Source organism: Triticum urartu, chromosome 6A (genome assembly GCF_056163025.1).
Source record: "Triticum urartu cultivar PI428250 chromosome 6A, HENAU_Tu73, whole genome shotgun sequence".
Taxonomy (NCBI): domain Eukaryota; kingdom Viridiplantae; phylum Streptophyta; class Magnoliopsida; order Poales; family Poaceae; genus Triticum; species Triticum urartu.
This window is the reverse complement of record NC_141878.1, coordinates 504,664,870-504,809,048: the sequence shown is the minus strand read 5'-3', so window position 1 is coordinate 504,809,048 and position 144,179 is coordinate 504,664,870. Positions and strand designations below refer to the sequence as shown.

Sequence of the window (144,179 nt, the reverse complement as noted above, 5' to 3'; positions counted from 1 at the left end):
AATATCGAACGAATACCAAATTCACATGACTACTAATAGCAAGACTTCTCCCATGTCCTCAGGAACAAAAATAACTAATCACAAAGCATATTCATGTTCATAATCAGAGGGGTATTAATATGCATATAGGATCTGAACATATGATCTTCCACCAAATAAACCAACTAGCATCAACTACAGGGAGTAATCAACACTACTAGCAACCCACAGGTACCAATCCCGGACTTATAGAGCCAAGAATTGGATACAAGAGATGAACTAGGGTTTGAGAGGAGATGGTGTTGGTGAAGATGTTGATGGAGATTGCCCTCTCCCGATGAGAGGAGTGTTGGTGATGACGATGGCGATGATTTCCCCCTCCCGGAGGGAAGTGTCCCTAGCAGAACAGCTCCGCCGGATCCCTAGATTGGTTCCGCCTGTGGCGGCGGAGACTCGTCCCGAAAGTTGGCTTATCATTTTTTCCTCGTCGAAAGACTCCATATAGCAGAAGATGGACATTGGAGGGCCACCAGGGGGCCCACGAGGTAGGGGGGCACCTAGGGGGGTAGGGCGCGCCCCCACCCTCGTGGGCAGGGTGTGCCCCCCTCCGAAACTTCTTGCGCTCAGTATTTTTTCTATATTCTGAAAATGACTTTCGTGAAGTTTCAGGACTTTTGGAGCTGTGCAGAATAGGTCTCTAATATTTGCTCCTTTTCCATCCCAGAATCCCAGCTGCCGGCATTCTCCCTCTTTATGTAAACCTTGTAAAATAAGAGAGAATAGGCATAAGTATTGTGGCATAATGTGTAATAACAGCCCCTAATGCAATAAATATCGATATAAAAGCATGATGCAAAATGGACATATCATATATCTTTAGATCTTGCAATCGAATCTTTTTGTTTCTTGTTTTAGCACTAGTTTAGTTTATAAAAGAAAATTACAAAAAATGGAATTGAGTTTGCCTCATACGCTTCATCTTTTTAATATATTTCGTGAGTATGATGGAAAGGATAATTGTGCCAAAGTGTTAGAAGAAGAATGCATTAGAATGTTTGGCACTAAATATTTGAATGATGAGCATTATTGCAATGTTGTTAGTATGAATTCCTTGAATATCCATGATGCTAATGATATGCAAAGCCACAAGCTTGGGGAAGCTATGTTTGATGAAGATGGTATTTTTTGTCCCCCAAGTTTTGATGAGAAAATTTATTATGATGAAAGCATGCCTCCTATTTATGATGATTATATTGATGAAAGTGGATTTGGAGAGGTCATGACTTTATTTAGTGATGAATCCACTATTTCGGAAGAGGTTCCAATTGACTATGAGAACAAAGTTGCTATCTACGATGATTATTGTGATGACATGTATGCTATAAAGAATAATGATATACATGAAACTTGTCATCATGATTTTAACTTTCAATTGGATTATGCCTCACATGATAGTTATTTTGTTGAGTTTGCTCCCACTATTATGAATGAGAAGAATTTTGCTTATGTGGAGAGTAGTAAATTTTCTATGCTTGTAGATCATGAAAAGAAAGCTTTAGGTGCTGGTTATATTGTTGAATTCATTCATGATGCTACTCAAATTTATTATGAGGGAGGAATATGCTTGTAGGAATTGCAATAATATCAAGTTCCCTCTCTATGTGCTTAAAGTTTTAAAGTTATGCTTGTTTTGCCTTCCTATGCTAGTTGATTATTGCTCCCATAAGTTGTTTCCTCACAAAATCCCTATGCATAGGAAGTGGTTTAGACTTAAATGTGCTAGTAATATTCTTCAAGATGCTCTCTTTATGTTACAATTCTTATATTTTATGTGAGCATCGTTGAAATCATCATGCCTAGCTAGGGGCATTAAATGATAGCGTTGTTGGGAGGCAACCCAAGTTTATTTTAGATCCTTGCTTGTTTTTCATGTTTAGTAATAAATTAATCATATATCCTCTGTTATGATTGTGTTTTTTATGTTTTAATTAGTGTTTGTGTCAAGTAAAGCCTTTAGGACCTTCTTGGGTGATTGTTATTTGATCTTGCTGTAAAAAACAGAAAGTATGCGCTCACGAGATTAATTTTCATTTCTTACCAGAAAGCGATAAAATACCAATTCCAAGTGAATTAGATCATTAAACAAATTTCCTAGGATTTCCTAATTTCTCGGGATTTTTGGAGTTACATAAGTATTCGGAACCTACAGATTACTACAATCTGTTCTGTTTTTGACAGATTCTGTTTTCTATGTGTTGTTTGCTTATTTTGATGAATCTATGAGTATTATCGGAGAGTATGAACCATAGATAAGTTGGAATACATTAGATATTACACCAATATGAATTTAGAATGAGTTCACAACAGTACCTAAGTGGTGATTTATTTTCTTATAATAACGGAGCTTACGAGTTTTCTGTTAAGTTTTGTGTTGTGAAGTTTTCAAGTTTTGGGTAAAGATTCGATGGACTATGGAATAAGGAGTGTCAAGAGCCTAAGCTTGGGGATGCTGAAAGTGCTAGTGATCGACTAGAGGGGGGTGAATAGGCGATTTTTATGGAAGTCTTCAAAACATGGAAGTTTCGAAGACAAACGATAGAAATAAACCTATTACCATCCAGCGGAAGGTAGACTACACTAGGCAAACCATAGTCAAGTATTCAATGAAGTGAAAGCACAGTGACTAATAGCAGCTAGGCAGTAAAGATCAGGTAGGAAGATATTGTGAAGCCAATCAGAACAAGCAGTCACTCAATGAAGACAAAAGATAATGCAATCAGGCAATGACTTCACCAGGGCCAATAGTAAGTAAAGGAGTGGGAAGGATGAAACTAGTGACTCGTTGAAGACAATGATTTGTTGGACCAGTTCCAGTTGCTGTGACAAATGTACGTCTGGTTAGGGAGGCTGAGATTCAACTCAGAAGACCGCGTCTTCACCTTATTCCCCTTGAGCTAAGGACACCCAGTCCTTGCCCAATCACTCTGGTAAGTCTTCAAGGGAGACTTCCAAACCTTCACAGACTTCGTTCACTGGCGATCCACAATGACTCTTGGATGCTCAGAACGCGACGCCTAACTGGCTGGAGGATTCACAGTCCTCAAGTGTAACAAGTCTTCAGATCACACAGACAGGAAGACTTTAGTGATGCCTAACACTCTTTGGCTCTGGGTGTTTAGGGCTTTATCCTCGCAAGGAATTCTCTCTCAAAGGCTTCGAGGTGGGTTGCTTTCAAACAACAAAAGCCGTGCACTAACTCTGAGCAGCCAACCATTTATGGTTGTAGGGGGTGGGCTATTTATAGCCACTAGGCAACCCGACCTGATTTGTCCGAAATGACCCTCGGTCACTAAGGAACTGACACGTGTTCCAACAGTCAGATTTCAAACACACACGGCAACTTTACTTGGGATACAAGCAAAGCTGGCTTATGCAACTCTAGGCAAGATTTGCTCTCATAGTCTTCACTCGAAGACATAGGATTTTGGTTAAGCATCACTTCAGTCATTCTGACTGGTTCTCTTGGACCCCACTTAACAGTACGGTGGTTCCTATTACTCAATAAAGAAGAAAAAGAATGATGAAACAACTAAGTCTTCGCGCTCCATAGTCTTCATGCGATGTCTTCTCTTGTCATAGTCTTCAATGTGAATGTCTTCACATACCACCTTTGACTTCAATGTCTTCATACATTTTTAAGGGTCATCTCTGGTAGGAAAACCGAATCAATGAGGGACTTCTACTTGTGTTATCCTGCAATTCTCACAAACACATTAGTCCCTCAACCAGGTTTGTCGTCAATACTCCAAAACCAACTAGGGGTGGCGCTAGATGCACTTACAATCTCCCCCTTTTTGGTGATTGATGACAAACTGGTTGAAGTTTTCAACGAGGAATAAAATATGTGAATTTGTAAAGAATAGGGTATTGTCTTCATAAGTTGCAAGGGCTCCCCCTGAAGATGTGCATATAAGTAGTTTGCTTTTGGAATGCAAATGCACATGGCAGGTTGTACTTGTGGAGATCCTCTTCAACCTATGATGACAAGTCATTATGGAAGATATGATGTAACGAAGATAATGACATGCATAATGAAAAATGGATGTCTGCAAAATGATCTATGTGCGGAATTTATCGTCGCACATGCGGAATTTATCATCGCATCACAGAATAGCAAATAAGTAGCAGACGACCATCGAGTTTAAGTGTTACAACTCAAAGAACCAAATGTATCGAAAACGAGAGTTGTAAGCACTTGGCAAAAGTAGCAAAAAGTAAATCAACCACCCATATAGACCCGCTTGAAGACTATCAACTCATATGCTTCTCCCCCTTTTGTCAGTGAGGACCAAAAAGGTTTGAAGACACAGAGCGCCTACTCGTTCCCATGAGGTGCAGGCGAGGCAGCAGGGTCATTGTTGAGATCCGGTGGTGCAGAGGAACTTGGTGCAGTGTCAACACGCGCTGAAGTTGGAGGAGGTGAAGTTGCGTCATCTTGGTCATCGATGAATCTGGCATTTACGGTCGGAGCTGAGGACGAGTATTCAGAGTCTTCAAGTGAGGGAGTCCAACGCAAGTGAGCATTTCTGGGAGGAGTTGAGTCAAACTTGAAGCGTTCGGTGAAGCCATCGTCATGCAGATCAGCTTCATCACTAAGTAGGGTCAAACTCTTCCACGACCTCCAACAGGTTTCATGAGTGACAAAGGCATTCTTGGTGGCAAGATTGCGAATGCGGTTGACATCCACCAAGAGGCTTTGCATCTGACGCTTTAGCCAGTCGTGATGTTTGTCCTGTTTCTGATGCAGCGCAACGAGAAGCTCTCGGTTATTGAGGACACGAGATCGTCTTTGAGGCCTTTGCACAATGGTGCTACCAGTGACGCCAATTTGAGCACGAGGGACACGTGTGTTTCCAGCAAGGGGATAAACACGAGAAACTGCTGGAATCCCTTCAATGGGCTGGGTGAAGCTTTGGTGATCAGCATTGTGAAGATAAATGGGATCCTTAGCAGCCTCTGGGTAAATGGCTTCAACTGACAGATCAACCTCGGGCAAGAATATAAGATGATTGCACGTAGACGGCTGATAATTGAAAGCTGTGTGACGCCTTATCAGACGCATGACCCATGGAGCATAGAATTTCAACCCAAAGATTTCAGAGCCAGACGCAGCCAACTGCCTGATGAAGAAGTCTTGAACATTGAAGCTGATGCCATTGAAGATATATAAAACCAAAGTCTTCATTGCTCCTTCAAGCTTCGCTGCAGATGAGTGTCCTTTGACAGGCCATAGAGTCTTCCTAATGATGTGGTAAATGGTGCGAGGCAGGTACTCTAGGTCTTCAACAAAGAACTCAGATGGGTATTCAGCGTCATGAGGCAGAGGCTTCATCATGCTTAGCATTTGACTCATGTTGGGTTCTGGCTTCTGAAAGATGCTTTCCAAGGCATTTTGATGTTGTTGACAACCTGGTTCATAGTATTCACCAGGAGTGGGCAGGCCTGTGAGCTCAATGATATCAAGAGCTTTAGCTTCATGATGGACATTGCCTGTCATCCACTCAAGGACCCAAGTCTTCGGATCCCTGTTGTAGCCTCGAATATGAAGAGTGGCATAGAATTGAAGCAGCAATTCTAGTGCTCCTTATCAGTGACGAACTGGAACAAACCAGCATCTCTGAAACAGTCCAATGCTTCTTCGAGGCAGGGCAGACCAGCTATAGCTTCAGAGTCGAGGCGCATATGTGGAAATATGCGCCCTTGATTGTATAGGACACATGAATAGTAGCTGCGCTGCTGATAGCTCCAGAACCGATCTGAGGAAATGCGCGGTCTTGTATAGGGGTTCTTGGAGCTGTTTAAGAAGGTATTATGTGCCATGAAGCCATTTGCATTGAAGACCCCAGGTGAAGTGGCAGTGCCTGGGAATCGTGGAAGTCTTGGCTTGGGCTTTTGAACTTGAGGCCTGTGCTCGACATGGTACTCAAATTGTGGACCAGCAGCAGGCGGAGGAGTCAGAATGGGCCATCGAACCATAACCGGCTGACCACGATCAAATGCCAGCTCCATTTTGTGAGGTCTTGGAGGGGGAACAGGGGCATTGGCATTGTCTTCATGGGCTTCAGGGGCCACATGTGCTTCAGGTGCTTGGACCTCACTGCAGCATTGACTTCAGGTGTTGCAGTATTGACTTCTGGTGCCTCATTGGCTTCTGGTGCCGTATTGGCTTCAACCATGACAACATCATTGGCATCAGCAGTGATGTTGGTGGCCGCCTCAGGGTTGTGAACCTCCACTTCAGAAGCTGGAGGGTCGGTCACGTTCTCCTCGAGAACAACATCTTGGTGAGACAGGGGTGTAGCAACTCTAGTAACTCTTGGGGCTTCTTCTTCATCTTCTTCTTCACCGGCTGATGCAGCTGGAACATCTTCAGCCATTTTGGCTTCGGATTCAGACATGTGCATTGTGGGAGTGACTTGGGGCCTGGGTCCTTTGCGAAGCCTGCGTAATGCGGGCGACGCTTGTGGAGATGGAGCTTGCGAGGCCTCAAAGTCATCATCATCTTGCACTGGTGGGGTAGCTTGCGGTTGGGGAGAGCTTGGAGTGTCTTGTCTCTGTGGGTGATTAGCCCACGATGCATCCTGAGCAGTTGGCGTTAGAGGACGACCAATGCTGATGAGTTCGCTGTGCGTGAGCACAGGCGATGATACCAATTGGTGCTCGATCTGAGGAAGGACTTCATCATCTTCAACATTGTCATGGTGACCAATGTCTTCAGTAGCGGTGGGGTCAACTGCTGGAATGTCTTCAGCTTCAGGAGCCTCTGTGAAAGCAGGCTCATGAACTATCATCCGTCGTTCTTGATGCGAAGAGGCAGGACGAGCAACCGAGATGGGCTCGACAACAAGGGGCTCTGTGGGAGCGGCCCGATCTTTCTTGGTTTTGCGCTTCTTCTTGGAGGGAGCGGCATCAGAAGCTTCAGGATTTTTCCTCTTTCTGGCTTCAGCCTCGGCAGCCCTTGTCTTCTTTAGTTCTGAAGCCACTGTGGGGACCTTAGGCTTCGAGCCTGTCATACTGGCAGGGAAGACAATGGGATGTACTTCCTGCCTTGTTGCTTCGGGTTCGGCCACAACTGGCTTCTTCTTCTTCGGCTTGGCCGCCATTCTGGGGTTGATGCCAGGACGCCCAAGAGCCTTGCGCTTCTCAGCTTCATTGTAGGCTTGCACGCACTTGTCATCCAGACTCTTCATGCGCTCACGAGACCCTTTAGCTTCTTCACGTTTCTTGAGAAAGGCTTCCTTGAGCTCGTGCAGCATAATCTTAAAGTTTTTCACATCTTGCATGCTGAGCTTTGCCATGTGCTTCTTGAACTGAGCTTTCTCATAGTCGATCTTTTGCTTCAGTTCAACGATGCGCTGAGCTAGAGCTAGCTCAGAAGCAATGGCGCCAGTGAAAGCGACGCTGAGGCCAATTGGAAGTTGCAGATCATCAAAGCTGAGATTGGGGGTTTCAAACCACTCATAAATGAAGTTGTGGAGGATTGCCACGTCAAAGAGAGGTAAATCATTGAAGATTTCTGCTTCTTCTTTGCTCTTAATCAGTTGCTCAAGAGCATCATCTGCAAGATCTTCATTGCTGGACAGATCAATGGCGTCATTGCGCAGAATAGCAGCAGCAGTCAGTTCTTGGCTGGTGGGTTGCAAGGGCATCTTCACTCTCAAGGGCTTGGAGATGCGTGACAAATCGTCAGACTGCACACTGTGTTTAGGAGGTGCAGTGGCTAGAGGCTTCGCCTGTAAGACCTTTGGTGCAGGAGAAGGCTTTGAAGCCTTAGGCTTCTTCAGTTTCTTTGGCTTCGGCGGTGCAGGCGCTTCATCAGATTCAGCGTCATCTGCAGGCTCATCCATGGCTGTCCCTTGAACCATGATATGAGTGATGAGACCTTCCAGGTTGTAGAAGGGCCCAACAAGATTGGGTTCGGCTTCGCGTGTGCCATCAGCACGAGGAGCAGAGGGGCCTGGATTGAAGTCTAAGCCTCGTGACTTCTTGTTCTCTTTGGCCGAGTTCCTGGCAAACTGAAGGTTGCGCTTGAACAAATTATCATCGCGGCACCACAGTAATGAAGATGGGTCTACATCCGCAGGCTGCGGTCCACGGACCATGCAAGGATAGAAGCCTTGTTCAATGGCTTCAGCTCTGGACTTGGGTTGAAGATTTCTGTATAGGATGTCTCCCCACGGTCACTTGATGACATTCTTCTCAGCATATTCCTGGGTCACAAACCTGTACTTGAACCATTGCTCTGCCCAGTATCTTCGAATCCATTCGATTCGTGTCTTGCGCTGACCATAGCTTTCTTCAGGGTCAGTTTTATACAGTTCATAAAGATCTTCGGGGCAGGTCCATTGATGTACCCCGACGGCGCTGTCTGCCGCCCTTTCTTGTAGGTTTCTCTGGTGCCATGAAGTTTAAACTGAAAGGCTTCAACATGTTCAAAGGCTTCAAAGGCTTCCGCTTTCTGGTCAAACAGCAACTGGCTTCGGGAGAGTTAATGTGATGCTATAAGAATTCTGTAAATGAATGCAGACTATGAGAACAAAGGGATTCTCCCACGGACATGTACCTGTGACAGCATTAAGGTGCGAGGGAAGGGGCAGAGGTCATATGCATTCTCAGAAGATTCTGAAGATAAATCAGTTTAGAAGACATTGACCTCATAGTGCGAAGACATTCACTCATAGATAGAGAGTTGGTTCCAGATTTGTACAAATCCACGAATAAGTACAAGTGAGGAATCTAACTTCTTTGTGAAGCATAAGTGAACATACTAGGCATATTATGAGATGCAGTATGAAATAGATCCAACTTGTGTGAATAGAAACTTCTTGTGGTAGAAAGTGATGAATCTATAGGATCAAAGGGGGCCGTAAAAAGGAAGTTTTATTTACCACATGAAGAACCACTAGACGGAGTGGGAGAGAAGGCCGAGCAGTTCGATCGTCCGTGCCCTAACTTGGCGACGGAGGATACCTACGGCGACTGTGGAGAAGACGATGTCCGCGGCCAGCGTGAAGACGGCGTCGGTGAGGTCGCGGCAGCTAAGCGCTTCGTCGCCGGCGTCGTCGAGGGCTAGCGGTGGCACTAGGGTTTTTGCAAGAGTGGAAGAAGGGATAATGACTGTGGTGAGGCGTGTATTTATAGGGATAGGGACGGCACAGAGTTATTACACAAGTGCCCCTGGTGATTCACATCTGGAGGACACGTGGCTATCATGCAACCCATTGGAGGTTGTTCCATGATCCCACGCACGCCTGGATTGTCGGGTGGTCGTTCCCACTTCTCCGGGTTTCAGGTGAAAGGATTTAGCATTGAAAACAGATTAATGTTTGTCTCTGTGTCTTCTGCTGACATGGATGCAGAGAAGACATTTGACAGTGTCAATAGAATGCATATGATTTGGATAGATAGACTTAGGAAAGAAGCATAGAGGGGTTAGGGTCCGATCACATTTACTTAGTTCAAAAGATTCATCAAGAAGCCATAGCTATAAGTGAATGTTATAGAGGACAGAAACCAAACCAAATCAGTATATACCAGAAGACAATCATATCAACATAGTGAAGATAATCATTAAGACAAGTTGAAAATGAAGACAAACCAAATGTGAAGACATAGAAAATGTAACGCCATGGGTAAAACACTTCAACAGGAGAATTTGGTGGTGGCGTTACCCACCGTATAGGAAGTATTAGACCCAGACACAGCACTCAATTATCGTGGCGCTCTGTGTCGTGGTTCTAACTCTGACAGTGATGTAGGGGGGTATGTATGGAGAGGCTAGGTCTCAGCTATTGGGAAGTTGTAAACACACCAAGATGTACGAGTTCAGGCCCTTCGCGGAGGAAGTAACAGCCCTACGTCTCGGTGCCCGGAGGCGGTCGATTGGATTACTGGCGTGTGAATAACAGGGGTGCCAACCCTTCATACTGAGGAGGGGGGTGGCTTATATAGAGTTCGCCGGCCCCCTCCTGCCCTCAGTAATGCAGGGTTTAAGGTACATTTAAGGTTGGGCGTTACTGGTAACGCCCCTAATAAAGTGCTATAATGACCATAAAGACTACTTAACAGCTGACCGTTTGCCTGCGGAGTGACTACAGGTCTCCTGGCGGTCGAGTGGTTGGCTTCATGGTCGAGTGATAGCCTGCAGGTCGAGTGTCTTGAATCCGTCGAGTGGGATACCTTCAAGTCGATTGAAAGGCGACTTCTCCTAGGGATGTCCTAGGGTAGGGCTCCTTTGGACAGGTCCGTGCCCCCACCCTAGGTACATAGCTTCATCATTAGCCCCCGAATGGATCGAGGTTAGAGTGGGGAAAGAGTTGGAGATCTTTCCGACTGATTCTTCGGGCTACGTGAGCGCCTTGTTTTTGGGTCAATCGTCACGGATGACATTGCCAACCTTTTTCAGTCGCCTTGATCCATTCCAGGCCTTTCGTCGAGTGAATTTCTTTGCTTGTGACGTACCGAGCGCCGGCGCGATCGGGGTCTTCTGTTTTGACAAGTTGTTCTGTGGCCCGCGGATGTCGCAGGATTCGGATTTTGGGAAGCGCGTGGGGCGGGAGCGGTCGCAGTAATCGGAAGCGATAAAGCGGAAGCTCCTTGATCCCCGCGTCGCCTTTTTCGCCACGTACCGCGCGCGCGTCTGCTGCGAGATTTGACTGGATAGCCTGGGCCTACCAGTCAGCCACTCGGAAGCGGTCCCTTATAAATCGCTGGCTCGGGGTTTCCAAGCAGTGCGCTCTCTTCTCCTCCTTTCTTCCGCCTCTGTCACTTCGCAAGTCCTTCCGCCACCTCCGTTCCCGCCCCAGCGCAGCAGGCCCGTGCGAGACTTTGCCGGCGACGATGACGAAGAGCAAGACCTCCGCTCTGGAGCGCGCGAAGAAGGCAGCGGCGGCGGGGAAAGGGAAGAGGTCAGCTCGGGGCGGATCCTCCTCTAGGACCGCTCTACCCAAAGGTTGGATTCAGGGCGACTGGATGCCGTCGGTGCTCCGTCAAGAGGCTCTCGACGACATGGTCGAGGGGGGAGTCATTCCCCACCAAGCCGCGCGTCTTCCGGGGGGAGAGATCGAACCTCAACCCCGTGACGGTGAGTGCCTGCTCCTAGCCACCCACATCGACCGAGGGTTTTCTCTGCCGCCCCATCCCTTTTTCCGGAGTTTTCTGAACTTCTTCGGAGCGCAGCTCCATCACTTCACTCCCAACTCCATCGTATACCTCGCTGCTTACATTTCTATGTGCGAGGCCTTCTTGGGTTGCCGCCCCCACTGGGGACTCTTCAAGCACATCTTTACCTGTCGCTCTCAATCGGTCAAGAAGGCCAAGTCGAGTGACGAGAGGACGCAGGTGATCCAGCTGTGCGGGGGTCTGGCGATCCAGGCGAGGGGGAAGAGTTGTTTTCCTTCCATCACTTTCCCGGAGTCGGTCCGCGGTTGGCAGGCAACCTGGTTCTACTGTCAAGACCAGGCGACCCCAGGGCAGTCGACTAGACTTCCTCCATTCTCTCTCGACCGAGCTGAAAAGCCTGCTTCTCTGAAAGTGTCGCCGGAGGAAAGGGCCCAGGTCAAAGTGTTGGCGGGTCGAGTGGTTGAGCTCGTCCGTGAGGGTGTGACTGGTATGGACCTGCTGGAGGTCTTCCTCCGGAGGCGTATCCAACCGCTCCAGGCCCGTGACCACCCGATGTGGCTGTACGCGGGCCTTGACGACACCACTCGGGTCCACCCGGAGGAGGTCACCGACGAGATGCTGGAGGGGTGGCTGTCGAGCATTACGAGGAACAAAGACAACCCCCGAGGAGCTAGGAGGGTGGTTCCACTCGACAATTCGTATGAGGTGGACCAGGTATGTCCTCATGTTCCCGACTGAAATCTTGTTTTCTGCATTGGTCTTCTTTGAGTTGGTCGATTGACTTCCGTCTTGCCCATTGTTTTCCAGGCGACCACCGAGATGTACTCGATGCCCAACAGGGCTCAGGGGCCAACTGAGGAAGGGGAGGCGAGCGGAGGTGAGAGCGGGGATGACCAAGGCGAGTGGGAGTCCGACGGTGAAGGAGAGGGAGACGACAATGTCGACTCCAGCGAAGAGGAGGAGGAGGAGGTCGAACCCCCTCGCCCAGAGGGGCGGTCCAAGCACACACATGACCCAGCGCGGGAACGTGGCAAGGCGACTGCTTCTGTTGGGCAGTCGTCGAAACGCCCTCGGACCTCTTCTCCTACGCCGACTGGGAAGGTCCCCAAGCTCCCACGCACGACGCTGTCCAAGCCGCCCAAGGCTCTACCCAAGATGAAGATAGCTGTCCCTACCATTTCTGGGTAATAATAAAACTTGTTTTTCTTCGTCGACCATGGACAGATCCTTGGTCGATTCATTGAGCCAACTGACTGACTTTCGAGTTTTGCAGTGCTGCTACTTCTGAGGTCTCCATCGAGGGTGACGACCAAGAGATGGAGGATGATGTTACCTCCAACCCTGGTATGATTACTGACGTTCTGTATTGAGTCGACTGGTCATTTACTGCAACTCTGGTCGACTGAACTTTTCCTTTGTAGCCCCTCCTCATGTTATCGACCTCCCGGATGACGACGACAACGGTCCGTTGAGAGTGAGGAGGCACGAGAGGGTGTCGGCTGACAAGACCCCCCAATCCGCTCCGGCGTCCGAGGCCGTGGCTCGTGATGGTGGTGACACCACTCGGGCTTCTGTGACCTTCGCCGTTCCTCTGGCGAGTGCGCGGCCCTCGTCGTCGACTGCGGATCCGTCTTCATGTTTTGCCGCATACCCCGTCCCTGAGGACCAAGCGGCTGCTGTAAAGGAGGCTATACGCCAGGCGGGGCTAACGATGGAGCAAGTGAATATGGCTCGGGAGGCCAGCCAAGCAGCCTATGACGCGAGTTCGGCTCTTCAGAGCAACGTCCAGGTCAGTCGACTCAACACTTGGTCTGTTATGATATGCTGTTTGAAGAGTCTCTTTTCCAAAGATCTTTTGTATCTGTACACCCACTGGGTGTGTCTGCCAATCTTTGGACGAGTGGGGGCACGCTAAGTGCACCCACTGGGTGTAGTCCCCGAGACTACGGTGGACTGCTGGCAGTCGACTGTAGTCTTTACATTGTGTTGCTGTAGCTGTATTTCTTCACTAGGTTTGGTCGGTCCAGGTCAAGTGGAACTGTATCCGGTCGACTGCGGGCAGTCGACTTTTTCTCTCTTTCTCTTTTTTTTAAACCAGTGGGGGCACGCTGAGTGCACCCACTGGGTGTAGTCCCCGAGACTACTGTCGAATGTTTTTGATTCGGCTGTGGTCTTAGAAACGTCATCATTGTCTCTTAGTTACTCGGAAGCAACTTATCTTGGACGTCTGTCGACTGATTTTTCTTTTACAGAAATCTTGCGAACTTGTAGCTCGCTATACTGGGTTGGAGAATCAGCAGATCCAGCTCAACCTTAGCTTGAAGCTTGCTCAGGAGAACTTGAAGAAGGCGCAAGAAGAAGCAAAAGGTATGGCTGGTGAGGTTCTCCATTCTTAACGGGTGACTTTTCTTTCTTGTCCATTCTTGATGTTGGTTCCACTTGACGCGCCGCAGATAAACTGGAGGAAGCTCTGAAGAAGAAGGACCAAGATCTTGCAGAGGCACAGAAGGAGGCCTCGAGCAAAACTAAGCTCGCAGAAGAGAAACTGGCTTCGGTCGGAGCTCTTGAACAGGAGAACTCCAGACTGAAGACTGCTCTCGAGGCAGCTAATCGAGACGCCAGTCGACTGAAGAAAGAGAAGATGGCGCTGCACGACAAGGCGGGTGAGCTGTTGGGGAAGGTAAAAGATCTGGAGGCTTATCTCGGTGGACTCGCCAAGAAGCTGTTTGTCATGCTTGAAGGTAATTATTACGACCCGGCTGTCTTGTAGTTGTCGAGCCTGCGTATGGCCACCGTCTTACCCTTGAATCGTGTTTGCAGAATTCTGCCAGAACTTTGAAGAGGAGACCAGTCGAGTGGAACCAGGCTTGGACCCTGTTAACTCTCTCGTGAAGGACGAGGCTGTAATGAACGTGCTCCGTCTGGAGTCTCGTACTGCCAGCGTCGTTGACTATCTGGCTCGGCTGAAAGTTGCGATGTCGCGGATCGACGCATCACTCTGGCCTGGGACGACGCTTCAAAACAACCTCGAGTCTCTGATGGCTCGACTTAATGAAGTCCCAGGTCGAGTGGCGGAATGGAAGAAATCTTCTGCTAGATGTGGTGCTGATGTCGCTCTGTCCCTGGTCCGCGTCCATTGCAAGGAGGCGCGAGAAGAGAAGCTGGCGGCCATCCAAGTTGCCAATACCAGGAAGCACAGCTTTCAAGACTTCATGGAGACCTTCATCGCTGCTGCCACCCGTATTGCCGACGGGATCGACTTGGATGAGTTCATCGCCCCTTCCAGTCCTCCTCCTGAGGAGTGAAAACTTTAAATTTACCTCGGAATGCCGAGTGGATTTGTAACCGTTTAAACTCTGCCTTAAATTTGCCTCGGGATGCCGAGTGGACTTGTAACAGTTATACTTTGCCGAGACGAGGGCTCGAGTACTTTGAGGTCTGGGACCTTTTAGGCTTTATCTGAAATTGATTTCTCGTTGGACATCTTCATGGTTTGATTCGTCGAGTGGAACTTGATCTTCACTCGGAATGACCTTGTATTTGCGGCGCAATTCCGAAGGGGGAGTTAGCAGTCGACTCGCGGATTGGGTTGAGTCTTGTACTTAGGCGAGCACTGGGCTGTAGCTAAGCCTCTGAGTGGGAGGTTTGCTCTCCACTCGGTAGGGTTTTTAAACACTTAGGCGAGCACTGGGCTGCAGCTAAGCCCCCGAGTGGGAGGTTTGCTCTCCACTCGGTAGGATTTTTTCAAACTTAGGCGAGTGCCTGACTGCAGCTAAGTCTCCAGGTGAGAGAACTTAGGCGAGTGCTGGACTGCAGCTAAGCCCCCGAGTGGGAGGGTCGCTCTCCACTCGGTAGGATTTTTTCAAACTTAGGCGAGTGCCGGACTGCAGCTAAGTCTCTAGGTGAGAGAACTTAGGCGAGTGCTGGACTGCAGCTAAGCCCCCGAGTGGGAGGATCGCTCTCCACTCGGTAGGATTTTTTCACACTTAGGTGAGTGCCGGACTGCAGCTAAGTCTCTAGGTGAGAGAACTTAGGCGAGTGCTGGACTGCAGCTAAGCCCCCGAGTGGGAGGATCGCTCTCCACTCGGTAGGATTTTTTCAAACTTAGGCGAGTGCCGGACTACAGCTAAGTCTCTAAGTGGGAGAACTTAGGCGAGTGCTGGACTGCAGCTAAGCCCCCGAGTGGGAGGATCGCTCTCCACTCGGTAGGATTTTTTCAAACTTAGGCGAGTGCCGGACTGCAGCTAAGTCTCTAGATGGGAGAACTTAGGCGAGTGTTGGACTGCAGCTAAGCCCCCGAGTGGGACGATCGCTCTCCACTCGGTAGGATTTTTTCAAACTTAGGCGAGTGTCGGACTGCAGCTAAGTCTCTAGGTGAGAGAACTTAGGCGAGTGCTGGACTGCAGCTAAGCCCCCGAGTGGGAGGATCGCTCTCCACTTGGTAGGATTTTTCAAACTTAGGCGAGTGCCGGACTGCAGCTAAGTCTCTAGGTGAGAGAACTTAGGCGAGTGCTGGACTGCAGCTAAGCCCCCGAGTGGGAGGATCGCTCTCCACTCGGTAGGATTTTTTTCAAACTTAGGCGAGTGCCGGACTGCAGCTAAGTCTCTAGGTGAGAGAACTTAGGCGAGTGCTGGACTGCAGCTAAGCCCCCGAGTGGGAGGATCGCTCTCCACTCGGTAGGATTTTTTCAAACTTAGGTGAGTGCCGTACTGTAGCTAAGTCTCTAGGTGAGAGAACTTAGGCGAGTGCTGGACTGCAGCTAAGCCCCCGAGTGGGAGGATCGCTCTCCACTCGGTAGGATTTTTTCAAACTTAGGTGAAACGGATTCGCAGCTAAGTCACCCACTGGGGGATTTCGTAAGCAAACAGGAGTGACAGCAATTATTGAAACACTCTTGCCTTTGATAAAAATAAATTGCAGCAATTTTTCTTATTACATCTCGTCCAAGGGAGAGCTCAAGTGTAAAAGGGGCGGAGTAGTTCCGCATTCCAAGCTCGTGGCTCGTCGATCTGGCGATCAACGTTGTAGAGGTGATACGCTCCATTGTGGAGGACTCTGGTGATGATGAAGGGGCCTTCCCAAGTAGGAGCAAGCTTGTGTGGTTTCTGTTGATCCACTCGGAGGACCAAATCTCCTTCTTGGAAGGCTCGACTCTTCACATTCCGGGCGTGGAATCGACGCAAGTCTTGCTGATAAATGGTCGATCTGATCATGGCCATCTCCCTCTCTTCTTCTAGGAGGTCGACTACGTCTTGCTGGTCCTGTTCTGCTTCATCTTCGGTGTAAAGCTCGACTCGGGGCGCGTTGTGAAGAAGATCACTTGGCAGAACCGCTTCGGCTCCATAAACCAGAAAGAATGGAGTTCTTCCAGTCGACCGGTTAGGGGTGGTCCTCAATCCCCACAGAACTGACGGAAGCTCGTCGACCCAAGCACCTGCCGCGTGCTTGAGATCACGCATCAGTCGAGGCTTTAGTCCTTTGAGAATCAGACCATTTGCTCTTTCGGCTTGTCCATTCGACTGGGGATGGGCGACCGATGCGTAGTCGACTCGAGTGCCTTGAGAGGCGCAAAAAGCTCTGAACTTGTCCGGATCGAAGTTTGACCCATTGTCAGTGATGATACTATGCGGGACTCCATATCTGAATGTTAGCCCTCTGACGAAACTGATAGCAGTGCAAGCATCAAGATTCTTGATAGGCTTAGCTTCAATCCATTTGGTAAACTTGTCGACTGCCACAAGCACATGAGTGAAACCACTTCTGCCTGTTCTCAGTGAACCAACCATGTCTAGTCCCCAAACAGCAAAGGGCCAGACGAGTGGAATGGTCTTCAGGGCTGATGCAGGCTTGTGTGACATGTTGGAGTAGAACTGGCACCCTCCACACTTGTCGACCATCTCTTTTGCCATCTCATTTGCTCTAGGCCAGTAAAATCCCGCTCGGTATGCTTTAGCCACAATGGTCCGAGAGGACGCATGGTGACCACAGGTCCCCGAGTGGATATCATCAAGGATTATCCGACCTTCTTCTGGTGTTATGCACTTCTGACCGATTTCAGTCGCGCTTTCTCTATACAACTGCCCCTTTATGACTGTGAAGGCCTTGGATCGGCGGACGATCTGTCGAGCCTCTTCCTCGTCCTCTGGGAGCTCTTTCCTTAGGATATACGCGATGTATGGTATCGTCCAGTCGGGAGTGATTGCCAAGACTTCCATGATTAGGTCGACCACAGCAGGAACTTCGACTTCAGTCGGATCTATGGCACTTTTCGGTTGTGGGGCTTCTTCTGTGAAAGGATCCTCCTGGACTGACGGCGAGCGAATGTGCTCCAAAAACACATTGCTGGGAATGGCTTCTCTCTTGGAGCCTATCTTTGCCAGATCATCAGCTGCTTGATTTTTCAGTCGGGGGATGTGGTGAAGCTCTAACCCCTCGAATTTCTTTTCTAGCTTTCTCACTGCGTTGCAATAACCAGTCATAGCCGGACTTCTGACGTCCCACTCCTTCATCACCTGATTAACCACAAAATCTGAGTCGCCATAGACCATGAGGCGACGAACGCCGAGTGAAATGGCCATGCGCAACCCATACAAAAGTGCTTCATACTCTGCTTCATTATTGGAGGAATCGAAGTGAATCTGGAGAACATATCTGAGCTTATCTCCTCGGGGGGAGACTAGAACTACTCCAGCACCGGAACCATTCAGCATCTTAGATCCATCGAAGAACATGGTCCAATGCTCCGAGTGAACTTGAGTCGGAAGTTGCTGTTCAATCCACTCGGCGATGAAATCTGCGATTGCTTGGGACTTGATAGCCTTCTTTGCTTCAAACTTGATATCTAAGGGAAGGAGTTCAATCACCCACTTGGCCACTCGACCAGTTGCATCTCTGTTATGCAGAATCTCTGACAATGGGGCGTCGCTGACGATTGTAATGGAGTGGTCAGAGAAGTAATGTGCAACCTTCTTCGTGGTCATGTAAATCCCATATACAAGCTTCTGGTAGTGAGGGTATCTTTGTTTTGAAGGGGTCAAAACTTCAGACAGATAATAGACTGGGCGCTGAACTCTGAAGGCCTTTCCTTCTTCTTCCCGCTCGACCGTAAGTACTGTACTGACAACTTGTCCTATGGCTGCAATGTAAAGCAGCAGAGGCTCTTTGCTGATTGGGGCAGCGAGCACCGGCTGGGTGGTGAGCAGAGCTTTGAGCTCTGCAAATGCTGCGTCAGCTTCTGGAGTCCACTCAAACTTGTCAGACTTCTTCATCAGTCGGTAAAGAGGCAACGCCTTTTCACCGAGACGAGAAATGAATCGACTTAGAGCGGCCAAGCAGCCTGTAAGCTTTTGGACATCGTGCACGCGTACAGGACACTTCATCCGGAGTATGGTGCCAACCTTTTCAGGATTGGCATCGATCCCCCGTTCGAAAATGAGAAAACCGAGTAACTTTCCACCTGGAACTCCGAACGTGCACTTTGATGGGTTGAGCTTGATATCATACCTCCTGAGGTTGGCAAAGGTTTCAGCAAGGTCAGCCCGCAGGTCGGAACCTTTCCGTGACTTGACCACAATATCATCCATGTATGCCTCCACATTCCTACTGATTTGAGTGAGTAGACACTTCTGAATCATTCTCATGAACGTGGCTCCGGCGTTCTTGAGGCCGAACGGCATGGTGACGTAACAGAAGCATCCGAATGGAGTGATGAAAGCTGTTTTGATCTCGTCGGGTCCATACAGACGGATCTGATGGTACCCGGAATAGGCATCTAGAAAAGACAATCTCTCGCATCCCGCAGTCGAGTCGACTATTTGGTCGATGCGAGGGAGGGGAAAATGATCTTTCGGGCAGGCCCGATTGATATGTTTGAAATCAATGCACATGCGAAGTGACTTGTCCTTCTTGGGGACCATGACAACATTGGCGAGCCACTCGGAATGGTAAATCTCTCGGATGAACTCCGCTGCTAAGAGCCGAGCCACCTCCTCGCCAATAGCTTTCCTCTTCTGGACGGCGGACCGTCGAAGATGTTCTTTCACGGGCTTGAACTTCGGGTCGACTCGTAGACGGTGCTCAGCCAGCCCCCTGGGAACTCCAGGCATGTCAGAAGGCTTCCATGCGAAGATGTCCCAGTTCTCACGGAGGAACTGGATGAGCGCTTCTTCCTATTTGGAGTCAAGCGTCGTCGAGATGTGAGTCGGAGCAGCGTCGGGGTCGGTCGGGTGAATGTGAGCTGTCTTAGTTTCACCGGACGACTGAAAAGCAGATTCTGAAGCAGGCTTCTTGGCTCGTAGCAATTCACTCGGATCAGCAGTCTTCTGGTACTCTTGCAGCTCAACAACTGCCATCTGAGCATCAGCGATCTTTGAGCCCTTCCGAAAACACTCTTCTGCTTTCTTTCGGTTGCCTGTAACAGTGATTACGCCTTTGGGGCCAGGCATCTTCAGTTTGAGGTACACGTAACATGGTCGAGCCATGAAGCGTGCTTAAGCTGGCCTGCCCAGAATGGCATGATAGGCACTTTGGAAGTCAACAACCTCGAATGTCAACTTTTCCTTGCGGTAATTCTTTGAATCACCGAAAACCACATCGAGAGCAATCTGTCCGAGTGACACGGCCTTCTTCCCAGGAATGACTCCGTGGAAGCTCATGTTACTGGTACTGAGTCTGGACATCGGAATGCCCATCCCTTTCAATGTTTCAGCATATAGTATGTTCAAGCCACTGCCACCATCCATCAGGACTTTGGTCAGTCGAGTGCCTTTGACAACTGGGTCAACCACCAAAGCTTGCCTCCCAGGGGTGGCAATGTGCGTAGGGTGATCGGACTGGTCGAATGTGATGGTAGTCTGCGACCATTTCAGATAACTGGGTGTCGCCGGAGCAACCATGTTCACCTCACGGTTAATGACTTTCAGTCGACTTTTGCTTTCGACATCAGCAAAAATCATCAGGGTGGAATTGATTTGGGGGTATCCATCGTCGCTATCTTCCTTGTCTTCGACTCTGTCCGACTCTTTTTCCTTATCTTTGGGCTGTTTGCCCTAAAACTGCTGGATCAGGAGCCGGCACTGTCGAGTGGTATGCTTTGGGTAAATAAAATTACCCTCTTCGTCTTTCTTGGTGTGGATGTGACATGGTAGATCCAAAACATCGTTTCCATCCTGATCCTTGACTTTCTTGGGCTTCCAGGTGCCCTTGGGTTTTCCCTTGAAGTTTCCCTGGGCTACGGCCAGGGCCTTCCCAGGAGCGGCTGGCTCGGCCTTCCGCTTCTGTTTCCGACTGGAGTTCCCTCCGGTTTCTTGGGCGACTGCCTTGTGCTTGCCACTCCGGAGTCGGTCCTCGTCTTCACCATTAGCGTACTTGGTGGCAATCTCCATCATCCGATTCAAAGACATTTCTCCAGTTCGACCGAACTTCAGATTCAACTCTCTGTATTTAACGCCTTCCTTGAAGGCACAAACTGCTTGATGGTCTGGCACATTCTTGACCGAGTGATGCAGTGTGATCCACCTCTGGATGTATTCCCTCAGAGTTTCATTCGGCTTCTGCACGCAAGACCGCAACTCTGTAAGGCCTGCAGGTCGCTTGCATGTTCCTTCAAAGGTTGTGACAAACACTCGGGAGAGGTCCTCCCAAGTGTAGATGCTGCTGGGTGCCAACTGATTCAGCCACGCTCTGGCTGAGCCCTCTAACATGAGAGGCAAATGCTTCATGGCCACCTCATCATTGCCACCGCCGATCTGTACAGCCACTCGGTAATCTTCGAGCCAAGTGTCAGGCTTAGATTCGCCGATGAACTTGCTGACCCCAGTCGCCAGCCTGAAGTTGGGAGGAATCACTGCGGCTCTGATGGCTCGACTGAAACACTCTGGCCCTGAAGCACGTGCTCTGCTGCTAGCAGGCGCATCTCTATTGTGGCCCTCTCGATGAGCTCTGTTCCTGTCAACCAAACCTTGAACAAGGATGGATCTCGCATCAAAGCCTGGGTATCTGGGGTTGACCGGAATCCTCTGCCCAACACTATGAGGGCGTCTGTCATCTTGCCCTCGAGGCGCATATGACCCACTCCTCGGGGGAGGGGTTGGCACTCGACGTCGATCATCACGGTCGAATCGGTGATCATACTGCTCATTCCTCCTGTACTGATCATGCCGGTCACCATGTCCCTCACGCCTCGGGGGCGATCTTGGGCTGCGAGCCGACTCGACTGTATCCGTTGTGACGGTTCGACTGTGGATCCTGTTCCGTGACTGAGAGACAACAGAATTCTGGTTTCCCGCCGCCCGGAGCAGCGCTCTGATCTGCAACAAGCCCCTGCCCGCCTCCGACTGGGAGGGCTGAATTGATTCTGCTATACGAGCCGCAGCGGCCAAATTCTGAACTGGGGTTCGGTATACCTGCGGCGGCGGGAAGAGCTGACGCCAACTGGACTCGGGAGCTTGCTGACGTCGACTGGACTTGGGAACCCGCCGACGCGCTTGCTCGTCGAGTATCCGCTGGAGATTCTCCAGTCGAGTGCGCTTGGCCAGGTTGGCCAAGCGCGCGTCCTCTAAGGCCCGGGCCTCGGGGGTTTCTCCGACAATAGGAGTGTGGAGCGCGTCCATGTTCCGACGGCGAAGCTCCTCTCGCTGCAATGATGTGAGAGGTTCGGGGAGATACTCATCGTGGGGATGCGACGGGTCGCCCCCACCCGCGCCTCCACCAGCGCGAGGGAAACCAGGAGGACTGTGCGTCCCATCGACCGCCAGAACCTCAGCCGCTGGGTCGCTGCTGTCGCACTCGGATGCGGTCTCCGCGGAGCCAGTTGACAGGTCGAACAGGCCGCAGAGGGATTCGTCGGGCTCGATCGTCGCGACTTGCGGGGTGGCCGACTGGCGAGCCACGGCATGGCTCACCCACCTCTGAAGTCTCGACCGACCGGAGTGCTTACGCCGGTGGGAGACAGAGCGAGGGGACGATACGGGGGCCGACCGATACTGGGTCGACGGCTGCCGCAGGAGGACGCCACAAACGCATGCGCGGAAATGCGTCGCGCCGCGGACGGGGAGCGCGTCGATGTCGAGTGGTGCCTCCTGGAGCCAGGCGGAGTCGTCGGCGATGAACGTGAGCGCGCCGAGACGGATCTCGCGGCCCTCCACCAAAACTCCGCACGAAACCATGATCAAAGGGATCGAAAAAATCGCAACTTCTCCAATTAGGCGCTAAGATTCCGGCCCCATGGTGGGCGCCAACTGTCGTGGTTCTAACTCTGACAGTGATGTAGGGGGGTATGTATGGAGAGGCTAGGTCTCGGCTATTGGGAGGTTGTAAACACACCAAGATGTACGAGTTCAGGCCCTTCGCGGAGGAAGTAACAGCCCTACGTCTCGGTGCCCGGAGGCGGTCGATTGGATTACTGGCGTGTGAATAACAGGGGTGCCAACCCTTCATACTGAGGAGGGGGGTGGCTTATATAGAGTTCGTCGGCCCCCTCCTGCCCTCAGTAATGCAGGGTTTAAGGTACATTTAAGGTTGGGCGTTACTGGTAACGCTCCTAATAAAGTGCTATAATGACCATAAAGACTACTTAACAGCTGACCGTTTGCCTGCGGAGTGACTACAGGTCTCCTGGCGGTCGAGTGGTTGGCTTCATGGTCGAGTGATAGCCTGCAGGTCGAGTGTCTTGAATCCGTCGAGTGGGATACCTTCAAGTCGATTGAGAGGCGACTTCTCCTAGGGATGTCCTAGGGTAGGGCTCCTTTGGACAGGTCCGTGCCCCTACCCTAGGTACATAGCTTCATCACTCTGAAGTCAAATTCCACGTTAATGTATTCACACTCAAAATGTAAGTCTTCATTTATTGAAGATATACTTTACTTTGTGTGTTGCACATCTAAGTCATCAACATGCATAAGTGTTAGGATGTGTGCCTGATCACATGACATTTGAGGATTCCAAGATATTTAGCTCACACCGTAACTTGCAAAACCTCTTCTCATCCAAGGGCTTGGTGAAGATATCTGCCAATTGCTCTTCAGTGTTGACGTGTATGATATCAATATCTTCCTTCACAACATGATCTCTGAGAAAGTGATGACGAATTTCAATGTGCTTTGTCTTTGAGTGCTGAACTGGGTTGTTGGCAATCTTGATGGCGCTTTCGTTGTCGCAGTAGAGTGGCACTTGCTTCAGGTGAATGCCATAGTCTTTGAGTGTTTGCTTCATCCATAGAAGCTGAGCGCAGCAAGATCTAGTAGCAATGTATTCAGATTCAGCAGTGGAGAGAGATACACAGTTCTGCTTCTTTGAAGACCAACATACAAGTGATCGTCCCAGAAAATGACATGTGCCTGATGTAGACTTGCGATCCACCTTGTCACCAGCATAATCAGCATCCGAGAATCCAACTAGATCAAACTCTGAGCCCTTTGGATACCATAATCCTAGTGTTGGGGTGTGAGCCAAATATCTGAGAATTCGCTTCACAGCTAAGTGATGCGATTCCTTTGGTGCCGCTTGGAACCGGGCACACATGCAAACACTAAGCATGATATCTGGCCTAGATGCACATAAATAAAGCAAGGAACCAATCATGGAGCGATATACCTTTTGATCGAACTCTTTACCATTGTCGTCGGGACCCAGATGATGTTTGGCTGGCATTGGCGTCGTGTAGCCTTTGCAATCTTGCATTCCAAATTTCATCAGGCAATCTTTGAGGTATTTCTCTTGAGATATAAAGATGCCGTTGCGTTGCTGACGTATTTGAAGACCAAGGAAGAACTTCAGCTCTCCCATCATGGACATCTGATATTGCTCTTGCATCATATATCCAAACTCATCAGTGTATTTTTGATTGGTGCAGCCGAAGATAATGTCATCCACATATATTTGGCACACAAATAGTTCACCATCATATGTCTTCGTGAAGAGAGTGGGGTCGAGGGAACCAGGTTTGAAGCCTTTGCTCTTCAGGAAGTCTTTGAGTGTGTCATACCAAGCCCTAGGGGCTTGTTTGAGGCCATACAGTGCCTTGTTGAGCTTGTACACCATATCAGGATGTTTTGGATCTTCAAAGCCAGGCGGTTGTGCAACATACACTTCTTCGTCAATCTTGCCATTGAGAAAAGCGCTTTTCACATCCATTTGATGCAGAAGAATGTTATGATGATTTGCATAGGCCAGCAGCATGTGTATGGCTTCAAGTCTAGCCACAGGAGCAAATGTTTCATCAAAGTCAATCCCTTCAACTTGAGTGTATCCTTGAGCAACGAGACGAGCTTTGTTTCTGACAACTTGACCATGCTCATCTTGCTTGTTGTGATATATCCATTTGGTGCCTATTATATTGTGCTTGCGAGGATCAGGACGCTTAACTAGTTCCCATACATTATTCAGCTCAAATTGCTGAAGCTCTTCTTGCATAGCTTGAATCCATTCAGGCTCCATGAAGGCTTCATCAACTTTCTTGGGTTCAGATATTGATACGAATGCGAAGTGCCCACAGAAATTAGCTAGCTGTGTTGCCCTTGAACGAGTGAGTGGACCTGGTGCATTGATGCTATCAATTATTCTCTCAATCTGTACTTCATTTGCAACACGAGGATGTACAGGACGAAGATTTTGCTCTTGCTGATCATTGTCATCGTTAGAAGGATTGTCTTCAAGCTGAGCATTGTCTTCAGGTTGATCAGGTGCGGAGATGATAAGTTCCTCTTCAGGCTGAGCTTCAGATGGTATGATTTCTCCAGTTCCAATAAGTTTGATTGATTCACTGGATGGAACTTCATCTAGCACATTTGGCAGGTGCTCTCTTTGCGAGCCGTTAGTCCCATCGAACCGCACATCCACAGTTTCAACCACTTTATAGTGAAAGAGGTTGAAGACTCTGTAGGAGTGCGAATCCTTTCCATATCCAAGCATAAAACCTTCATGTGCTTTTGGTGCAAATTTTGAAGTGTGATGTGGATCCTTGATCCAGCACCTGGCACCAAATACTCTGAAGTAACTGACATTTGGCTTCTTGCCAGTACGGAGCTCATAGGATGTCTTGTTCAGAAGCTTGTGAAGATAAACACGGTTGATGATATGGCATGCAGTATCAATGGCTTCAGGCCAGAATTTTCTTGGAGTCTTGTATTCATCAAGCATCGTCCGAGCCATCTCAATAAGTGTTCTGTTCTTGCGTTCGACGACGCCATTCTGCTATGGCGTGTACGGAGCTGAGAATTCATGTGTGATGCCCAAAGTATCAAGATATGTATCTAGCCCAGTGTTCTTGAATTCAGTGCCATTGTCACTTCTGATATGCTTTATCTTGATACCATAGTTGTTCATGGCTCGATTGGCGAAGCGTCTAAAGACATCCTGCACTTCAGTCTTGTAGAGGATTATATGCACCCAAGTATATCTTGAATAATCATCAACAATGACAAAGCCATAGAGACAAGCAGTAGTAGTAATATTTGAGTAATGAGTGGGACTGAAAAGGTCCATGTGGAGCAGTTCGAAGGGTTGAGTCGTTGTCATGATTGTCTTCGAGGGATGCTTGACCCTCGTCACCTTTCCTGCTTCACAGGCACCGCATAAGTGATCCTTCTTGAACTTGATGCCCTCGATGCCTATGACATGCTTCTTTCTTGCAAGAGTGTGCAAGTTCCTCATGCCAACATGCCCTAGCCTCCGATGCCAGAGCCAGCATTCTGAAGCTTTTGCTAGAAGGCATACGGCAAGTTGTGGTCCTGCTGAGAAATCTACCACGTACAAATCATCTTTCCGACACCCTTCAAACACTAGAGACTTGTCAGATTCCATTAGAACAAGGCAACGATATTTTCCAAACATCACAATCATGTTTAAATCGCAAAGCATTGAGACAGACATTAAGTTGAAACCAAGGGATTCAACAAGCATGACTTTATCCATGTGTTGATCCTTTGAGATTGCAACTCTACCTAGACCCAATACCTTACTTTTACCATTGTGAGCAAATGTGATGTGACTTTTGTCAGATGGACGTGAGGTTGAGTCCATAAGAAGACTTCGCTTGCCAGTCATGTGATTAGTACACCCACTATCAATAATCCATTCTGAAGCAGCTGGTGTCGTACCCTACAATGCAGTTAGGGGGATAGGCTTCACGAAGAGAGTTGTGAAGCAAAAACATTTGACGAGCAAGTGGATTATGAAAGCTTAGATCGAGGTTAGGACTGATAGGGCAAGTAGCAAGCGACTCAGGAACAAAATACATAATAAGACCATTTGGGCATTTGATATTGCGCCCTACAAGATGTTTAAGGTCCCCAGCAATAGCTTCAGACGATTTTGGTCTTCGGCTGGAGACCTTTCCCTGCAAAAGAGAGTTAAGCTTTCTTAGCGACTCACATCTTCAAGGGTGGCTTTGAAGCAATGAGTCTAAGTGCAGCATCTGAGAACTTTGGCTTTGGAGCCCTAGCAAAAAATCTTGCAGGTGGACAATAGTACTCATAAGAATAAGCAGAATAGTTCTTGGTCTTATGAACATGGCGGTTTGATGAAAAGCGCTCATATTCATAGGCCTGAGTATGGCTTCCCTGCAAGACATTTGCGTTAGTGCGACTCAGGTGAGTCCTCTGTCTATATGAAGCCTTTGGACCGTATGAAGCCTGTGGTCTGGGGTTTGTCTTCTTCACATGCGGTGTCATGATGACATTCACAGGAAGATTCTCGAAACACCTTTTCGGCACCCAGACCTTCTTCATAGGCGGTCCATTCCTGCAGTTAGTACCAATATACCTGGCAAACACTTCACCCTTCTGATTCTTAAATAGTTTATAGTTTGCATCAAAGGATTCATCAATAACAATGGGATTAGCACAAGTGAAGCCAGATAGGGTGGATGGATCCACTGAAGGTCCCTTTGCAGCAACCCATGTGGTTTTGGGGTACTGCTCAGGTTTCCAGTAAGAGCCATCATCATTCATTTTTCTTTCGAACCCAACACCCTCTTTCCTAGGGTTTCGGTTCAGGATCTGCCTTCTGAGGACATCACATAGTGTCTGATGCCCTTTGAGGCTTTTGAACATTCCTGTTTCAAGCAATGTCTTCAACCTAGCATTCTCATCAGCAATAGCAGTGGCATCCTCAGCAGAGGGGTTAGTTGGCACATCAGCAGTTGAAGATATTGCAATAGTAGCAGCACTAGAACAACCAGCAACAGAAGTAGCGTTGTCACGATCAATACATTTAAGACATGGTGGTTCAAATCCTTCCTGAGCAGAACTGATCTGTTTGGCGTGAAGTGACCCGTTTTCCTTTTGAAGATCTTCATGAGCCGCTCTCAATTTCTCAAGATCTTGCTTCCTTTGGAGATAATCATAGGAAAGTTTTTCATGAGTTGTTGAGAGCGTTTCATGACGACTTTCAAGTTCCTCATAATTAACATGAAGATTTTTTTATGTCTTCAATTAAGGACTGAGATCGAGTCATTTCAGCGTCTAACAGGTGGTCGCTTTTGTCTAAGAGTTTTTGAATATGTTCCATAGCTTTCTGTTGTTCAGTTGCAATTTTAGCAAGTGTTTTGTAGCTGGGTTTGGAACCACAATCAGAGTCATCTTCACTGGAAGTTTGATAGTGAGTAGTGCATGTGTTTACCTTGGCACCGCGTGCCATGAAGCAGTAGGTAGGAGCGGAGTAGTCCTTGTCATTTGCATCGGTGTCAGTGATGGAGTCATTGTCTTCAGTGTTGAAGATGGACTTGGCAATGTATGTCGTAGCCAGACTCGCAACGCCAGAATCGGACTCCTCCTCAGACTCCACCTCCGCCTCCTCAGAAGCGGACTCCTCCTCTGAATCCATTTCCTTGCCAACAAACGCACGTGCCTTGCCAGATGAGCTCTTCTTGTGTGATGAAGACTTTGAGGAGGACTTGGAAGAAGACTTTGAGTATTTCTTCTTCTTCTTGTCGTCAGAATCATACTCCTTGCTCTTCTTTTTCTTCTTGTTCTCATTGTCCCACTGTGGACACTCAGAGATGTAGTGGCCAGGTTTCTTGCACTTGTGGCATGTTCTCTTCTTGTAGTCATGAGCAGAAGCTTCATCATTCCTTGAGCTTGATCGTGAGGACTTTCTGAAGACTTTCTTCTTGGTGAATTTTTGGATCTTCTTCACAAGCATAGCAAGCTCCTTTCCAATGTCTTCAGGATCATCAGAACTGCTGTCAGACTCTTCTTCAGATGAGGAGACAACTTTTGCCTTCAAGGCACGAGTTCGCCCATAGTTGGGACCGTAGATGTCTCTTTTCTCAGAAAGATGAAACTCGTGTGTGTTGAGCCTCTCAAGTATGTCAGACGGATCAAGTATTTTGAAGTCAGGACGTTCTTGAATCATCAGGGCTAGGGTGTCAAACGAGCTGTCAAGTGATCTCAGGAGTGTCTTGACGACTTCATGCTTGGTGATCTCAGTGGCGCCGAGGGCTTGAAGCTCATTTGTGATGTCAGTGAGTCGATCAAACATGAGCTGAACATTCTCATTGTCATTTCTCTTTAAGCGGTTGAAGAGGTTGCGAAGGACACTGATTCTCTGATCTCTCTGGGTTGAGACGCCTTCGTTGACCTTGGAGATCCAGTCCCAGACTAGCTTAGATGTTTCCAAAGCACTCACACGACCATACCGTCCTTTGGTCAGATGACCACAGATGATGTTCTTGGCAGTGGAGTCCAGTTGAACGAACTTCTTGACATCAGCAGTGGTGACACCTTCACCAGCCTTGGGAACGCCATTCTTGACGACATACCATAGGTCGACATCAATGGCTTCAAGATGCATGCGCATCTTATTCTTCCAGTAGGGATATTCAGTTCCATCAAAGACTGGGCACAAGGCGGAGACTTTGATTATCCATGCAGTCGACATAGCTAAAACTCCAGGTGGTTAAACCGAATCACACAGAACAAAGGGAGTACCTTGCTCTGATACCAATTGAAAGTGCTAGTGATCAACTAGAGGGGGGTGAATAGGCGATTTTTATGAAAGTCTTCAAAAGATGGAAGTTTCGAAGACAAACGATAGAAATAAACCTATTACTATGCAGCGGAAGGTAGCCTTCACTAGGCAAACCATAGTCAAGTATTCAATGAAGTGAAAGCACAATGACTAATAGCAGCTAGGCAGTAAAGATCAGGTAGGAAGATATTGTGAAGCCAATCAGGACAAGCAGTCACTCAATGAAGACAAAAGATAATGCAATTAGGCAATGACTTTACCAGGGCCAACAGTAAGTAAAGGAGTGGGAAGGATGAAACCAGTGACTCGTTGAAGACAATGATTTGTTGGACCAGTTCCAGTTGCTGTGAAAACTGTAGGTCTGGTTAGGGAGGCTGAGATTCAACTCAGAAGACCGCGTCTTCACCTTATTCCCCTTGAGCTAAGGACACCAGTCCTTGCCCAATCACTCTAGTAAGTCTTTAAGGGAGACTTCCAAACCTTCACAGACTTCGTTCATTGGCGATCCACAATGACTCTTGGATGCTCAGAACGTGATGCCTAACCGGCTGGAGGATTCACAGTCCTCAAGTGTAACAAGTCTTCAGATCACACAGACAGGAAGACTTTAGTGATGCCTAACACTCTTTGGCTCTGGGTGTTTAGGGCTTTATCCTCGCAAGGAATTCTCTCTCAAAGGCTTCGAGGTGGGTTGCTCTCAAACGACAAAAGCCGTGCACTAACTCTAAGCAGCCAACCATTTATGGTTGTAGGGGGTGGGCTATTTATAGCCAATAGGCAACCCGACCTGATTTGTCCGAAATGACCCTCGGTCACTAAGGAACTGACACGTGTTCCAACGGTCAGATTTGAAACACACACGGCAACTTTACTTGGGCTACAAGCAAAGCTGACTTATCCAACTCTGGACAAGATTTGCTCTCATAGTCTTCACTCGAAGACATAGGATTTTGGTTAAGCATCACTTCAGTCATTCTGACTGGTTCTCTTGGACCCCACTTAACAGTACGGTGGTTCCTATGACTCAACAAAGAAGAAAAAGAATGACGAAACAACTAAGTCTTCGCGCTCCATAGTCTTCATGCGATGTCTTCTCTTGTCATAGTCTTCAATGTGAATGTCTTCACATACCAACTTTGACTTCAATGTCTTCATACATTTTTAGGGATCATCTCTGGTAGGAAAACCGAATCAATGAGGGACTTCTACCTGTGTTATCCTGCAATTCTCACAAACACATTAGTCCCTCAACCAGGTTTGTCGTCAATACTCCAAAACCAACTAGGGGTGGCACTAGATGCACTTACAGATGCCCAAGGCACCCCAAGGTAATATTCAAGGACAACCAAAAGCCTAAGCTTGGGGATGCCCCGGAAGGCATCCCCTCTTTCGTCTTTGTTCATCAGTAACTACTTGGAGCTATATTTTTATTTACAACATGATATGTGTTTTGCTTGGAGCGTCATTTTATTTTATTTAGTTTTGCTTGCCGTTTGAATAAAATACCAAGATCTGAAATTCTTAAATGTTAGAGAGTCTTCACATAGTTACATAATTATACAACTACTCATTGATCTTCACTCATATCTTTTGGAGTAGTTTGTTGTTTGCTCTAGTGCTTCACTTATATCTTTTAGAGCACGACGGTAGTTTTATTTTGAAGAAATAGATGAACTCTCATGCTTCACTTATATTATTTTGAGAGTCTTAAACAACATGGTAATTTGCTTAAATTGGGAATTAATCCTAATATGCTAAGTATTCGAGACTAGTAAAAAACTTTCTTATGAGTGTGCCGAATACTAAGAGAAGTTTGATGATTGATGATTGTTTTGAGATATGGAGGTAGTGATATTAAAGTTGTGCTAGTTGAGTAGTTGTGAAATTGATAAATACTTGTGTTGAAGTTTGTAAGTCCCGTAGCATGCACGTATGGTAAACGTTATGTAACAAATTTGAAACATGAGGTGTTCTTTGATTGTCTTCCTTATGAGTGGCGGTCGGGGACGAGCGATGGTCTTTTCCTACCAATCTATCCCCCTAGGAGCATGAGTGTAGTGCTTGGTTTTTGATGACTTGTATATTTTTGCAATAAGTATATGAGTTCTTTATGACTAATGTTGAGTCCATGGATTATACGCACTCTTACCCTTCCATCATTGCTAGCCTCTTCGGTACCGTGCATTGCCCTTTCTCACATTGAGAGTTGGTGCAAACTTCGCCGGTGCATCCAAACCCCGTGATATGATACGCTCTTTCACACATAAACCTCCTTATATCTTCCTCAAAACAACCATCATATCTACCTATTATGGCATTTCCATAGCCATTCCGAGATATATTGCCATGCAACTTTCCACCGTTCCGTTTATCATGACACGCTCATCATTGTCATATTGCTTTGCATAATCATGTAGTTGACATCGTATTTGTGGCAAAGCCACCGTTCATAATTTTTCATACATGTCACTCTTGATTCATTGCCTATCCCGGTATACCGCCGGAAGCATTCATATAGAGTCATACCTTGTTCTAGTATCGAGTTGTAATCATTGAGTTGTAAATAAATAGAAGTGTGATGATCATCATTCATAGAGCATTGTCCCCAAAAAAAGAGGAAGGCCAAAAAAAGGAAGGCCCCCAAAAAATATAAAATAAAAAGGGACAATGCTACTATCCTTTTTTCCACACTTGTGCTTCAAAGTAGCACCATGATTTTCATGATAGAGAGTCTCTTGTTTTGTCACTTTCATATACTAGTGGGAATTTTTCATTATAGAACTTGGCTTGTATATTCCAATAATGGGATTCCTCAAATGCCCTAGGTCTTCGTGAGCAAGCAAGTTGGATGCACACCCACTTAGTTTCTTTTGCTGAGCTTTCATGCATTTATAGCTCTAGTGCATCCGTTGCATGGCAATCCCTACTCCTTGCATTAACATCAATCGATGGGCATCTCCATAGCTCGTTGATTAGCCGCCTTGATGTGAGACTTTCTCTTTTTTTGTCTTCTCCACATAATCCCCAACATTATATTCTATTCCACCCATAGTGCTATATCCATGGCTCACGCTCATGCATTGCGTGAAGGTTGAAAAAGTTTGAGATTACTAAAGTATGAAACAATTGCTTGGCTTATCATCGGGGTTGTGCATGATGAGAGAATTCTTGTGTGACGAAAATGGAGCATGACTAAACTATATGATTTTGTAGGGATGAACTTTCTTTGGCCATGTTATTTTGAGAAGACATAATTGCTTAGTTAGTATGCTTGAAGTATTATTGCTTTTATGTCAATATTAAACTTTTATCTTGAATCTTTCGGGTCTGAATATTCATACCACAATTAAGAGGGCTACATTAAAAAAAATTATGCCAAGTAGCATTCCACATCAAAAATTATGTTTTTATCATTTACCTTCTCGACGACGAGCAGGAATTAAGCTTGGGGATGTTGATACGTCTCCAACGTATCTATAATTTTTGATTGTTCCATGCTATTATATTATCAACCTTGGATGTTTTATATGCATTTATATGCTATTTTATATGATTTTTGGGACTAACCTATTAACCTAGAGCCCAGTGCTAGTTTCTATTTTCCCCTTGTTTTAGAGTATCGCAGAAAAGGAAAATTCAAACGGAGTCCAATTGACCTGAAACTTCACGGAACTTATTTTTGGACCAAAAGAAGCCCACGGAGTATCGGAGATGGACCAGAAGAGTCCCGGGCTGCCCACAAGGGTGGTGGGGCGCCCCCTACCTCGTGGACAGCCCGGAGATTCACCGACGTACTTCTTCCTCCTATATATACCCATATACCCTAAAAACTTCGGGGATCATAATAGATCGGGAGTTCCGCCGCCAGAAGCCTCCGTAGCCACCGAAAACCAATCTAGACCCGTTCCGGCACCCTGTCGGAGGGGGGAATCCCTCTCCGGTGGCTATCTTCATCATCCCGGCACTCTCCATGATGAGGAGGGAGTAGTTCTCCCTCGAGGCTGAGGGTATGTACCAGTAGCTATGTGTTTGATCTCTCTCTCTCTCTCTCGTGTTCTTGAGGTGGTACGATCTTAATGTATCGCGAGCTTTGCTATTATAGTTGGATCTTATGATGTTTCTCCCCCTCTACTCTCTTGTAATGGATTGAGTTTTCCCTTTGAAGTTATCTTATCGGATTGAGTCTTTAAGGATTTGAGAACACTTGATGTATGTCTTGCGTGGGATACCCGTGGTGACAATGGGGTATTCTATTGATCCACTTGATGTATGTTTTGGTGATCAACTTGCGGGTTCCGCCCATGAACCTATGCATAGGGGTTTGCACACGTTTTCGTCTTGATTCTCCGGTAGAAACTTTGGGGCACTCTTTGAAGTACTTTGTGTTGGTTTGAATAGATGAATCTGAGATTGTGTGATGCATATTGTATAATCATACCCACGGATACTTGAGGTGACATTGGAGTATCTAGGTGACATTAGGGTTTTGGTTGATTTGTGTCTTAAGGTGTTATTCTAGTACGGACTCTATGATAGATTGAACGGAAAGAATAGCTTCATGTTATTTTACTACGGACTCTTGAATAGATCGATCAGAAAGGATGACTTTGAGGTGGTTTCATACCCTACCATAATCTCTTCATTTGTTCTCCGCTATTAGTGACTTTGGAGTGACTCTTTGTTGCATGTTGAGGGATAGTTATATGATCCAATTATGTTATTATTGTTGAGAGAACTTGCACTAGTGAAAGTATGAACCCTAGGCCTTGTTTCCTAGCATTGCAATACCGTTTGTGCTCACTTTTATCATTAGTTACCTTGCTGTTTTTATATTTCAGATTACAAAAACCTATATCTACCATCCATATTGCACTTGTATCACCATATCTTCGCCAAACTAGTGCACCTATACAATTTACCATTGTATTGGGTGTGTTGGGGACACAAGAGACTCTTTGTTATTTGGTTGCAGGGTTGCTTGAGAGAGACCATCTTCATCCTACGCTTTCCACGGATTTATAAACCTTAGGTCATCCACTTGAGGGAAATTTGCTACTGTCCTACAAACCTCTGCACTTGGAGGCCCAACAACGTCTACAAGAAGAAGGTTGTGTAGTAGACATCATCTCCTTTGGGTATCCTATGAAGACACATTTCTCCGATTTGGATTTGAGCTTATCAGGTTGAAGCTTTTTCACATAAGCATCGCAGCCCCAAACTTTAATAAACGACAACTTTGGTTTCTTGCCAAACCACAGTTCATAAGGTGTCGTCTCAACGGATTTCGATGGTGCCCTATTTAACGTGAATGCAGCCGTCTCTAAAGCATAACCCCAAAATGGTAGCGGTAAATCAGTAAGAGACATCATAGATCGCACCATATCTAGTAAAGTATGATTACGATGTTCGGACACACCATTACGCTGTGGTGTTCCGGGTGGCGTGAGTTGCGAAACTATTCCACATTGTTTCAAATGTAGACCAAACTCGTAACTCAAATATTCTCCTCCACGATTAGATCATAGAAACTTTATTGTCTTGTTACGATGATTTTCCACTTCACTCTGAAATTCTTTGAACTTTTCAAATGTTTCAGACTTATGTTTCATCAAGTAGGTATACCCATATCTGCTCAAATCATCTGTGAAGGTGAGAAAATAACGATACCCGCCGCGAGCCTCAATATTCATCGGACCACATACATCAGTATGTATGATTTCCAACAAGTCTATTGCTCGCTCCATTGTTCCGAAGAACGGCGTTTTAGTCATCTTGCCCATGAGGCATGGTTCGCAAGTATTTCCAACAAGTCTATTGCTCGCTCCATTGTTCCGAAGAACGGCGTTTTAGTCATCTTGCCCATGAGGCATGGTTCGCAAGTACCAAGTGATTCCAGAAGTCCATCAGTGTGGAGTTTCTTCATGCGCTTTACACCAATATGACCCAAACGGCAGTGCCACAAATAAGTTGCACTATCATTATCAACTCTGCATCTTTTGGCTTCAACATTATGAATATGTGTATCACTACTATCAAGATTTAACAGAAATAGACCACTCTTCAAGGGTGCATGACCATAGAACATATTACTCATATAAATAGAACAACAATTATTTTCAGATTTAAATGAATACCCGTCTCGCATCAAACAAGATCCAGATATAATGTTCATGCTTAACGCTCGCACCAAATAACAATTATTCAGGTCTAAAATTAATCCCGAAGGTAGATGTAGAGGTAGTGTGCCGACGACGATCACATCGACTTTGGAACCATTTCCCACGCGCATCGTCACCTCGTCCTTAGCCACTCCTCGCTTAATCTGTAGTCCCTGTTTCGAGTTGCAAATATTAGCAACAGAACCAGTATCAAATACCCAGGTGCTACTGCGAGCTCTAGTAAGGTACACATCAATAACATGTATATCACATATACCTTTGTTCACCTTGCCATCCTCCTTATCCGCCAAATACTTGGGCAGTTTCGCTTCCAATGACTAGTCCCTTTGTAGTAGAAGCACTCCGTCTCGGGCTTAGGTCCAGACTTGGGTTTCTTCTCTTGAGCAGCAACTTGTTTGCCGTTCTTCTTGAAGTTCCCTTTCTTCTTTCCTTTACCCTTTTCTTGAAACTGGTGGTCTTGTTGACCATCAACACTTGATGCTCCTTCTTGATTTCTACTTCCGCATCCTTTAGCATTGCGAAGAGCTCAGGAATCGTCTTATCCATCCCTTGCATATTATAGTTCATCACGAAGCTCTTGTAGCTTGGTGGCAGTGATTGAAGAACTCTGTCAATGACACTATCAACCGGAAGATTAACTCCCAGCTGAGTCAAGTGATTATGGTACCCAGACATTCTGAGTATATGCTCACTGATAGAACTATTCTCCTCCATCTTCCAGTTGTAGAACTTATTGGAGACTTCATATCTCTCAATCCGGGCATTTGCTTGAAATATTAACTTCAACTCCTGGAACATCTCATATGCTCCATGACATTCAAAACGTCGTTGAAGTCCCGGTTCTAAGCCGTAAAGCATGACACACTGAACTATTGAGTAGTTATCAGCTTTGCTCTTCCAGACGTTCATAACATCTGGCGTTGCTCCTGCAGCGGGTTTGGCACCCAGCGGTGCTTCCAGGACGTAATTCTTCTGTGCAACAATGAGGATAATCCTCAATTTACGGACCTAGTCCGTGTAATTGCTACCATCATCTTTCAACTTTGCTTTCTCAAGGAACGCATTAAAATTCAATGGAACAACAACACGTGCCATCTATCTACAATAACATAGACAAGCAAAATACTATCAGGTACTAAGTTCATGATAAATTTTAAGTTCAATTAATCATATTACTTAAGAACTCCCACTTAGATAGACATCCCTCTAATCATCTAAGTGATCACGTGATCCATATCAACTAAACCATAACCGATCATCACGTGAAATGGAGTAGTTTTCAATGGTGAACATCACTATGTTGATCATATCAACTATATGATTCACGCTCGACCTTTCGGTCTTAGTGTTCCGAGGCCATATCTGCATATGCTAGGCTCGTCAAGTTTAACCTGAGTATTCTGCGTGTGCAAAACTGTCTTACACCCATTGTAGATGAATGTTGAGCTTATCACACCCGATCATCACGTGGTGTCTCGGCATGACGAACTTTGGCAACGGTGCATACTCAGGGAGAACACTTTTACCTTGAAATTTAGTGAGAGATCATCTTATAATGCTACCGTCAAACAAAGCAGAATAAGATGCATAAAGGATAAACATCACGTGCAATCAATATAAGTGATATGATATGGCCATCATCATCTTGTGCCTTTGATCTCCATCTCCAAAGCATCATCATGATCACCATCGTCACCAGCGCGACACCTTGATCTCCATCATAGCATCGTTGTCGTCTCGCCAACTATTGCTTCTATGACTATCGCTACCGCTTAGTGATAAAGTAAAGCAATTACATGGCGATTGCATTGCATACAATAAAGCGACAACCATATGGCTCCTGCCAGTTGCCGATAACTCTATTACAAAACATGATCATCTCATACAATAAATATAGCATCATGTCTTGACCATATCACGTCACAACATGCCCTGCAAAAACAAGTTAGACATCCTCTACTTTGTTGTTGCAAATTTTACGTGGCTGCTACGGGCTGAGCAAGAACTGTTCTTACCTACGCATCAAAACCACAACGGTAGTTCGTCAAGTTAGTGTTGTTTTAACCTTCTCAAGGACCGGGCGTAGGCATACTCGGTTCAACTAAAGTTGGAGAAAGTGACACCCGCCAGCCACCTGTGTGCAAAGCACGTCAGTAGAAACCAGTCTCGCGTAAGCGTACGCGTAATGTCGGTCCGGGCCGCTTCATCCAACAATACCGCCGAACCAAAGTATGACATGCTGGTAAGCAGTATGACTTGTATCACCCCACAACTCACTTGTGTTCTACTCGTGCATATAATATCTACGCATAAACCTGGCTCGGATGCCACTGTTGGGGAACGTAGTAATTTCAAAAAAACTTCCTACGCACACGCAAGATCATGGTGATGCATAGCAACGAGAGGGGAGAGTGTCGTCCATGTACCCTCATAGACCATTAAGCGGAAGCATTAGAACAACGCGGTTGATGTAGTCGTACGTCTTCACGATCGACCGATCCTCAGCACCGAACGTACGGCACCTCCGCGTTCAGCACACGTTCAGCTCGGTGACGTCCCGCAAACTCATGATCTAGTAGAGCTCCGGGAAGAGTTTCGTCAGCACGACAGCGTGGTGACGATGTTGATGAAGCTACCGACACAGGACTTCGCCTAAGCACCGCTACGATATAACCAAGGTGGATTATGGTGGAGGGGGGCACCGCACACGGCTAAGAGATCAACAGATCAATTGTTGTGCCTCCAAGAGGTGCCCCCTCCCTGTATATAAAGGAGGGAGAGGAGGAGGGGGCGGCCAAGGAGGAGGAGGCGCGCCCAAGGGGGGCAATCCTACTCCAAGTAGGATTCCCCCTCTTTCCTAGTCCTAGTAGGAGAGGGGAAGGAAGGGGAGGAGAAGAAGAAGGAAAGGGGGGGCCCTAGTCCAATTCGGTTTGGGCTAGGGGGGGGGGGCCTAGCTGGCCGCCTCTCCTCTTCCTCCACTTGGGCCCATAAGGCCCAATAACCCCACGGGAGGTTCTGGTAACCTCCCGGTTCTCCGGTATTTATCTGATAACCCCCGGAACTCATCCGGTGTCCTAATATAACCTTCCAATATATCGAGCTTTACGTCTCGACCATTTCGAGACTCCTCGTCATGTCCGTGATCATATCCGGGACTCCGAACTACCTTCGGTACATCAAAACACAAAAACTCATGATACCGGTCCTCACAGAACTTTAAGCGTGCGGACCCTACGGGTTCGAGAACTATGTAGACATGACCGAGACATGTCTCCGATCAATAACCAATAGCGGAACCTGGATGCTCATATTGGTTCCTACATATTCTATGAAGATCTTTATCGGTCAAACCGCATAACAACATACGTTGTTCCCTTTGTCATCGGTATGTTACTTGCCCGAGATTCGATCGTCGGTATCTCAATACCTAGTTCAATCTCGTTACCGGCAAGTCTCTTTACTCGTTCCGCAATGCATCATCCCGCAACTAACTCATTAGTTGCATTGCTTGCAAGGCTTATAGTGATGTGCATTACCAAGAGGGCCCAAAGATACCTCTCCGACAATCGGAGTGAAAAATCCTAATCTTGATCTATGCCAACTCCAGGAACACCATCGGAGACACCTGTAGAGCACCTTTATAATCACTCGGTTACGTTGTGACGTTTGGTAGCACATAAAGTGTTCCTCCGGTATTCAGGAGTTGCACAATCTCATAGTCATAGGAACATGTATAAGTCATGAAGAAAGCAATCGCAGTAAACTAAAACGATCAAGTGCTAAGCTAACGAAATGGGTCAAGTCAATTACATCATTCTCCTAATAATGTGATCCCGTTGATCAAATGACAACTCATGTCTATGGATAGGAAACTCAACCATATTTGATCAATGAGCTAGTCAAGTAGAGGCATACTAGTGACACTATGTTTGTCTATGTATTCACACATGTATTATGTTTCCAGTTAATACAATTCTAGCATGAATAATAAACATTTATCAAGAAATAAGGAAAAAATAATAACTTTATTATTGCCTATAGGGCATATTTCCTTCAACAAAGTGTTCCTCCGGTAATCGGGAGTTGCATAATCTCATAGTCATAGGAACATGTATAAGTCATGAAGAAAGCAATAGCAACAAACTAAAACGATCAAGTGCTAAGCTAATGGAATGGGTCAAGTCAATCACATCATTCTCTAATGATGTGATCCCGTTAATCAAATGACAACTCATGTCTATGGCTAGGAAACATAACCATCTTTGATTCAACGAGCTAGTCAAGTAGAGGCATACTAGTGACACTCTGTTTGTCTATGTATTCACACATGTACTAAGTTTATGGTTAATACAATTCTAGCATGAATAATAAACATTCATCATGATATAAGGAAATAAACAATAACTTTATTATTGCCTCTAGGGCATATTTCCTTCAATGTGTGTTTTGTTTCCTCTGTTTTCTTGATGGGGAGCATGTTCTCGAGTAGTATATTTTTTGCCCCGTAGTCTGAACAGTTCAGGGGAAGCAGCTGGCATTAGAAAGACTACTAATGTGGACACAACAAGTATGAAGTAACTGAAGAAGATTGAAGAACATTAACCAGACCTAGCCAAGATAGTGTGTTAGTGTGTTTCAGTGGGTGTAAATAGTTAACTGTTGTGGTTGATGCTGTCAACTTTAAGGCTGCAATTTCTATTTTTGGGTTTGTGTGACAAACGAAATGATGTTGCTTGCTGAGAAAATTCATACATCCATATCCCTTTGTCCTTTAGTTTTTTGTTGATGATGCGTGCATGTTATATATTATGTGGCAGCTGTTGGGAAACGTAGCAGAAAACAAAAAAATTTCCTACGGTTTCACCAAGATCCATCTAGGAGTTCATCTAGCAACGAGTGATTAGATGCATCTACGTACCTTGTAGATGGCGAGCGGAAGCGTTCAAAGAACGGGGATGATGTAGTCGAACACGACGTGATCCAAATCACCGAAGATCTTAGCACCGAACGGACGATGCATCCGCGTTCAACACACGTACGGAACGGATGACGTCTCCTCCTTTCTTGATCCAGCAAGGGGGGAAGAGAGGTTGATGAAGATCCAGCAGCACGACGGCGTGGTGGTGGATGCAGGGCGTCACAGTAGCAGGGCTTCGCCTATACTACGAGAGGGAGACGTAACGGGGAGAGAGGAAGCACCAAAGGCTGAGATATGAAGTCCTCCCTCTCCTCAACTATATATAGGAGGGCCAAGGGGGGGTGGTGCGCAGCCTAGGAGATCCAATCTCCTAGGTGCGGCGGCCCAAGGGAGGGTTTCCCTCCCCCCAAGGCACCTAGGGGTGCCTTCCACCACTTGGACTCTTCCTTGGTGGAAACCCTAGGCGCATGGGCCTATAGGGGGTGGCGCCCCAGCCCACTATGGGCTGGGTTCCCTCCTATTTCAGCCCATGGGGCCCTCCGGGATAGGTGGCCCCACCCGGTGGGCCCCCGGGACCCCTCCGGTGGTCCCGGTACAATACCGATAACCCCGAAACTTGTCCCGATGGCCGAAACAGCACTTCCTATATATAATTCTTTACCTCCGGACCATTCCGGAACTCCTCGTGACGTCCGGGATCTCATCCGGGACTCGGAACAACATTCGGGTTACTGCATACACATATCTTCATAACCCTAGCGTCACCGAACCTTAAGTGTGTAGACCCTACGGGTTCGGGAGACAAGCAGACATGACCGAGACGACTCTCCGGTCAATAACCAACAGCGGGATCTGGATACCCATGATGGCTCCCACATGCTCCACGATGATCTCATCGGATGAACCACGATGTCGAGGATTAATCAACCCCGTATACAATTCCCTTTGTCAATCGGTATGTTACTTGCCTGAGACTCGATCGTCGGTATCCCAATACCTTGTTCAATCTCGTTACCGGCAAGTCACTTTACTCGTGCCGTAATGCATGATCCCGTGATCAACCACTTGGTCACCTTGAGCTCATAATGATGATGCATTACCGAGTGGGCCCAGTGATACCTCTCCGTTATATGGAGTGACAAATCCCAGTCTCGATCCATGTCAACCCAACAGACACTTTCGGAGATACCCGTAGTGCACCTTTATAGTCATCCAGTTACGTTGTGACGTTTGATACACCCAAAGCACTCTTACGGTATCCGGGAGTTACACGATCTCATGGTCAAAGGAAAAGATACTTGACATTGGAAAAGCTCTAGCAAACGAACTACACGATCTTTGTGCTATGCTTAGGATTGGGTCTTGTCCATCACATCATTCTCCTAATGATGTGATCCCGTTATCAATGACATCCAATGTCCATAGCCAGGAAATCATGACTATCTGTTGATCAACGAGCTAGTCAACTAGAGGCTTACTAGGGACATATTATGGTCTATGTATTCACACATGTATTACGATTTCCGGATAATACAGTTATAGCACGAATAAAGACAATTATCATGAACAAAGAAATATAATAATAATGCTTTTATTATTGCCTCTAGGGCATATTTCCAACAGTCTCCCACTTGCACTAGAGTCAATAATCTAGTTACATTGTGATGAATCGAACACCCATGGAATTCTGGTGTTGATCATGTTTTGCCCTAGGGAGAGGTTTAGTCAACGGATCTGCTATATTCAGGTCCGTATGTACTTTAAAAATCTCTATGTCTCCATCTTGAACATTTTCACGAATGGAGTTGAAGCGACGCTTGATGTGCCTTGTCTTCTTGTGAAACCTGGGCTCCTTGGCAAGTGCAATAGCTCCAGTGTTGTCACAAAAGAGTTTGATTGGCCCCGACGCATTGGGTATGACTCCTAGGTCGGTGATGAACTCCTTCACCCATATAGCTTCATGTGCTGCCTCCGAGGCTGCCATGTACTCCGCTTCACATGTAGATCCCGCCACGACGCTCTGTTTGCAGCTGCACCAGCTCACTGCTCCACCATTCAACATATACACGTATCCGGTTTGTGACTTAGAGTCATCCAGATCTGTGTCAAAGCTAGCGTCGACGTAACCCTTTACGACGAGCTCTTCGTCACCTCCATAAACGAGAAACATTTCCTTAGTCCTTTTCAGGTACTTCAGGATATTCTTGACCGCTGTCCAGTGTTCCTTGCCGGGATTACTTTGGTACCTTCCTACCAAACTTACGGCAAGGTTTACATCAGGTCTGGTACACAGCATGGCATACATAATAGAACCTATGGCTGAGGCATAGGGGATGACACTCATCTCTTCTATATCTTCTGCCGTGGTCGGACATTGAGCTGAGCTCAATTTCACACCTTATAACACAGGTAAGAACCCCTTCTTAGAATGATCCATATTGAACTTCTTCAATATCTTATCAAGGTATGTGCTTTGTGAAAGACCTATGAGGCGTCTCGATCTATCTCTATAGATCTTGATGCCTAATATATAAGCAGCTTCTCCAAGGTCCTTCATTGAAAAACTCTTATTCAAGTAGGCCTTGATGCTGTCCAAGAGTTCTATATCATTTCCCATCAAAAGTATGTCATCTACATATAATATGAGAAATGCTACAGAGCTCCCACTCACTTTCTTGTAAACGCAGGCTTCTCCATAAGTCTGCGTAAACCCAAACGCTTTGATCATCTTATCAAAGCGAATGTTCCAACTCCGAGATGCTTGCACCAGCCCATAAATCGAGCGTTGGAGCTTGCACACCTTGTTAGCATTCTTAGGATCGACAAAACCTTCCGGCTGCATCATATACAATTCTTCCTTAAGGAAACCATTAAGGAATGCCGTTTTGACGTCCATTTGCCATATTTCATAATCATAGAATGCGGCAATTGCTAACATGATTCGGACGGACTTTAGCTTCGCTACCGGTGAGAAAGTCTCATCGTAGTCAACCCCTTGAACTTGTCGATAACCCTTAGCGACAAGCCGAGCTTTATAGATGGTCACATTACCATCCGCGTCTGTCTTCTTCTTAAAGATCCATTTATTTTCTATGGCTCGCCGTTCAACGGGCAAGTCAGTCAAAGTCCATACTTCGTTTTCATACATGGATCCTATCTCGGATTTCATGGCTTCTAGCCATTTGTTGGAATCCGGTCCCGCTATCGCTTCTTCATAGTTCGAAGGTTCACCGTTGTCTAACAACATGATTTCCAAGACAGGGTTGCCGTACCACTCTGGTGCGGAACGTGTCCTTGTGGACCTTCGAATTTCAGTAGGAGCTTGATCAGAAGTATCTTGATCATCATGAATAACTTCCTCTCTAGTCGGTGCAGGCACCTCAGGAACATTTTCTTGAGTTGCGCCATTTACCGGTTCAAGAGGCAATACTTCATCAAGTTCTACTTTCCTCCCACTTACTTCTTTCGAGAGAAACTCTTTCTCTAGAAAGGATCCATTCCTGGCAACAAAGATTTTGCCTTCGGATCTGAGGTAGAAGGTATACCCATAAGTTTCTTTAGGGTATCCTATGAAGACGCATTTTTCCGACTTGGGTTCGAGCTTTTCAGGTTGAAGTTTCTTGACATAAGCATCGCATCCCCAAACTTTTAGAAACGACAGCTTAGGTTTCTTCCCAAACCATAATTCATACGGTGTCGTCTCAACGGATTTCGACGGAGCCCTATTTAAAGTGAATGCGGCAGTCTCTAAAGCATACCCCCAAAAGGATAGCGGTAAATCGACAAGAGACATCATAGATCGCACCATATCTAATAGAGTGCGGTTACGACGTTCATACCCTTGAAGATCGCTAAGCGGAAGCGTTCAAGAGAACGGGGTTGATGGAGTCGTACTTGTCGTGATCCAAATCACCGATGATCCTAGCGCCGGAAGGACGGCACCTCCGCATTCAACACACGTATGGAAATAGAGACGTCTCCTCCTTCTTGATCCAGCAAGGGGGGAGGAGAAGTTGATGGAGATCCAGCAGCACGACGACATGGTGGTGGAAGCAGCGGGATCTCGGCAAGGCTTCGCCAAGCACCAACGAGAGGGAGAGGTGTCACGGAGGGAGAGGGAGGTGCCCGGGACTTGGGTGCGGCTGCCCTCCCTCCCCCCACTATATATAGGACCCCTAGGGGGGGCGCCGGCCCTAGGAGATCCAATCTCCAAGAGGGGGCGGCGGCCAAGGGGGGAACTTGCCCCCCAAGTCAGGTGGGGCGCCCCCCACCCCTAGGGTTTCCAACCCTAGGCGCAGGGGGAGGCCCATGAGGGGCGCACCAGCCCACCAGGGGCTGGTTCCCCTCCCACTTCAGCCCATGGGGCCCTCCGGGATAGGTGGCCCCACCCGGTGGACCCCCGGGACCCTTCCGGTGGTCCCGGTACAATACCGATTACCCCCGAAACTTTCCCGATGGCCGAAACTGGACTTCCTATATATAAATCTTCACCTCCGGACCATTCCGGAACTCCTTGTGACGTCCGGGATCTCATCCGGGACTCCGAACAACTTTCGGGTTACCGCATACTAATATCTCTACAACCCTAGCGTCACCGAACCTTAAGTGTGTAGAGCCTACGGGTTCGAGAGACACGCAGACATGACCGAGATGACTCTCCGGTCAATAACCAACAGCGGGATCTGGATACCCATGTTGGCTCCCACATGTTCCACGATGATCTCATCGGATGAACCACGATGTCAAGGATTCAATCAACCCCGTATACAATTCCCTTTGTCTATCAGTACGATACTTGTCCGAAATTCGATCGTCGGTATCCCGATACCTCGTTCAATCTCGTTACCTGCAAGTCTCTTTACTCGTTCCGTAACACATCATCCCGTGATCAACTTCTTGGTCACATTGTGCACATTATGATGATGTCCTACCGACTGGGCCCAGAGATACCTCTCCGTTACACGGAGTGACAAATCTCAGTCTCGATTCGTGCCAACCCAACAGACACTTTCGGAGATACCCGCAGTGCAACTTTATAGCCACCCACTTACGTTGTGACGTTTGATACACCCAAAGCATTCCTACGGTATCCGGGAGTTGCACAATCTCATGGTCTAAGGAAATGATACTTGGCACTAGAAAAGCTTTAGCATACGAACTATACGATCTTGTGCTAGGCTTAGGATTGGGTCTTGTCCATCACATCATTCTCCTAATGATGTGATCCAGTGATCAATGACATCCAATGTCCATGGTCAGGAAACCATGACCATCTATTGATCAACGAGCTAGTCAACTAGAGGCTTTCTAGGGACATGTTGTGGTCTATGTATTCACACATGTATTACGGATTCCGGTTAATACAATTATAGCATGAACAATAGACAATTATCATGAACAAGGAAATACAATAATAACCATTTTATTATTGCCTCTAGGGCATATTTGCAACAAATGGCCCACCCGACCCACATATATTCAACCATAATCGCACTCTGGAAGAAACCCTAGCCACACTCCACTTCACTCCCCTCTCCCCCAAGCTCTCCTTCGTCGAAATCCGTTTGTTTCTAGCGTGGCAGGCAACGAATCTAACTCCGGGATGTCTGGATCCTACGACTGGGACCTTGTTCCTTACAGTCACGAGGAGGAGATGGCAGTCCGTGTGGCTCTCCATCGCTCCCGAGAGGAGTGCGCCCGATCGTGGACGGACTCGTATCGCTAGGAACCCATTGTGTTCGCGTGAATGCGACTGGATCTACCCGGGGCTCGTGGTGGGAGGCGTTGTACCCCTACCTTGCCGAACGCAATGCAGGCCGTCTGGCAGCTGAACCCTGGGATGACAGCGCAACCCATTCGGTGGCGCGACGTCCCCGCGGGGGTGGGCTCCGAGCCAGAGGTCAATGTCAGCATGGTGTATGGCAAGCACGCTGCAGACGCGAGGTGCAAGGCACCAAGAGCGGATGGCCACGGAAGCTCTCGCCGCCCAGGCAGCGAAGGCGGAGCTGCATGCCGTCCGGCCCGACCGCTCGCCACATCCATCATCGACCTCATGCCCAGTTGCAACGAACAAGTTGTGGACTTCGACGAGGAAGAATAGGGCATGGGAGATGAAGGCGCATCGAGTCCCGTGAGCCGGTCCGTGTCACATGTCCTACATTACCTCGCCGGCAACTGCGCCTTCACCTCGAGGGGTTAAGTCGGCCGCTGTACATGGACACGGTCGGAACAACAAGGATGTTTACCGCCGAAAATGTAGATTAATTTTATGTGGCATGTACTTGTATGGATTTGATAATTTGAAAATGAGGTATACAGTTGTGAAATCGAATTCTTGCGTGTTGATCAGTCATTTGTCCGCAGACACGCCCAGACGCAGATATGTTTTTTATACCTGTGATCGTAGATACTCTCATGCTCTCTCTTCTCTCCCTAGATTGCTTCAATAAGAGAGATCCCCTAAGCCGGCGACCGATCGTGCAGCCCCAAGTTGTACTCCTGCCCTAACTTTGGCTCCCATGCCCTACTCTTCCTGGCCCATATGCACACATCATTTTTTCCTCGTTGCCGTGGTGTTTTTTTGTGTGATTTTGACGGAGCAATTTGTTGAAAATTACCACACCTGCGAGCTTATAAGAGGGAGTGGAGGAGGGAATGGGTCTCCAACGAGGCACTGCGGATCCTCCGGTTGGGCACCAGTCGGTGGCGCTTGCATCATCGTGTATCCGCATGGTTGCATTTTTTTTGAGACAATTGTATTTTGTTGAAATTGGCCCTCGTCCGGACTGCAGAACATTGACTCATGGGCCCATAGTCCACCCGAGCCCAGAGCCCGCCTGCAGAGCCTCTCTCTCTCACTCCCCAGCCCAACTTTGCCTAAAAAAAAACACCCCAGCCCAACTTTATAAACCCGTCAATACATCCGGGCAGAGGCCGGTCGCACTCTCACTCTCCGTCTCCTCGCCAGCGACAGCGAGCAGTGAGCAGCGGGGCATTTCTCAAAAAAAAGTGAGCAGCGGGGCGCGTGCGGCACCGGTGCGGAGAGCGAAGCGACCGACTCCGGCAGGCGCCTCCTGATCTCCACCGCCTTCTCCTCCGCAATGGCGAACAGGGGAGGGAAAGGGTCCTACCCCCCGTCCAAGTCAGGTGATCCCCGTTCACCCCCCCCCCCCCCCCCCCCCTTTCTTTTTATCCCCTGTTTCCCTGTTTTTTTTTTTTTTTTGCGTCGATGTCGTCTCAATCCTCGACCAACGCGACATTCACCGGATAAAACCCGGTGGATGCGGGGATCTTCGCGTCTATCGAGTAGGATCCGATGCGAATGGCCAAGGATTAGGGTTTACAGAACGCCGAGGGTTTTGTTGTCACGGTACTGGTGCCCTGGCGGGTGGGCATCGGAAGGATATGAATTTTGGCTATCGGAGAAGGTTTAGATCCAATTTGATCGGTGCGAGGGCTTATGATTTGGTTGTTTATTATGTTGTTTTAATCGGATTTTGTTATGGGTGTGATATATCCACGACAAAACAGAGCTGTTTGTTCAGGGCCTCTTTCGACTGTAGGACTTTTGAGAAGGGTTCCAGTCCTTAAGATTTTTTTTCCTGACAATGCCCTTTGGATCGTAGAATTGGATTGGGTTATCTGTTATGTGCGCTTGTAGAAATACATCTGGCTAATATTTGTTACCAAATTAATCTTTAACAACTTTCCTACTGGTTGTGTCACATTCATATGTGGTGTGGGTGGGTTCTTATAATTTGGTGTCTCAAGGAAAGCTGGAAAAGTAGATAATTGAGTTGATCGTGACACAGCTTGCTCAAAATGACGATGCATTAAACGCTGCTGGGCATTGTCGAATCACTAGCAGCCTAATAGGTTTTGGGTCTGCTTGCCTGTGAATAAGGTAACACTAAATGGATTATTTGTGTTTATGCACAAGTGCATTGCTAAATTTAGCGATTCCTAAGGGTTTTAGTCTAACGAATGGTCCTTCCCTTCAACAAGAGAGTGAATATCCGTGGATATGTCTTGCATGCGTTCCTTGGAAGAATTTTTGTTGATTTTGGTGCAGTTAAGCACATAAGCTTGGTCTGTATATTTAAATTCCATGCTTGAGCATCTTGGTGTGTTCTCTTTTTTTTTCTGCTCTGCAGAGGAAGGCTGGCTGTTAATGTAGGGCATGTTTGGTTGGTAACTAATTGCCTTAGCTTAGGTGCTCAAATTCTTAGCCTCACTTTGGATTGCCCAAGGGAATTTTGCCACACTTTTTGTGTGTATGACATGTGGACTTATATTGAACAAAAAGAATCTTGCCTTAGGTGTGGCTAGAACCAAACACACACCTAACCTGGTCAAACTTGCCTAACTTGATATGTGGGAAAGTGTGGCTGGGAACCAAGCAGCCCCTTAGTTAATCCAACCTTCACTATTTTGGTGAAGGAAAATCCTTGTATCAAATGTAGAACTAAACTAGAAACTGAGGTATATGCCTATTCTGAAATATCACATGTGTGATATGCTCGTGGTTCTGTGATAGTTAGCGTTTTTTTTTTGTACCTTTGTTAGAACGGCTTACGACATGCCGTAAATTCTCTCTCAAGAATATACTACTTTGGAGAACATGATGATTTATCCCTTGCTTATTTGAAGTAATAGGTTATCTATTTCGCAGCATCTTAGTAACACACACCACAACCTTGTTGTCTTGTTGAACTGCGTGGAATGGAGTGATGTACATGTATCAAGTCTGCATATTGTACTGGGTGTTTTTGGAATTAATTTAAAATAGCAATATTTAGCAGCACTATCACCAAAGAACTAGCCATGGGCATGGGTGCGTGGAAGTTAGCTATCCATGTGGCAGAACCATGACTTGGTTTCGAGATCTTATCGGTTTTAACTCTAGCCTACCGCAACTTGTTTGGAACTGAGAGGCTTAAGTCAAAATAAAGTGAAATTGCGGGGCACAATTAAAGTGAAATTGCGGGGCGCAAATAAAGTGAAATTGCGGGGCACGACAGCAACAAAACAACCACCGCCTATATATTGAGTTATTGACCTCCATTTCCGGTTCATCCCACCTCCAACTTTCCTCCTCTTCCCCTCTTCTCCAGATCTACTCCGCCGCCGCCTCCCATGGCGCCTCCAGCCAGAAACCTTAACCCTAATCCGAACACTAACAACCCCGATCCTCCCTCCGACATGGGTATTCTCTTCGGTTCGCCTCCTACCGCTGCGCCTACCGCTGCACCCACGTTCCCTGCCGCCGTCGGCCCGCCGCCGCCGTTCGGCCCTTACTCCCACCCCTCGGCCACCTCTGCCTTTCACGGCGGCCCCTACCTCCACCACACGCAGGATCTTCATCCCCCTATGCCCCGCCCACCCATCTCCTTCCCCATGCACCGCCCAGCGATCTCCTTCCCCATGCACCGCCCAGCCATCTCCTTCCCCATGCACCGCTCCTTCTCCATTCCAGATCTAAATGCAAACCCTAGCGCCGCCTTGCCCGGCAGCTACCTTCACTACCCGCAGGATCTCCGATACCTCAACTCCTACAGGCAAGACCTGAACCTGAGTGTTAACCTCAGAGCCGCCTTGGGCCGCCTGCAGGATCGCCAATCTCCCATGGCCAGCTCAGGCAACTCCATCCACACACTTAACCCAAACACAAACCTGAACCTGAGCGCCAACCCCAGCGCCGCCTCGCACGGCCGCTACCATCAGAACGCGCAGGATATTCGACATTCCATGCCCCGCCCAGTAATATCCTTTACCATGCCAAACCGGAGCGACAACCCCGCACCGTTGCAGGTGCCAAACCTGAACAGAATAAAGGTATTTATGTCTGACAGGGAAGTTTTTTAATCTAAGGCTTTTATGGTATGTTTTTTTGTTGTTCAGTTGTGTGATCCTGCTATATGATGATTGATGATTTTACAGCTTCATCAAAATGAATGCTGTGTTTTTTGAGAAGTTGAGCTTTCGAAGGCAAGTTTAGAGTTTGACATATTTCTTACCTGTTTTATTTTTGCAGGAGCACCGAACGGAAGGCAGAACAATTCTAATGATGTTATTCACCTTTCTGATTCTGATTCTGATGGTAATAATATTGCCCAATCTCGTCATTAAACATTTTCCAGGCAACAGTTTATTTATTGGACTAAATCCTTTTTATTTTCAACTCACATTATCCTTCTTATGATATGTTTTATGTCTGGCTACTTGGTCTGGGCATGCCAAGTCACATGTGTTCATACTGCTGTTCTACTTAAATCTAGTTTTACTACACTTATCACAGCTCTGCTCCATGAGAAAATCCTTTGGTATTTGCTTTTGTTATAAGAATTAAAGAATATCACTTGTGTCTGCTAGCACGTTACGAGCTATCTGTCTGATATGATCATTGTGTTTTATTTATCACTGTCAAGAAAATTCACTGTCAAGAAAATTCCATTGGGCTTAGGGCATCTTTAGCAAGAAGGTAGTAAACTTTTCTGTTTGAAAACTTTAAATGATACTTTTTGTTCCAGTAAAGATTAAAGAATGATTTAACTAGAAGATTCCCGCAACCTTCTACGCTCCCCAAATACTTATCTTGGCAGCCTTCATAGGATCGATCAAATACTACAGAAAAAAATGTCGGAAGAAAATTATATACCATGTTTGTGGTTCCCCTTTGGTTTTATTTGCAGATGATTCGTTGACTATTTACTCATAGTTGATGTTATTTACCATTACATTGAGTGTGAAAGGACACTTCATATCGTTTGTAGTTGAAGGCAAGACACTGTTTGTTTTGTTTCCCCAATTTATGGCTGTGCATAACAAATGGTAATCATTGAGCTGCTTACACTGTAACTGTTGCAGTATTAGATAGGGCAGAATATCTGATCACAGTACATAAATAAGCACTAAAATTTACCGGATAGTTGAATGAAACCGATTAAGTCAATGTGAATACTGTATTGATATATAGTTGAAAATATACAAGAAACTCATATATCACTGCCTGTATTTAGATTTTTTCGAAGAAGAGGCTCCCCCCACACACTCCAAGTCAAATGGGAAAGCTTCATCTGATAGCCTAAAAACTGGTGGAAAGGCTTCATCCTTTTCTAATGGTATGGATGCATCATTTTGTACTTTTGCTATACATTCATCCATTCAAGAGTTGCCGATAAAACTGAAAGTTCTAGTTACATAATAGATTGTCTTTCTGTGTCTTTCATGTATTATGTTCTCATAGGAGAAGGTAGCAAAGGAGGGAAGGCATTTAGTGCTGGGAAAGGCGGGAAGGGCTCCGCATCAAATGCAAAGCCTGCAATGTCTGATGCAGAACTAAAGCTTCAGCTTGGTCAGTTCCTTCCGTTGAAATATCCTCTATTTTTCTAGAAGCTTATTTCATAGTAACCTTAATAGTAGTTAAAGTTCGGTAGTTTATGGAATTTCAGTAGACTCTTTACTTGAGAAGTTCCGTCTAATGAGATTGTTAGTTTTACATCATTTGAAACGGGCACACATCTTATATTATGATTTTCAAACGCCCCTTCTGTCTAAACATAAAAAAGGCAAGCTGATTCCCGCATAAGAATTGGTTGCAGATATGCCTCCAAATTCTATATTGTTATCGAACTGTGAAGCAGCAGAAATGTTGCAGAAAATTCAAGGACATATGGCTATCTTATCAGAGGATCCGACTATAAAAATTCCCGAGTAAGGAATATCTCTTGTTTTAATTCTGTTATTATGTTCCGCTAATGATTGTTTATGTGGTGTTCCAGTCTGTTAGCTTGTGTGACTCCATGTTTAATCTTTTCTTCTTGCACCGGCAGGTCGTTTGACAAGGCCTTTCAATATGCAAAAGAAGGAAATCACTTCACCTCTGCGAAGTCGGTGAAAGAAATTCTGGAGTATCCTTTGTTTTGGTTAAGAACTAATATTAGAGATTGCATTGTGGTTACGCAGTCAAATTGTTTCGCCAAGCAACCACTTTGTAGTTATTTTCCTTGACTCGTAGCTGCAGACCTCTTAAAGACTATGGTGTTAATGATGGCGAGGTTCGTAAGCCTTCTTTTCCTCTCACCTTCTTGTATCTCATTTCCCTCATCTCAAACATAAAATGGTTTGTTGTACCTGTAACAGATATGCATGATAGCGAACATTGGGCCTGAGACCATCGAAGAGGTTTATGCACTGATACCGTCTCTCAAGGTCAGTGTCTTTTGCTGACATTTGGGATATATGCCATTTCATATTTTACCAGGAACTCAGTCCTGCAAAATCCAAATTTCTTTGCACAGGCTACTAGGTCCATCAATGAAGGCAAGATCGTGGAGGCTCTTGCTGCCCTCGCTAACATAAAAGTCTCCAAGTGAACCTCAGCTACACAGGTAATCCTGGGGCAAATCTTTGAACCACACCTCTTCCTGATCGCTCGCCTTTCTTTATGATCTAAATTTCTGAATGGGTCTTAATCTTAACCATATATGCAGCTGATCGGGCAATGAAGGATCCGTAACGGGGGTCTCTGTGGTGTATGGTTGTTCACCGAAATCGAGCTCTTTCTTTCGAGGGCCGAAATCAAGTTGTGTGTATGTAAACCGTGCTGTGCACCTGTGTGCCAGTTCTAGGTCTGGCTGGTTGAACTTTGACTTTTGGAAACTAGCTTGTGTCTAGCTGCCGGTTTAGCTAGTTGTTGGGGTGATGTACTCTGAATTGCCAAGTTATGCCCGATGGTCTGGCACGCCTGAGCGATGAATATTGTTGTTGCGGCCTGTGTGTTTCTGCATTTCTGCTTGTCTGTTTACTTCTCTGTGAATCGCATCTCTTCTGGGTGCGGCTTTTTACTTCTAGTTTGGGTTTTCTGTAGACGGCAGCTCTGGTAGGGCAGAATGAATTTGTAGGTTTATCGGTTTTAGCTAGAATGATTAGCAATCCTACATAAAACCTATTTGATTTAAATTTGTAGTTTCAGGGGTTTTAGGGCTCCTTTGATTCAAAGGAATCTTATAGGACTGAGGATTTAGATCCCTTCCATTCGTTGTTATTCCTGTAGCTTTGTTAATCATTTGTTTATTCTATTCCTGTGTTTTGAGAATCCTATACATCAAAGCAACCCTTAGCTAAGCAGTTTGTTCTTAGGAATCCAACATAAAACCTATTTTGTTTACTACATAGGTTTTATTTTTTACCCTTCACTTGCTTTTTTTTCCTGGTACCTTTAGATATATCTGCTGCTTGCAGAGACTGATAGGTGATCAAAGTTTGCTTGGGCGTGCACAGGGCCATTTGAACCGCTAAGCAAATTCCCCTTTGAAGACATCCCTGTTTTCCTAGTTTTGCATTGAGTTTGATTCCTTTCTCTAACCTGTTTGTTTCAGTTTCAACTGGCTTTGAATAGCCCGTCGATTGCCATTGAAGTATGTCTGGACATGCTTCAGCCAATTGCATTGAAAATGGCTCGGATCTAGATTTAGCTTCACTAGCAAAGCTGATTTCAAATAGTTGTTTGTTTCAGTTTTTGATATTTTTTCTATGAGAATCTGCTGTCTAAAACTATTGAATATCCTTGGTTCTAATTTTTAGTTCTTTTCTTTCTTCTGGAAGGAAACTGCTTTGCTAGTACTAGCACTGCATAAACCCTCGAAGACTACAAAAACGGCGTGGTGTATACTGTGCAACTTTTTTTTTGACAGTTACTGTGCAGCTTTTTATTTTATTTTACACAGGGTTGTTGAATATCAACAACTTATTACACATAATCCAATTTCTTTAGAGAGAGTTGAAGGAGTAGGTTTTATTAGCAGAGAAGAAGATTACGAGTTTTTGGAACACAATGGGATCTTCGTAAAGTGGATCCTTGTGGATTTTACAACCAATTTGATTGAAAAAACTTAGTATTTCACCATGACATGTAACTCTCAAATACCACACAAACTCTTAGATTTATTTTATACCCGTTGCAATTCATGGGCTTTTCCCTATATAATAATAATAATAAAAGGGAGGTGCGTTTCTCTAAACTTTTGGTCCGTCCATCATATGGAATTATTTTCTTTCGGACCTATCTGACGTGGTATTAAAAATTTTGTCCATTCATGCATAAATAAATTTTTAAGTTGATTCCTTTCTCTAACCTGTTTGTTTCAGTTTCAACTGGCTTTGAATAGCCCGTCGATTGCCATTGAAGTATGTCTGGACATGCTTCAGCCAATTGCATTGAAAATGGCTCGGATCTAGATTTAGCTTCACTAGCAAAGCTGATTTCAAATAGTTGTTTGTTTCAGTTTTTGATATTTTTTCTATGAGAATCTGCTGTCTAAAACTATTGAATATCCTTGGTTCTAATTTTTAGTTCTTTTCTTTCTTCTGGAAGGAAACTGCTTTGCTAGTACTAGCACTGCATAAACCCTCGAAGACTACAAAAACAGCGTGGTGTATACTGTGCAACTTTTTTTTTTGACAGTTACTGTGCAGCTTTTTATTTTATTTTACACAGGGTTGTTGAATATCAACAACTTATTACACATAATCCAATTTCTTTAGAGAGAGTTGAAGGAGTAGGTTTTATTAGCAGAGAAGAAGATTACGAGCTTTTGGAACACAATGGGATCTTCGTAAAGTGGATCCTTATGGATTTTACAACCAATTTGATTGAAAAAACTTAGTATTTCACCATGATATGTAACTCTCAAATACCACACAAACTCTTAGATTTATTTTATACCCTTGCAATTCATGGGCTTTTCCCTATATAATAATAATAATAAAAGGGAGATGCGTTTCTCTAAACTTTTGGTCTGTCCATCATATGAAATTATTTTCTTTCGTACCTATCTGACGTGGTATTAAAATTTTTGTTCATCCATGCATAAATAAATTTTTAGGTTGGGCCTCCAAACTGGCCAGTTAAGGGCCTGCTCCTCATCCCCCGCCCCCACCCCCCCACCCCTCGATTGGGACATAGGGAGTCAGTCCCTTGCGTCAGCCAAGGGGCCTACTCCGCATCTTTTTTTTTTCTTTCAATTGGGCCGGAAGGAAAAATAAATGAGTGTTTTCTTTGTAACCTATGTTGTGAGTAAGCCGACGAAAGTGCTATTCTGAGCTTGAGCTCAGATGCACTACATATCTCAGTCTTTCGTTGGCCCCAAGATTCACAACCACCCATGTATATTCTTGTGTATTGCGAATAGTATACCCATCCTATCTCCGCGTCAGGTCCCATCTATCTACTGCATTTAATGCCACAGTCACGTCCCAAGCTAACCGGCTCAGCCGGCCGTGCGAGTTATGGGCCACGGCTCAGACCTGGTCCCACTAACGGTAGACATCCACATCCACCCTCTTCCAGATCTTCTCTGCCGTCTGCGGGGCGTCGGCCAGAGTCCGTGATCATTAATTGCATGATTAGCGGCTGCCCTCGTCTGCCACTGAGCTGTCCAGGATGCCTGCAATGCTAATGCTGACTGTTAACACGCTGATGCTGCTGCCACGTAATATATAACATGCACGCATCATCAACAAAAAACTCAAGGACAAAGGGATATGGATATGAATTTTCTCAGCAAGCAACATCGTTTCGTTTGTCACACAAACCCAAAAATAGAAATTGCAGCCTTAAAGTTGACAGCATCAACCACAACAGTTAACTATTTACACCCAATGAAACCCACTAACACACTATCTTGACTAGGTCTGGTTAATGTTCTTCTATCTTCTTCAGTTACTTCATACTTGTTGTGTCCACATTAGTAGTCTTTCTAATGCCAGCTGCTTCCCCTGAACTGTTCAGACCACGGGGCAAAAATTATACTACTCGAGAACATGCTCCCCATCAAGAAAACAGAGGAAACAAAACACACATAATTCACATTTGAAAGAATCAGGGCAGCAAACAACACAAACAAATCTTAAGATGCCTCTTGTATTTGCAATACACTTGGACCAGAAAAGATTCCCTCATCAACAGGAACATCTTTCGCTTAAGTTCAGTAGTATCTCCTACTAGTGCATATAATAAAAGATTAACTAACAACATTGTTCATCGGTAGTAATAGCACCCCATTCAGTCCGAGTTCATCTATCAACAATAACTTTGGAGCTGGAACCCAATCTTAGTCACATATTTATGCACATACACACTGTTCATCCATCATTTCTCACTGATTCCACCTACTAACCCAACAGTACGTAGGCAATCATCAGTCATCACTACTTGGAATGAACTAGGCACATCACAATGGACCAGAAGGCAGTACAAATGAAGATACTTCATATTTAATTCACTGATATGTGCAATCTCAGGAAAAAGTTAGTAGTAAATCCCACAGCTAAATACATAGATCACATTAAGCATAGGTGGAAGAGAGGATCAAACCTGTACCCGCACCTCCTTTCTCGCCGGATTCTTGTCCTCCTCACCCTCCCACGCAGGATTCTTCTCCTCCTCTGCTGCATTCTTGTGCTCATCCACCGCAACACTTGGCATCTTGATCCACGGGTGGCTGCGAGTAGGTAGTAGGGGCGGCGCCAGCGGAGACAGACAGTGCACACGGGGACGAGCGAGAAACAGGGGTGGCGCCAGCAGGGATGAGCGAGACGCTAACCTGGCTGTGATGAACGGCGGTGGCTTGCCCTATCAGCTGCCAACTTATTCACTTAATTGTGCTCTCTCCTCGCAGGCTAGGCAGGCCTAGCACACCAGGCAGGATAAGTTTGTCAAACCCACTTAAATCCCGTGGCTCTCATCCGCGAGGCTGTTTACCTATTTTTTGCAGCGTGGACGAAGTGGGATTGCAGACGTCCGCGTCTGCCTGCATCTTGATGTTCTTCTCCTCTCCAACCGCGCCGCAAGAAACTAGATTGGCGGCCATGACTTCCTTAGCTTCTTCCTCGCACATAACTTCCTTGCACGTGTGTGTGGAGCAACAACTACAATTGCAAAACATTAACATGGGACGGAGTGAGTACTATCTAATAGAAAAGTATTCCTTATAGAAACATGGTTGTTACTGACATCATGGAGGCCTGTACCATCACCAGTGCTTGTTGGACTTCTTGACATGGCTTTCCGTGGCTCTTCCACCCTAATTGAACTCGCCGACATAATGTCATTTGCCACTGATGTATCAAAACCATCTATTGTTGCTACCAGGAAGATGTATGAGCTCATCGACATGCCCGCTTGATGTGTTCCATCATCGCTAGAACTGTCTTCGCTCTCAGAGGAATCTGATAGGCATATGGTCTCCACAATGTTGGAGAACCACACCTTCTGCTTCCTCTTTGATCCTCTGTTCGACTTCTTCTTCCCTTTCTGTCTCCAAGGCCCCTTCATGGAACTCGTGTTCCTTGTCGGGGATGCACCACTAATGTACGCCTGTCCTGCAAAGCAGAGTTGTTTGTAGTAAATATTCAAACTGCAATCCAAAAACACATTTTAAAAGTTTTGTTGCATGTTCCAACAATTTTTCGGTCCGCCTAACCTCCGATATTTGCCTGCAAGCGATGGCAACTCTCTTCGGCTTCTTCCTTAACCGGAATAGCTACAACTGCAGTTGACAGAGCAGTTAAATCAGTGTCAGCATATTTCACACCTGTGCTAGTGTTTACTTGAAAAAATTGTAACATATGGCATGATGAAAGAACATGCGGTGCCCCCATGTTTGGTTTTGGTAATTGATGACAATCTTTATGGACTAATGGTTGCCTTGAGTTATATTTGAAGGTTTTGTCCATAGGCTTTTCTTGGAGTACATGTGTTGGTTTCAAGGAGAGTTTGTGTCAACCAAGGTGCTATTCAAGGAATTATCCAAAGATTGGTCATGTGAGTTGCAAGCATGTATTGAAGAAGAAGATTGTGTGATCATTCATGTCTACCTTCAAGATATCATCCAAATGAAGAGAATTGGAAAGATTCAAGGTTGATCAAGATTAAGTCAAGAATGAATCAAGTTGATCAACACACAAAGCATACAATATGTACTGAGGGATCAAGTAATCCCATGGTATGGTAAGCATTGTCCATTACGCTTTGTTTGCTAACCCATGGTTTTCGTGAGAGTTCTTTGTGGGGTTAGGTTGCGATGTGCAAGTTCAAGTGGACCATCATGAAGAGATCAAATGCTTGAAGCTTGTCGTCCATTATGGTAACAATGGATTTATGAAGATGTGCCGAAGAGTGGCTGACCCATGATGGATTATGGGGGAGCAATCAACTAGTCTTCATCGAGCCGACACAATCAAGAAAGGTGGTCCAACTTGAGGGAGTCAAGATCGTCATCATCTAGCTCAAGTGGACTATGTGCAAGACAAAGGTTTGCCCCTGATAGGTTTTCTATTTTACCGGTCTCATAGTGGTAGTTGGGAGTCCGGGTTATAGGATCGATTTTCGTACTATCAAGGGGGGCTCTCGATGAGTAGCTTGATCGTATCGTTCATAGAGAGCTCAAACCATTGCATCCTTGCATCATCTTTCTTGGTTCTTGTTTGGTTCTCTTTGAGAGTTTTGGAGCTTATGGTCATCTTGATGACAAGCTCGAGTTTATCGAAAACGGAGTTCACTTGCATCTTCTATGATGTTTTCGATGTTGGAGGTTATGCCCGTTCTTCTCTGTTGGAGGTTTCACTCCTCCATTTGTTAGGCATACCTCCCCTACCTCCTTCTTCGCCGTTTTGATACTACTTTTCGTCTTGTTTCCAACAAGCTTGAGTTTGCTCAATTCGGAGCTCATATGCAGAAGTTATGGCAGTTCTTGTTTTCTTGGAAGTGGCTTTTGTCTGGTCCCAGAGGTAGTACCGCGAGCCCAAGCGGTAGTACCGCTTGGAGCTCTCAGCCATAGTACCGCTGCAGTGCCGCTCTTCTATCGCCTCGAATTTGGGTCCTGCTCTTTTCATGTCGGGTTTAGCAGTAGTTGCACGGTAGTAAGGCACGGTAGTACCGCCTAAGCGGTAGTACCGCTCCGGTCGGGCGGTAGTACCGCTACTGCATTACTGCCGCCATACTCTGCTCTGCCTCTTTTGGTCTCGTGTTCTGCTCCTCCAGCGGTAGTACCACTGGGGTGAGCGGTAGTACCACTTATATGCGGTACTACCGCCCCAAGGTTCATGTTTGTTGCTCCTTTTCCCTGTTTCTTCCGCCCAAGCGGTAGTACCACTCGTGGAGTGGTAGTACCGCTCGTGTGCGGGCTGAGCACATAACGGTTTGACTTTTTTTCCCTCCTATAAAAGGGGGTCTTCTTCCCCAATGAACCTTATCCTTTGAGCTCGTGTTCTTCCCCCATTGTTGACCTTCTTCGAGCGTGCTAACTCTCAATCCCTCCATGGATTCTTGCTAGTTTTTGAGGGAAAAGAGAGAGGAGATCTAGATCCACATTTCCACGAATCACTTTCTCCTCTATGTGAGGGGAACCCCTTGGATCTTGGAGTTCTTGGTGTTCTCCTTCTTGTTCTTCCTCTCATTTTCCTCCCTAGCATTAGTTGCTTCGGTGGGATTTGAGAGAGAAGGACTTGGGCACTCTGTGTTCCCTTGTCATTGCATTTGGTGCATCGGTTTGAGTTCTCCACGGTGATACGTGGAAGTTACAAGTTGAGAAGCTTATTACTCTTGGGTGCTTGGTACCCTTGAGCTTGTTCCTCTTGGGTGCTTGGGCGCCCTAGACGGTTGGTGGTGTTCGGAGCTCAATCATTGTGGTGTAAAGCTCCGAGCAAGCGTCGGGGTCTCCAATTAGGTTGTGGAGATCGCCTCGAGCAATTTGACGGGTACCGGTGACCGCCCCCAAGGGTCTCCAAAGTGTATGAGTTCGGTGACCGCCCCCAAGGGTCGCCATTTGTATGGGTTCGGTGACTGCCCACAAGGGCCCTTTAGTGGAATCACGGCATCTTGCATTGTGCGAGGGCGTGAGGAGATTACGGTGGCCCTAGTGGCTTCTTGGGGAGCATTGTGACTCCACACCGCTCCAAACGGAGATTAGCATCCGCAAGGGTGTGAACTTCGGGATACATCGTCGTCTCCGCGTGCCTTGGTTATCTCTTACCCGAGCCCTTTACTTATGCACTTTAATTTGTGATAGCCATATTGTTTATTGTCATATATCTTGCTATCACATAGTTGCTTATCTTGCTTAGCATAAGTTGTTGGTGCACATAGGTGAGCCTAGTTGTTTTAGGTTTTGTGCTTGACAAATTAACCGCTAGGTTTATTCCGCATTTGTTCAAGCCTAAACCGTAATTATTTTAAAATGCCTATTCACCCCCCTCTAGGCGACATCCACGATCTTTCACATGACACACTCAATATCTAATCTAACTTGTTTGCTAACATACCTCTACGACCACCCACCATGGGGCTTGTTTCTTGACCTGCAGGCTCAACCTCCTAAGCAAGTTTTATGTTGCCGATGCATTGGCGATCTGAGCTTTAGTACCTGTAGCAAAACATAAATGGCTTAGTTGCTTTGTGTCCAAGACATTACCAGAATGTCTTGCATCATCTCATCTTCCTTCCAGCCACATTTACCATTTTGATCATACATTTTTTAACACACCATTGCAACCTCACGACCTTGTTCTTCTTGCAGATCAACATTTTTATCATACATTTCTTGATACATCTTCACGACTTCTGCATCTTTCTACTCTTGCTCCCTCAGCCTTCAGTCTGTCTCAATAAGACTACCATGCTTAGGATCATCAGACCATTCTTCTGAATCAACTTCATCATTGCTTTCTTCCAAATCAACTTCATCTTTGATTTCATTGTCAAAGATGTCAATAACCCCATAACCAAACCCGTCTGCACATTCAGTGTCGGTGCGCGGGTTGCTCTCTCCATCTCATATGCAACAACATACACACACAATTACCAGTTACTTCTACATGTAGTAATCAGTAAATATTTTTAAATCAAACATTTTTTGTTATGCTCACATTCCGCATCAAGCTCTGCCCCAAGTTGCCGAGCAAGCTGATGATGCCTGAAAGGTATGAACATGCATTGCGTTGATCTCCGGAACAACATCCAGTAAACTAGCATCACCAAGCGGAATTTGTTCCTTACTGAGCATCCGCAGATGATTTTCTGCATACACTTCCTCCTCTCAACATTGAGCTGGCTTTTGTACCATACCTAATCCCAAACCCCTTCTCCCAAAAATACAAGTTGTAGAAATCATATGCTTCACCCAGCGAGTGAAAAGTAGTACTTAGCACTGGAGAGATACCATTTTCAGTTGGGTTTTCTACAAACACCTTTACTGCCTTCTGAAATGCACTAACGCGATTTTGGGAAAGGGGTCCTGCTAGGAGCAGCAACACAAATTCTCGGCGGAAGGGATTTCAAATGTTTCTGTCAACCAATTTGATTCACTGTCCATCAAATTATAGTTCTAACTACATATCTACTAGAATATATTAATCATTCAAAACATCAAGCTTTAACACTAATTCATATCAAACCATGGATTAAAGACACCAACAATTTCAATCAATATTGCATCACTATACACAGCCAAAAAAATAAGTTACTGAAATTATTCATGGCACATCTTCTCAGTTTAAATTCAGTTCCTCGCACACCTCTTATTCCAGCCAGGAGCCTGGGGATTCATCTTCCCCGTTGATAACTCAAAAATCAGAGGCGAACTGTCCCTTCACACTAGTAGAAAAAGGGTCAAATGTGAAGCACATTAGTGCCGGTTTGATTTTGAGCCAGCACTAATGTGTAGTGCCGGTTCCAACGGCTAGCTGGCCGCTCTCATTAGTACCGGTTCATGGTGAACCTTTAGGACTGGTTCGTGCCACGAACCGGTACTGAAGTGAGTGGTGGCAGGATGTTGTCAGTCTGGGGCCCCTCCAGCACCTTTAGTACCAGGTCGTCCTACATAAACCCTTCGTCCACCCGAGCTCGCTTTGTTCTTCCCATTTCCCCTCTCCTCTCTGTTCTTCCCCTCTTCCTCTCGAGCTCATCACACATTTTCCCCAAAATTTGTCAAGATTTGAAGGCCCCCATCCATTCAAATGATCACAAAGGTTAGCAACTTTGTCCTTTCATCTCTCATTGCTAGATTAGCTCTTGCAATGCTTTATATAGTGATTAATTTGTGAGTTTAGTAATTTGGGAGGAATTATATGTGCTAGTATTTGATTTACATGCAATTTGAGGTCAAAAATAACACTTAGTTTGCATATGTAGGTGTGGTTTACTTAGTGCCTTCTAAATCTCCGTCGTAACCACCGTCGATCGCCCGCACCATCCCATCGCCGGCACCACCTTGCGGCGAGCCTCTTGTTCATGAATGTTTTATATAAAAAAATTGATGTTTGTGTGATTTGGATATATAGTTACTCGTATAATTATCTTACCCGTACGTTGTTTGTTATACATAGTGCCATGGTTTTGATATCAGTCCCCGTCGGCCCTCGTCCTTGTTATGATTCAGATGTGGTATATTCTCTTTTAAAACTATTTGTTGCATTTCGTGTTTATGACAAATTATGCCCATCAAGTTGACATAGATATTTGTATGTAGGAGGTATGTGAACCGGAAATTCCAACCGACCCTATTGTCGAGAGGTTAAATTTAGTTGAAAGAGAAAACCAGGATTTGAAAGAAAATTGAAAAGAATTGAGGGGGAGAAGATGAAATTGGAGTTGCATGTTGCCGATGCCGTCGATGATCACAAGATCAAGATGGAGAAAATGCGCTTGAAGATTAGAAAGATTAGAAAATATGCCATTCATAGTGAGGCTTGGTATCATTATGCTGTTGGATCAATTGTTACCTTAGTTGCGATCTTGATCGCATTTGTTTTTGCATTTAAATTCTTTAGCTAGAGAGTTATTTGTTTGTTGCATTTAAGTGTTGTATGAACTTTATGTATGATCTTGTATTAATTTGTTCTTTTCGGTGTTGTGTAATGAAGATGAGCCGACAATGGATGTATGATGACCGATGCTCTCCCGAGTTCATTAATGGCGTGCATACTTTTCTACTTGCGGCAGAGGCAAACAAGCGGGCGGATGGTTTTATGCCTTGTCCATGTGCTGACTGTAAGAATGATCACAATTACTCTACGTCAAGAACCATTCACGTCCACTTGTTTGAGTCCGGTTTCATGCCCCACTATAATGTTTGGACCAAGCACGGAGAAAGAGGGGTTATGATGGAAGACAATGAAGAAGAAGAGGACGACGACAACTATCCTGGCCATGGGTTCCCTGAATACGATGATACAACAATGGGGGAAGAAGCTAAGCGGCAATGCGGGAAGAAGCTGAAGAAGAGGCATCAGATGATCCCGCTGATGATCTAGGTCGGGCCATTGCTGATGCAAAGAGAAACTGCGCAAGTGATTTGGAGAAGAAGTTGCAGCGCATGTTAGAGGATCACAAGAAATTGTTGTACCCGAATTGCGAAGATGACAAGAAAAAGTTGGGCACTACACTGGAATTGCTGCAATGGAAGGCAGAGAATGGTGTATCTGACAAGGGATTTGGAAAGTTGTCGGTAATGATAAAGAATATGCTTCCAAAGGACAACGAATTGCCCGAGAGTACGTACGAAGCAAAGAAGGATGTCTGCCCTCTAGGGTTAGAGGTGCAGAAGATACATGCATGTCCTAATGACTGCATCCTCTACCGCGGTGATCAGTACGAGGATTTGAACGCTTGTCCGGTATGCGGTGCATTGCGTTATAAGATCAGCCGCGATGACCCTGGTAATGTCGAGGGCGAGTGCCCCAGGAAGAAGATTCCTGCCAAGGTGATGTGGTATGCTCCTATAATACCACGGTTGAAACTTCTGTTCCAAAACAAAGAGCATGCCAAGGCGATGCGATGGCACAGAGAAGACCGTAAGAAAGACGGAAAGAATAGAGTACCCGCTGACGGGTCGTAGTGGAGAAAAATCGAGAGAAAGTACAGGAAGGAGTTTGCAGGTGACACAAGGAACGCATGGTTTGGTCTAAGCGCAGATGGCATTAATCCTTTTGGGGAGCAGAGCAACAACCATTGCACCTGGCCTGTAACTCTATGTTTGTATAACCTTCCTCCTTGGTTGTGCATGAAGCAGAAGTTCATTATGATGCCAGTGCTCATCCAAGGCCCTAAGCAACCTGGCAACGACATTGATGTGTACCTAAGGCCATTAGTTGAAGAACTCTTACAGCTGTGGAATGGAACATGTGTACGTGCATGGGATGAGCACATGGGGGAAGAATTTGACCTAAAGGCGTTGCTGTTCGTGACCATCAATGATTGGCCTGCTCTCAGTAACCTTTCAGGACATACAAACAAGGGATACTACGCATGCACGCACTGTTTGGATGATACCGACAATATATATTTGGATAATTGTAGGAAGAATGTGTACCTGGGACATCGTCGATTTCTTCCGAGCAGGCATCCCGTAAGAAAGAAAGGCAAGCATTTCAAAGGTGAGGCGGATCACCGGACGAAGCCTCGCTACCGTACTGGTGCTGATGTACATGATATGGTCAAGGATTTGAAGGTAGTCTTTGGAAAGGATCCTGGCGGACAACCTGTTCTGAATGACGCTGACGGACGCGCACCCATGTGGAAGAAGAAATCTATATTCTGGGACCTACCCTATTGGAAAGACCTAGAGGTCCGCTTCGCAATCAACGTGATGCACGTGACGAAGAATCTTTGTGTGACCCTGCTTGGCTTCTTGGGCGTGTATGGGAAGACAAAAGATACACCTGAGGCAGGGGAGGACCAACAACGTATGCACGGAAAAGATGACATACATCAGGGTCATGCCAGCTACGGTCTTACCAAAGAAGAGAAGGAAATCTTCTTTGAATGCCTGCTCAGTATTAGGGTACCGTCTGGCTTCTCGTCGAATATAAAGGGAATAATAAACATGGCAGAGAAAAAGTTCCAGGACCTAAAGTCTCATGGATGCCACATGATTATGACGCAACTACTTCCGGTTGCATTGAGGGGGCTTCTATCGGATAACGTTCGATTAGCGATTGTGAAGCTATGTGCATTCCTCAATGCAATCTCTCAGAAGGTAATCGATCCAGAAATCATACCAAGGTTAGAGAATGATTTGGTGAAATGTCTTGTCAGTTTCGAGTTGGTGTTCCCACCATCCTTCTTCAACATCATGACGCACGTCCTAGTTCACCTATGCGAAGAGATTAATGTTTTGGGTCCTGTATTTCTACACAATATGTTCCCCTTTGAGAGGTTCATGGGAGTCTTAAAGAAATATGTTCATAACCATGCTAGGCCAGAAGGAAGCATCTCCAAGGGCCATGAAAATGAGGAGGTCATTGAATTTTGTATTGATTTTATTCCTGACCATAAGCCGGTTGGTGTTCCCGAATCGCGGCATAAGTGCAGACTGGATGGAAAAGGCACGCTAGGAGGGAATCAAATAATATGTATGGACGAACATTCTCTCACTGAAGCACACTACATAGCTCTACAGAATTCCGCCTTGGTGGCTCCGTATATGGACGAACACAAGAATTTTCTATGCTCCAAACACCCGGAGCGGTCTGATGACTGGATTACACGTGAACAAACCAGGAGTTTCGCCGGCTGGTTGCAGACACGTACCATGCATGACGCCTCTATTGAAGATGACCTGTACTCCCTGTCCCAGTTACCATCTTCGAATATAATGACTTTAAAAGGGTATGAGATAAATGGTAATACATTTTACACGATCGCCCAAGATAAGAAGAGCACCAACCAAAACAGTGGTGTCCGCTTTGATGCAACAACCAAGACGGGAAAGGAAACATATTATGGTTACATAGAGGACATATGAGAACTTGACTATGGACGTGGTTTGAAGGTCCCTTTGTTTCAGTGCAAATGGGTCAATATGACATGAGGCAGGGTAACGGAAGACCCGCAGTACGGAATGACAACAGTGGATCTCAACAATCTTGCGTATGCAGACGAATCATTCATCCTAGCCAATGATGTGGCACATGTTTTCTATGTGAAGGACATGTCTACCAAGCCAACAAAAAGAAAAGATAAGGAAGCGAATGCATCATATGATGAGCCAAAGTGCCACATAGTTCTTTCTGGGAACACAAACATCGTGGGAGTGGATGACAAGACAGACATGTCAGAAGATTATGAAAAGTTTGATGAAATTGCTCCATTCACAGTGAATATTGACCCGGGCATTCCGTTAAATGATGAAGATTTTCCATGGCTACGGCGCAAAGGGACACACACGAAGAAAAAGTTTCACACCCAAAGATCTGGGATGTGATCAGCTTCACTATCATCACTTTTCTTCTGTGTTTCACACCTAGGAGGGAATCTCTGTAATAGTTAGGGTAGTTATGTGTTTTGGCATTTGAAATGCGAAGAAATTTTATGTGCAAACAAATTTTTTCATGCATTTACTAATTTTTTCAGCTAAATGACCCTGAAATTGAAAAACACTTCAAATGAACTCAGGAAAGGTTGAAAGTTGGCATGGTATCATAATTTCACTCACATAGCATGTGCAAAAAAGTAGAGAGGGTTACCGCGAAAACTGGATGCACTTCGTGTACAAAATGGACAATCTCTTTCGAAGTATCAGGGTTTCGGACGAAAACTCATCTGTTACAAAGGCATTTCATTTTTTAAATAACCTAAGCATTACCAGATTGAATATGATGATAAAACACACTAATATTAAACATAAGAAAAAAGAATCACTGGAAAATTTATTTTCAAAGTTAAGTTATTCACAAACTAGTGATTCACATAAATTTCAAATAATTCAAAATTTAAACTATTCAAATTTGAAAATTACCAGCACTAACAGAAAGTTTGTAATTTTTTTGTACCTAAAGCAAAAACATTCACAAAGAAACTCTAAATACAGCAAAAAACAACTAAAAAATAAATAAAACAAAAATAAATAAAGCAAAAAAAGAAAAAAAAACCTGCCTACTGCGCCACAGCGGCCTGCATACGACTAGAAACCCAACGTGTTGTTGGGCCAGGATGCAGGCCCGCAAAGGCCCAGTAGGCCCATAGGGCAGCACAGAACAGGTAGGCCCGGTAGGTGATACGTCTCCAACGTATCTATAATTTTTGATTGCTCCATGTTATATTATCTACTGTTTTGGACTATATTGGGCTTTATTTTCCACTCTTATATTATTTTTGGGACAAACCTATTAACCGGAGGCCCAGCCCAGAATTGCTGTTTTTTGCCTATTTCAGTGTTTCGAAGAAACGGAATATCAAACGGAGTCCAAACGGAATAAACCTTTCTGGAATGTGATTTTCTTCCCGAATATGACCCAGGAGACTTGGACCCTACGCCAAGGAAGCTTCGAGGTGGGCATGAGGTAGGGGGGCGCGCCCCCACCCTCGTGGGCCCACCGAAGCTCCACCGACGTACTTCTTCCTCCTATATATACCTACGTACCCCCAAACGAACTGATACAGAGCCAAAAACCTAATTCCACCGCCGCAACTTTCTGTATCCACGAGATCCCATCTTGGGGCCTGTTCCGGAGCTCCACCGGAGAGGGCCGTCATCACGGAGGGCTTCTACATCATCATAGCCTCTCCGATGAAGTGTGAGTAGTTTACCTCAGACCTTTGGGTCCATAGTTATTAGCTAGATGGCTTCTTCTCTCTTTTTGGATCTCAATGCAAAGTTCTCCACCTCTCTTGTGGAGATCTATTCGATGTAATCTTCTTCTTTTTGCGGTGTGTTTGTTGAGACCGATGAATTGTGGGTTTATGATCAAGTCTATCTATGAATAATATTTGAATCTTCTCTGAATTCTTTTATGTATGATTGGTTATCTTTGCAAGTCTCTTCGAATTATCCGTTTGGTTTGGCCAACTAGATTGGTAGTTCTTGCCATGGGAGAAGTGCTTAGCTTTGGGTTCGATCTTGTGGTGTCCTTTCGCAGTGACAGAAGGGGCATCAAGGCACGTATTGCATCGTTGCCATCGAGGATAACAAGATGGGGTTTATTTCATATTACATGAATTTATCTCTCTACATCATGTCATCTTGCTTAAAGCGTTACTCTATTTTTAACTTAATACTCTAGATGGATGTTGGATAGCGATCGATGAGTGGAGTAATAGTAGTAGATGCAGAATCGTTTCGGTCTACTTGTCACGGACGTGATGCCTATATACATGATCATGCCTAGATATTTTCATAACTATGCTCAATTATGTCAATTGCTCAACAGTAATTTGTTCACCCACCGTAGAATACTTATGCTCTTGAGAGAAGCCACTAGTGAAACCTATGGCCCCCGGGTCTATTCTCATCATATCAATCTCCATCACTTTAATCTTGCTTTGCTTTTTTTACTTTGCCTTTTACTTTTCACTTTGCATCTCTATAACAAAAATACCAAAAATATTATATCTATCAGATCTCACTCTCGTAAGTGACCGTGAAGGGATTGACAACCCCTAATCGCGTTGGTTGCGAGTAGCTATCGTGTTGTGCAGGTACAAAGGACTTGAGCGTGGCCTCCTACTGGATTAATACCTTGGTTCTCAAAAACTGAGGGAAATACTTACGCTACTCTGCTGCATCATCCTTTCCTCTTCGGGGAAATCCAACGCAAGCTCAAGAGGTAGCAAGAAGAATTTTTGGCGCCGTTGCCGGGGAGTCTACGCAAAAAGTCAACATACCAAGTACCCATCACAATCCCTATCTCTCGCATTACATTAGTTGGCATTTGCCTCTCGTTTTCCTCTCCCCCACTTCACCTTTGTCGTTTTATTCGCCCTCTTTTTCCCAATCTCCTTCTCCTTCTCCTTCCCTTTTTTCCGTTTGCCTTTTTCTCGCTTGCCTTTTGTTTGCTCGTGTGTTGGATTGCTTGCTTGTCGTTATGTCTGAAATTGGGGAAGTTATCGCCGATATGGGTGATAACAATATCATGGAAAATTCTGATGCTCCTGCTGAAGAACCCCCTACCTACCATACAAAAAGATTTCAAATCGGTAGTGGTAATATTATTGGAAAAGGAGTTATTCAAGATTTCTTTACTTGTGCCGGTGCTTTGCCCTCTATGGGCGGTTCTATTCTCCATAGAACTAGTAGTCTTGCGGACACCATTGCCATGCTTATCGTTGAACTTGAAAGGCAATTTATGCATATGCACCCATCTATACAAAGAGTTTTCCTAGAATTTTCTAATATCGAGCATTCTTCTGTTAAGCGTGTCGCTACTATCTTTTTAGCTCATGAATTCAGATTTATAATAAAAGAAGCCAAAGAAATCTTTGCGCACTATAGGTTGGACGCTGGTCGTCCTCCCATAGAATCTATCCTCTTCGATCAAGAAGAAATTATGCGTTTTCAATCTCTTGACTATGTTGCTTTTAATGAAAACCTTAGAAAAAAGGTGCCAATCAATATTTTAATTGATAGAATCTCTGAACTTAATGATGATTTGGCTATTCGAAATAGTGAGCTAGGATGCTCTCTTGAGTTTAGGCTCACAAGGTTCTGTCAAAACATGCTTATAATGATGAATTGGTTGTACAATACGAAGGGCCGAAAGAGGAACCTATACCTCCGAAAATTGATCTTGGGGACTTCTGTCCTATTAAATTTAGCCCTTTTGATTACTTTTGCCTGCCTCAAAGAAAACTTGCTGCCGAACATAGAGAATATGAAATGAGTTTTACCGATCTATCTTATTACTACGGCACAACCTAGATCTATCCTCGCTTTTATGCCTAGCTAGGGGCGTTAAACGATAGCGCTTGTTAGGAGGCAACCCAATTTTATTTTTATTCCTTGCTTTTTGCTCCTGTTTAGTAATAAATAATTTATTTAGCCTCTGTTTTGGTTGTGTTTTTTGTGTTTAATTAGTGTTTGTGCCAAGTAGAACCGTTGGGAAGACTTGGGGAAAGTCTTGTTGAACTTGCTGTAAAAAACAGAAACTTTAGCGCTCACGAGAACTGCTATCATTTTTATTTGGAGAGTGCTATTTAGTTAATTCTTTTTGAAGATTATTAATAGATAAATTCCTCACGTCCAGCAATTTATTTTAGAATTTTTGGGGTTCCAGATATTGCGCTAGCTACAGATTACTACAGACTGTTCTGTTTTTGACAGATTCTGTTTTTCGTGTGTTGTTTGCTTATTTTGATGAATCTATGGCTAGTAAAATAGTTTATAATCCATAGAGAAGTTGTAATACAGTAGGTTTAACACCAATATAAATAAAGAATGATTTCATTACAGTACCTTGAAGTGGTCTTTTTTTTTCTTTCTCTAACGGAGCTCACGAGATTTCTATTGAGTTTTGTGTTGTGAAGTTTTCAAGTTTTGGGTGAATTCTTTTGATGGATTATGGAACAAGGAGTGGCAAGAGCCTAAGCTTGGGGATGCCCATGGCACCCCCAAGATAATCCAAGGACACCAAAAAGTCAAAGCTTGGGGATGCCCCGGAAGGCATCCCCTCTTTCGTCCACTTCCATCGGTAATTTACTTGGAGCTATATTTTTATTCACCAACATGATATTTGTTTTGCTTGGAGCGTCTTGTATTATTTGTGTATTTGGTTGTTAGTATGCCACAATCATCCTTGCTGTACACACCTTTTGAGAGAGCCATACATGAATTAGAATTTGATAGAATACTCTATGTGCTTCACTTATATCTTTTGAGCATTATAATTTTTCTCTATGTGCTTCACTTATATCTTTTGAGATATGTAGTTTTGCTCTATGTGCTTCACTTATATCCTTTGAGCTATGTAGTTTTTCTCTATGTGCTTCACTTATATCTTTTGAGCTAAGTAGTTTTGCTCTATGTGCTTCACTTATATCTTTTGAGCGTTATAATTTTGCTCTATGTGCTTCACTTAGATCTTTTAGAGCACGGTGGTGGATTTGTTTTAAAGAAACTATTGATCTCTCATGCTTCACTTAAATTATTTTGAGAGTCTCTTAATAGCATGGTGATTTGCTTAATAATAATATGCTTGGTATTCAATATTTGTGAAACTTTCTTTTGAGTGCATTGAATACTAAGAAAAGATTGAAGCATGATAATTGTTTTGAGATATGGAGGTGATAATATTAGAGTCATGCTAGTTGAGTAGTTGTGAATTTAAAGAATACTTGTGTTAAAGTTTGTGATTCCCGTAGCATGCACGTATGGTGAACCGTTATGTGATGAAGTCGGAGCATGATTTATTTATTGATTGTCTTCCTTATGAGTGGCGGTCGGGGACGAGCGATGGTCTTTTCCTACCAATCTATCCCCCTAGGAGCATGCGCGTAATACTTTGCTTTGATAACTTCTAGATTTTTGCAATAAGTATATGAGTTCTTTATGACTAATGTTGAGTCCATGGATTATATGCACTTTTTCCCATCCTTCCCCCATTGCTAGCCTCTCTAATACCGCGCACTTTTCGCCGGTATCATACACCTACCATATACCTTCCTCAAAACAGGCACCATACCTACCTATTATGACATTTCCATAGCCATTCCGAGATATATTGCCATGCAACTTTCCACCATCTAGTTTATCATGACACATTCATCATTGTCATATTGCTAGCATGATCATGTAGTTGACATCGTATTTGTGGCAAATCCACCGTTCATAATTCTTTCATACATGTCACTCTTGATTCATTGCATATCTCGGTACACCGCGGGAGGCATTCATATAGAGTCATATTTTGTTCTAAGTATCGAGTTGTTGAGTTGTAAGAAAAATAAAAGTGTGATGATCATCATTTTTAGAGCATTGTCCCAAGTTAGGAAAGAATGATGGAGACTATGATTCCCCCATAAGTCGGGATGAGACTCCGGACGAAATAAAAGAGGCCAAAGAAGCCCAAATAAAAAAAAGAGAAATAAAAGAGGCCATAAAAAAGAGAAAATGCCCAAATAAAAAAATAAAAAAATGAGAGAAAAAGAGAGAAGGGACAATGTTACTATCCTTTTACCACACTTGTGCTTCAAAGTAGCACCATGATCTTCATGATAGAGAGTCTCTCGTTATGTCACTTTCATATACTAGTGGGAATTTTACATTATAGAACTTGGCTTGTATATTCCAATGGTGGGCTTCCTCAAAATGCCCTAGGTCTTCGTGAGCAAGCAAGTTGGATGCACACCCACTTAGTTTCTTTTGATGAGCTTTCATATACTTATAGCTCTAGTGCATCCGTTGCATGGCAATCCCTACTCACTCACATTGATATCTATTGATGGGCATCTCCATAGCCCGTTGATACGCCTAGTTGATGTGAGACTATCTTCTCCTTTTTGTCTTCTCCACAACCACCATTCTATTCCACATATAGTGCTATATCCATGGATCACGCTCATGTATTGCGTGAAGATTGAAAAAGTTTTTGAATGTCAAAAGTATGAAACAATTGCTTGGCTTGTCATCGGGGTTGTGCATGATTTAAATATTTTGTGTGGTGAAGATAGAGCATAGCCAGACTATATGATTTTGTAGGGATAACTTTCTTTGGCCATGTTATTTTGAGAAGACAGAATTGCTTTGTTAGTATGCTTGAAGTATTATTATTTTTATGTCAATATAAACTTTTGTCTTGAATCTTTCGAATCTGAATATTCATATCACAATTAAGAAGATTTGCATTGAAATTATGCCAAGTAGCACCCCGCATCAAAAATTCTCCTTTTATCATTTACCTACTCGAGGATGAGCAGAAATTAAGCTTGGGGATGCCTGATACGTTGGACGTATCTATAATTTTTGATTGCTCCATGCTATATTATCTACTGTTTTGGACTATATTGGGCTTTATTTTCCACTTTTATATTATTTTTGAGACTAACCTATTAACCGGAGGCTCAGCCCAGAATTGCTGTTTTTTGCCTATTTCAGTGTTTCAAAGAAACGGAATATCAAACGGAGTCCAAACGGAATAAACCTTTCTGGAACGTGATTTTCTTCCCGAATATGACCCAGGAGACTTGGACCCTACGCCAAGTAAGCTTTGAGGTGGGCACGAGGTAGGGGGGCGCGCCCTATACCCCCAGGCGCGCCCCCACCCTCGTGGGCCCACCGAAGCTCCACCGACGTACTTCTTCCTCCTATATATACCTACGTACCCCCAAACGAACAGATACGGAGCCAAAAACCTAGTTCCACCGCCGCAACTTTCTGTATCCACGAGATCCCATCTTGGGGCCTGTTCCGGAGCTCCACCGGAGAGGGCCGTCATCACGGAGGGCTTCTACATCATCATAGCCTCTCCCATGAAGTGTGAGTAGTTTACCTCAGACCTTCGGGTCCATAGTTATTAGCTAGATGGCTTCTTCTCTCTTTTTGGATCTCAATACAAAGTTCTCCCCCTCTCTCGTGGAGATCTATTCGATGTAATATTCTTCTTTTTGCGGTGTGTTTGTTGAGACCGATGAATTGTGGGTTTATGATCAAGTCTATCTATGAATAATATTTGAATCTTCTCTGAATTCTTTTATGTATGATTGGTTATCTTTGCAAGTCTCTTTGAATTATCCGTTTGTTTTGGCCAACTAGATTGGTAGTTCTTGCCATGGGAGAAATTCTTAGCTTTGGGTTCGATCTTGCGGTGTCCTTTCCCAGTGACGGAAGGGGCAACAAGGCACGTATTGCATCGTGCCATCGAGGATAACAAGATGGGGTTTATTTCATATTGCATGAATTTATCTCTCTACATCATGTCATCTTGCTTAAAGTGTTACTCTATTTTTAACTTAATACTCTAGATGCATGCTGGATAGCGGTCGATGAGTGTAGTAATAGTAGTAGATGCAGAATCGCTTCGGTCTACTTGTCACGGACGTGATGCCTATATACATGATCATGCCTAGATATTCTCATAACTATGCTCAATTATGTCAATTGCTCAACAGTAATTTGTTCACCCACCGTAGAATACTTATGCTCTTGAGAGAAGCCACTAGTGAAACCTATGGCCCCCGGGTCTATTCTCATCATATCAATCTCCATCACTTTAATCTTGCTTTGCTTTTTTACTTTGCCTTTTACTTTTCACTTTGCATCTCTATACCAAAAATATTATATCTATCAGATCTCACTCTCGTAAGTGACCGTGAAGGGATTGACAACCCCTAATAGCGTTGGTTGCGAGTAGCTATCGTGTTGTGCAGGTACGAGGGACTTGAGCGTGGCCTCCTACTGGATTGATACCTTGGTTCTTAAAAACTGAGGGAAATACTTACGCTACTCTGCTGCATCATCCTTTCCTCTTCGGGGAAATCCAACGCAATCTCAAGAGGTAGCAGTAGGCCTGCTTTGGAGAGGAGCTCGAGAGAGCTACCGCATTGGGGCTTATAAACCAGTGCGGACGCCCCTCGACTAGCGAGGTGGGACTAAACTTACAGCACCGCACTTGCGCTAGCGCACACCCTTTAGTACCGGGTCATGGCTCCAACTGGTACTAAAGGAGGGGGGGTCTTCAGTACCGGTTGTAGCTACCACCTGGTACTAAAGGGGGTGCGCTTCCCGCCACTTTGCCTGGCCAAAACAGACCTTTAGTACCGGTTGGAACCGGTACTAAATGTGGGTTCTATATAAGAAAACACTCAAAAAAATTCAGTTTCTCATCTCTCCCTCTGTTTCTTCTCCTCTGCCCCGTCGCCGCCACCCCTCGTCGCTGCCCCCGTCACCGTCCGTCGTCGTCCCCGTCCGTTGCCGTCCCCGTCGCCGTCGCCACCGCCCCTCGTCGCCGCCCCCGTCGCCGTCTGTCGCCATCGCCGCTGCCCCGGCCGTCCTCGTCCCTGTCGCCGCGCCAGGCCCGTCGTCCCGCCGTCGTCCCTGCCCCGGCCCCACCCGTCCCCGTCCCCGTCGCCGCACCGCCCCCCGTCGCCTCGCCTCGCCAGTGAGCTCCTGCCCCGGCCGCCATGCATGTCTACACACACATACACATTATTTTTTAGTTTTTTAGTTATAAATTTTAGTTATAGATTTTTTTCTGTTTTTAGTTATAGAAATATCTATAGAAATGTTAGAATTTTTTTTGTTTTTTAGTTATAGAAATATTAGAAATGTTAGTTATATAGAAATTTTAGAATTAGTTTTAGCTAGATGAATTAGATTAATGTCAAATTGTCAGACGATGATCGATGTTTTTTTAGTTTCTTATAATTTTAGTTATAGAAAAATTTAGAATTTGCATATAGAATTTTAGTTATCACAATCCAATCATTTAAAAAATGTTACTTTTTGCGGGCATATAGTATTTGTTCTCGACGATGCCCATCCCGCATCCTCGCCGTCGACCCATTCGTGACGACGTCCGGCTGACCCATGTCCGGGACTGGGCTCCGCCGGGCTGGCACTGGGAGGTGCTACCTGCAGGGGCGCGCCGCTTGGTGAGGAACCCGACCTCGGGTCCCGTCGTCGACCCTGATCTCCTTTGGTGGCGTTCACGTGGGCCACATTCGGTGCAGAGGGAGCCGTCCCCGCCGGAGGTGGTGCGTCGCCCTGTCAGGGAGGAGGACGAGCACGTCCGTCGCTACATGGCTGCTATGGATGTCAGGTTCTCCAACACCTGGCAGGTTCTTTGGGCAGATGACCGGAGATATGATCCTGTGATGGTTCCTCCTCTTTGGGTGTCCACCGCCTGCGCCCCGGGAACCGCGAGTGGCCTAGATTCTTCTGTAGTATTCGATCTTTGTTAGCTACCTAGCCAGTGATTATTCGAGACGACATATTCAAGATTATATATTATTCGAGACGATGTATTCGAGATTATATATTATTCAAGATGATGTATTCGAGATTATATATTATTCGAGACGATGTATTCGAGATTATATATTATTTGAGACGGTGCATATTATGTACTATATGATTCAATTTTTCCTTATTGATTGCATACATGCATTGTAATTTGAATACTAAATTGTTTTATATTTCTTCTGGATTAGTTAAATAAAAGCTATGGCGGACAATATCGGCAGATAGGGAGAAGAGGCCCTGTTCGAGATCATACGAGATCATACGCAGCCAGATGATCTGAATGAAGCAGATGACGGCTCCCAATATCTGAACAATACCGGGGAGGGTGATGATAAGATATTCGATCAGGACGACCGAGCTGATGAAGTCATGAACTATGATTATGATTATGATGATGCAGACAATGTTGATCTTCAAATAACAAAGACTACCGGCGAGGTATATTTATATAAGTAGGCATCTGGTGATCATCACATGTTTTTTTGATTTGAAGATATATTAATGAATTGATCTTTCTTCTTTCAGCCCTCCAGATCAAGCAAATCTGCTTCTACAGACAACAGGACAAAGCGAGGCCCGGGCAAAAAGTTGAAGGAGGGTGTAAAGTACAACATCGATTCCATCAAAGCTAGTGGCGAACCCCTCACGCCTAAGAATATTGCGAACAAGTTCGTTCGTTAGTGCGGAGTTCTTGTGAAGGACCAACTCCCGATCTCCATTCAAGAATGGAAAGAGCCAAAAACTAAACGTCCAGATGTTACTTGGGTCGATGACAGAGCAAAAGAAAAGATTTGGGAATCTCTGATGGAACATTTCACCCTACCATATTATTTCACTAATGCAGATGTGCAGAAAGTCAAGGACGCTGCTCTTAAGAAGATGGCAATTGCATTCAACACCCACAAGAAAACTGTATGGGCCAACTACTTAGCTGCAGAAAGGAAGACTCCTGAATTCACGAGAACACTGGAGAAGCAAAGAGAACACTGGCCCGCTTTCGTGAAATTCAAGGAATCAGAATTATCTAAGGAACGGTCGAGAAAAAAAAAGGCCAATGCCGCAAAAAGATGCAGTTCCATAGGCTGGGGCCAGGTGGCTACGCGATGGCAATGCCTAAGTGGGATAAGTCTGAGCAGGAGATGGAGGATGCAGGGGTCACTCTAGTTATTAGGAGATGGCCCCACAGGTGCAGAACTTGGTTCTATGCGCATGGGGGGGGCGTTGGACCCAGAGACAGGCATGGTTTCGAAGAAGGCAAGTCTAAAAGGAGCCGAACAAAAGTTACTTGACGCAATAGAAGATGCTTGAAAGGGGGTGTTCACGCCCAATAGAGAGAACGACGAGCTTACACGCGCCCTGGGAAATCCTGAACACCCGGGAAGAACACGAGGCAAGGGCGTTATTCCCTGGTATGAGGGCTTTTCGGAATGGAACGACGACTACAGGTGTCGTGCAAGAAAGAAGATGGAGGAGGAGAAGAAGAGGAAGCTGGAGGAGGAGCAGAGGAAGCAGGAAGCAGAACGCCTTCAAGGCCTAGAAGCAAGGCACGCGGACTTGGCACTCAAATTCCAGCGGCAGCAGCAGCAGATCGACTCACTTAGCCAGGAAAGGGGGTCTCAGCAGCGGCATCAGCAAGCGGATGATCCAGCATTGGATAGCACCGTCCCATCCATGCTGAGAAGCAGCGTTGGTTCCGCCCCGGACGATGCACTGCTGGATACATACCCTGTGGATGACATCATAGAGAACACTAACTGTGAGCTACACTTCAAAATGAAGAACATATCCATGAAGGTGGCGCACGCCGTTGCTTTTACAAATATCCCCGAAGCAACCTTTCATTGCACCCCGATTCCAGCGGGCTATGCTCGTGTCTTGGTTGATGAGGTGGTGGACCAATATTCGGGGCTAGAGCTTGACATTCCTGGAGGTGACGACGAGCACACACTGGGAGAGGCCATCCATCGTATCATCCTATGGAGAAAGGATTGCATCATCTTTCGAAGGCCACCGACACCGCGTCAGCCGACTCCTCCTTGAAGTCCGCCACCGATATCAGCAAACTCCCGCTCCTCCAAGTCCACGAACGCGTGAGCCGACTCCTCCTCGAAGTCTGCCACCATGTCAGCAGACTCCCGCTCCTTCAAGTCCACGAACGTGTGAGCTGACTACTCCTCGAAGTCTGCCACTGTGTCAGCAGACTCCCGCTCCTCCAAGTCCATCAATGCGTGAGCAGACTCCTGCTCCAACTCAGCCACGTCAGCCGTCTCCAACGCCTCAGCAATCACAGAAGAGACACACCGCAGCTATGGTGCGTAGCGGTACAAGTCGAGGTAGTACAGGAGGTACAGGCGAAGGCAAGCATATAAATATGGTCCAAGCCTCGCTCCTCTTCCTCAGAGGCCTTACGACATGACCGAGGAGCAAAAAGAAGCCATAGTTAAGGCTCAAGTGGACGCCTATTTTGGACCGAAACCGGCACCGCTGCCAAGGGAGAAAGTGCCTGAGGAAAAGATTGACCACTTCATTCGTATGGCTAGACCACCAGCTCCCAAGCCTGTCGACTCAGACTATGAGTGCCAAATCAGGCACACATCGAGCATGACTACAGAAGGAAGCGAGCTCGAACTCGAGCCAACAAGCAGCTGGCAAAAAATGCGGGAAAACCGTTGCCCAGCTGGGATAACATGCGGCGTAATCAATCCCCCGCTTGTTGTGCCAACAACACATGAGAGTATGCGCGTCCTATATTATTGTGGGCAAATCGTTCCCCAACTGAACAATCTGGTAATAACCGAGGAGCATATAAGGCAGGCTAAAATTCTCGATATCAGTGTTGGACAACTCCTCGAGTTTGAGCCCATGTCTCCTCTTAGAGAGGAGGAAATAAAACAGAAATATGTCCGGGGCCAACCTTTGGTCAAGCCCGAGGAGGTCAAGAACCTCCCAACGAGAATGTATGAATTGCATCAGTGGTACATGAACATTACCAAGATTTCCAATCGAGGGTCCCTCATGATGAATGTCAAGGAGGAGCATTACTTCCATGAGAAAGCTCTGTCCGTTGAGTATTCAGAACTATTTCAGTTATACAATCAAGACGCACTCGACAAATCTCTTGTCAGTTGCTATTGTCTGTAAGTGATTTCTTTCCGTAATTTGAGTCTCAAGCTAGCTGTAGTGATCATTTTGATCAATCATTACCTGTAATTATCCTCACTATATTCTTTTCTGTGGTATTATGCAGGATGAAAATGTATGAAATGAAAAAATCTGGATGCTATGGCATTGGGTTCATTGACCCAAATATAGTTAATGAATACACATGGCAAATTCCAAGTTGTCGAGCAAGTTTAGGGAAAGCATGCTAGAGTTCTTCAAGCCCCTCAATAGCAATGAAGATATACTACTTCCGTATAACTTCAGGTGAGTCACACTGTCTTGTAGTACAAATTCTATTTTTGCTTACTAGCTATCTAGATGTTAATAATTCACTACTAGGGAAAACCTTATACACAAAATCTTAGTAGCAGCGCGGCACAAAAAGAAGCGCTACTGCTAATTAGCAGTAGCACGGGTTTTTACCCCTCGCTACTACTAAGTTGATAGTAGTAGCGCGGGTTTTTAACCCTCGCTACTACTAAGCGGTCTCTACTGTGCTCCCCGACACATGCCATAGTAGTAGCGAGGGGTATAAACCCGCGCTACTACTATGTTGATAGTAGTAGCACGGTTTTATACCCCTCGCTACTACTAAATACGAGGTAGGTGAAGTCGCCATATCCTCGGCCGAATCCCCATCTCCTCCCCCAAATCCCCCCTCTCTTCCACCACTCTCTCCTCTCACTTTCCATACGCTCTCACATGGACCTCTTGCCCATGCGCCCATCCTCCTCCGTGGCGCCGAAAGAGGCCGCCGCCTCGCGCCACCGACGTCTAGGAGCTCGCCGGTCTTCCACCGACGTCTAGGAGGCCTCCGGCCCGCGCCACCACACCGGAGCACCTCACCACCGGTCACTAGCTCCGCTGCTCCCTACATCGCCTTCCTCTCTCCCTCGGTTTTCCTTTTCTCTCTCTGGTTTGACTCACCCTCCCATGTCCATGCACGTGTAGGTCGTCGCCATGGAAGACCCAGAGCTATCTGGCATGGTCGAGAAGAGGAGCCCCACGCCGCGGCCTGGCTCTGCCATCGAAACGGGCCCTCTCCAACAACCGCTACTGGATATGGTCTTCCGCTGTCCGTTCATGCCTCCGGCGAAGCCAATCATCGCTAGATCGAACCACTGCTACCATTGACAACACGTACGGGATCGAGATTTTTTTGTTTTTGAAAATAATAGCAGTAGCGCGGGATATAAGACCCGCTACAGCTAATTAGCAGTAGCGCTGTTTGCAACGCACGCTACAACTAACCATGTATAGCAGTGGTGTGTGTCAACACGCGCTACTGCTACAAGTTAGCTGTGGCGCCGTATCAGTAGTGCGAGCACCCGCGCTACCGATACACCCAAAACCCGCGCTGCTGCTAGGCTTTTCCCTAGTAGTGATTAAGTGTATAGGGTTTAGGCTAGTTGATTAGTGTTGTGCACATGCCTGCTTAATTAAGACATGCAAATATGTGCGCATGCAGTTACCACTGGATCTTGTTAGTCATTAAAGTTGATAAAGGAACAGTTGAAGTACTGGACTCACTACTTAAGGAAGAAAGTGACTTTGCCATCGTGAAGGGGATAGTCGGCAGGTAATTTCAATCATTATTAACTATATCTCGGCCTATTTAATTAGTTCGTCATTTCCTGATATGAACTATTTAATAACCCCTTTATTCATTTTCTTTGTTGGCGGGCAGGACTTGGGCAAAGTTCATCAAGGTGACTCCAGGCAAATGGCGACAAAAGTTGTTTTGGTTTCGACCCAAGGTAAGTAATTAAGTATTACTAGCTAGCTTACCATCTCTTTAATTCTTGTTTCAATACCATTAATTAATTATCATGCTTGATTAATTATTATCTGATTAAATTCCATTCTCGTAAAGGCCTTGAAGCAGGCTCCGGGGACTGATCTGTGTGCATACTACGTTTGCGAGAACATTCGCATGATGGCGTCCGAAAGGAGCAAATCTGATAGACAGGAATGGGTATGTTTGCCAGTACACTATTCACAATATTTACATCATTATCGATATCTAGTCATACAACTAATACACATGCATATTGATCTCCTTCTTAATAGTTCAAAGAGGTGCGGGAGAAGCTCCTATAAACGGAGCGCATACTAGCACTTCAAGATGAAATAGCGGGATTTTTGCTCGACCATAGATCCCAAAGGAGAATACTGTTACCCGTTACAGCCCCATGAACCACTTGTCATCTTCGAAGACACCAAGGCAACATGTAGAAGAAATTGTGTATACACACACACATGTGTGTATGTGTGAATAATTAATGGTGGTTGTGAGACATTCGATGATATATATTATATATGATCGGTTCTACGAGAAAATCTATTTATATATATGCATAACGTGTACAATACGTAGTATCATAAAATACCAGCAAATAAAAAAGAATTAAATGGAAAACACAAAATTAATGGAAAAATAAAAAATAAAACCAAACCCCCCCCAAACATTTAGTACCGGTTGGTGTTACCAACCGGTACTAATTGTCTACCAGCACCCGTGATCAACCTGCTGCCGCTTGAGCCGCGCTGCAGATTCGACCATCTTTGCTCCTTGCCAGTGTCCAGATGCGCCTCAGATCAACCCTTCGTCGCTCACACCTGTGCCCTCCGGCGGTGCCACCTCCACCAACGTCCGCCTGGTACCATCCGTCGGCGTATCTCCCGGGACCAGTCTCTCCCCGAGCTCTTCAATCAGAGTCGGTCTGTTAGATAAAGCGAATAGACCTCAGCCACCTGAGCTCCAGCCTTCAAATCGTGAGCTAGGGTGAACAAAAAAACAAATTTCTCGGTCGACATACCTCTGCATGAGGAACTCCATTGCGCATCCGTCGCCTGTTCTCAAACTCCCTCGGCCTCTCCCTTGCGAGTTATCGCATTGGGGAAGAAGACTCTTGACCTGCATCATTCGAGGCTGACTCGTTCTGACAGAAAGCGACTTATCCGAGCCACGGATCAGACCGAAAGACGTGAACTAGGCCACGACTCAGCCCGTCAGTGCGAGATGGCCGTCCAGAAACCACTATGCCTATGCCCCAAACCTGGCCCACAAACAAGGCCTGACACATATGTATTCCATATAAAGGCTTGGCCCAGATCCCCACGCAGCAGCGAACGCACATGATATCCTGAGCATCACGTCCATCATAGACCTCTCATCCACTAACAACGGACAGGCTGCACACTTCAACAAGGAAGAGTAGGGCATGAGAGATGGCGACGCCTTGAGTCCCGTGAGCCGTGTTTGATCGAATTTAAGTAAAATGTAATGAAATCCGTCATGTTTATATAAAGTCTGGCCATGTTTGATCGAATTTCGTCCGGTTAGTTTGAGTTACTGTGAAAACGTATCCGGCTAGCGTTGGATGGCGTCCTCCCGCATCCGTGTCCGTGGACGGATGCGAAAGGATTTTTGTGGGTTGCCGTTGAAGATACCCTGATGTCTAGAATGTCAATCTGGTCGTATGTTTTCAATCCGATGAATGGGAACATAATTGAACCAGAGTTGGCCCAGGTGGGGTTGTGGAGGAGTTTCCTAGCTATGTAGGCCCAGTTGACACACGATCGAGCGGTGAAATTAGCATGTGCGCATTGTAAGTTGCCCGGCTAGTTGACTAGACCCGTTAGTTTGTAGATCAGGCGGATGATGTTGTCTAAACACTGAGAAGTCTCGTAGGTCACCCAGTTTTAATATTTTTCAATTTAATTTTCTTATCCTATCATCTACAACCAGACGCTCCCCATCCTTCTTAGACGCTGAGATGGCCTGCTCGATCACTGTTTGGGCGCGGAATTGCTATCCAACCTGACACCTGAAAGCAATCAAAACGTCCAAACTGACCGACAACTGCCATATTCATATGTGGGGCGGAGATAGGGAGGCCCGGATGTGCCAGGGCGCGCCTGCCATGTTGGATCTGGCCTACAATGGCCCACCCGACCCACATATATTCAACCATATCCGCACTCTAGAAGAAACCCTAGCCACACTTCACTTCACTCCCCTCCCCCCCAAGCTCTCCTTCGTCGAAATCCGTTTGTTTCTAGCGTGGCAGGCAGCAAATCTAACTCCGGGATGTCTGGATCCGACGACTGGGACCTTGTCCCTTACAGTCCCGAGGAGGAGATGGCAGTCCGTGTGGCTCTCCATCGCTCCCGGGAGGAGTGCGCCCGATCGCGGACGGACTCGTATCGCTAGGAACCCATTGTGTTCACATGAATGCGACTGGATCTACCCGAGGCTCATGGTGGGAGGCGTTGTACCCCTGCCTTGCCGAACACAATGCAGGCCGTCTGGCAGTTGAACCCCGGGATGACAGTGCAACCCATTCGGTGGCGCGCCGTCCCCGCGGGGGTGGGCTCCGAGCCAGAGGTCAAGGCCGGCATGGTGTATGGCAAGCACACTGCAGACACAAGGTGCAAGGCACCAAGAGCGGATGGCCACAGAAGCTCTCGCTGCCCAGGCAGCGAAGGCGGAGCCGCATGCCGTCCGGCCCGACCGCTCGCCACATCCATCATCGACCTCATGCCCAGTTGCAACAAACAAGTTGTGGACTCCGACGAGGAAGAATAGGGCATGGGAGATGAAGGCGCATCGAGTCCCGTGAGCCGGTCCGTGTCACATGTCCTACATTACCTCGCCGGCAATTGCGCCTTCACTTCGAGGGGTTAAGCCGGCCGCTGTACATGGACACGGTCGGAACAACAAGGATGTTTACCAACGAAAATGTAGATTAATTTTACGTGGCATGTAATTGTATGGATTTGATAATTTGAAAATGAGGTATACAGTTGTGAAATCGAATTTTTGCGTGTTGATCAGTCATTGTCCGCGGACACGCCCAGACGTGGATATGTTTTTTATACCTGTGATCGTAGATACTCTCATGCTCTCTCTTCTCTCCCTAGATTGCTTCAATAAGAGAGATCCCCTAAGCCGGCGACCGATCGTGCAACCCCAAGTTGCACTCCTGCCCTAACTTTGGCTCCCATGCCCTACTCTTCCTGGCCCCTATGCACACATCATTTTTTCCTCGTTGCCGTGGTGTTTTTTTGTGTGGTTTTGACGGAGCAATTTGTTGAAAATTACCGCACCTGCGTGCTTATAAGAGGGAGTGGAGGAGGGAATGGGTCTCTTGATGAGGCGCTGCGGATCCTCTCATCACCATACGGGCGCCTGTCATCATATCGCCGGGGTGCGTACGACCCGCCCCTCAGAGGGGGTGTAGGCACTCGACGGTGGTCATCGCGGGCGTACCGGTGATCATATTGTCCGTGGCCTCGAACCAGGTACTGATCCTAGCGATGCCCACGATTGTCACGCCACGGGGGCGATCTTGGGCTGTGTGCCGACTGAACTGTGTCCACGACCACAGATCTACTATGGATCCTGTTGCGCGACTGAGAAACAGCTGAGTTTTGTTCACCCGCCGCTCGGAGCAGCGCGCGGATCTGCAGCAGCCCTCTACCAGCTTCTAAATGAGACGACTGAATTGACTCTACTATTCATGCTGCGGCTGAAAGATTCTGGACTGGAGTACGGTATACCCGAGGTTCAGGCGGAAACAATTGTCGAGGCCGTCGACTGGATTCAGGGATCTGCCGACGGGTGCGCTCGTCGAGTGAATGTTGGAGATTCTCCAGTCGTGCACGCTCAGCCAAGGTGGCCAGACGCGCAACCTCCAAGGCCCGAGCCTCGGAGGTCTCCCCAACGATGGGGGTGTGGAGCGCTTCCATGTTGCGACGATGCAGCTCGTCCCTCTGCTCCAAAGTGAGGGCTTCAGGATGATATTCGTCGTGACCATGCGACGGGCCGCCGTCGCCATCGCCGCCACCACCGCGACGGAACCCAGGTGGGCTGCGCGGCGTGTCGACCATGAGGACTTCCGCCGCAGGGTCGCTGCTTCCGCACTCGGAAAGAGTCTCTGCGGAACCAGTCGAATGGTCCGTAGAGAGATTCGTCGGGCTCGATTGCCGCAACTTGAGGGGCGGCTGTCTGTCGAGTCACCGCATGCTTCACCCACCGCTGAAGCCGCGACCGACTGGATCGCTTGCGGTGGCGTACATCGCGGAAAGTGGATGACACGGGAGCCGATTGATACTTGGTCGACGGCTGCCGCAATAGGACGCCGCAAGCACTCGCTCGGAAGTGCGCCGCCCCGCGGACGGGAAGGGCCTCAACGTCGAGGGGTCTTGGATCCAGGTGGAGTCGTCGGCGACGAAAATGAGCGCGCCGAGACGGATCTTGCGGCCCAAAGCCAAACCATCACCGGAAACCATGTTGATGAAAATCGGAAAAAACTGCAATCTTACCGGAAGTCGCTAAGACGCCGGCCCCACGGTGGGCGCCAACTGTCGTGGGAGCAAGTCTGGCAATAAGAATAGGGGTACGTAGGAGGAGGCAAGGCCCTAGCTACGGCAAGGTTGTGCACGCAAAATTTACGAGTTCAGGCCCTTCTCAGAAGAAGTAATAGCCCTACGTCTCGGTGTCCGGAGGCTTGGTCGACTGGACTGTGTGTGAAAGTTACAGGGGGTGCGAACCCTTGTGCTAGAGGGGAGGGTGGCTTATATAGAGTGCGCCACCCCTTCACAGGCCTTAGTTACACAAGGTTTAATGTAGGTTAAGAGAGAGACATTACTGGTAACGCCCGCTATAATGACTATTAATGACCTTTAAGACTAGGGAGTGAACGTCTGACCGTTGCCATCTAGAGATGGTTTTAGATCTTCTGTACTCCGAGTGATTCTCCGTACGGTCGAGTGACTCTATCTTGGTCGAATGGAATTGGGGTATCTGAGTGAGATAAATGGTCGAGTGGATTGCATTCCAAGGTGATTTCAGTCGATATCTTCTGTTGTCCTTTGAATATTCTTGACTCTAGGGTAGCATCCTTGGGTAGGGCGTCTAGGACAGACATATGACCCTACCCTATGTACATGTCATTGTCAACGATTACCGACGAAAATTTAGATTAAATTTACATGCCATGTAATTGTATGGATTTGATAATTTGAAAATGAGATATACAGTTGTGAAATCGATTTTTTGCATGCTGATCAATCATTGTCCGCAGACACGCCCAGACGCAGATAGAATTTGGTACTTGTGATTGTAGATACTCTCATGCTCTCTCTTCTGTCCATAGAATGCTTCAATAAGAGAGATCCCCTAAGCCGACGACCGATCACGCAGCCCCAAGTCGCACTCCTGCCCTAACTTCGGTGCACCCCCAGCTTCCGGCAAGTCCATGGCCCCTATGCACACACCTTTTCTTCCCTTGTTGTCGTGGTGTTTTTTGTGTAGTTTTGACGGAGCAATTTGTTGAAAATTACCGCACCTGTGAGGCTGTGAGCTTATGAGAGGGAATGGGTCTCTTGACGAGGCGCTGCGGATCCTCCGGTTGGGCACCAGTCGGTGGCGCTTGCATCATCATGTATCCGAGCATGGTTGTATTTTTTTTTGGAGACAATTGTATTTTGTTGAAATTGGCCCTCGTCCGGACTGCAGAACATTGACTCATGGGCCCATAGTCCACCTGAGCCCAGGCCCGACTGCAGAGCCTCTCTATATCACTCCCCAGGCCAACTTTATCAAAAAAAAAATAAAATTCCCCAGCCCAACTTTGCCAAAAAACAAAACTCCCCAGCCCAACTTTATAAATCCGTCAATACATCCGGGCAGAGGCAGGCCGTACTCTCACTCTCCGTCTCCTCGCCAGCGACAGCGAGCAGTGAGCTGCGGGGCGCGTGCGGCGTCGGTGCGGAGAGCGACGCGACCGACTCCGGCAGGCGCCTCCTGATCACCACCGCCTTCTCCTCCGCAATGGCGAACAGGGGAGGGAAAGGGTCCTACCCTTCGTTTTATCCCCCCTTTCCCTGTATTTTTTTTTTTTGCGTCGATGTCGTCTCAATCCTCGACCAACGCGACATTCACCGGATAAAACCCGGTGGATGCGGGGATCTTCGCGTCTATCGAGTAGGATCCGATGCGAATGGCCAAGGATTAGGGTTTACAGAACGCCGAGGGTTTTGTTGTCACGGTACTGGTGCCCTGGCGGGTGGGCATCGATAGGATATGAATTTTGGCTATTGGAGATGGTTTAGATCCAACTTGATCGGTGCGAGGGATTATGATTTGGTTGTTTATCATGTGGTTTTGGTTGGATTTTGTTATGGGTGTGATATATCCACGACAAAACAGAGCTGTTTGTTCAGGGCCTCTTTCGACTGTATGACTTTTGAGAAGGGTTCCAGTCCTTAAGATTTTTTTCCTGACAATGCCCTTTGGATCGTAGAATTGGATTGGATTATCTGTTATGTGTGCTTATAGAAATACATCTGGCTAATATTTGTTACCAAATTAAATCTTAACAACTTTGCTACTGGTTGTGTCACTCATATGTGGGTGGGTTCTTACAATTTGGTGTCTGAAGGAAAGCTGGAAAGGTAGATAATTGAGTTGATCGTGACACAGCTTGCTCAAAATGACAAAGCATTAAACGTTGCTGGGCATTGTGGAATCACTAGCAGCCTAATAGGTTTTGGGTCTGCTTGCCTGTGAATAAGGTAACACTAAATGGATTATTTGTGTTTATGCACAAGTGCATTGCTAAATTTAGCGATTCCTAAGGGTTTTAGTCTAACGAATGGTCCTTCCCTTCAACAAGAGAGCGAATATCCGTGGATATGTCTTGCATGCGTTCCTTGGAAGAATTTTTGTTGATTTTGGCGCAGTTAAGCACATAAGCTTGGTCTGTATATTTAAATTCCATGCTTGAGCATCTTGGTGTGTTGTCTTTTTTTTTTCTGCTCTGCAGAGGAAGGCCGGCTGCATGTAGGGCATGTTTGGTTGGTAACTAATTGCCTTAGCTTAGGTGCTCAAATTCTTAGCCTCACTTTGGATTGCCCAGGGGAATTTTGCCACACTTTTTGTGTGTATGACATGTGGACTTATATTGAATAAAAAGAATCTTGCCTTAGGTGTGGCTAGAACCAAACACACACCTAACCTGGTCAAACTTGCCTAACTTGATATGTGGCAAAGTGTGGCTGGGAACCAAGCAACCCCTTAGTTAATCCAACCTTCACTATTTTGGTGAAGGAAAATCCTTGTATCAAATGTAGAACTAAACTAGAAACTGAGGTATATGCCTATTCTGAAATATCACATGTGTGATATGCTCGTGGTTCTGTGATAGTTAGCGTTTTTTCGTACCTGTGTTAGAACGGCTTACGACATGCCGTAAATTTTCTCTCAAGAATATACTACTTTGGAGAACATGATGATTTATCCCTTGCTTATTTGAAGTAATAGGTTATCTATTTCGCAGCATCTTAGTGACACACACCACAACCTTGTTGTCTTGTTGAAATGCGTGGAATGGAGTGATGTACATGTATCAAGTCTGCATATTGTACTGGGTGTTTTTGGAATTAATTTAAAATAGCAATATTTAGCAGCACTATCACCAAAGAACTAGCCATGGGCATGGGTGCGTGGAAGTTAGCTATCCATGTGGCAGAACCATGACTTGGTTTCGAGATCTTATCGGTTTCAACTCTAGCCTACCGCAACTTGTTTGGAACTGAGAGGCTTAAGTCAAAATAAAGTGAAATTGCGGGGCGCAAATAAAGTGAAATTGCGGGGCACGACAGCAACAAAACAACCACCGCCTATATATTGAGTTATTGACCTCCATTTCCGGTTCATCCCACCTCCAACTTTCCTCCTCTTCCCCTCTTCTCCAGATCTACTCCGCCGCCGCCTCCCATGGCGCCTCCTGCCAGAAACCTTAACCCTAATCCGAACACTAACAACCCCGATCCTCCCTTCGACATGGGTATTCTCTTCGGTTCGCCTCCTACCGCTGCGCCCACGTTCCCTGCCGCCGGCGGCCCGCCGCCGCCGTTCGGCCCTTACTCCCACCCCTCGGCCACCTCTCCCTTTCACGGCGGCCCCTACCTCCACCACACGCAGGATCTTCATCCCCCTATGCCCCGCCCACCCATCTCCTTCCCCATGCACCGCCCAGCGATCTCCTTCCCCATGCACCGCCCAGCCATCTCCTTCCCCATGTACCGCTCCTTCTCCATTCCAGATCTAAATGCAAACCCTAGCGCCGCCTTGCCCGGCAGCTACCTTCACTACCCGCAGGATCTCCGACACCTCAACTCCTACAGGCGAGACCTGAACCTGAATGTTAACCTCAGAGCCGCCTTGGGCCGCCTGCAGGATCGCCAATCTCCCATGGCCAGCTCAGGCAACTCCATCCACACACTTAACCCAAACACAAACCTGAACCTGAGCGCCAACCCCAGCGCCGTCTCGCACGGCCGCTACCATCAGAACGCGCAGGATATTCGACATTCCATGCCCCGCCCAGTAATATCCTTTGCCATGCCAAACCGGAGCGACAACCCCCGCACCGTTGCAGGTGCCAAACCTGAACAGAATAAAGGTATTTATGTCTGACAGGGAAGTTTTTAATCTAAGGCTTTTATGGTATGTTTTTTTTGTTCAGTTGTGTGATCCTGCTATATGATGATTGATGATTTTACAGCTTCATCAAAATGAATGCTGTGTTTTTTGAGAAGTTGAGCTTTCGAAGGCAAGTTTAGAGTTTGACAGATTTCTTACCTGTTTTATTCTTGCAGGAGCACCGAACGGAAGGCAGAACAATTCTAATGATGTTATTCACCTTTCTGATTCTGATTCTGATTCTGATTCTGATGGTAATAATATTGCCCAATCTTGTCATTAAACATTTTCCAGGCAACAGTTTATTTATTGGACTAAATCCTTTTTATTTTCAACTCACATTATCCTTCTTATGATATGTTTTATGTCTGGCTACTTGGTCTGGGCATGCCAAGTCACATGTGTTCACACCGCTGTTCTACTTAAATCTAGTTTTACTACACTTATCACAGCTCTGCTCCATGAGAAAATCCTTTGGTATTTGCTTTTGTTATAAGAATTAAAGAATATCACTTGTGTCTGCTAGCACGTTACGAGCTATCTGTCTGATATGATCATTGTGTTTTATTTATCACTGTCAAGAAAATTCCATTTGTACGGTTGTACCCTGCTACCCTAGGGCTTAGGGCATCTTTAGCAAGAAGGTAGTAAACTTTTCTGTTTGAAAACTTTAAATGATACTTTTTGTTCCAGTAAAGATTAAAGAATGATTTAACTAGAAGATTCCCGCAACCTTCTACGCTCCCCAAATCCATATCTTGGCAGCCTTCATAGGATTGATCAAATACTACAGAAAAAAAATGTCGGAAGAGAATTATATACCATGTTTGTGGTTCCCCTTTGGTTTTATTTGCAGATGATTCGTTGACTATTTGCTCATAGTTGATGTTATTTACCATTACATTGAGTGTGAAAGGGCACTTCATATCGTTTGTAGTTGAAGGCAAGACACTGTTTGTTTTGTTTCCCCAATTTATGGCTGTGCATAACAAATGGTAATCATTGAGCTGCTTACACTGTAACTATTGCAGTATTAGATAGGGCAGAATATCTGATCACAGTACATAAATAAGCACTAAAATTTACCGGATAGTTGAATGAAACCGAATAAGTCAATGTGAGTACTGTATTGATATATAGTTGAAAATATACAAGAACCTCATATATCACTGCCTGTATTTAGATTTTTTCGAAGAAGAGGCTCCCCCCACACACTCCAAGTCAAATGGGAAAGCTTCATCTGATAGCCTAAAAACTGGTGGAAAGGCTTCATCCTTTTCTAATGGTATGGATGCATCGTTTTGTACTTTTGCTATACATTCATCCATTCAAGAGTTGCCGATAAAACTGAAAGTTCTAGTTACACAATAGATTGTCTTTCTGTGTCTTTCATGTATTATGTTCTCATAGGAGAAGGTAGCAAAGGAGGGGAGGCATTTTGTGCTGGGAAAGGCGGGAAGGGCTCCGCATCAAATGCAAAGCCTGCAATGTCTGATGCAGAACTAAAGCTTCAGCTCGGTCAGTTTCTTCCATTGAAATATCCTCTATTTTTCTAGAAGCTTATTTCATAGTAACCTTAATAGTAGTTAAAGTTCGGTAGTTTATGGAATTTCAGTAGGTTCTTTACTTGAGAAGTTCCGTATAATGAGATTGTTAGTTTTACATCATTTGAAACGGGCACACATCTTATATTATGATTTTCAAACGTCCCTTCTGTCTAAACGTAAAAAAGGCAAGCTGATTTCTGCATAACAATTGGTTGCAGATATGCCTCCAAATTCTATATTGTTATCGAACTGTGAAGCAGCAGAAATGTTGCAGAAAATTCAAGGACATATGGCTATCTTATCAGAGGATCCGACTATAAAAATTCCCGAGTAAGGAATATCTCTTGTTTTAATTCTGTTATGTTCCGCTAATAATTGTTTATGTGGTGTTCCAGTCTGTTAGCTTGTGTGACTCCATGTTTAATCTTTTCTTCTTGCACCGGCAGGTCGTTTGACAAGGCCTTTCAATATGCAAAAGAAGGAAATCACTTCACCTCTGCGAAGTCGGTGAAAGAAATTCTGGAGTATCCTTTGTTTTGGTTAAGAACTAATATTAGAGATTGCATTGTGGTTACGCAGTTAAATTGTTTCGCCAAGCAACCACTTTGTAGTTATTTTCCTTGATTCGTAGCTGCAGACCTCTTAAAGACTATGGTGTTAATGATGGCGAGGTTCGTAAGCCTTCTTTTCCTCTCACCTTCTTGTATCTCATTTCCCTCATCTCAAACATAAAATGGTTTGTTGTACCTGTAACAGATATGCATGATAGCGAACATTGGGCCTGAGACCATCGAAGAGGTTTATGCACTGATACCATCTCTCAAGGTCAGTGTCTTTTGCTGACATTTGGGATATATGCCATTTCATATTTTACCAGGAACTCAGTCCTGCAAAATCCAAATTTCTTTGCACAGGCTACTAGGTCCATCAATGAAGGCAAGATCGTGGAGGCTCTTGCTGCCCTCGCTAACATAAAAGTCTCCAAGTGAACCTCAGCTACACAGGTAATCCTGGGGCGAATCTTTGAACCACACCTCTTCCTGACCGCTCGCCTTTCTTTATGATCTAAATTTCTGAATGGGTCTTAAACTTAACCATATATGCAGCTGATCAGGCAATGAAGGATCCGTAACTGGGGTCTCTGTGGTGTATGGTTGTTCACCGAAATCGAGCTCTTTCTTTCGAGGGCCGAAATCAAGTTGTGTGTATGTAAACCGTGCTGTGCACAAGTGTGCCAGCTCTAGGTCTGGCTGGTTGAACTTTGACTTTTGGAAACTAGCTTGTGTCTAGCTGCCGGTTTAGCTAGTTGTTGAGGTGATGTACTCTGAATTGCCAAGTTATGCCCGATGGTCTGGCACGCCTGAACGATGAATATTGTTGTTGCGGCCTGTGTGTTTCTGCATTTCTGCTTGTCTGTTTACTTCTCTGTGAATCGTATCTCTTCTGGGTGCAGCTTTTTACTTCTAGTTTGGGTTTTCTGTAGACGGCAGCTCTGGTAGGGCAGAATGAATTTGTAGGTTCATCGGTTTTAGCTGGAACGATTAGCAATCCTACATAAAACCTACTCACCTATTTTGGAACAGAGGGAGTATTTGATTTGAATTTGTAGTTTCTGCAGTTTTAGGGCTCCTTTCAAAGGAATCTTATAGGACTGAGGATTTAGATCCTTAGGAATGTTCCATACATTGTTATTCCTGTAGCTTTGTAAATCATGTGTTTGTTCTATTCCTGTGTTTTGAGAATCCTATACATCAAAGCAACCTATTTTGCTCTTAGGAATCCAACACAAAACCTATTTTGTTTACTAACATTTGTTTTATTTTTCACCCTTCACTTGTTTTTTTTGGGTGCGTTTAGATATATCTGCTGCTTGCAGAGACTGGTAGGTGATCAAAGTTTGCTTGGGCGCGCATAGGGCCATTTGAACCGCTAAGAAAATTCTCCTTTGAGGACATCCCTGTTTTCTTAGTTCTGCATTGATTTGAGTCCTTTCTCTGACCTGTTTGTTTCAGTTTCAATTGGCTTTGAATCACCCGTCGATTGCCACTGAAGTACGTCTGGACATGCTTCAGCCAATTGCATTGAAAATGACTCGGAACTAGATTTAGCTTCACTGGCAAAGCTGATTTCTAATAGTTTGTTTCATTTTTTGATATTTTTTCTATCAGAATCTGCTGTCTAAAACTATCGAATATCCTTGGTTCTAATTTTTAGTTCTTTTCTTTCTTCTGGAAGGAAACTGCTTTGCTAGTACTAGCACTGCATAAACCCTCGAAGACTACAAAAACGGAGTGGTGTTTACCGTGCAACTTATTCTTTTGACAGTTACTGTGCAACTTTTTATTTCTTATGTAGGGTTGTTGAATATGAACAACTTATTACACATAATCCAATTTCTTTAGAGCGAGTTGAAGGAGTAGGTTTTATTAGCAGAGAAGAAGATTACGAGCTTTTGGAACACAATGGGATCTTCGTAAAGTGGATCCTTATGAGTTTTACAACCAATTTGATTGCCACTGAAGTACGTCTGGACATACTTCAGCCAATTGCATTGAAAATGGCTTGGAACTAGATTTAGCTTCACTGGCAAAGCTGATTTCTAATAGTTCATTTCGGTTTTGATATTTTTTCTGTGAGAATCTGCTGTCCAAAACTATCAAATATCCCTGGTTCTAATTTTTAGTTCTCTTCTTTCTTGTGGAAGGAAACTGCTTTGCTAGTACTAGCACTGCATAAACCCTCGAACGGCCTGGTGTGTACTGTCCAACTTTTTTTGACAGTTACTGTGCAACTTTTTATTGGTACAAGAAAATGGATAACGGCAGACATCAAATGTACTCAACCCCACGGCTGAAGTACATGACTTTCGTTGCTAAACCCACCAGCGACAGCGAGCAGCCACGCACAAGACAAAACTCAACCGACTCGCCGCCGCCCCGCCCGTTCGGTTGTCAGCGCCTCCCGGCCGCCGCGGGGTAATCGAACGGCAGCGGCCGCACGTCGTCGCTGAGCGGGCCGGCGTGCCGGAACCCGTAGCCCCTCAGCACCTGGTCGTCGGCGAAGTTGAGCGCGCGCCGCATTCCGTCGCCGCAGCTGTCCCCGGAGTAGTCCCGGTTCCGGTCGCCGCTGCAGGGCTGGCACCCCGTGAAGTGCGTCACGAACGGCCGCCTCCACCCGCGCACGCCGCTCTCCGCGAGCCCCGCGCCCGCCAGCGCCGCCTCCCTCGCCGCCGCGTGCGCCGCGTGGTCCCAGCTCGCCGCGTGCCGCCTCCGCAGCAGCGCCGCCGCCGGCGCCCGCCGCTCCATGGCCTCGTACCGCGCCGCGATGTCGCCGAGCCGCCCCACGATCTCCACCCAGTAGCCCTGGAAGTAGTAGTCGTTCTCCAGGAACACCTTGCCCCGCCACGGGCTGCCCTTGTGCTGCAGCATGTACACCAGCGCCGACTGGTCGTCCGACTCGTTGAACACCTTGTCCCTGAACGTGGACGTGAGCACGGCGCCCCACCGGCGGTAGTCCGGCGAGTCGGGCCCCATGGCGGCCCAGGCGTCCATGAAGTCGAGCGACCACTGGCAGTTGCGCACGAGGAACACGCCGGCGTTGAGGCCCGTCCACGACGGGCTCGCCTCGTCGTACACGAGGCTCGGCCAGCCGTTGACGACGAAGTTGTGGCCCCGGTACCGGCGCAGCGGGAGGCGGAAGTCCATGTCGGTGAGCACGGCGTCCGAGTCCACCCACCAGACCCACTCCGCCTCCGGGTGCGCCACCATGGCGGCCCGGATCAGCGGGATCTTGGCCCAGTACCGGTCCATGGACGGGCGGAGCAGCGCCGTGTTGTACAGCAGCTGCACGCCGTTGAGGCGGCAGTAGTCCGCCTTGTTCTTGAGGAGCCGCGTCAGCACGTGGTCGCCCGTGGGGGAGCGGCACGGCGTCGGCTGCGAGCCGGACACCATCAGGACGCGCCCCTCGCCGCCGCCGCCGGCCAGCTCCGGGTGCGCGCGGAGCCACTGGGCGCGCTTCTCGTCCCACCCCGTGATGGGACGGTCCACGGTGTACGTCACCTCCGGGTCGTCGTAGAACGTGCGCCCACTGGCACCACGATCACCAGCGGACGAGGACCGTCTTGCCAGCAGGACGGCGGGCGGAGTGAACGGCGATGCCAGCGTGAGCAGCAGCACGGCGCCCACCGCGGCGCCGGCGGAGAAGAGGAGCGCGTCGCCGAGCAGGGAGCGCACCATGCCGGTGCCAGTGCCAGTGATGCGAACCAGAGCAGCCCGGTGCCGTCTGCCGTCTCGGGGCGCTGTACTTCTAGCGCAACGCAGGCGCCGCGATGGCATGCATGGCGCGTCCTGGCTGGCTGGCATCGTGAGGCGAGCGCATACGGAGCATATAAAGCCGCGCCGCGAGTCGTTTAGCCGGTGGCACGTACAGCGTGCCTGCGGTGCGGTGCGGTGCGGGATTGGGCGGCGTGCGTCCAAACTCGATCAACTCCAAACGATGGAGGCGTGCTGGATAGCAGATGGAAGAGGGCACCGTCGCAAGCATCCGCCGCTTTGGATCGAAGATTACGACCCTTTTTCATGAGCGAGAGAGGGGAAGGAAATGACAGGCAGAATTTGGTTTGTTTCATGCATAACAAACCCAGACTAACAGCCAAAAGGTGACGGCCGGCGCCCGGCGGTGACCTGGCTGGCTGGCTCCACGGCCGGGCACAACAAGATCGCTTGACTTGTTGCCTCGTCTTGCCTTAACCAACGTGCCTCGACGGAAAGATACTTTCATGTCCTCGATCTACTTTTGCAACCTTTTTTGTACGTAAACCGTAGTTCTGAATTCGTAACTGAAGGAAGCAATCCATCCATCTTGCACACAGAGAAGAACGGGGGATGGAAAGGGAAAGGGGAAGAGTGGCATGCATGGTAAATCGTGTGTGGCAGCAAGCAAGCAACTGAGCGAGCGCACGCGGCTCCGGACGGCGGGGTGGCTGGCTTGCCAAGTGTTGTGCTGCATGCGCCGTCGCCAGTGCACGACGAGATTCCGGCTTTCTGTGGCCACTGTGACTGCCTGCCGAGCAGCCTTGGCCATGGACTGCATCTGCGTGCTCAGACAGAAATACGAGTACATGAGAGCAGAATTTTGCGCGTGCAGAGAGAGCATCTTGAACCATTCATGCTCATGCATGCCGTCTCGGTAGAAAGCCCAAAAGCCCGGAACTTGAGCGTCGATGATCCACTGGTCTACTACACCCCCAGTGATTCCGACCACACGAACCTGTGATTTGTGAACAAGATCAACTAAGAGCATCTTTAATCAGATTGGGCTAATTTGACCCCTCATAGCGGACGTGTCCGAGCAGTGTGTGGAAACATGCCCACCGAAAAGCAGTGTGCGCGAACATGCCCACTGAAATCTCATTTGTCCGCACGTGCAACCGCACGTCTCAAATTGTCCGGGCACATACATGTGATTGGTGGAGTTGGTTCGCAGCACGCTAAAATGGAGAAAGAAAGAAAGAAAGTGGTCCAGAATGAGCCGCGTTCTACGTGGCCGGGTCTAGGCCTAGATGACGGTGGTGGGCCAAGGTGCTTCGGAGGCCATGCCTATGAAGTTTGTTGTCTGTTATTTGGCAAATTTTAACAAGGCCCCTCTTACTTCCTCTTTTCACATTGGTTTAGCTTAGCTTAATTTCTCCTAAACTCGTTAAGTTTCGTTAGTTTGCATATAATATGTTGAACTTGGTTAAATTTCATCCGAATTTCATGTTTTAAGTGTTTGAACTGAGGGACATTTTAAGATATTGCGTTTAATGCCCGGCGCCAGGCAGAATGTCCGTGTCGGACGTGTCCGCGGACACTTGGGGGCGTCCCTTTGATGCATAGCGTTGGAGATGCCCCAAAATCGCTGAAAATTCTATTTCATCAAATTTCTCTATCTTCTCAAAATTTGCACTAGGTCAGACTTCTTTATTTGCAGCATAAATATAGTGGGACTAGTTGTCAACAATGGCCTGGCAATCTGAGTAATGCTTCTCCGGCCTGCAGATATGCTAAATGAGTTCTTATTACTACTACTCCAACAAGGGAACCTGAATTTTACAGCTCTTACATGAGCATTAGTAGACGTCGCCCAGTAACAAAACAAAACCATATATGTGCATCAACATTAACAATGAGATATAAAAAAGAAATGTCTAGAGCACATCTAGATGTGCCCTACTTATTGCACATAAAAAACTAAACCCGGTCTAGGATGAAAAGGGAGATACAACATGCAGTGCATAATGTTAGATTTAACTCCCTAGGATTAAGGTTAAACATGATCTTAGACTTGACATTAGAACACCAAAAATACATCTGCAAAGATTAGGTACTAGCCATAGTCGTGGTGAATCCATTAGGGGTTGCCCATGGCTGCATGACACCAAGCCTTCGGCAGTGCAAAGTTCCTCCAAAGGAGGTAGGAGTAGGGCAACGTAATGGTGCAGCAGGATGTGCCGTCGACACTGCCTTCACGACGGTCGGTGGTGATAGACATTCTTCGGATGTCTTTAGCGCCACTTTAGGATTGGTAGTTCTGATTAGAGGTGTAAGCCGTGTGCTGTTGTATCGTTCTGACAACCCCAAATCCTCTTTATATTTTTCAGATGCTTAGAAGCAAGACCGAAGCCAAGTTGTTGGTCTGGTGCCTCGGATCAGGGCACTTAGGCCAACTTCACCGCGCGACCTCAAACGGACGTCTGTTTTGTCCGGATTCTGTCCGTTTGGATAGTGATTTGGGGTCGTGTCCGGACGTGTCCTGGGATGCGGTGGCCGTGCGCCCATCGCGCAGACGCATCCTTTTGCCCTATCCTATCCGTCAGGGCCAAAAATGTCCAATTTTTTTTTATCAAAACTAGTTTACAACCCAAATATTTATCTGAAAGTTAAAATAATTTTACAACCCAATTGAAATTGTCTTTAATAAAATATTTTTACTAAAGAATCGAAATTGTCTTGACTAAACATAAAATGGACCAATACATCTATTGGTTGCCAATGTGATCCCACACGTGCTCAACCAAGTCATTTTGAAAATTCAAATGAGAGCGCCAATCACGCATCTCACGATGGAATTGAGCAAACTGTTCAAATGTGGCCGGGTCTTGGTGCAGGGGCTCAATATTTTCACCTTGATAGTCAAATCCTTGGTCGAAGATACTCTCATCACGCTCGTCCTCGACGATCATATTGTGCATGATCACACAAGCAGTCATCACCTCCCAAAGCTTCCTTTCATCCCATGACAGTGCAGGGTTTCGAACGATACCCCACCGGGATTGAAGCACACCAAAAGCACGTTCCACATCCTTTCTAACACTCTCTTACATTTGGGTAAATCTCTTTCTCTTCTCACCTTGGGGTTTCGAGATTGTCTTCACAAAAGTTGACCACTGAGGATATATACCATCTGCTAGATAGTATCCCTTGTTGTAATGGTGGCCGTTGATCTCAAAGTTGACAGGTGGGGAGTGGCCTTCTGCAAGCCTCGCGAAGACTGGAGAACGCTGCAGCACGTTGATATCATTGTGAGAACCTGCCATGTCGAAGAAAGAATGCCATATCCAAAGATCCTGTGATGCCACCGCTTCTAATATGACAGTGCACGCCTTGACATGCCCTTTGTACTGGCCCTGCCAAGCAAATGGACAGTTCTTCCACTCGCAGTGCATACAATCTATGCTGCCAAGCATGCCTGGAAAGCCTCTAGCTGCGTTGGTCGCCAACAATCTCTCTGTATCAGCGGCAGTTGGCTGCCTCAAGTACTCTGGGCCAAACACCTCGATCACAGCCTGGCAAAACTTGTACATTGACATCAGACATGTTGTCTCACTCATACGCACATACTCATCCACCAGATCGCCTGGAATTCCATATGCAAGCATACGGATGGCCGCGGTGCATTTCTGGTAAGAGGAGAATCCAAGCTTGCCAAAGGCATCCGTCTTGCACTCGAAGTATGGGTCATGAGCAACCACTCCCTCTCGGATACGATTGAACACATGCCTTGCCATTCGAAAACGGCGACGGAATTTATCCGGCTTGAAGAGCGGGGTGTTGGCAAAGTAATCGGCATAGAGCAGAGCGTGCCCTCTCTCCCTGTTGCGGTTCAGGTTGGGAGCACGGCCAGGGAGTGACCCCCTGTACCGAGGAAGCTGCCGTTGAATGTGGTCGTGAACGACCAGTGCAGCCACCACAATATCTTCATCATCCGACGACGAATCGTCCGATAAACAAAGAAAGTGATGGAAGAAAAACTCGACTCCACTGTCCATACCTTTGTGGGCAAAATGCCGAACACCTTGCGGGCGTGGTGGCGAAGATCACCTCGACGCAGCAGGGGTGGTTGCCGGCCGGCTACTGGCCGCTGTGGAGCTCTTGTCGGGAGCTGCCGAGGACGCCGTGCTGCGTCGCCGGCGGTCCTGTCCCCTCTGCGGCCGGCAAAGACGTCGACGGCCAAACCTCCGATCGGCGGCCAAAACTACGGCCACAGCACGGGCGTGGTGGCGGCCATGTCGAGAAGTGGTTTGGTAGGGACGGCCGGAGGCTACGCGGTGAGGAGGCGGCCGGAGAATAGCGGCAGCGCCGGCGGCGGGGCGGGGCGAGAGAGAGAGAGAGGGTGGAAGGGTTTGGGAGCGGAGGGACTGTTAGTGTCCCCGACAGGCGGGCCAGGGGGGGACAAGGGCGTGCGTCCAAGCCATCTGCCCGCGTCCGTTTCACCCCAAACCGAGCGCAAGTTTGGGTCAGGGATGGGTCGAAAACAGACGAAATCCGGACATTTGTCCGTTTGAGGCCGTGCGCTGGGCTGCGCTATTCGTCCGTTTTATCTCAAACGGAGGGGGCGGGCAGGATAGGGTCGCGCGGTGAAGTTGGCCTTACGTGGGAGTTGTTAACTCCCTTTTCTCTCTCAGTTTGTTATAACAGGAGATTACTCCCAACTCATGAAGTTGTTTTTAGCTTTGTCTTAATTAATACTTTGTGTACTTTGTTCCAGCATATACAAAAATTTATTATAACATCTATCTATGATTTCATTATTATTGAATACATTTTCATATCACATATGTTTGCTATCGCAAATATATTGTTTCCTATAAATTTGGTCAAACTTTACAAAGTTTGACTTAGGACAAACCTAATATATAAAGTAATTGAAAATACAGAGGGTATAGTCCTAATGACGAACCTTATGTGTTTCAGGCTCTATAATTAACAAAGAAAACATGGTTCGTGCATGTGATAGAAGAATCTGATGCTAGGCCTCTTGAGACGCGGATGAGGATACGATGTCTTCGAATGGCCTACCCGTGGAGACGACACTTTCCTCATACAACTCGGGTGGCGTGCTCTTGTGGGGGAGAAAGCCAAGGCTCTCGGCATTGCCAGTCGCAGGGTTATACGCATACAGTTTGTAAGCGCTCTTGAATCTTTCCTCTTTTGACAACTTGCAGTACACCCTGAACAGGATGCGGCGGTCATCCCCGATGAAGGCAAGTGGGCTGGGACTGCTCCGGCATATCGAGAACTGCATGACCTCCAGCGGCCACGCCGCATTCAGGTCTACGCGGCAATGTAGATCCCACACACCGGCCTCGTGGTCGCGCAACAACCATATGTCATGTTGTTGTACAGGTTCGGTAGCTGTGCCGAAGAGGCACAGGCGTCCCCCGAGCTCCGCCAGCCCGTAAAGCTGGTCTATACCATGGCAGGACGGCGGCGGCGGCAAGGCCTTGAAAGCCTCATCGGAGAGCGAGAAAGAGGTTATCCTCGGGTTCTGTCGCCCGATCCGCTTCCAGTATAGGTGGCCTTGCGCAAAGACAGACGTATTGTCCAATTTCACCATGCCCAGTGCGGAGCTGCTCGCCGGTGGTCGCCAGGCGCCCCTGGAGTTGATCTCGTAGACCTCACAAAGCGCGCGGAAATCGGCGCCGTCCAAGCCCCTGTGGTGGGAGTAGGAGATACGCACCACCTTGTGCTTCTTGCTGCGCGCGTCGTAGCCGATCCCCAGGCTATCGTCTGTCATCCTGTTATGCGGCCGCACCCTGGGAAGCGCGGTCATCTCGCCTGTGGACGGGTTGCAGACGTAGTGGATCCCCGTCGCGGTGTTCTACATGATGACGAGCCCGTGACACCGCGAGGTGCATCTGGTGCGCATGCGACCCGGGAAGACGGCTACGGGTGCTGCGGCGAGGGAGCGGTCTACAAGTGACCATGATCGTACCTCCCTGCGGTGGAGGAAGAAAAGCTTGAGACCGCCGCGGCTGTTGGCGAGACGGCGATGGCGGTCCACGAAGGCGTCCTGGGAGAGCGCGGCAGCCCACGCGCGCGAGAGGCAGCGGCACCGGCCCACCGATTTGGGTGGCAGCCTCAGAAAGATTTCCTCCATGATCTCCTCGGGCAATGTGGCGCACACGCGGCGGCACGGCGTTTGTTGTGCCTTCCTCGACGTCTTGCACGGTGGTGCGGCCATGGAGGCTAGCTGGAGCTGCAGATGGCAAAGCGCGGCCGGAACGCGATTTCGTGATCGATCCAGCTACGTGATACGCGATACGTTTGGTGTTCGGAGATGAGGATCACGCGGAGCTGGTTTGGATCCGGACTCGGAGTTGTATTGTTGACTAGTTGTAGCCTTGTTTTTTTTAAACGTCATTACACAAGCGCTCGTATACACGCGCATACACTCATCTTTTTAAACACATACGTACACCCTAGCCTTATTGAAAGGAGACCTGTTCCTATCCAAACAGAATAGTACGACTTGTACGAACGAGTTATAGAGTCCAGTAGAGTCGTTAGTCGTAATTTTCATTTAGCAAACAAGTTGTATCTAGGTGTATGACAAGGCGTCAAGTATCCTCTGTACGGATAACAGAGTCCCATGGCCACGTCAAGTCGACCAATGATCTCAGAGGCCACGGCCATTGGGGGCAAAATTTCATGTTTTGACCCTTTTCAAGTAGTTTGTTAGAGATCTAATTCTTGTTTACAAAATTTTTGAGATCTGACTCTTTTTTTACCGTCAAGGAGCATGACGGTAGGGTATAACAGCCTACCGCCAAGGTCTCTGGCGGTAGGGTTGCACGCCATATCACAAAAAAATTCTAAATTTCAGACACAGTGTGTGTGCGCACCTACCGTCAAGCACCTTGGCGGTAGGGTTACACATGCTACCGCCATCCCCTGTGGCGGTAGGGATGCGTTGCACTGACGTGGTCAAGTTTCTTACCGCCAGGGGGCCTTGGCGGCAGGCTGCTATACCCTACCACCATATTCCCTGGCTGTAGAAAAAGGGTCAGATCTTGAAATTTTTGCAAACGAAGGTCAGATCTCAAACAACTCAAAAAAATCAAAACACGAAATTTAGCCGCCATCCGGCCATGTGCATGTCAATATACCAAAACTTGCCCGATGCCGTTTACCGAGAGCCTTCGCCGTGCGAGCTAGCTTGATATGGAGTCTCCTTGGGTAGTGGGTGTTAAAAACATCTACAATCGAATTTGACAAATTCGGTTCCAGTTCATAATTAAATTGAGCTACCCGGGTGCACATGACACCGGGTGCAAAATGTTTTCTTTTAAGTTTCATGCAAAATATACTGTGTGACACCCCATCTTAAGATGAAAAATAGAGATAATAACACTAGTGGTGCCTAAACTTGCCATCGATGTTTATTTTAGTGTCTGAACTTGAAAAATACTTCAAATTGGTTTTATAACTTGGTAGTTTGGTTCAAATACAGTTCAAATCACGTGTAGATATGTATGTATTGCTAACTAGACATGGCAGCATGGCGCGGGGTCCATTTGCATTGTCGGGAAAGACTGACATGAAGAGTGTGCGTCTCAACGACCATCGGGTCTCACCTGTCAGTGCACAACTGAAATAAACAAAAAAGTTGGAAGGCTGAGTGTTACTAGTTGTTTTTCTTATTGTAGAAATTACAAAATATTCAGATAGTATATGAAGTGATTATTATTTTAGGAAATGTATTTCTAGTTGTAAAAAGTGTTCACGTGTTTTAATAAAGTATATGTATTTTTCAAATGATATATTTTTGAATAAAAATAAATTTTAAAATATGTGTGATAAATAAACAATGGCCTAGTATTCCCCCAGGATTTTATACATTCTCAAATTTAAATTAACAATTTTCAAACTATACATACATTTGTGTACTTAAAAATATTTTAATTACATGAATTTTTAATATTACGTAAATATTTTATAAAATCACATTAACATGTTTTAAAATAAAAATTTTATGCATATTATTTCTAAGACAAGAAGATTCTAGCTTTATTTTTATTACTAACACAATAATTTGCATAAGTTTTAGAATTATTAAAAACAAAAAAGAAACTCACATCTCGAAGGGTCACGTGCAAAAGGAAAAATAACTAATAGTTCTAAAATAAGTACCACGTGATATTTTCTTAAACATGAAGATTTTGAAAATGAAATTAACATTCCAAAAATGTATAACTTTTAGAAATTGCAAAATTATTTTATTATATTTTGTGAATCCTTACAAATATTATGAAACCATTTTATTAATTATTTTGTATTGTTTTACTTTTTGAACATTTTCAATTTCATTAAAAAATATGGGTCCTTAACTATTTATTCAATATTGTTACTATAGTTTGAATTTTTTTTCCTCTGAAAAATGAAAGATAACTAGCATGTGGAAAATTGGGCACACCGATTGCGGTCTAATTAGCTAGATAGAGGTTAGCGATGCATAATAGTCAACTAACTTTCTCTGGTGAAGTGGTTTGCGCAGGCCCTTTGTAATTCACAAGTCGCTTGTTCAATTTTTATTTATTTCGGTTGTGCACTGATAGGTGGGACTCGATGGTCATTTAGAGGCACTCTTTCCATGTCAGCTTGTCTCGGCACTGCAAGTGGGCTCCGTGCCACGCTGGCATGTCTAGTCAACAATACATACGTATCTGGACGTGATTTGAACCATATTTGAACTATACCGTCAATTTATAGAACCGGTTCGATGTATTTTTCAAGTTTAGGCACCAAACTGAACATCAATGATAAGTTTAGGCACCGCTGGTATTATTACCTCTGAAAAATATGAGTGATCATATGCTAGGACATCGGGTCATTTTCTTTCTAGGTCCGCCCCACTACGTCGATGCACACACATTGTCCTGCTATTCCATCACTACTAACTAAACATGACATCGGACTACCAAAATTTGATATGTTTAGCTATGGTGGAGTTCATCCACAGCTGCCCTTGCCGTCCTTCTCGCAGAAGTGCCGGTCGAAGACGTAGTAGGGGTTGAGCCGGATCTTCTCGTCACCGGAGTTGTCCTCGCCATCACTGTCCGCCTTTTCCTCCTTCGGTGGCAGTACGGCCAGGAACGGACCGTCCGATTATGCTCTCGGGCAAGGGCACACATGTTTCCCCGCTGTCGTTTCTTCACAATATGGGCGCAGATGGCTTCCTCCTCTGCGCCCCCCCCCCCCCGCGCCGCCGCATTAGCCGTCTCCACCGCCGTCATTTCCACCGAGATATGGGCATCGGCGACCCTTATCCTCTCCTTGTTGGGGAACGTAGTAATTTCAAAAAATTCCTACGCACACGCAAGATCATGGTGATGCATAGCAACGAGAGGGGAGAGTGTTGTCCACGTACCCTCGTAGACCAAAAGCGGAAGCGTAAGCACAACGCGGTTGATGTAGTCGTACGTCTTCACGATCCGACCGATCAAGTACCGAACGCACGGCACCTCCGAGTTCAGCACATGTTCAGCCCGATGACGTCCCTCGAACTCTGATCCAGCCGAGTGTTGAGGGAGAGTTTTGTCAGCACGACGGCGTGGTGACGATGATGATGTTCTACCGACGCAGGGCTTCGCCTAAGCACCGCTACAGTATTATCGAGGTGGACTATGGTGGATGGGGGCACCGCACACGGCTAAAAGATCAAACGATCAATTGTTGTGTCTCTAGGGTGCCCCCTGCCCCCGTATATAAAGGAGCAAGGGGGAGGTGCGGCTGGCCTAGAGGGGGCGCGCCAGGAGGAGTCCTACTCCTACCGGGAGTAGGACTCCCTCCCTTTTCCTTGTTGGACTAGGAGAGGAGGGGGAAAGAGGAGGGAGAGAGGAAGGAAAGGGGGGCGCCACCCCCTCTCCTTGTCCTATTCGGACTAGGGGGGAGGGGTGCGCGGCCCTGCCCTCGCCGCCTCTCCTCTTCTCCACAAGGCCCACTATGGCCCATTAAGCTCCCGGGGGGTTCCGGCAACCTCCCGGTACTCCGGTAAAATCCCGATTTCACCCGGAACACTTCCGATATCCAAACATAGGCTTCCAATATATCAATCTTCATGTCTCGGCCATTTAGAGACTCCTCGTTATGTCCGTGATCACATCCGGGACTTCGAACAACCTTCGGTACATCAAAACATATAAACTCATAATATAACTGTCATCGAAACGTTAAACATGCGGACCCTACGGGTTCGAGAATTATGTAGACATGACCGAGACACGTCTCCGGTCAATAACCAATAGCGGAACCTGGATGCTCATATTGGCTCCCACATATTCTACGAAGATCTTTATCGGTCAGACCGCATAACTGTTGGGGAACGTAGTAATTTCAAAAATTTCCTACGCACACGCAAGATCATGTTGATGCATAGCAACGAGAGGGGAGAGTGTGATCTACGTACCCTCATAGACCGATAGCGGAAGCGTTATGACAACGCGGTTGATGTAGTCGTACGTCTTCACGGCCCGACCGATCAAGCACCGAAACTACGGCACCTCCGAGTTTTAGCACATGTTCAGCTTGATGACGATCCCTGGACTCCGATCCAGCAAAGTGTCGGGAAGAGTTCCGTCAGCACGACGGCGTGATGACGATCTTGATGTTCTACTGTCGCAGGGCTTCGCCTAAGCACCACTACAATATTATCGAGGACTATGGTAGAAGGGGGCACCGCACACGGCTAAGAGAACGATCTTGGAGATCAACTTGTGTCCATGGGGTGCCCCCTTGCCCCCATATATAAAGGAGCAAGGGGGGAGGATGCCGGCCCTAGGAGGGGCGCGCCAGGGGAGTAGGATTCCTACTCCTAGTTGGAGTAGGTTTCCTCCTTTCCTAGTCCAACTAGGAGAAGGGGGGGAAGAGGGGAAGGAAGGGAGAGAGGGGCCGCGCCCAAACCCCTTGTCCAATTCGGACTGGGCTTGGGAGGGGCGCGCGCCACCTCCTGGTCCTTCCCACTAAGGCCCATTAAGGCCCATTGCTTCTTCCTCGTATTCCCGTAACTCCCCGGTACCTCCGAAAATACCCGAATCACTCGGAACCTTTCCGATGTCCGAATATAGTTGTCCAATATATCGATATTTACGTCTCGACCATTTCGAGACTCCTCGTCATGTCCCCGATCTCATCCGGGACTCTGAACTCCTTCGGTACATCAAAACATATAAACTCATAATGAAACTGTCATCGAAACCTTAAGCGTGCGGACCCTACGGGTTCGAGAACAATGTAGACATGACCGAGACACGTCTCCGGTCAATAACCAATAGCGGAACCTGGATGCTCATATTGGCTCCCACATATTCTACGAAGATCTTTATCGGTCAGACCGCATAACAACATACGTTGTTCCCTTTGTCATCGGTATGTTACTTGCCCGAGATTCGATCGTCGGTATCTCAATACCTAGTTCAATCTCATTACCGGCAAGTCTCTTTACTCGTTCCGTAATACATCATCTCACAACTAACTCATTAGTTGCAATGCTTGCAAGGCTTATGTGATGTGCATTACCGAGAGGGCCCAAAGATACCTCTCCGACAATCGGAGTGACAAATCCTAATCTCAAAATACGCCAACCCAACATGTACCTTTGGAGACACATGTAGAGCTCCTTTATAATCACCCAGTTACGTTGTGACATTTGGTAGCACACAAAGTGTTCCTCCGGCAAACGGGAGTTGCATAATCTCATAGTCATAGGAACATGTATACGTCATGAAGAAAGCAATAGCAACATACTAAACGATCGGGTGCTAAGCTAATGGAATGGGTCATGTCAATCACATCATTCTTCTAATGATGTGATCCCGTTAATCAAATAACAACTCTTTTGTTCATGGTTAGGAAACATAACCATCTTCGATTAACGAGCTAGTCAAGTAGAGGCATACTAGTGACACTCTGTTTGTCTATGTATTCACACATGTATGATGTTTCCGGTTAATACAATTCTAGCATGAATAATAAACATTTATCATGATATAAGGAAATAAATAATAACTTTATTATTGCCTCTAGGGCATATTTCCTTCAGTCTCCCACTTGCACTAGAGTCAATAATCTAGTTCACATTGCCATGTGATTCAACACTAATAGTTCACATCACCATGTGATTAACACCCATAGTTCACATCGTCATGTGACCTACACCCAAAGGGTTGACTAGAGTTAGTAATCTAGTTCACATCGCTTATGTGATTAACACCCAATGAGTACTAAGGTGTGATCATGTTTTGCATGTGAGATAATTTTAGTCAACGGGTCTGTCACATACAGATCCGTAAGTATTTTGAGAATTCTATGTCTACAATGCTCTGCACGGAGCTACTCTAGCTAATTGCTCCCACTTTCAATATGTATCTAGATCGAGACTTAGAGTCATCCAGATCTGTGTCAAAACATGCATCGACGTAACTTTTTACGACGTACCTTTTGTCACCTCCATAATCGAGAAATATTTCCTTATTCCACTAAGGATAATTTTGACCGCTGTCTAGTGATCTACTCTTAGATCACTATTGTACTCCCTTGCTTAACACAGTGTAGGGTATACAATAGATCTGGTACACAGCATGGCATACTTTATAGAACCTATGGCTGAGGCATAGGGAATGACTTTCATTCTCTTTCTATCTTCTGTCGTGGTTGGGCTTTGAGTCTTACTCAATTTCACACCTTGTAACACAGCCAAGAACTTCTTTCTTTGACTGTTCCATTTTGAACTACTTCAAAATCTTGTCAAGGTATGTACTCATTGAAAAACTTATCAAGCGTCTTGATCTATCTCTATAGATCTTGATGCTCAATATGTAAGCAGCTTCACCGAGGTCTTTCTTTGAAAAACCTCCTTTGAAATACTCCTTTATGCTTTCCAGAAAATTCTACATCATTTCCGATCAACAATATGTCATTCACATATACTTATCAGAAATGTTGTAGTGCTCCCACTCACTTTTTTGTAAATACAGGCTTCACTGCAAGTCTGTATAAAACTATATGCTTTGATCAACTTATCAAAGCATATATTCCAACTCCGAGATGCTTGCACCAGTCCATAGATGGATCGCTGGAGCTTGCATATTTTGTTAGCACCTTTAGGATTGACAAAACCTTCTGGTTGCATCATATACAACTCTTCTTTAATAAATCCATTAAGGAATGCAGTTTTGTTTATGCATTTGCCAGATGACAATTGCTAACATGATTCGGACAGACTTAAGCATAGATACGAGTGAGAAACTCTCATCGTAGTCAACACCTTGAACTTGTCGAAAACATTTTTGTGACAATTCTAGCTTTGTAGATAGTAACACTAGTATCATCGTTTGTCTTCCTCTTGAAGATCCATTTAATCTCAATGGCTTGCCGATCAATGGGCAAGTCAATCAAAGTCCATACTTTGTTCTCATACATGGATCCTTTCTCAGATTTCATGGCCTCAAGCCATTTTGCGGAATCTGGGCTCATCATCGCTTCCTCATAGTTCGTAGGTTTGTCATAGCCAAGTAACATGACCTCCAGAATAGGATTACCGTACTACTCTGGTGCGGATCTCACTCTGGTTTACCTACGAGGTTCGGTAGTAACTTGATCTGAAGTTACATGATCATCATCATTAGCTTCCTCACTAATCGGTGTAGTAGTCATAGAAACAGATTCTGTGATGAACTACTTTCCAATAAGGGAGCAAGTACAGTTACCTCATCAAGTTCTACTTTCCTCCCACTCACTTCTTTCAAGAGAAAACTCCTTCTCTAGAAAGGATCCATTCTCAGCAACGAATGTCTTGCCTTCGGATCGGTGATAGAAGGTGTACCCAACAGTTTCTTTTGGGTATCCTATGAAGATTTACTTCTCCGATTTGGGTTCGAGCTTATCATGTTGAAACTTTTTCACATAAGCATCGTAGTCCCAAACTTTAAGAAACGACAGCCTAGGTTTCTCGCCAAACCACAGTTCATACGATGTCGTCTCAACGGATTTAGATGGTGCCTTTTTTAACGTGAATGTAGCTGTCTCTAATGCATAACCCCAAAACGATAGTGGTAGATCGGTAAGAGACATCATAGATCGCACTATATCTAATAAAGTACGGTTATGACGTTCGGACACACCATTACACTGTGGTGTTCTAGGTGGCGTGAGTAGTGAAACTATTTCACATTGTTTTAACTGAAGGCCAAACTCGTAACTCAAATATTTTACTTCTGCGATCATATCGTAGAAACTTTTGTTTTTGTTACGATGATTCTCTACTTCACTCTGAAATTCTTTGAACTTTTCAAATATTTCAGACTTGTGTTTCATCAAGTAGATATACTCATATCTGCTCAAATCATCTGTGAAGATCAGAAAATAATGATACCTGCCGCGAGCCTCAATATTCATCGGACCACATACATCAGTATGTATGATTTCCAACAAATCTGTTGTTCGCTCCATCGTTCTGGAGAACGGAGTCTTAAATTAGTCATCTTGCCCATAAGGCATGGTTCGCAAGCATCAAGTGATTCATAATCAAGTGATTCCAAAATCCCATCATCATGGAGTTTCTTCATGCGCTTTACACCAATATGACCTAAACGGCAGTGCCACAAATAAGTTGCACTATCATTATTAACTTTGCATCTTTTGGCTTCAATATTATGAATATGTGTATCACTACGATCGAGATCCAACAAACCATTTTCGTTGGGTGTATGACCATAGAAGGTTTTATTCATGTAAATAGAGCAACAATTATTCTCTAACTTATATGAATAACCGTATTGCAATAAACATGATCCAATCATATTTATGCTCAACGCAAACACCAAATAACACTTATTTAGGTTCAACACTAATCCCGAAAGTATAGGGAGTGTGCGATGATGATCATATCAATCTTGGAACCATTTCCAGCACACATCGTCACTTCACCCTTAACTAGTCTCTGTTCATTCTGCAACTCCCGTTTTGAGTTACTACTCTTAGCAACTGAACCCGTATAAAATTCCGAGGGGTTGCTACGAACACTAGTAAAATATACATCAATAATCTGTATATCAAATATACCTTTGTTCACTTTGCCATCCTTCTTATCCGCCAAATACTTGGGGCAGTTCCGCTTCCAGTGACCAGTCCCTTTGCAGTAGAAGCACTTAGTCTCAGGCTTAGGACCAGACTTGGGCTTCTTCATTTGAGCAGCAACTTGCTTGCCGTTCTTCTTGAAGTTCCCTTTCTTTCCCTTTGCCCTTTTCTTGAAACTAGTGGTCTCATCAACACTTGATGCTCTTTCTTGATTTCTACCTTCATCGATTTCATCATCATGAAAAGCTCGGGAATCGTTTTCATCATCCCTTGCATACTATAGTTCATCACGAAGTTCTACTAACTTGGTGATGGTGACTAGAGAATTCTGTCAATCACTATTTTATCTGGAAGATTAACTCCCACTTGATTCAAGCGATTGTAGTACCCAGACAATCTGAACACATGCTCACTGCTTGAGCTATTCTCCTCCATCTTTTAGCTATAGAACTTGTTAGAGACTTCATATCTCTCAACTCGGGTATTTGCTTGAAATATTAACTTCAAATCCTGGAACATCCATATGATCCATGACGTTCAAAACGTTTTTGAAGTCCCGATTCTAAGCTGTTAAGCATGGTGCACTAAACTATCAAGTAGTCATCATATTGAGCTAGCCAAACGTTCACGACGTCTGCATCTGCTCCTGCAATAGGTCTGTCACCTAGCGGTGCATTAAGGACATAATTCTTCTGTGCAGCAATGAGGATAAACCTCAGATCACGGATCCAATCCGCATCATTGCTACTAACATCTTTCAACTTAGTTTTCTCTAGGAACATATAAAAAATAAAACAGGGGAGCTAAATGCGAGCTATTGATCTACAACATAGATATGCTAATACTACCAGGACTAAGTTCATGATAAATTAAAGTTCAATTAATCATATTACTTAAGAACTCCCACTTAGATAGACATCCCTCTAATCCTCTAAGTGATCACGTGATCCAAATCAACTAAACCATGTCCGATCATCACGTGAGATGGAGTAGTTTCAATGGTGAACATCACTATGTTGATCATATCTACTATATGATTCACGCTCGACCTTTTGGTCTCCGTGTTCCGAGGCCATATCTATTATATGCTAGGCTCGTCAAGTTTAACCTGAGTATTCCACGTGTGCAACTGTTTTGCACCCGTTGTATTTGAACATAGAGCCTATCACACCCGATCATCACGTGGTGTCTCAGCACGAAGAACTTTCGCAACGGTGCATACTCAGGGAGAACACTTCTTGATAATTAGTGAGAGATCATCTTAAAATGCTACCGTCAATCAAAGCAAGATAAGATGCATAAAAGATAAACATCACATGCAATCAATATAAGTGATATGATATGGCCATCATCATCTTGTGCTTGTGATCTCCATCTTCGAAGCACCGTCATGATCACCATCGTCACCGGCGCGACACCTTGATCACCATCGTAGCATCGTTGTCGTCTCGCCAATCTTATGCTTCCACGACTATCGCTACCGCTTAGTGATAAAGTAAAGCATTACAACGCAATTGCATTGCATACAATAAAGCGACAACCATATGGCTCTTGCCAGTCGCCGATAACTCGGTTACAAAACATGATCATCTCATACAATAAAATTTAGCATCATGTCTTGACCATATCACATCACAACATGCCCTGCAAAAACAAGTTAGACGTCCTCTACTTTGTTGTTGCAAGTTTTACGTGGCTGCTACGGGCTTAGCAAGAACCGTTCTTACCTACGCATCAAAACCACAACGATAGTTTGTCAAGTTGGTGCTGTTTTAACCTTCGCAAGGACCGGGCGTAGCCACACTCGGTTCAACTAAAGTTGGAGAAACTGACACCCGCCAGCCACCTGTGTGCAAAGCACATCGGTAGAACCAGTCTCGCGTAAGCGTACGCGTAATGTCGGTCCGGGCCGCTTCATCCAACAATACCGCCGAACCAAAGTATGACATGCTGGTAAGCAGTATGACTTATATCGCCCACAACTCACTTGTGTTCTACTCGTGCATAACATCAACGCATAAAACCTAGGCTCGGATGCCACTGTTGGGGAACGTAGTAATTTCAAAAATTTCCTACGCACACGCAAGATCATGGTGATGCATAGCAACGAGAGGGGAGAGTGTGATCTACATACCCTCGTAGACCGACAGCGGAAGCGTTATGACAACGCGGTTGATGTAGTCGTACGTCTTCACGGCCCGACCGATCAAGCACCGAAACTACGACACCTGCGAGTTTTAGCACACGTTCAGCTCGATGACGATCCCCGGACTCCGATCCAGCAAAGTGTCAGGGAAGAGTTCCGTCAGCACGACGGTGTGGTGATGATCTTGATGTTCTACTGTCGCAAGGCTTCGCCTAAGCACCACTACAATATTATCGAGGACTATGGTGGAAGGGGGCACCGCACACGGCTAAGAGAACGATCTTGGAGATCAACTTGTGTCCATGGGGTGCCCCCTTGCCCCCGTTGTCGGTGTCAAAACCGGCGGATCTCGGGTAGGGGGTCCCGAACTATGTGTCTAGGCCGGATGGTAACAGGAGACAGGGGACACTTTGTTTTACCCAAGTTCGGGCCCTCTCGATGGAGGTAATACCCTACTCCTGCTAGATTAATATTGATGATATGGGTAGTACAAGAGTAGATCTACCGCGAGATCAAGGAGGCTAAACCCTAGAAGCTAGCCTATGGTATGATTGTTGTGTATGGAGTTGATTCTCTACGGACTACAACCCTCCGGTTTATATAGACACCGGATAGGGTTAGGGTTACACAGAGTCGGTTACAATGGTAGGAGATCTTGAATATCCGCATCGCCAACCTTGCCTTCCACGCCAAGGAAAGTCCCATCCGGACACGGGACGAAGTCTTCAATCTTGTATCTTCATAGTCCAGGAGTTCGGCTGAAGGTATAGTCCGGCTATCCGAACACCCCCTAATCCAGGACTCACTCAGTAGCCCCTGAACCAGGCTTCAATGACGACGAGTCCGGCACGCAAATTGTCTTCGGCATTGCAAGGCGGGTTCCTCCTCCAAGTCCTTCATAGAAGATTGTAATCACCAAGAGTAGTGTCCGGCTCTGTAAAATAAGTTTCCACACATTGCCATAGAGAGAATAATATTAACACAAATCAAATCTGCTGACGTATTCTGCAGTGCGCCATCACACTATATCCAAGTCCTTTACTCGAATCGTTTTTATTTTTCCACCTCAGCATGTTTTGCGAGGCGATTTCCTTGGCACGTCTTGTCAAAGCAGAGATCGTGTACCCTTTTTATGGGATTCTCATCAATACGGACGTGGGTAACCCAACCGCACCATTTATCATGGCGCTCGGGAGGCAAGCGAGTTTTATTAGGCAGGTGGGGACGCATAACCACATCCGCCTATATAAGGGGATAAGGATCCACCCTATTTACCTACGGCTTCTTCCTCCCTTGCCTACCCATCTCTCGCGCACCCGAGCTCCAGCGCCCAAGCCCGCACTTCCCACCTCAACCTTCTCCAGCAATGTCCGGAGCGGGAGGCAAATGGATGGTCTCCACTGTTACGGAGGGTAAAATCAAGAAGCTAAGGAAGGCCGGGTATCTGTCAAAGGACATCGCGTACCGGCTTCCCGAGGAGGGGCAACTTATCCCCACCCCAAGGCCCCATGAGAGGGTGGTATTTCTCCTCCACTTCCTCCGCGGACTGGGTTTTCCACTCCACCCATTTGTCCGGGGGCTCATGTTCTACTACGGCCTGGATTTCCACGATCTGGCTCCGAACTTCATCCTCAACATCTCGGCGTTTATTGTCGTGTGCGAGGCTTTTCTCCGCGTCTGCCCCCATTTCGGCCTCTGGCTCAAGACTTTCAACGTCAAGCCCAAGGTGGTGAGTGGCAGCCAGGCGGAGTGCGGAGGCGCCATGGCGGGCAAGATGGCCAACGCCCTATGGTTCGAGGGCTCTTTCGTGGAGACCCTAAAGGGATGGCAATCTGGGTGGTTTTATATCACCGAGCCGCGCGATCTGGAATGGACCGCGGCCCCCGAGTTCCGATCCAGACCCCCCACGCGGCTTGTGTCCTGGAAAGAGACGGGCCTGTCGTGGGGTGACGAAAAAGAGGTGACTGGATTGCAAACATGCATCTGGTCCCTGGTGAACAAGCCAATCCGGCTAGTTAATATAATCCAGGTTATGCTTGTCCGCCGGATCCTCCCGTGCCAACAACGGGATTTCAATCTGTGGGAGTTCGACCCGGCGCAGCATCAAACCCTCAGCAGGCTCTTCGACACAACGTACGAGGACGCCTGGAAGATGCTATTCAAGGGCGCCGAGGCTCCCGCATCCGCCTCCGAGGACCGCGGATACAGCTTGAAGCGTCATGCTAGCAAGGTATGCCATCTACACCTTTTACAAGATGTTAAGCTTTTTTCATAGTTTGACTCTATGCGGGATCTAAACTCCCTTACCTTTGACAGGCTTGGCGGGCGATAGCCGAACCAATTAACTGTCCGGCTCCGCTGCCCGAAGACCCAGCCCCAACTCTACTAGTGAAGCTGCTGGCTCCGGCGCCTTATGTGGTGCCGGAAAAGAAGGCCAAGAAGAAGAAGACCACGGGGACTCGAAAGAGTACCCGTAATGTGGTGCTGTCGGACTCGTCATCCGACGAGTCCGAGATGCCCTCTTCCCGTGAAAACGAGGAGGAGGAAGAAGAAACCTCTCCCCCTCCAGCGGGGGGAGGAAAGAAAAGGAAGGCCGCCCCAGAGGGGGGGGCGAAGGGTCCAAGAAGAGGAAAACCCCTCCGCCGGACTACGCCCCCGATGGCGACGAGGGCGAAGAGGAGTGGCCGGACAGGGCCAGGCGTCCGGCGAAATCGTAAGTGTTCAGATACCAGAGTAACTCATGATATTCCTTTTGTTGCACAATTTTCCCTAATGTCGAATATAATCATGCAATCCGCCCCGGGACGAACTCAACAGTCGTCGAGTGGCTCCCTGGATTCATCGGACGTGAACTCCGTTCCGCCCGCTGTCTCCCCCCGCACCGCAGATGACGCCAAAGTGGCATCGCAACGAGCTCCGGGGCAGGAGGAGGTGGTCCTGGAGGAGCCGCAAGGCGACCTCCCGGACCCCAGGAGTGAAGGGGACAAGACCCCCCAGGGCTCCAAGTCCGGCTTTAAGCCGGACACCGTGCCGGAATCTTCAACAATTCCGGACCGTGGCAGGCGAACTCCTTCCAATAGGAGCAAGCCTTCTGAGCCGGCAGCCTCCGTCCAACCGGAGGCGCCGGACAATCTGCTGGAGGTGCTTGAAGGCGCCTCCATCGACGAGGAGCACCGTACTATTATGAGTACGGTGATCCAGAAGGTTCAGTCCGCCAAGAGCGGGCTGAGTGAAGCTTGTGCTAGCCTCCTAACAGGCTTCGAGGTAAGTAAAAATATGTAAAAATATTACCGCATAGACAGTAGCCCCTGATGCTCTGTTTGGCGTTCGGAAAGAAAAGCCGAATAGAGGATCTATTAAATTTCGCAAGAGTCTAACAATAAAGAGTCAATATGCGTATGCAGGCTTCGCTGCTAGCCACCGCCGCACTGACTGCGGAGGTGGGTACCCTGAAGCAGGGGCTCGAGCGGTCCGAGCAAGAGCTCGGCCATGCCAAGCGGCAGCTCGAGGAGAAAGAAGGTAAGAAATACCTTATAAAAAGGTGCCTATAGAGAGGCGTGATTACAAAAAATAACAGGATTGTACTGCTTATTGTAGGGGCCACGACTGAGGTGGCGACCCTCAAGCAGGCGCTGTCCGAGGCCGAAAAGAAAACGGCCGCGGAGCGCACCGAGCGAGAGAAACTTACGACTCAGATCGGCGAGGTGCAGCAAGAGCTTCAGGCTCTCATGAAAAAACATGAGAGTTTGGAGCTTGAGTCAAAGACCCAAGCGTCCGAGCTCGCGACGGCCCTTGAGACTGCCAAGTCTGCCAAGGCCGAAGCCCAAAAGGCCCTCCGAGAGTTGGAGGATATGAAGAAGATAGTAGCGGGTAAGGCATTCTTTATGCAAAGCAGAAATATAAAAGTAAACTACTTGTTACTTACCCGAATCCGGAGTTCTCTAGGGGCATTCACAGATCTTCCCCGCAGCGTATCTGATGCCGCCGCATTCTACCGAGCTGAAGAGGGCAGCTCGACGGAGAAGGTGTTTTGGTCTCAGTATGCTGAGGCCGGACACCCTGTGCCTTTGAGCGACCAGCTGAAACAGCTGGTCGAACTCCACAAGGCGGCCGAACAGGCCATGAAGGGCTTCATAGTTCGGCTGTGGCCCGGAGAGGCCCTGCCTGGGAGCTACTTCGGGCTAGTGCGGCGGCTGGTGGAGGCCTGTCCAAGGCTCGAGGTCATCAAGCGCTCCGTCTGCATCGAAGGTGCCCGTAGGGCCCTTGCCCGTGTAAAGGTGCACTGGGGTAAGCTAGACGGTGAGAAGCTTGTGAAGGACGGGCCGCCGCCGGGGAAGGAGCATCGCAAGCTCGAGAACTATTACAAGGATGTTCTTGCGGGTGCCTGCCTTGTGGCGGATGAATGTACCAAGGATGTAATTTTTGAATAAACTCGCTCGTTTTTATCCTGTGCGCTGAAAACTTGTTCATAGGCGCTTAAGCAATGCTTGTTGAATTTAAAATATTATTTTTTGTGTGGCTGTTTATCAAAAAATTGAGAGATGGCCAGTCGTCGGCTTCTGCCCCCATGCCACTAGTGCTGGGGTGTTCGGGGATAAACCTGAGCACTCTTTTTCCCATAGTTGGGTCCTTCGAGGGAGGCGCTCAGCACAACGAACCAGGCAACCGGACTATAATGCTTGAACACTCTCACTTAGCCATAGAACTTTATAATTTTAAATTTCGGCGAAGCCCCTAGTTCGGAAGACCGAGTTCGGGGCGCTATCCACGCCTTGGCTGGGGTTATCCAGCTCCTCGCTCGAAGCGGCATAAGCCTTTAGGGACTCGAAAAACCTCTCGAACAGCGACCGGTCTCTCGCCTCATCATGACAGTCAGTTTTAGCTTTCTCCACTGAGGTGCTTAACCCAGCTCAACCGGGGCACAATCGCAGTGGTTCTCCTAGTGCTACCTTAGCCGATATAGCGGAACGTAAGGCACCAAAACATAGGAGTCATGCAAACCCAACTATTGACCCAAATCATGATTCGGAGCCGATGCATATAGTGCTATAAGTTCGGGGTGCCGCACTTGTGAAAGTGTACGGACTTCTCACACCATATTAAAGGGTACTGAAGCCCCTGGCGTACTTGCCGTACCACAGTGTACGGGTGCAACATGTCATTAATGAACATATATATGAAAAGAGTAATGCAAAAAATAGACAAAAAGCTAAGCATTGTTTATAGAGAGGCTGTTTATCAAAGCCGAACGATACAAATAGTGCGGTAAGCAAAAGATATTGGACTATTCAGTATGTCCTGACCAGGGAAAGGCCGCGGTATTTTATTTAAAACAGGTATACCGCTCGTAACAGAGACCACCTGGGAGTTCCATAATGCGGCATGGCTTGTCTGCCTCCCTGGATCTTGCATCGTTTGTGCGGCAATCGAATTGCCGAACAGGTCGTCCGAAGTATGGAGTCCTGAAAGTAAGAAAAAATTAAAAAAAGAATCCGGCAGCCCCTGGTACGTTTTAAGCCGTATTTTGGGCGTGCCGTTATTGTGCCCCTTCCCCTGTGCCCATGGTATTTCAAGGGCGTAGTTATGTACGCGAGGTACTGGTTTCGCTAGGTCGCGAAAGCTGGGGTTGGGGCCGCATTGCTACGCTTGCTCAGAGTGTGCCAGGCGGTCCTGCTGTAGGTTACTCCGGGCGCGCTTGGCAGTGTCTGGCTTTTTAATGGCCGGACTGGGGAATTGCCTAAGAAGGCTACTTTGTACCTCCGCTGCGAGAGCCGCCGTATGCTCCTCCGTACGGAGGGAGCGTTCGGTGTTTCCGTTGACCGTGATTACTCCTCGAGGGCCTGGCATCTTGAGTTTGAGATATGCGTAGTGCGGCACCACATTGAATTTTGCGAATGCGGTTCGTCCGAGCAGGGCGTGATAGCCACAGCGAAACGGGACTATATCGAAGATTAACTCTTCGCTTCGGAAATTATCCGGGGATCCGAAGACCACGTCAAGTGTTACTGAGCCTGTTCAGTTGGCTTCTACACCTGGTATAACGCCTTTAAAGGTCGTTCTTGTGGGTTTGATCCTTGAGGGATCTATGCCCATTTTCCGCACTGTATCCTGATAAAGCAGGTTCAGGCTACTGCCGCCGTCCATGAGGACTCTTGTGAGGTGAAATCTGTCGATGCTTGGGTCAAGAACCAATGCGGTGAAGCCGCCATGACGGATGCTAGTGGGATGGTCCCTTCGGTCAAAAGTGATCGGGCAGGAGGACCATGGGTTGAACTTTGGGGCGACTGGCTCCATCGCGTATATGTCCCGCAGCGCACGCTTCCGCTCCCGCTTGGGGATGTGGGTTGCGTATATCATGTTCACTGTCCGCACTTGTGGGGGAAAGCCCTTCTGTCCATTGTTGTTCGGCGGCTTGGGCTCCTCGTCATCGCTGTGCAGCCCCTTGTCTCTGTTTTCGGCTCTTAACTTGCCTGCCTGCTTGAAAACCCAACAATCCCTGTTAGTGTGATTGGCTGGCTTTTCGGGGGTGCCATGTATCTGGCACAAGCGATCGAGTATTCGGTCCAAACTGGACGGGCCCTGAGTATTCTTTTTGAATGGCTTTTTCCGCTGACCGGATTTATAACCTTTGAATCCGGCGTTGACTGCCGTGTCTTCATTGCTGTCGCTGTTAACGCGGCGTTTTTGCTTATTCCGACGTGTCCTGCCACTTTTGTCCTTGGTATCCGAATTACCAGGGTTCTTTGATAAGTTGTTACTGCGAGCTAGCCAGCTGTCTTCTCCCACGCAAAAGCGGGTCATGAGTGTCATGAGTGCTGCCATGGATTTCGGCTTTTCCTGTCCCAGGTGCCGGGAAAGCCACTCGTCGCGGATGTTATGCTTGAAGGCTGCTAGGGCCTCTGTGTCCGGACAGTCGACTATCTGGTTTTTCTTTGTTAGGAACCGTGTCCAGAATTGTCTGGCTGATTCTTCTGGCTGCTGAATTATGTGGCTTAAGTCGTCGGCATTCGGCGGTCGTACGTAACTACCCTGGAAGTTATCGAGGAATGCGGCTTCCAGGTCCTCCCAAGAACCTATTGAGTCTGCTGGCAAGCTGTTAAGCCAATGCCGGGCCGGTCCTTTAAGTTTGAGCGGGAGGTACTTGATGGCGTGTAGATCATCGCCGCGTGCCATGTGGATGTGAAGGAGATAATCCTCAATCCATACCGCCGGGTCTGTGGTGCCATCGTATGATTCGATGTTTACGGGTTTGAAGCCCTCTGGGATTTTATGATCCATTACTTCATTCGTGAAGCATAGCGGGTGTGCGGCGCCTCTGTACTGGGCTATATCACGACGGAGCTTGGAAGAGCTATGTCTGTTGTGTTCGGCCCGGCCGAATTTGTTGTATCCGGAGTAAAGATCATTGTCACATGCCGTAGGGCGCCTGCGCGATCCGTAGATCGATCTTGTTTGTCTTGCCTTATCCTCCAGTATGTCTCGCAGGTCGGGCGCATTTTCCCGTGCCTTAGTTGTGCGGCGTCGGGGCATTGCTTGGGTGGAGGGCTGAGAGGCCTCTCTGTCGCGGCCACGGGGTGGCCGGTCTGCCATGTCCTGCGCTGGTGATGTAGGTGCTTCCTCCTCTGATCGGGGTAGCGGCCTGCACTTCGGGTAACTCTTGGAGGGGCGTTCGAGTTCATACTCTTCGGCCGCAAGGACTTCAGTCCATCTGTCAGCTAGCAAATCTTGGGTAGCTCTAAGCTGTTGCTGCTTTTTCTTGAGGCTGCTTGCCGTGGCTAAAAGCCTGCGTTTAAAACGCTCTTGTTCGGCAGGGTCTGATGGTATGAAGAATTCGTCGTCATCGAGGCTTGCCTCATCTTCGGAGGGAGGCGTATAGTTATCATCCTCGACCTCTTGGTCTGTCGCTCTCTCATGAGGGCTGGCTTCTCCATCTTCCTGTGCCGAATTTTTGCTGAGGTGGGTGTTCTTCGGCGCTATCCGGGGTAGTATTATCTCCCGTGTCGGAATCACCGTTTTTGCTTTGGCGGGATTTAGAGCGGCGCCGCTGACGCCGGCGCTTTGGCTGTTTCTTGGGGGTGTCATCCCCCACTGTTCCATCGCCATCTCCGTCTTTTGGAGTATCCACCATGTATATGTCATATGACGAGGTGGCCTTCCAGCGCCCTACAGGTGCTGGTTCCTGTTCGTCTCCTATATCGTCGTCCATGCCGTCGATGTCTTCGGAGCCGAAGTCAAGTATGTCGGTTAAATCGTCCACAGTGGCTACAAAGTGGGTGGTGGGTGGGTTTTGAATTTCCTCACCGTCCGTATCCCACCCTTGCTGACCGTAGTTCGGCCAGGGCTCTCCTGATAAGGAGAGAGACTTAAGAGAATTCAGGATGTCGCCAAAAGGTGAATGCTGAAAGATATCCGCGGCAGTGAACTCCATTACCGGCGCCCAATCGGATTCGATTGGCAGGGGCGCAGGGGGCTCGGAGTTCGGAGAGGAATCCGGCTCCTCGGAGTCACGGGCCATGCGGAGTGCGGGGCTAGAGTTCGGCTCGATCGCCTCTGAGATCGCAGCCCCTGAGGCAGCGTCCAACCGCTGATCCTCGATCGGCGCAGTAGGTTCTGAATCAATGGTCGAAACTGATGCGTGTGCGGCCTCCAAGGCGCTGTTCGGCAGCAGAGCTATATCATGCCCATCGAGACAGTGCGGCACGCTTGGCCGTGGCTCGAATCCGTCGAAGATCAAGTCCCCGCGGATGTCAGCCGTGTAGTTTAGGCTTCCAAACCTGACCTGATGGCCAGGGGCGTAGCTTCCGATCTGCTCAAGGTGGCCAAGCGAATTGGCCCACAGTGCGAAGCCGCCGAAGACGAAGATCTGTCCGGGGAGAAAAGTCTCGCCCTGGACCGCATCGTTGTTGAAGATCGAAGGAGCCATTGGGCCTAAAGGTGACGACACAGAGGAACTCTCAATGAAAGCACCAATGTCGGTGTCAAAATCGGCGGATCTCGGGTAGGGGGTCCCAAACTGTGCGTCTAGGCCGGATGGTAACAGGAGACAGGGGACACTTTGTTTTACCCAGGTTCGGGCCCTCTCGATGGAGGTAATACCCTACTCCTGCTAGATTAATATTGATGATATGGGTAATACAAGAGTAGATCTACCGCGAGATCAAGGAGGCTAAACCCTAGAAGCTAGCCTATGGTATGATTGTTGTGTATGGAGTTGATTCTCTACGGACTACAACCCTCCGGTTTATATAGACACCGGATAGGGTTAGGGTTACACAGAGTCGGTTACAATGGTAGGAGATCTTGAATATCCGCATCGCCAACTTTGCCTTCCACGCCAAGGAAAGTCCCATCCGGACACGGGACGAATTCTTCAATCTTGTATCTTCATAGTCCAGGAGTCCGGCTGAAGGTATAGTACGGCTATCCGAACACCCCCTAATCCAGGACTCCGTCACCCGTATATAAAGGAGCAAGGGGGGAGGAGGCCGGCCCTAGGAGGGGCGCGCTAGGGGAGTAGGATTCCTACTCCTAGTTGGAGTAGGTTTCTTCCTTTCCTAGTCCAACTAGGAGAAGGGGGGAAAGGGGGGAAGAGGGGAAGGAAGGGAGAGAGGGGCCACGCCCAAACCCCTTGTCCAATTCGGACTGGGCTTGGGAGGGGCACGCGCCACTTCCTGGTCCTTCCCACTAAGGCCCATTAAGGCCCATTGCTTCTTCCTCGTATTCCCGTAACTCCCCGGTACCTCCAAAAATACCCGAATCACTCGGAACCTTTCCGATGTTCGAATATAGTCGTCCAATATATCGATCTTTACGTCTCGACCATTTCAAGACTCCTCGTCATGTCCCCGATCTCATCCGGGACTCCGAACTCCTTCGGTACATCAAAACATATAAACTCATAATGAAACTGTCATCGAAACCTTAAGCATGCGGACCCTACGGGTTCGAGAACAATGTAGACATGACCGAGACACGTCTCCGGTCAATAACCAATAGCAGAACCTGGATGCTCATATTGGCTCCCACATATTCTACGAAGATCTTTATCGGTCAGGCCGCATAACAACATACGTTGTTCCCTTTGTCATCGGTATGTTACTTGCCCGAGATTCGATTGTCGGTATCTCAACACCTAGTTCAATCTCGTTACCGGCAAGTCTCTTTACTCGTTCCGTAATACATCATCTCGCAACTAACTCATTAGTTGCAATGCTTGCAAGGCTTATGTGATGTGCATTACCGAGAGGGCCCAGAGATACCTCTCCGACAATCGGAGTGACAAATCCTAATCTCGAAATACGCCAACCCAACATGTACCTTTGGAGACACCTATAGAGCTCCTTTATAATCACCCAGTTACGTTGTGACGTTTGGTAGCACACAAAGTGTTGCTCCGGCAAACGGGAGTTGCATAATCTCATAGTCATAGGAACATGTATAAGTCATGAAGAAAGCAATAGCAACATACTAAACGATCGGGTGCTAAGCTAATGGAATGAGTCATGTCAATCACATCATTCTTCTAATGATGTGATCCCGTTAATCAAATAACAACTCTTTTGTTCATGGTTAGGAAACATAACCATCTTTGATTAACGAGCTAGTCAAGTAGAGGCATACTAGTGACACTCTGTTTGTCTATGTATTCACACATGTATGATGTTTCCGGTTAATACAATTCTAGCATGAATAATAAACATTTATCATGATATAAGGAAATAAATAATAACTTTATTATTGCCTCTAGGGCATATTTCCTTCAAACAACATACGTTGTTCCCTTTGTCATCGGTATGTTACTTGCCCGAGATTCGATCGTCGGTATCTCAATACCTTGTTCAATGTCGTTACCGGCCAGTCTCTTTACTCGTTCCGTAATACATCATCCCGCAACTAATTCATTAGTTGCAATGCTTGCAAGGCTTAAGTGATGTGCATTACTGAGAGGGCCCAGAGATACCTCTCCAACAATCGGAGTGACAAATCCTAATCTTGAAATACGCCAACCCAACAAGTACCTTCGGAGACACCTGTAGAGCACCTTTATAATCACCTAGTTACATTGTGACATTTGGTAGCACACAAAGTGTTCGTTCGGTAAACGGGAGTTGCATAATCTCATAGTCATAGGAACATGTATAAGTCATGAAGAAAGCAATAGCAATATACTAAACGATCGAGTGCTAAGCTAACGGAATGGGTCAAGTCAATCACATCATTCTCCTAATGATGTGATCTCATTAATAAAATGACAACTCTATATCTATGGTTAGGAAACATAACCATCTTCGATCAATGAGCTAGTCAAGTAGAGGCATACTAGTGACACTCTGTTTGTCTATGTATTCACACATGTATCATGTTTCCGGTTAATACAATTCTAGCATGAAGAATAAACATTTATCATGATATAAGGAAATAAATAATAACTTTATTATTGCCTCTAGGGCATATTTCCTTCGGTCTCCCACTTGCACTAGAGTCAATAATCTAGATTACATAGTAATGATTCTAACACCCATGGAGCCTTGGTGCTGATCATGTTTTGCTCGTGGAAGAGGCTTAGTCAATGGGTCTGCAACATTCAGATCCGTATGTATCTTGCAAATTTCTATGTCTCCCACCTGGACTAAATCCCGGATGGAATTGAAGCGTCTCTTGATGTGCTTGGTTCTCTTGTGAAATCTGGATTCCTTCGTTAAGGCAATTGCACTAGTATTGTCACAAAATATTTTCATTGGACCCGATGCACTAGGTATGACACCTAGATCGGATATGAACTCCTTCATCCAAACTACTTCATTTGGTGCTTCTAAAGCATCTATGCACTCCGCTTCACACATAGATCCCGCCACAACGCTTTGTTTAGAACTGCACCAACTGACAGCTCCACCGTTCAATGTAAACACGTATCCGGTTTGTGATTTAGAATCTTCCGGATCAGTGTCAAAGCTTGCATCAATGTAACCGTTTAAGATGAGCTCTTTGTCACCTCCATAAACGAGAAACATATCCTTAGTCCTTTTTCAGGTATTTCAGGATGTTCTTGACCGCTATCCAGTGATCCACTCCTGGATTACTTTGGTACCTCCCTGCTAGACTTATAGCAAGGCACACATCAGGTCTGTTACACAGCATTGCATACATGATAGAGCCTATGGCTGAAGCATAGGGAACATCTTTCATTTTCTCTCTATCTTCTGCAGTGGTCGGGCATTGAGTCTTACTCAACTTCACACCTTGTAACACAGGTAAGAACCCTTTCTTTGCTTGATCCATTTTGAACTTCTTCAAAACTTTGTCAAGGTATGTGCTTTGTGAAAGTCCAATTAAGCTTCTTGATCTATCTCTATAGATCTTGATGCCCAATATATAAGCAGCTTCACCGAGGTCTTTCATTGAAAAACTCTTATTCAAGTATCCCTTTATGCTATCCGAAAATTCTATACCAATTCCAATCAACAATATGTCATCCACATATAATATCAGAAATGCTACAGAGATCCCACTCACTTTCTTGTAAATACAGGCTTCACCAAAAGTCTGTACAAAACCAAATGCTTTGATCACACTATCAAAGTGTTTATTCCAACTCCGAGAAGCCTGCACCAGTCCATAAATGGATCGCTGGAGCTTGCACACTTTGTTAGCTCCCTTTGGATCGACAAAACCTTCCGGTTGCATCATATACAACTCTTCTTCCAGAAATCCATTCAGGAATGCGGTTTTGACATCCATTTGCCAAATTTCATAATCATAAAATGTGGCAATTGCTAACATGATTCGGACAGACTTAAGCATCGCTACGGGTGAGAAGGTCTCATCGTAGTCAATCCCTTGAACTTGTCGAAAACCTTTTGCAACAAGTCGAGCTTTATAGACAGTAACATTACCGTCAACGTCAGTCTTCTTCTTGAAGATCCATTTATTCTCAATTGCTTGCCGATCAACGGGAAAGTCAACCAAAGTCCACACTTTGTTCTCATACATGGATCCCATCTTAGATTTCATGGCCTCAAGCCATTTCACGGTATCTGGGCTCACCATTGCTTCTTCATAGTTCGTAGGTTCGTCATGGTCTAGTAACATAACTTCCAGAACAGGATTTCCGTACCACTCTGGTGTGGATCTTACTCTGGTTGACCTACGAGGTTCAGTAACAACTTGATCTGAAGTTCCATGATCATCATCATTAACTTCCTCACTAATTGGTGTAGGTGTCGCAGAAACCGATTTCTGCGATGAACAACTTTCCAATAGGGGAGCAGCTATAGTTACCTCATCAAGTTCTACTTTCCTCCCACTCACTTCTTTCGAGAGAAACTCCTTCTCTAGAAAGATTCCAAATTTAGCAACAAAAGTTTTTCCTTCGAATCTGTGATAGAAGGTGTACCCAACAGTCTCCTTTGGGTATTCTATGAAGACACATTTCTCAGATTTGGGTTCGAGCTTATCAGGTTGAAGCTTTTTCACATAAGCATCGCAACCCCAAACTTTCAGAAACGACAACTTTGGTTTCTTGCCAAACCACAGTTCATAAGGCGTCGTCTCAACGGATTTCGATGGTGCCCTATTTAATGTGAATGCGGCCGTCTCTAAAGCATAACCCCAAAATGATAGCGGTAAATCAGTAAGAGACATCATAGATCGCACCATATCTAGTAGAGTACGATTATGACGTTCGGACACACCATTACACTGTGGTGTTCCGGGTGGCGTGAGTTGCGAAACTATTTCGCATTGTTTCAAATGAAGACCAAACTCATAACTCAAATATTTTCTCCTCCACGATCAGATCATAGAAACTTTATTTTCTTGTTACGATGATTTTCAACTTCACTCCGAAATTCTTTGAACTTTTCAAACGTTCCAGACTTATGTTTCATTAAGTAGATATACCCATATCTGCTTAAATCATCTGTGAAGGTGAGAAAATAATGATATCCACCACGAGCCTCAACATTCATCCCACCACATACATCTGTATGTATAATTTCCAACAAATTTGTTGCTCTCTCCATAGTTCCGGAGAACAGTGTTTTAGTCATCTTACCCATGAGGCACGGTTCACAAGTACCAAGTGATTCATAATCAAGTGGTTCCAAAAGTCCATCAGTATGGAGTTTCTTCATGCGCTTTACACCGATATGACCTAAACGGCAGTGCCACAAATAAGTTGCACTATCATTATCAACTCTACATCTTTTGATTTCTATATTATGAATATGTGTATCACTACTATCGAGATTCATCAAAAATAGACCACTCTTCAAGGGTGCATGACCATAAAAGATATTACTCATATAAATAGAACAACCATTATTCTTTGATTTAAATGAATAACCGTCTTGCATCAAACAAGATCCAAATATAATGTTCATGCTCAACGCTGGCACCAAATAACAATTATTTAGGTCTAATACAAATCCCGAAGGTAGATGTAGAGGTAGCGTGCCGACCGCAATCACATCGACTTTGGAACCATTTCCCACGCGCATCGTCACCTCATCCTTAGCCAATCTTCGCTTAATCCTTAGCCCCTATTTCGAGTTGCAAATATTAGCAACAGAACCAATATCAAATACCCAGGTGCTACTGCGAGCATTAGTAAGGTACACATCAATAACATGTATATCACATATACCTTTGTTCACCTTGCCATCCTTCTTATCGGCTAAATACTTGGGACAGTTCCGCTTCCAGTGACCAGTCTGCTTGCAGTAGAAGCACTCAGTCTCAGGCTTAGGTCCAGACTTGGGTTTCTTCTCCTGAGCAGCAACTTGCTTGCTATTCTTCTTGAAGTTCCCCTTCTTCTTCCCTTTGCCCTTTTTCTTGAAACTGGTGGTCTTAGTGACCATCAACACTTGATGCTCCTTCTTGATGTCTGCCTCCGCTGCCTTTAGCATTGCGAAGAGCTCGGGAATTGTCTTCTCCATCCCTTGCATATTATAGTTCATCACGAAGCTCTTGTAGCTTGGTGGCAGTGATTGGAGAATTCTGTCAATGACGCTATCATCCGGAAGATTAACTCCCAGTTGAATCAAGTGATTGCAGTACCCAGACATCTTGAGTATATGCTCACTGACAGAACTATTCTCCTCCATCTTGCAGCTGTAGAACTTATTGGAGACTTCATATCTCTCAATCCGGGCATTTGCTTGAAATATTAACTTCAACTCTTGGAACATCTCATATGCTCCATGACGTTCAAAACGTCGTTGAAGTCCCCGTTCTAAGCCGTAAAGCATGGCACATTGAACTATCGAGTAGTCATCTTCTTTGCTCTGCCAGACATTCTTAACGTCGTTAGTTGCATCTGCAGCAGGCCTGGCACCCAGCGGTGCTTCCAGGACGTAATTTTCCTATGCAGCAATGAGGATAATCCTCAAGTTATGGACCCAGTCCGTGTAATTGCTACCATCATCTTTCAACTTTTCTTTCTCAAGGAACACATTAAAATTCAATGGAACAACAACACGGGCCATCTATCTACAATCAACATAGACAAGGAAGATACTATCAGGTACTAAGTTCATGATAAATTTAAGTTCAATTAATCATATTACTTAAGAACTCCCACTTAGATAGACATCCCTCTAATCCTCTAAGTGATCACGTGATCCAGATCAACTAAACCATGTCCGATCATCACGTGAGATGGAGTAGTTTCAATGGTGAACATCACTATGTTGATCATATCTACTATATGATTCATGCTCGATGTCGGTGTCAAAACCGGCGGATCTCGGGTAGGGGGTCCCGAACTGTGCGTCTAGGCCGGATGGTAACAGGAGGCAAGGAACACGATGTTTTACCCAGGTTCGGGCCCTCTTGATGGAGGTAAAACCATACGTCCTGCTTGATTAATATTGATGACATGGGTAGTACAAGAGTAGATCTACCACGAGATCAAGGAGGCTAAACCCTAAAAGCTAGCCTATGGTATGGTTGTTGTTCTGTATGTTCTATCGACTAGCCTGGCCCTGGTTTATATAATGCAGCAGAGGCCTAGGTTAACAAGAGTCCTAGCCGAATACGCCTGTGGGGAGAAGTTGTTGTCTTGATCGCCAAGTCTTGTGGAATCTTCCTTGTATCCGGCAGCTGTCCGAACTGGCCCATGAGTATACGGCCACGGGGGTCCTCGGCCCAATCTATCAGATCGGGAGATGACGTGTTGAGTACCCCCTAGTCCAGTACACCGTCAGTAGCCCCCTGAACCGGTCTTCAAGTTAGGGACGCTCCTCGATTCTTCTGAACTATTCTTCATCTTCGGTCGTCGGTCTTGAAAACTGGTTCAACAAATCTTCTCATCTTCGATCTTGAGGATCACCGAAATGCATTCGACGGGTTTATACGCCGGGTACCCGAGGAGCCCCTTTAAGTTTCCGGCCTTTATCAATGCCTTATTATTTTTATGCCACACCTCGGGTTTGAAGTTGTTCCTGGGAGGCAGTGTCCTCTTGCGTCCGAGCTCTAACGCCGGACTGTATTCGAGGTATCTTTTGCAGCCGAGCACCAATGCCGGACCGCTTCCCAGCTCTAACGCCGGAATGTATCCGAGCTCCAATGCCGAACTATGTATCCGAGCTCCAACGCCGGACTGTATCCAAGCTCCAACGCCGGACTATATCTGAGGTGTCATATCACCTTGGTTCAAAACATTTGAAGGAGTTTAGCCGAGCTTAATGCCGGAAATGCCCTCTATGGAGCCAGCCACTAGCGCCCGAGCTTTATGCCGGACTACTTCCGAGGTGGTGCACCACCCCGAATGTGGGCCGATTTTTGTGAATATTTTTTATTGGTGCAATTTATTCTCTGTCGAGATATATAGCCAGTATCCCTCAAGGTGTGTATCGGTCTAAAACCCGAGATGCACCTGAAGGATGATGTAAGACTGCTGATCCTAGTAGCCGCTGAGACTCAGGTTGATTTGCAAAATCAGCCTGAGGATCAAGTCCAAGCTCGGCAGAATACTTCGGGACACTAAAAGCGGCGTGCTCAGTCGACCAACCTGAGGATCAAAATCTCCTCGGAAACTATATTGCACATAAAATTTTCTGCATTGGACAAGCAATGCAGTAGCCCTGAGACACTGGTCGGGTGGCAACACCAGATCAGGGGATCGATGTGCCCCTTTAATATTTGTAAATAATAAGCCCGAAGCCCAGTAGCCCCCGAGCCTTAATGCGGGCACGGGTGGCTGAATTAAGGATCAATATCCATAGTAAAATCACAAATTATGTGTAATGACTCTATGTATCCAAGTACTTTACGTCATTAATGCTCAGATCCGCATTGTACAAAACTTTGTTGACCGACCATCGGCTTCCACCTCCTCGGCCAGTAGCCGAGGAGTGTTTGCCCTACTTTATAAAACCTTTATGAGGACAAAGATTTACAACAAACAAGGCAATCTAGCCATACGGTTTTATAAACAAAGGTACGTAGAGAGTTATATTACTGTTTAACAGAAGAAATGTCTTCCAAAGAAAATAGTCCCGCTATCGGTTCCTTTCTTTGGGTTGTCATGCTAAGCATGATCATTAAACCTCAGCTCTAATGTAAGAGCAAAATATCGAGGATTTAGTTTGGGAGGCCAGTTAATAGCCCCCGGTAGTGTTCGGCGACAGTCGGGGTCAAGCCGTAAACACTTCGGCCAATGTTATGAACGGCCCGTCATTTAACATAGTCATCGGATTGCTGACCAGTTTACGCTTATTGTGACAGTCAGTTTTCGGCTTTCTCCACTGAGGTGCTTAACCATGTGAGCTGGAAGCACAATCGCAGTGGTTCTCCCTTTGCACGCCTAGCTGAACAAAACGGAACGTAGGAAGCAAGTGCAGGAGCCGGGCAACCCAACTATTGACCGAAGACACAATTCGAAACCGATGCATATATAGCAATATCTGAGAATGTTTTTGCCGAATCCCTAAAGGTGTCCGGCGTTGCACTGCGAGACTAATGCTGGAAAAGCACAAATAGTTTAAAAGTGCCAAAAAGCTTGGAAAACCAAGAAACGTCAGTAAAAACATGACGTCCGAACAAGATCAAGTGTTCGGTGCCAATCCGAAAATTGGTCTTAGAAAAAAGAAGTGCTTCTGTCGTGCTTTAACATGATACATCCTATCTCAAGACTTCGAGCGGGTCAGCCTACGGCTTCCACCTCCTATCCCGAGGGCGGAGTACTTCTCATTAGGCCAGTTTAGCAAACTAAACTCTAGCGGCTTTGAGAGAGAAATTAGGCTCCCCGGCTAGTGACCGCACACTCGCGTCGAAAAAAGGAGTGGTAAATAATAATAATAAAACTTTGCAATGACTAAGAATAAGAACACTTATTATAAAATGGCTCAAATAAACTTAAGAGCCCCCAAGTGACTTGGGTAGAAGAATGATTGCATGTACCGAAGTACTTATATCATATCTATATTCAACCGAACTTTAAACGCGTCTTAACCGACCGTCAGCTTCTCCCTCTTTGGTCAAGGACCGAAAAGTGTTATGTACTCCATCGGTCGAAAATATCGACGGTGTTTCCAATAACCAGGCAATCAGGCCATAAGGCTGTAACAGACAAAGCGCGCTCAGGGAACTTATGCTATATTACCGTGAAGTGTAAGAAGCATCTTTGAAGAAAATAGTACCCCAACCGATACCTTTCTTCGGTGCTCATTGTTATTATGAGACTTGTGCAATAGATTTTTTGTACTCATGAGTTCCATTGTGTGCCGACCATCATTGAAAACTATAAGAGCGCTAGCTTTCGGCTTCACCCAGTCTGAGGTCCGGCTCGGGCGACCCGATCATGATAATCGCAGAGGTGCTCCCTTTACTCCCTAGCCAAACAATCGGGAACGTAGGGGTAAACACAGGAGTGAGGCAACCCAGCTTGCAAACCGCTTAAGTCAATATGATGCATATTGTGGCGTAATACACGAACAAGGAACGAAGCCGTACAAGTATAATCATATGCAAGTGGAAAAGCTTCATGAAGGAAGCCCCCAAATGAATTGGGTATTTGAATTTATGCGTCAGTAACAAAGTTTGGACAAGGAAATTTTTTTACAAGCAACTTTTTTCCAAAAAAGTATAATGCTTGGTCGAACCGAACACAAGTTAGAAATTAAAGCTTTGAGCATGAAAACGACTTAGCTGGTTAATGTGTTCGGTATTGATGACGCGGTTCGAGCTTGATGCGGGGCAAGGTTCCATCCCCCAAGCTGGTCCCGAGGTAGCGGAGAGGAGAGCTCGACACGCCGAAGTGGTGACATAGCACGGTCAATGCAGACCGGCAGAGTGATGCCGAAGTCCCCGGATCATTTTCCTGTGCACAAAAAGTAGTGCAAACCGGAGATAATAGTAATAATAATAATTAAAAAAACGTTGCATAATAAATAATTTATGCAAAGTGAGTAATAAAAGAAATATGGCCTGGCGTCGAAGTCAATGTCGATGCAGGGCATCGGCGTGATGCGGTAAAGGCGTGGCAAAGCCTGAATTCACAGGTCAGTCTGAGTTCCAGATGCGGCGTTCGCCGGACTATGTACGGAAATTGACCGAACCACCAGGCGACCGTCGTTAATGCGGCCATCATTTGATAGACCTGTGTACAGATGATGGACAAATCAGAGTAATAATTTCTTGGGAAAAATAAACCCAAACAAACAAAAAATACTAGGATTGATAGCACCTGGTTTATTTGTTGTAGCAATCCGAAGAAAGGTGATTCCCAAAATTGGGACTCGATCCACACACCCATTGCCTGAATGGCGATAAAGCGACGGTATGGCGATGCTGGCAAAGGTTGGCTCGCCGAGGCAAAGCCCTCGGTCCAGCTAACATGACGGAGCTGGTCGGCTAGTGACGCCGAAGTCTCCGGAGTAGGTTGATGAAGAGATGGCGAAGCCCCCGGTCCAGCCGAGATGTCGAAGCCTCGATGTCAGCCGATGAGTCGAAGTAGGTCGGCGTGACGGACACCAGTTTGAAGAAGCAATAGTGCGGCCCTGCCGATGCAGGTCGTGACGTGGTCGATGCCGGCTTGATGAAGCGACCGTGCGGCGATGCCGATATGCCCGCTCCGTGTAATCCATGGGGCGGCGATGTTGATGACGATTTATCCTTCACGATGCCGGACTCTTGTTCGGCTTGTCGAGATGATGATCCGAAGATGTTGAGCCCGGCTAAAGTGACGACGTGTCTAGCGCAGGTCGGCAGCCGTGGAGTAATATTGCCGGACTGGTTTGACACCAGCATGATGTTGAAGATCATGTTCAAAAGATCTTAAAGTTAGTGGGATGTGTTCGGGAACAAAACATAGTACCCCATACAAAACTTCCTTCAAAAGGGATGTCCGAAATCCCGTTCATAAAAAAGATGAACTCGAGTCGGATTCGTTTTCACGCAGAAAACAGATCCGAAAAGTGATGCACTAATCGGAAGGTTGCCGGAGTTTGGACGGTCGGATCGAGCTGAAATGTTGAGAGGTGGTAGATATAGGAATTATGCAGCCGATCAACGGTTGGATCTTCCAAAGGACGTCCAAGCTAGAAGCTGGACACCACGCCCTAAACTCATCCAAATTCCCATCCAGATTTGACAGGGCTCCGGTATATTATAGATTGCCGGAGATTCCTCCATCGGAACTCGACGAAATTTTGCATGGTCTTTGAAGACTCAATACCGCACAATTCCACCAAAGGGATCGTCAAAGAGATTCTCTAAGAGGTGGTGGCAGCGGATACAAGTTTGCTGTTTGGAAAAACAGCACGGTCGCTTGAGGGCAATGTTGACGTTGAGCCCCCGAACTCCATAGATGATTCCTCCGTGATCTTGATAGAGATCGGAGTTGATGTTTGATGAAGGCCCACGTCCGAACATGGTGATCCGAACAAGGGGTGCAATTCTTGGTCGAACCAAGGTGACCGGTCGAGCCGGTGACGAAGACGCCGAAGTCGCAGTTGATCTGCAGGCGAGCCATCGATCCTTTTGTCGACCACACAGCGGAACTCTCAATGAAAGCACCAATGTCGGTGTCAAAACCGGCGGATCTCAGGTAGGGGGTCCCGAACTGTGCGTCTAGGCCGGATGGTAACAGGAGGCAAGGAACACGATATTTTACCCAGGTTCAGGCCCTCTTGATGGAGGTAAAACCCTACGTCCTGCTTGATTAATATTGATGATATGGGTAGTACAAGAGTAGATCTACCACGAGATCAAGGAGGCTAAACCCTAAAAGCTAGCCTATGGTATGGTTGTTGTTCTGTATGTTCTATCGACTAGCCTAGCCCTGGTTTATATAATGCAGCAGAGGCCTAGGTTAACAAGAGTTCTAGCCGAATACGCCTGTGGGGAGAAGTCCTTGTCTTGATCGCCAAGTCTTGTGGAATCTTCCTTGTATGCGGCAGCTGTCCGAACTGGCCCATGAGTATACGGCCACGGGGGTCCTCGGCCCAATCTATCAGATCGGGAGATGACGTGTTGAGTACCCCCTAGTCCAGTACACCGTCACTCGACCTTTCGGTCTCCGTGTTCCGAGGCCATATATGTTATATGCTAGACTCGTCAAGTTTAACCTGAGTACTCCACGTGTGCAACTGTTTTGCACCCGTTGTATTTGAACGTAGAGCCTATCACACCCGATCATCACGTGGTGTCTCAGCACGAAGAACTTTCACAACAGTGCATACTCAGGGAGAACACTTATACTTTGATAATTTAGTGAGGGATCATCTTATAATGCTAACGTCAATCAAAGAAAGATAAGATGCATAAACGATAAACATCACATGCAATCAATATAAGTGATATGATATGGCCATCATCATCTTGTGCTTGTGATCTCCATCTCTGAAGCACCGTTATGATCACCATCGTCACCAGCGTGACACCTTGATCTCCATCGTAGCATCATTGTCGTCTCGCCAATCTTATACTTCTACGACTATCGCTACCGCGTAGTGATAAAGTAAAGCATTACAGGGCGATTTCATTGCATACAATAAAACAACAACCATATGGCTCCTACCAGTTGTCGATAACTCGGTTACAAAACATGATCATCTCATACAATAAAATTTAGCATCATGTCTTGACCATATCACATCACAACATGCCCTGCAATAACAAGTTAGACGTCCTCTACTTTGTTGTTGCAAATTTTACGTGGCTGCTACGGGCTTAGCAAGAACTGTTCTTACCTACGCATCAAAACCACAACGATAGTTTGTCAAGTTGGTGCTGTTTTAACCTTCGCAAGGACCGGGCGTAGCCACACTCGGTTCAACTAAAGTTGGAGAAACTGACACCCGCCTGCCACCTGTGTGCAAAGCACGTCGGTAGAACCGGTCTCGCGTAAGCGTACGCGTAATGTCGGTCCGGGCCGCTTCATCCAACAATACCTCCGAACCAAAGTATGACATGCTAGTAAGAAGTATGACTTATATCGCCCACAACTCACTTGTGTTCTACTCATGCATATGACATCTACACATAAAACCTGGCTCGGATGCCACTGTTAGGAAACGTAGTAATTTCAAAAAAATTCCTACGCACATGCAAGATCATGGTGATGCATAGCAACGAGAGGGGAGAGTGTTGTCCACGTACCCTCGTAGACCGAAAGCAGAAGCGTTAGCACAACGCGGTTGATGTAGTCGTACGTCTTCACGATCCGACCGATCAAGTACCGAACGCATGGCACCTCCGAGTTCAGCACACATTCAGCCCGATGACGTCCCTCGAATTCCGATCCAGCCGAGTGTTAAGGGAGAGTTTCGTCAGCACGACGGCGTGGTGACGATGATGATGTTCTACCGACGCAGGGCTTAGCCTAAGCACCGCTACAGTATTATCGAGGTGGACTATGGTGGAGGGTGGCACCGCACACGGCTAAAAGATCAAACGATAAATTGTTGTGTCTCTAGGGTGCCCCCTGCCCCCGTATATAAAGGAGCAACGGGGAGGTGCGGCCGGCCTAGAGGGGGCGCGCCAGGAGGAGTCCTACTCCTACCGGGAGTAGGACTCCCTCCCTTTTCCTTGTTGGACTAGGAGAGGAGGGGGAAAGAGGAGGGAGAGAGGAAGGAAAGGGGGACGCCGCCCCCTCTCCTTGTCCTATTCGGACTAGGGGGAGGGGCGCGCGGCCCTGCCCTGGCCGCCTCTCCTCTTCTCCACAAGGCCCACTATGGCCCATTAAGCTCCTGGGGGGTTCCGGTAACCTCCCGGTACTCCGGTAAAATCCCGATTTCACCCGGAACACTTTCGATATCCAAACATAGGCTTCCAATATATCAATCTCCATGTCTCGACCATTTCGAGACTCCTCATTATGTCCGTGATCACATCTGAGACTCCGGACAACCTTCGGTACATCAAAACATATAAACTCATAATATAACTGTCATCAAAACGTTAAGCGTGCGAACCCTACGGGTTCGAGAATTATGTAGACATGACCGAGACACGTCTCCGATCAATAACCAATAGCGGAACCTGGATGCTCATATTGTCTCCCACATATTCTACGAAGATTTTTATCGGTCAGATCGCATAACAACATACGTTGTTCCCTTTGTTATCGGTATGTTACTTGCCCGAGATTCGATCGTCGGTATCTCAATACCTAGTTCAATCTCGTTACCGGCAAGTCTCTTTACTCGTTCCGTAATACATCATCCCGCAACTAATTCATTAGTTGCAATGCTTGCAAGGCTTAAATGATGTGCATTACCGAGAGGGCCCAGAGATACCTCTCCGATAATTGGAGTGACAAATCCTAATCTCGAAATACGCCAACCCAACAAGTACCTTCGGAGACACCTGTAGAGCACCTTTATAATCACCCAGTTACTTTGTGATGTTTGGTATCACACAAAGTGTTCCTCCGGTAAATGGGAGTTGCATAATCTCATAGTCATAGGAACATGTATAAGTCATGAAGAAAGCAATAGCAATATATTAAACGATTGAGTGCTAAGCTAACGGAATGGGTCAAGTCAATCACATCATTCTCCTAATGATGTGATCTCATTAATAAAATGACAACTCTTTGTCTATGGTTAGGAAACATAACCATCTTCGATCAATGAGCTAGTTAAGTAGAGGCATTCTAGCTTTATTTTTATTACTAACACAATAATTTGCATAAGTTTTAGAATTATTAAAAACAAAAAAGAAATTCACATCTCAAAGGGTCACGTACAAAAGGAAAAATAACTAATAGTTCTAAAATAAGGACCATGTGATATTTTCTTAAACATGAAGATTTTGAAAATGAGATTAACATTCCAAAAATGTATAGCTTTTAGAAATTGCAAAATTATTTTATTATATTTTGTGAATCCTTACAAATATTATGAAACCATTTTATTAATTATTTTGTATTGTTTTCCTTTTTGAACATTTTCAATTTCATTAAAAAAATTATGGGTCCTTAACTATTTATTCAATATTGTTACTATAGTTTGAATTTTTTCTCAGAAAAACGAAAGATAACTAGCATGTGGAAAATTGGGCACACCGATTGCGGTCTAATTAGCTAGATAGAGGTTAGCGATGCATAATAGTCAACTAACTTTCTCTGGTGAAGTGGTTTGCGCAGGCCCTTTGTAATTCAAAGGTCGCTTGTTCAAATCCTAGCCGAGTTCCATTTTTATTTATTTTGGTTGTGCACTGATAGGTGGGACTCGATGGTCATTTAGAGGCACTCTTTCCATGTCAGCTTGTCTGGGCACTGCAAGTGGGCTCCGTGCCACGCTGGCATGTCTAGTCAACAATACATACGTATCTGGACGTGATTTGAACCATATTTTAACTATATTGCCAAGTTATAGAACCGTTTCGATGTATTTTTCAAGTTTAGGCACCAAACTGAACATCGATGATAAGTTTAGGCACCGCTGGTATTATTACCTCTGAAAAATATGAGTGATCATATGCTAGGACACCGGGTCATTTTCTTTCTAGGTCCGCCCCACTACGTCGATGCACACACATCATCCTGCTATTCCATCACTACTAACTAAACATGACACCGGACTACCAAAATTTGATATGTTTAGCTATGGTGGAGTTCATCCACAGCTGCCCTTGCCGTCCTTCTCGCGGAAGTGCCGGTCAAAGATGTAGTAGGGGTTGAGCCGTATCTTCTCGTCACCGTAGTTGTCCTCGCCATCACTGTCCGCCTTTTCCTCCTTCGGTGGTAGTACGGCCAGGCACGGACCGTCCGATTATGCTCTTGGGCAAGGGCACACATGTTTCCCCACTGTCGTTTCTTCACAATGCGGGCGCGGATGGCTTCCTCCTCTACCCCCCCCCCCGCGCGCCTCCTCTGCCGCCGCCATTTCCTCCGAGATATGGGCATTGATGTCTACTAAACAACCTTCTTCTTGTAGACGTTGTTGGGCCTCCAAGTGCAGAGGTTTGTAGGACAGTAGCAAATTTCCCTCAAGTGGATGACCTAAGGTTTATCAATCCATAGGAGGCATAGGATGAAGATGGTCTCTCTCAAGCAACCCTGCATCCAAATAACAAAGAGTCTCTTTTGTCCCCAACACACCCAATACAATGGTAAATTGTATAGGTGCACTAGTTCGGCGAAGAGATGGTGATACAAGTGGTATATGGATGGTAGATAATAGTTTTTGTAATATGAAAATATAAAGACAGCAAGGTAACGAATGATAAAAGTGAGCATAAACGGTATTGCAATGCGTTGAAACGAGCCCTAGGGTTCATACTTTCACTAGTGCAAGTTCCCTCAACAATAATAACATAATTGGATCATATATCTATCCCTCAACATGCAACAAAGAGTCACTCCAAAGTCACTAATAGTGGAGAACGAACGAAGAGATTATGCTAGGGTATGAAACCACCTCAAAGTTATTCTTTCCAATCAATCCGTTGGGCTATTCCTATAAGTGTCACAAACAGCCCTAGAGTTCGTACTAGAATAACACCATAAGACACAAATCAACCAAAACCCTAATGTCACCTACATACTCCAATGTCACCTCAAGTATCCGTGGGTATGATTATACGATATGCATCACAAAATCTCAGATTCATCTATTCAACCAACACATAGAACCTCAAAGAGTGCCCCAAAGTTTCTACCGGAGAATCACGACGAAAACGTGTGCCAACCCCTATGCATAAGTTCATGGGCGGAACCCGCAAGTTGATCACCAAAACATACATCAAGTGAATCACGTGGTATCCCATTGTCACCACAGATACGCACGGCAAGACATACATCAAGTGTTCTCAAATATTTAAGGACTCAATCCGATAAGACAACTTCAAAGGGGAAACTCAATCCATTACAAGAGAGTAGAGGGGGGAGAAAACATCATAAGATCCTACTATAATAGCAAAGCTCGTGATACATCAAGATCGTATCACCTCAAGAACACGAGAGAGAGAGAGAGATCAAACACATAGCTACTGGTACATACCCTCAGCCCCGAGGAAGAACTACTCCCTCCTCATCATGCAGAACATCGGGATGATGAAGATGGCCACCGGAGAGGGATTACCCCCTCCGACAGGGTGCCGGAACGGGTCTAGATTGGTTTTCGGTGGCTACGGAGGCTTCTGGCGGCGGAACTCCCGATCTATTGTGCTCTCTGATGTTTTTAGGGTATATGGAGATATATAGGCAGAAGAAGTACGTCAAGGGAGCCACGAGGGGCCCACGAGGGTGGAGGGCGCGCCCAGGGGGGTGGGCGCGCCCCCTGCCTCATGGCCTCCTCGTTGCTTCCCTTGCGTGGACTCCAAGTCTCCCGGGTTGCTTTCCTTCCAAAAATAAGTTCCGTGAAGTTTCAGGTCAATTGGACTCCGTTTGATTTTCCTTTTCTGCGATACTCTAAAACAAGGAAAAACAGAAACTGGCACTGGGCTCTAGGTTAATAGGTTAGTCCCAAAAATAATATAAAAGTGTATAATAAAGCCCATAAACATCCAAAGTTGATAATATAATAGCGTGGAACAATAAAAAATTATAGATACGTTGGAGACGTATTAGCATCCCCAAGCTTAATTCCTGCTCGTCCTCGAGTAGGTAAATGATAAAAACAGAATTTTTGATGTGGAATGCTACCTAACATATTTCTCTAAGTAATTCTTCTTTACTGTGGCAAGAATATTCAGATCCATAAGATTCAAGACAAAAGTTTAATATTGACATAAAAATAATAATACTTCAAGAATACTAACTAAGCAATTATGTCTTCTCAAAATATCATGGCCAAAGAAAGCTATCCCTACAAAATCATATAGTCTGGCTATGCTCCATCTTCACCACACAACATATTTAAATCATGCACAACCCCGATGACAAGCCAAGCAATTGTTTCATACTTTTGATGTTCTCAAACTTTTTCAATCTTCACGCAATACATGAGCGTGAGCCATGGACATTGCACTATAGGTGGAATAGAATGGTGGTTGTGGAGAAGACAAAAAGGGAGAAGATAATCTCACATCAACTAGGCGTATCAACAGGCTATGGAGATGCCCATCGATAGATATCAATGTGAGTGAGTAGGGATTGCCATGCAACAGATGCACTAGAGCTATAAGTATATGAAAGCTCAACAAAAGAAACTAGTGGGTGTGCATCCAACTTGCTTGCTCACGAAGACCTAGGGCGTTTTGAGGAAGCCCATCATTGGAATATACAAGCCAAGTTCTATAATGAAAATTTCCCACTAGTATATGAAAGTGACAAAACAAGAGACTCTTTATCATGAAGATCATGGTGCTACTTTGAAGCACAAGTGTGGTAAAAGGATAGCAGCATTGCCCCTTCTCTCTTTTTCTCTCATTTTTTTATTTTTTTATTTGGGCCTTTTCTTCTTTTTATGGCCTCTTTTCTCTTTTTTTATTTGGGATTCTTTGGCCTCTCTTTTTTTGTCCGGAGTCTCATCCCGACTTGTGGGGGAATCATAGTCTCCATCATCCTTTCCTCACTGGGACAATGCTCTAATAATAATGATCATAACACTTTTATTTACTTACAACTCAAGAATTACAACTCGATACTTAGAACAAGATATGACTCTATGTGAATGCCTCCGGCGGTGTACCGGGATGTAAAATGATGCATGAGTGACAAGTATGGAAGTTTTATGAATGGTGGCTTTGCCACAAATACAATGTCAACTACATGATCATGCAAGCAATATGACAATGGTGGAGCGTGTCATAATAACGGAACGGTGGAAAGTTGCATGGCAGTATATCTCGGAATGGCTATGGAAATGCCATAATAGGTAGGTATGGTGGCTGTTTTGAGGAAGGTATATGGTGGGTTTATGATGCTGGCGAAAAGTGCGCGGTATTAGAGAGGCTAGCAAAGGTGGAAGGGTGAGAGTGCGTATAATCCATGGACTCAACATTAGTCATAAAGAACTCATATACTTATTGAAAAAATCTACAAGTTATCAAAGCAAAGTATTACACGCATGCTCCTAGGGGGATAGATTGTTAGGAAAAAACTATCGCTCGTCCCCGACCGCCACTCATAAGGAAGACAATCAATAAATAAATCATGCTCCGACTTCATCACATAACGGTTCACCATACGTGCATGCTACGGGAATCACAAACTTCAACACAAGTATTTATCAAATTCATAACCACTCACTAGCATGACTCTAATATTACCATCCTCATATCTCAAAACAATTATCAAGTATCAAACTTCTCTTAGTATTCAATGCACTCTGCATGAAAGTTTTTATTATACCCCTCTTGGATGCCCATCATATTAGGACTAAATTCATAACCAAAGTAAATTACCATGCTGTTCTAAAGACTCTCAAAATGATATAAGTGAAGCATGAGAGTTCATATATTTCTACAAAATAAAACCACCACCGTGCTCTAAAAAGATATAAGTGAAGCACCAGAGCAAATGACAAACTACTCCGAAAGATATAAGTGAAGATCAATGAGTAGTCGAATAATTATGAAACTATATGAAGACTCTCTAACATTTAAGAATTTAAGATCTTGGTATTTTATTAAAACAGCAAGCAAAACTAAATAAAATGACATCTAAGAATAGCAAACATCACGTGAAGAAGCAAAAACATAGGATCAACCGATACTAACCGATAGTTGTTGAAGAAGAAAGGTGGGATGCCAACCGGGGCATCCCCAAGCTTAGATGCTTGAGACTTCTTGAAATATTATCTTGGGATGCCTTGGGAATCCCCAAGCTTGAGCTTTTGTGTCTCCTTAATTCCTCTCATATCACGGTCTCCCTAAATCTCAAAAGCTTCATCCACACAAAACTCAACAAGGACTCGTGAGATAAGTTAGTATAAACCATTGCAAAAACCTTATCATACTCTACTGTAGCAAATCACTAAAATTAGTATTCAACATTGCATACTAAATTCCTCTGCATATTTAATAGTCCTATACTCTTATAGAATCATTAAAGAAGCAATCATATGCAAACAATGCAAACATAACAGCAATCTGCCTAAACAGGACGGTCTGTAAAGAATGCAGCAACATCCATACTTCCCTAGCTCCAAAAATTATGAAAGAAAATTCCCACTGTAGTAAATTTATCAGAGCTTAATATGCAAAAGGTTTCAACATTTTATCACATTCTGACTTTTCTAGGGAATTATTGCAACAGCGTTAAACTTTCTGTTTTCAAACAGCAACATTTGGACTTCTAAAATAGGCATAGTAAAGGCTATCGATGCCAATTTTATTGAAATAAAAGATGCAAAATATGGTTCTAAATAATAGAAAGCAAATCCTAACAAAATAAATTGACGCTCCAAGCAAAACACATATCATGTGGTGACTAAAAATATAGCTCCAAGTAAAGTTACCGATGAACAAAGACGAAAGAGGGGATGCCTTCCAGGGCATCCCCAAGCATAGGCTTTTGGTTGTCCTTGAATATTACCTTGGGGTGCCTTGGGAATCCCCAAGCTTAGGATCTTGCCACTCCTTATTCCATAGTCCATCAAATCTTTACCCAAAACTTGAAAACTTCACAACACAAAACTTAACAGAAAACTCGTAAGCTCCGTTAGTATAAGTCTATAAGAAAGTAAATCACCAGTTCAAGGTACTTTAATGAACTCATTATTTATTTATATTGGTGTTATACCTACTGTATTCCAACTTCTCTATGGTTTATAAACTATTTTACTGGCCATAGATTCATTAAAATAAGTAAACAACACATAGAAAACAGAATCTGTCAAAAACAGAACAGTATGTAGAAATCTGTATCAAACGTATACTCCTGGAACTCATAAAATTATCAAATAAATTTCTGCACCTGAGGAATTTATATATTAATCATCTTCAAAAAGAATTAACTAAATAGATCTCTCCAAATAAAAATGGCAGCAATTCTCGTGAGCGCTAAAGTTTCTGTTTTTACAGCATGATCAACAAGACTTTCCCCAAGTCTTCCCAAAGGTTCTACTTGGCACAAACACTAATTAAAAGCATAAAACCACATATAAACAAAGGCTAGATGAATTATTTATTACTAAACAGGAACAAAAACAAGGAACAAAAATAAAGTTGGGTTGCCTCCCAACGAGCGCTATCGTTTAACGCCCCTAGCTAGGCATGATGATTTCAACGATGCTCACATAAAAGATAAGAATTGTAACATAAGGAGAGCATCTTGAAGAATATTACTAGAACATTTAAGTCTAACCCACTTCCTATGAATAGGGATTTTGTGAGCAAACAACTTGTGGGAACAAGAATCAACTTGCATAGCAAAGCAAAACAAGCATAACTTCAAGATTTTAAGCACATAGAGAGGAAACTTGATATTATTGCAATTCCTACAAGCATATGTTCCTCCCTCATAATAATTTTCAGTAGCATCATGAATGAATTCAACAATATAACCAGTACCTAAAGCATTCTTTTCATGATCTACAAGCATAGAATTTTATTACTCTCCACATAAGCAAATTTCTTCTCATGAATAGTAGTGGGTACTATCATGTGATTGAAAATTAAGATCAAGATGACAAGTTTCATGGTTATCGTTATTCTTTAAAGCATACGTGTCATCACAATAATCATCATAGATAGGAGGCATGCTTTCATCATAATAAATTTGCTCATCAAAACTTGGGGGACAAAAAATAACATCTTCATCAAACATAGCTTCCCCAAGCTTGTGGCTTTGCATATCATTAGCATCATGGATATTCAAGTAATTCATACTAAAAACATTGCAATCATGCTCATCATTCAAATATTTAGTGCCAAACATCTAATGCATTCTTCTTCTAGCACTTGAGCACAATTATCGGAATCCTTATTTTCATGATAGATATTAAAAAGATGAAGCATATGAGGTAACCTTAATTCCATTTTTTTTGTAATTTTCTTTTATAAACTAAACTAGTGATAAAACAAGAAACTAAAAGACTCGATTGCAAGATCTAAAGATATACCTTCAAGCGCTAACCTCCCCGGCA

General features: G+C 46.0%; 3 protein-coding genes and 2 pseudogenes across 4 annotated transcripts; 3 read left to right on the top strand and 2 right to left on the bottom strand.

Annotated features, from left to right (window-relative positions):
• Positions 1-47,148: 47,148 nt before the first annotated feature.
• Positions 47,149-53,012, top strand: LOC147965916 (DNA-directed RNA polymerases IV and V subunit 4-like). Its single transcript, XM_087528501.1, has 10 exons — positions 47,149-47,371; positions 50,259-50,324; positions 51,244-51,345; positions 51,471-51,578; positions 51,826-51,937; positions 52,057-52,134; positions 52,248-52,281; positions 52,367-52,435; positions 52,525-52,614; positions 52,717-53,012. The coding sequence occupies exons 1-9, from the start codon at positions 47,326-47,328 to the stop codon at positions 52,597-52,599; spliced, it is 690 nt and encodes a 229-aa protein (XP_087384627.1). The 5' UTR covers positions 47,149-47,325; the 3' UTR covers positions 52,600-52,614; positions 52,717-53,012.
• A 10,975-nt stretch (positions 53,013-63,987) lies between these two features.
• On the top strand, positions 63,988-81,015 carry LOC147965915 (uncharacterized; annotated as a pseudogene).
• A 6,984-nt stretch (positions 81,016-87,999) lies between these two features.
• Positions 88,000-92,560, top strand: LOC125530653 (uncharacterized). 2 transcript variants are annotated; one of them, XM_087528500.1, is made up of 10 exons: positions 88,000-89,591; positions 89,788-89,865; positions 90,795-90,896; positions 91,028-91,129; positions 91,377-91,488; positions 91,605-91,682; positions 91,796-91,829; positions 91,915-91,983; positions 92,073-92,162; positions 92,265-92,560. In XM_087528500.1, exons 1-9 carry the CDS (start codon positions 88,904-88,906, stop codon positions 92,145-92,147), a joined length of 1,338 nt encoding a protein of 445 aa, XP_087384626.1. In that variant the 5' UTR covers positions 88,000-88,903; the 3' UTR covers positions 92,148-92,162; positions 92,265-92,560. The 2 variants fall into 2 exon arrangements, with proteins under 2 accessions (XP_087384626.1, XP_087384625.1); XM_087528499.1 differs by having other exon boundaries at positions 88,005-89,591; positions 91,022-91,129.
• Positions 92,561-93,913: 1,353 nt separating this feature from the next.
• Positions 93,914-95,646, bottom strand: LOC125512479 (putative glycosyltransferase 7). Its single transcript, XM_048677571.2, has one exon. The coding sequence runs from the start codon at positions 95,517-95,519 to the stop codon at positions 94,110-94,112; it is 1,410 nt and encodes a 469-aa protein (XP_048533528.1). The 5' UTR covers positions 95,520-95,646; the 3' UTR covers positions 93,914-94,109.
• Positions 95,647-100,446: 4,800 nt separating this feature from the next.
• On the bottom strand, positions 100,447-101,694 carry LOC147965914 (putative F-box protein At1g19160; annotated as a pseudogene).
• Between the last annotated feature and the right edge of the window lie 42,485 nt (positions 101,695-144,179).

Excerpts from the sequence above, each read along its gene's own strand:
- LOC147965916 (XM_087528501.1), top strand. The coding sequence starts at position 47,326 with ATGGCGAACAGGGGAGGGAAAGGGTCCTACCCCCCGTCCAAGTCAG. Across the intron at positions 47,372-50,258 it reads CTACCCCCCGTCCAAGTCAG|GAGCACCGAACGGAAGGCAG; the intron begins GTGATCCCCGTT and ends TTATTTTTGCAG. Across the intron at positions 52,436-52,524 it reads CACTGATACCGTCTCTCAAG|GCTACTAGGTCCATCAATGA; the intron begins GTCAGTGTCTTT and ends TTCTTTGCACAG.
- LOC125530653 (XM_087528499.1), top strand. The coding sequence starts at position 88,904 with ATGGCGCCTCCTGCCAGAAACCTTAACCCTAATCCGAACACTAACAAC. Across the intron at positions 91,489-91,604 it reads CCGACTATAAAAATTCCCGA|GTCGTTTGACAAGGCCTTTC; the intron begins GTAAGGAATATC and ends TTGCACCGGCAG. Across the intron at positions 91,683-91,795 it reads TCGGTGAAAGAAATTCTGGA|ACCTCTTAAAGACTATGGTG; the intron begins GTATCCTTTGTT and ends TCGTAGCTGCAG.
- LOC125512479 (XM_048677571.2), bottom strand. The coding sequence starts at position 95,519 with ATGCCAGCCAGCCAGGACGCGCCATGCATGCCATCGCGGCGCCTGCGT.